Here is a 137608-nt window from a genome sequence, read left to right on the forward strand (position 1 = left end):
ACTGTGTTTCAAAATGGTGGTATTAGGTTACATTCCTCTAGTATTTTGTGCCATTAATTTTGCAATCATTTCTTTCAAAAGCTTCAGCATCCATTCATTTATACACTATATTTTAGCAATAAATGTTTTTTTCCTAGTATTTACTAAATTATTAGTGGGAACACTCACATCAGGCATTGATATATATATATAAAAAAAATAATAAAAACAATTTAAAAAAAAAAAGGAAACCACATCCACACCGTCTAGGTGGCTTCAAGAGTGTGTGCTGCCCCTTCCTTCATTCTGCACGCCCCTGCTCTCCACTTGTAGCCGAGTACAGCGACCGTCTGTTCTCTTCTCCTGGCAATGTTTCCAACATAACGCTTAAAGCATGCACGGTCACTACACTGTCTGCATTTACTTGTTATTTTATTGGAAGTGTCGCTTACATTTTACGAAGAGGAGGCGTGTGTTGTGCTCCTCTCACGTTCTCCAGGAGGCAAGGCATCTTGTCATCGCCAGATTCCGCACCACGTGTTACAAAATCTACCAATCATATGCCACTATACACAGCTCGGAGCGGCCTAGACCAATCGGCACACAGCTCGCTCATGGGTCATCCTTTAACTTCCTAGCGGGAAGCGGAAGAGCTGTCTCGAAGCGTCCCGTATCAATGGTAAACAAACCTTTTTCCTTCTTTTTTTTTACAGGGTTTTTATCATTCAGCAATCATATTTAATTACTTTTTAAAACATGGTAGGGATTCGGTGGTCATTTAAAAACCCTACATTTCAATTGAATGCGTCGCGTTTACCACAGCATGGGACGAAACGTGGCTCGCTATGATGACAATTTGTTTGACAGTTTAGCTGATCTTTGCTCACCCTCCAAAAAATCAGCAAGCTAAATGAAAACAACAACAGCTACAACGATGTGTTTTTTTCTTTTTTTCTTTTTTACAGATTCATGAATATGAAGCTCTCCCGTGCTGAATACAAGGAGATAGTGAGATGGACAGAGCAACTGAGACCAACACGGCAGTGTATGAATATGTTAAGGAAAAGATTTCCAAAGTAAGTTACCAGCCTTTATTATAATATTGTATTGTGGCAGACACACGACGCCGTATCTGTGCTGAAAACTAAAGAGGCTGCAGAGTACTGGAGTTCCAACATTTTATTAACATAAAAATATTCAAACAACCTTTACCCAACCGACTGAGTGTTTTTGCAGCTATGCAAGACCAAAAATAAGCAAATTGACCCTTCGAAGGTAATGAAGACGCCTTAAAATGTTAACACTATAATTTTCTTATTATCATAAATACAGTACACTGGAAGTTTAAAAACAATATAAAACGTGTGATGATCATTGATTATTGGACTATGAAAAACTAAATTTATTATTATTATTATTTTTGCCATAACGCCCAGCCTCATAAGTGACTTTTAGGACACTGTACTGTATAAGACGGCATGTTATTGTCTCACATTAATTACTTTGATACAAATGGCATTGGGCCATTAATCATTTCTGTATTATCATTAAATATGTATGGTCCTTTTCAGTTTGGTAACCATTAATTCCTCACTGGTCTTTGGCATAATCTGCCAGTGCAAGAATTGGTGTGCTTTGCCATCGAGCGCCTGCACCTCCACAGATCGAAGCGAGGGGTTAATGGTTGTGTTTGCCTTTCTCCTTGACACCAAAGGCCTTTACTTTATTGAATGTAACACGTGTAATCCCCTCAAGGCTACCAGCACATCGCCACTGCTGATCCCACCGAGGTCACTTACAAAGTCGCATGCATTTGGAGCTTCCTACGCCTCCATTTGTGCCCTAATCACCAATCCAGAGGAGAGTAGCTCATGCCCAAAGTGGGATGCTGGGCTATCTGAACTTGGCTTTTGTGTCCTGCAGTCAGCGTTTTACTATGAAGGAGTTTAAAAAAAAAAAGGGGAAAATTACAAGGACAAAGTCATAATGTGAGAGAATAAAATATCAAGACAAAAAATAAATCACTATATCATGAGGAAAAAAAAAAAAAAAAAAGTCCTGTTTCTTGCAGGAAATCATGTGACCAAACCAGAAAACTTCCTGTGTTCGCAACAATAACTACGATAAAAATGATAACTACGGACTGATGTCATGATGGTTTGAACCCGAACTTGCTAAAATATTTATTTCTTGATCGCTAATGTCGTCGGACAAAAATTTAATACATGTATATCATTTATTTACACATATACTGTACAATATGATAGATGTAAACACAGACAAAGCCTAAACATCGGATATGGTCTTGAAGACATTTTGTGTAAAACTAAAGATATTGTGTAAATTTAATATTTATACAGGTACTTTGATCCTGTCTCCTGCCTTAGGCCTCCGCCACTGACTTGAATGGGAAGGAAATGCTTCATCCTGTTTTGGCGAATGCGGAAGTTGGTTGCGCAAAACCCTTATTTAATAATGCTGAAATTTCATTTTATTTATTCGTAATGATCAGCAACTTATTGTCATACTATTCTGACATTTTTTTTCAAAATGTTACAACAAAATTTCTGTGCAATTATGCCTTCCATCCATCCATCCATTTTCTTTACCGCTTATCCTCACTGCTGCTGGAGCCTATCCCAGCTATCTCCGGGCGGGAGGCGGGGTACACCCTGAACCGGTCGCCAGCCAGTCACAGGGCACATAGAAACAAACAACCATTCGCACTCACATTCACACCTATGCGCAATTTAGAGTCCTCAATCAACCTACCACGCAGGTTTTTGGGATGTGGGAGGAAACTGGACTGCCCGGAGAAAACCCACCCAGACACGGGGAGAACATGCAAACTCCACACTGGCGGGGCCGGGATTTGAAACCCAATCCCGAGAACTGTGAGGCAGATGTGCTAAGCAGTCGCCCACCGTGCCGGCCAATTATGCCTTCATTTTTTTTCACAAAATATTCCAACTTTATTGTCTTAATATTCTGAATTGTAAATTGACATGTTTTCTTACAGCTTTATCCTAATAAATGTAAGAGTTTATTTTTGTAACAGTATCCTGGTAAAGTTATGAGTTATATTTTTGAATTTATCCTGACATTCTTTGAATACTCTTCAGACTTCATTCTTGTAATATTCCAACGTTATTTTCTGAATACCTGTATTTTGACTTTATGACCATAATTCCATTATCTGACTTAATTATCAAAATACTTTACATAATTTTTTTTTATTCTCAGTGTGGCCCTAATACAACTATTTTACAGATCTTGGCAAGTTTATAAAATAAATTCACTATCCCATATGCTTAGGCACGAACACTGTGTAATTTGTGCTCTCGTCATGTTTTTGGTTCCCTTGACCAAACTAACTTCAACACACTGTCCAAATGGCATTTTCCCCTCAAAAAGAAAGTGGTACTGGTGAGTGTAATAATTAAAGGAAAACACAGGAGCATTTTCATTCCAATAATTCTGCACAATCTCAGCCTCCCAGGGGTGCTGGCTCTTCTGTTTAGTCTTGCCGGCTATTGTTATTATTTCGTTCAGCATAAGCAATCTTGGTGAGGCCCGTGCTCTTTAAAATGCCCGAATCTCCTCACTGGGCCTGACAGGCAGGCGCGGCAGCAGTGTTTTCACAGCCTGCAGAATTATTCTGCTTGTCCAATCAGCTGAGCTAGACTCTGGAGGGTTAGTGATTGGACTGGCAGGAAATCAGGCTCTTAAGACATAACATATCGACTAGGCCATCCATCATCTCTTAGCATGCGCTCGGGTACGCCAGTCAGCCGACCCCCACCCGCCGTACCCCCCTTGTCTCCTCGGACTGTGTGGGAGCCCTGCCACTGCGTAAATATTGGCCAGGGTGGCCATAGCTGAAGGATTGGAATGAGTTCACACTTACACAGTTGGAAGAATATGTTTTATTGGTTAAAAATAGTCTGATAATCTTGGTGCTTGAAAATTGTGTAAAAACAAAACTAAAATGTGTTTTTGTGGGAGGGTATCAGGGACTATTCTTTTATAGGAACAACTCTCACATAAACTGTAATACTGATGCACCAGTTAAGATGACGGAAGATGGCACTGGCAGTTGTTTCTAGGGTTGTGAAATAACCTTTTTTTTTTACTGGCAATAGTTTTACATCTGGATTGGTATATGTTCAAAATCTTCCCCCAAACGTGGGATATTAATACATTATGTTGTATTTTACTCTTTAAATCGGGACATTGTACTATAATACTCTGTTCCATGTTAGTTCAAGCAGTCACAATCATAAAACCTGTATTAACTGTGGAGGCAGTGTTTTCTTGTCTGTCATACAAGTATAAAAAGAAGTTAATGTAAAAAAATAAATAAATAAATGAGGAAGAGCCAAATCACACACTTTTGCATCTTATTTTATTATGCCTAGATCAGACTACAGGATTTTAACCCTGATTGGCTATCACGGGTGATTTCCCAGATCGGTAAATGACAAAGATGTGTGACATAATCCACGACCAACGTTTTGGGCCTAAAATAGCCCTGCAACACCAAAATGAAAAGACTAGCATATTAGATTTTTTTGTGAAATCTTCCGTGTACTTTGAAATACGAACGACAACACTCCGAGAGCGCACCCTGACTTCCAACAATAGGATTGCATATTGTGCCTGGCGCATCACCTCCCTTGCTCACTATTGTCAACATTTAGTCCCGCTCACAAACCAATGTTTACTGAAGCTTGAGAGAATGATTTGACACAACGCTGGCATGTTTACGTACAAATGTTAGTGCTAGCAGTAGCTGGCTAGGCTACGTAACGTTATGTTGCCTGCTTGCGAGCCGTATTAAGTTGATGTGAACATACCTCAAACCTTTCCAGAATGGGCAGCCAAACAGGTCCTCTCTCGAAGACCCAGTGACGACACCACACATTTTTCGTTTTGTTCTGACTTTGTAGTTAATTCTGAGTTTTTACAGAAAAGTCCAACATTGTTCTCGTCATTTCATTATGTTTTAAGTTTTATTCTTTTAATGTTCTGACTTGTCTTGTCAAGTCACGGCTTTGTTCATGGAAAATTATGACTTTCAATTTCACAAAATTCTGACTTTCAGTTTCACAATGTTAAAAATGTATTCTCATAAAATGGCGATTTTTATTATTTTTATTTATTTATTTATTTTAGTTAATTATTTTGGGGTGTGGGGGTATTATCCCTACATATTCTTTTACTATTACAATTTTAGTTTTATAAAATGACGTTACACTCATATGCACGTAAAGTGGAAAATGTTTAATCGTGATTACAGACTGCAACTATTCCGAAAATTGTCTTCAAATTCCGAATTGTTTAATTTCAGGGCGGTTTGGCTTTAGTAATGACTATGTAAACACTAATGCACAATAGTGATGTGTGTGACTTTTAATTTTTGCGCGATGATGTTAAATAATAGCAATGAATAATTTATTGGGGCAGCACTATTTCAGAAACATTGCCTTTGGATTAAGCAAATGGGGACGATTCAAACCTGGGACAAAGTGATAGTAGTAAGAGTCAATTTCAAGCTAATTTCCACGGGGGGTCTGTCATTCTGCCTGTCGGACCATGAGTCCAATGGGAGGAGAATGGGAGGGTCTCGTAGACGGACTAGAAAGAGACCCCCTCATCTGTAACGGCCTGCATAACACAGATGTTGGGAGTCATCTGTCAGCCTGGCCTCTCTTTCCGGGTCTGGGCTGCTCCTGGAGAGGTTTGGGAGTTGGAGGTTGGTGTTGGGGGTGAAGCATTGGACATGGTGCTGTCACTTTCTTACCCCAATTCACAATGGGGGCACATGCTAATATCAACCCTGAATAATAATAACAACCCTGAAGCACCTACTCATTGCAAGGACAGACATGTTTTTGACTCTTATTTGGAATCGAAATTACTTGACGTACTCTGGGATATTTGTAAGAATGTTTTATTTTACATTATCTCATGTTATTTTTCAACAAAGTGCACTTGATTACAGTATAGAACTCAGTTGTCACTTTCACATTTCGATGCAGGAAATGAAAGCTACTCATCACTTAACGTTACACTGCTTAAACAGCTCAAATTGCAGTACAGTATTCACACAACTGCAGTTGGAGGCATCTATACGAGGGCTTCATTGGACAAACACATTTTAGCATAATATCAAACAATATTTCTGCTATCTTACGAAATAAAACATGCTATCATGGAGACATGCTGTGAAACTACAAGAAAGGAAGCACACCAGGTGGTACAAGTAAGTCAAAAGACAATCCTTAATACTGCACAAGGAACTTGTTTAGAACATGCAATAAAACCTGGGCTGCATGAAGCCAACTTATTTGTACACATTGTGTGGAAGTGCAGTAACATTAGTCCATGTGGAAAAATTATCCCTGTGAAGCATAGCTGTAGAGATTTTCTTTCTAACTTTATTTTGTTATCAAATTATTTTTTGAGTTATTCAGTGAATTGTTGCAGCTGAGATAAGACTCCACTCTTTAAGTCATCCGAGAGACGATTTTGTGCTCCCATGCTGCTGTTTTGGTGAGCAACAAATTTTAAATGGGCTCAACAGTTAACTATTTAATGTGTGTGACTGTGTGAACAAGTATCAATCAACTGAGGTACAGTAATCCCTCGCTATATCATGGTTCATTTACTGCGGATTAAGTGCATTGCAGATTATTTTAAAGGTCAGTTTCATGCAGTTACTTACCTGCATATCTCTGATACAGTCAGCTTCATAGGCTAAATGAGTTAAATGTGGCACAATGCCTCACAAAAGGTCAACTGGGCTCTTCTTCTTACCAGACAAAGAAACCTTACTGAGTATAGTATGTACATCTCATGCATTTGGTAAAGCACCAAATTGTTTGAGAATGTATAGGACATGTATGGAAAATGACTGTTTAAAACACGAGCCACAGTCAGAGTTTTATTAAATAGATTTAGAAATACCACCCTTAGTCCAACGAATAGCTAATGCACACACTCAAAAATATAGACAGGAGAAAATACAAGTAAAAAGCAACGTTTTAGACTGATTTTCTAAAACTATAAGACTAAAGTTTAAAACATCACCGTAATGATTTCTGGGAACCCATAATGCTTCTTGCTGACTACATTGCAGGACCATAAGTGTGAGGATGTACTGTAAATGGTTAATACTGGAAATTGCTCATTCACACCTTGTCCACAAGGGCTGTTGTTCTTGTCATGCTAAATAGGCATGTGCTTGTGTCATGTGTGGATGACAACCTGAAGTGGAGAAATATAATGCCAGCACCTCTTTAAAGTGCAGTTTTACAAATTGTTTGTTTAATGTTGTTCATGGAATTTATAATTTTATATTGTAATATATTAAATAATTTGTCGCTACTTTGCGTAATTAATTAACTGCTGGGTTTCCTGGAATGTAACCCCCGCGTTTACTTTTTTATTTTATTTTTTTTAACTGGACGACACACCTGGCTACTAATTGGGGAACGGTGTCAATTATTCAATTTCAAAATCTACACAGCTTTTGAATATTTACCCAATGTCGAGATGGCTAATGTTGTAGGTGTGCTCATTGCCTTTCAAACCTTCAGTTCTGAAGGCTTAAATTAGTCTATTTCTGGTTCGTGTATCGCTTTCCATTCCCATCTGCTGCTCCTCTGGCGCTGAACTGGAGCAAGGCTCTCTTGATGTGTGTGATGTAGCTGTCCAGCCATCCGGGTGAAAATAGGAGTGGTGAAGCACTTTGCCAAGCAATTGGCAATCCCAAGAATTGGGTGAAGTTAGGCCAGTTTGTGCTCTCGCTTCCTCGCCTTCATGCCTTATTTATACCCACATAAATAAATCAAAATGTTCACCAAATAATAAGAAGAAGAAGATTTTTTTTGACCCCATGGAAATTAATGTTCTTATTACGAGGTGATCGAAGCAATCATCGGTGGTGGAGGCCTGCGAGGCATTTAAAAAATATACATCGTGTAGGACCTTACCAGCAGGCACTGTGGACCATTTGTGTTTGTGGAATTTGTATTTTCTCACCTGGCTTGTGTGGATTTTCTCCAAAACATACCTTAGGTTACCTAAAGATTCTAAATTGTTCATTGCTTTGAATGTGAGTGTGATTTTTTTTTTTTTTCTTTTTTTTTTTTTTAAATTTATTTATTTTTTTTGAATTTTTTGGGGGGTTTGGTTTGTTTTCATTTGTGGCCTACAATTGACTGGCAACCATTCTAGGGTGAACCCCACTTCTCTCGCCAACATGTCAGTAGGAATAGGCTCCAGCTCACTCACGTCCCTGAAGCGGGAGTGGAAACGGATGGATGGTGTTACCAATGACAGAAATCAACAATTAGCGCTGCTTTCAATACTTTCACTATTCTCAGCACTGCCCTGCAGTTTCTGATACTACTTCAATGTTTGGTCTGTATCTGCAAGCTTCCAGGAGACAGAAATCCAAATGAAACAAATGCAGACTACGGACAAAAGGCTTCATGCGTTTTTGTAACAGAGAGCATGTGGTGTCCTGCTCAAGTATCTGGAGTGTAGCAAAGGTGGGGGACCGGTGTGGGGAGAGGGAGATGCGTGACATCAGTCCTATTAGGACCTTCTCCTTCCATGCATTAGAATTGGAAATGATGGGCTGGTCTCTGAGGTCTTGCCTGACTTCCCCTGGGTCCAGAGGGAGGGGGGGGACCACAGTTCCTACACCCTTTGTCCCCTTAAGTCTAAAAAGGGAGGGGACGTCAGTCCTCTCTGTCCTTCTGTGGTGTATTATGAATAGATGTGGATGTAATGATTACCCCACCCCTCTTTTTTTCCTTATTTACTATGCCATTCAGCCCACTCGTCATATGTCGTCCTTAAAGGCAGTGCAGATGCCGCTGTTTTGGAAGCGATTAAAAAGTTCAGTGTGAAGCATCCCCGCCTCGCTCTCGCATTATTCTCCTCTGCATTACTTTCACAGTAACACACACACACACACACAGCTCCCCAGCAAGGAGTACACCCTTACCTTCTTTTCGAATCGGGCCCTAATGTGCCGTTTTCATTGGCACCGAGGCGGGCTGCAATATGGTGCGGTGGATCGCTGTGGGAATATGAATGTTAAGCATGCGCTCAGCCTTTTGAAATTCACAGAGAAGTGTCAGAATAATGGATGTTGAGCAAATGTCAAGCATTTGTTAATTTCTCTGTTATTGGTGGGGGTTCATCTAGCGTGATCTTTGGAGGCAAAAGCAAAGGGCAGGCTTGTTGTGGCATGTGCCATTGATATGATGATTTCCTGACTCCAGACACTTTGTATTTGATGGTGATATCTCGGCTCACGACGAAACCAATGGACTTGCTCATTGATTATTTATTCTACCTCTAGTGTTTTTTCTTCTTTGCACACTGGTTAAAACAGAGTAATGCATTGGCACATAAACTGTTAAGCTTTTTACACATCTGTCTTTGACTTGTTGATAAAAAAAAAGGCTTATTCTCTTCTGAATTGTCATTGTGATCAAAGGCTTTATTAAAATGCTACATATTAGCAAATGTCAATTAAAATCAGAAGCGTGAATGACAAGAAAAAAAAAAAAATTTATGCACACTTTGCATCCTAAGCACATTTTGCTGACGTGAAAAACATATGGACTTAATGAGCCAGATCGCAGCAGAATTTAATACGGTCTTGTTTGAAAACGTAATGCACTTGAATTAGTAGAAAGCAGATCTTTTGTGTGGTTATTAAAACAGATTTTTATTAATGTTTTTTTTAGTAAAATATAGTAAATTTTTAGGGGACCTGAGTGAAATCCTAATGCCTGGATCAGACTAGAAGACAAATTTGGTCTTTCACGATTGCACTATGTCAGAATACTGCCAGAAAATTTTGCCGTAGCTCGGGCAGACAGTGACAACACTACACGACATGTATTACGATACCACCGCATCCCGTCTTGTATGATCACTGGGCTTTATCTTGTCAAATCAAACACTGTCGGAGAGGCGGAACTAGAACACGTGTGACCGGTCAATCCGACAAGATACACTCGTTACCATGGTGACGACAACAAAAATATATTGTGTCGGGTGAAAAAAAGAACAAAATGAGGAAAAACGTGTGGTGGTCATCACTAGTGCTCGGGCGAGGACGTTCATTCAAGGATTGCTTGAGGTATGTTCACATGCTTTTAATACAATACGGCTCGCAAGCAGGCAACTAAATGTTATGTAGCCTAGCAAGCTAGTGCTAGCACTAACCGATGTACATAAACATGCCAGCATTGCGTCGAATCATGCTCTAAAGCGTAGGTAAACATTGGTTTGTGTGCGTGAATAAATGTTAACGAAGTATGTTGCCGACGGCAAGCATGGGATCTGATGCGCCCGTCACAATACGGAATCCTATTGATCGTGTCGAGGTGCGCTGTCGGAGAGTTGTCGTTGCCATGTCATACTAAATGGAAGATAATAAAAACAAATCAAACATGCTACACTTTTCTTTTTTGCGCCCTTTGGCTATCGTAGGGCCAAATCGTTGGTCATGGATGATGTCACACTACAAGAAATGTTGTCGTTCCCGACAAAATATGTCTGGTCCGATTTAGGAAATTGGCTGCGCGTAACTAATCGGGCCAATATCGGGGCGAAAATCCTGTAGTCTGATGTCGGCATAAGGGATTTACTTGATCGCCAACAAATTTGAACCTGACCCACTAAAGTGATATTTGTTCTTGTTTTAGCCATATTGTATTGAGCAGTCAGAACAATGACATACTTAGTGCTTTCAATGCTATGCTACACCACAATAGGTTCATCACGCATTGACATGACTGGCACCCTTCAAGGAATACTTGAGTTAATACTTTAGATGCTCACTGAACCGAAGTCTCATAATATACTGTATCTGGAAGTCTCATCCTGCATACGGTTTGTGTGAATTGTACGACTGTCTGTTCTATTTAACTGAAGGGTATATTTGCCTCGTTTATTAACCTTACTTTTCCTTCTTTGATAGTTATAAAAAAATTAAACATAAAGCAAATAAATAATTCCTTAGCTATTTCAAGTTGGGGTGTTACAATTGTTGCGAGGGAACCCCCGGCAACCTCCAGTGCATAGTGTCACACTTATAGCTGCTTGCAATAGAAGCAAAAAATGGTAGTCGGGAAACAACCCTTGATAGTGGAGAGAGGCGAGCAAGCTAATTTTGCTTTCTGCGCATCCTCTGATACGGTGAAAGGATGAATGAAGTGTAAGCATAGGGGAGCGACGTCGAACAAGGAGAAGCCGTGCTGAGTTTACAACTTCATGTCAGGCCGAGGAATTCATGAATAATAAATGCAATCAATTACTTGATTAGGAAGCACAGGAATGACGACTTCCTCTTCATATCAGGGATGTTGCCCAAGTACATTCAATAGATTGCCGTTTCAACTCATTGAGCTAAAAACACAGAGGTAAGCAGCTTACGTTTAGTTGGCCTTGTAACCATTTATATGGACACATTTTAGGGTATAAACTGTCTTTGTGAAGTAATTGGACGCAATAAGATGGACAGTAAATACGTGTTGATGAAAATAACCTTTCAAACAATTTGAGCTGTTGTTTGGAGTATAAAACAATCCCTACCCATTGCATTAGCATTGTCCTTCACCATCAGGACTTTAAAATGATGAAGTCGGAATTTTATGGCAAGAGAAACTGTGCTTTCAGGGCCCGTTTGTATAACCTAATAACTAAAACTAAATCTAAAAAAGGTGGCTGTCTTAAGCCATTTGTTTTCATAACCACAGCATTTTGAAGCCACCCCGCAAACATTTCCATATAAAACCTAAAAACGGTACTCTGTGAGATGTGTCAATACGAAAGATGTTCACATGCATGTTAAGTGTTCAGTCAGACCGAGTATGTAGCAATCAAAATAGTAAAAGTGGAACATAACGGACTGGACTAACAAGCATAATATTTCTCCAGTAAAGTGTACAGGTAGAACCTCGCTATTGCATTCAGATGAGTTGCTTACCATAATCTTAATTCAAGTATCACATATACATCAAAGAACGATATTTTGGGGAAAAACTGTCCCGGATTACTAGCAGATGGTGTGAATACATGTAGTCCATCCATCCATTCATTTTCTACCGCTTATCCGAAGTCGGGTCACGGGTGTTTAAATAAATCAGCAACGGTCACCGCGATGTAGTTCACCGTATTTAATCTTTATTGCTTCAAAAAACGATTAATCAACAATTGATTAAAATGATTGCCGATCATTTCATTGATTCATAGTAGTAGTAGCATTAGTATGCCCAGCTTTTATATCTGCGAAAGGCATTTCTTACGAGAGCTCCGCTGGTAAATTGTTTTTGGGTGGCCTTATTTGTCATCAATTACATTGTAATTTAAAGACGGATGTCTGCATCATGAAAAATCTAAAATTGAAGAGGATTAAAAGAAATGCATTTTAATATAATTCAACTTCAAAGAAGACACACAATCAATTCCACATGTGGTGGTTGTGCAAGTATTTGCCTGAAGCTCCACGACACCTCCATTTCTGTTTGTTTCTATCCCCTCTCCAATGCTATAACATGTATACATTAATGGGGGAAAAAAATGTAAAATCCTGTGCTGAGAAACAGATGTTAGTGATTTGCCTATCAGCGTGGGTAATTAGCAGCATTTGCATACCTAGCTGTTGACGCATAAAGGAGCGAAGTTGTCACCAAGTCTTCTTGTTTTAGGAACTTTTACGTTTATCTATTCTTGCCAGGCATCAGCCAATACAACTGATTAGATTATCAAGTTCAATTATAGTCTACAAAATTAATCAACCCTTTTGTTGATGAAAAAAAACTTGGTTCAGCTCCATCATCAATGATGCGGGTATAAATCAAAGATGTTCTGTATCTAAATTAGCCAGTTCCATGCCCCAAAGTGTCTCTCTACGCAACACTCTCATGCGTGCAGAGCCACCAAATGCTAAGCACCGTGACAGCATATGATACCAATGTCATTAGCCAGGTGGCTTTCATTACCTAAATTACAGCTACTGTTTATAATGAATTATTTGTCAATTGGCATTGGTGAATTTAATTGGTGTTTTTAAATCCCCCATATCATATTAAATAGGTTGAAGGAACTATGCTGTTTCATTCTATCCACATTAGAAAAATACAGTTTCTACACTTGAAACTTGAATTTTTCACTTTCCTAAGCAGCGGATATCCAAACTTAACCGAGCCTAAAGCACAAACCAGCGGAATGACAAACTGGAAAGAGCTATAATTATTTTTAATCTCATCGGCTGCTTGACTATTTTTCTCTACGTTGTAGAGGAAGATAATGAGGTTGAAAGCGAACCATTCCTCAGCCACTCTAGTGTTTCCCAACCTTCTGTTTTTTCGTGTTCTAAATGATATCTAAGAAGTAGAGCGTATGAAGAGTGGGTGGGGTGCTAGAATTTAATCTTTCTTCCAACAAAGGTCAATTAAAACACATTTAATGTCCAAATTTCCATTGTTTGATTGATTACAAAACCAAGAATCATGCTTTTAATGGGTAAATAGATGAAGATTTGTTTATAGAACAAAGTGTAAAATTGACCAAGATATGGCAGCTAACACTGCGAAAATAGTAACATACAAATTTTAGGTCTTCTTTTATTATCATAACGTCAAACCTATTACAGATTTAAAAATTTGAAATTTAGCTTAATTTCGTGAGTAAAGTCTGACTTAAATGTGATTGACACTTGACAGTATGCTGACATTTTGTAGCTAAAAAGAATGCAGAGAACGAGAGAATCTGCGCTTTTGAAGAATTCACAGAAAGTTGAGTTTATAATCCTTAACACATTCAAGGATGATGCTTACCCATACGTAGTACCAGTACTTGATAATGACATTATATTTTGTAATTTTAATAAAAAAATAATTTTAATCAAATATTGATCAAAAACGCAAACTTTTCTTGAACATGGTATATCTTTCACTCAGATATAACACTTTTTAGAGTAACAACTTGTCGTTATATCATGACAACACTAATAATCAAACCCATATTACAAAACAAAATAAACAAAACAAAAGTAATCAAAACTAAATTACAACTGTTCTCATATTGTGTGTTAACTGAAGCATTCCAATCTGAATTCTCCTAGGAATCTGTTTTATAATACTGTACAGAAGGAAATAAACAGCTTCACTTTCATATATGAAGTGTACCTGAACACAACTCACATGGCAATTAATGACTGCTGGTTAAACATGAATCGTGGCTGTACAGAACAAGAGGCCAGCATTCATTACACTGTAAATGGGTGAAAAATACGGTAGAATCAAAAACAAAAATACAACGGGACTGACATGAGCTGTTACCCACAACACAGTTTTAGCTGCACAACACACAAACAACTGCCAATCAGTTAATGCGGAAAAAGTGTGTTTTCTCATGCAAACTGTCACTTAAAGGCGACACACATAACAATTTGGGCTTATAAAAAGTAGCAAAACCTGTTATGAGCACATGGTAAAATACAAAACATGAACAGAATATGAATACCTTACTATCAACTATGCTGCATCATCAAAGAAACGCAACCCACTACACTTTGCATGCAGAGCGGAGCGGGCACTGGGGTTCGCAAAGCTCGGTGGTTGCCAGTCGGCGGCTTGCGGCAGCCACCGCAACTCGCGGGGCGGCTGCCTCCATGGCTGCCGTTTTGCATCCAGCTTCTCTTTTGCAGAGCATAATTTGCAGTCGCCGTAAAGTGTTGTCGTCGGTGTCCTTAAAGTAGCTACACACACACACACACACACACACACACACACACACACATGGCTCCTACCCGGAAGATACTGTATATGTCAGGCTAGTGAATTATGTGGTATTAGTGCGTACAGTATTGGAGAATCTTTGTGTCAGGCACCGATACCCAGTACTGGTATCGGTGTATCATTAGTTATGGATTATTTGAGACTTTTAAAGGTGTATTTTCTCAAACATTTAGGTGAAAAGCATGACCTTAGGTGTGTTCCACTGTATTAAAGTACAAGTACAAGTACGGTAGGTGCATGCATCAGTTAACCTGGAATTGCTACTGCGAGGCAGGCTGGGTCCCAGATGGAGGGTTGCTCATTGCTCCACATTTTAATATCGAGCAAGCATATAGTTCCCAGGGGAGACCAATTTACTGATAGATTACGTAATTTAAAAATAACTCACTTGTAATGTACTGCGAATGGGAAAGTGGGATTGCAGTGTAAAACTGACACCATTAAACCATAACTGCTCTTGGTTTGGGTCCACATCTAGGCACTCATCTCGCATATTGCCCTATTTTATTAATATATTTTCCAAACCGAACATAAACAGTGTCCGTTTGTTACTCACTTTTTGTCCAGTTTTGATAAGAGCTCAAAATGGCTTGACTCAAGAAATAAAAACAAAAGCGCCAAAAGATCTTAGCGTTTTTGAAGCAGATCTATTTTCTTAGATATTAAGAGCATTTTATGTCCCTTTAAAGTTAACAGGGTATAGATTTAGTAATTAGACTGTAATCATCCTCATTATGGAGTAATCCATTTAAAACCTAACAGATGTCTGTTCCAGCAGGGGGATCGTGACGGTCCCATGCCAACCATAAGGCTGTAATGTTGTTGAAATGCTCAGGTGCAAGGTTGAAGTGTGGAAGAAATTTTTTTCCACCCCTCCTTTAAGTGTCCACATGTTGACAGTTGACCATTTAATGCCCCCTTCCCCCAAATTGCGGCGACCCCCTTCTTTCCCAAGCATCATCGTAAATGAATGCTGAAGCGGCAGTGTTTTTTTTGTTTTTGTTTTTTTGTCCTCAGAGTTTCTCTCCTTTTGTCTTACTTGAAACTGTTTAGCTTAATTTTTGGGGCCTGCAACCTTGTGGACATAATGGTCACTCCTAAGGCCTGACGCACACTGAGCGACGTGACCAAAGGCAACTTAAAAGTCTTATCTGCTAAGTGCAGTGTGAAAGGCTTTAAGATTCCAAGTATTGAAGTATTATGCCAGCCGACTGAAGGGACGGTGAAGTCCAGACTTTGGCCACTAGCTAGCCGCCCAATAGGTTCTGCTGTACGTGTCGTTACTTGTTTATCAACCAGGATGGTATGCGATCTTGGTATGGTACACCAAAGCCACGGTTCGATATGTTACATTGGTATTGTAAACAGGAACAGATTTAATACCTTGAAAATGTAAGACTGCAAGCGTCTAACAGCAAATTTTCCAATTAATGAAAGAACGTAAATATTTAATAAAATTGAGGCCTTCCGAATGCTTTAAAAAGTCTTAAATTTGGCTTCCTTAAACCTGGAGATACCATGTGTTGTGGGTGACTATACTTGTTAGACCGTTAACAAAATGTTTTGTTTTGGGTTGATAAAAGTTTTATGATGGCAGCAGCTTCACCCTGGAACAGGTGATTTCCATTTAGATTATGGTCTATGGGAAATTATTCCCAATATGAACAAAGGTCATGAGAGGTCAACTAGAATTGTCGTCAACCCTGGATGTTTTCCATATATTTTGTTAGTTTGGACCAACATCCAAGTCTTTTCCTATGATGCAATGTGGGGTTATGTTCTGTACATTTGGAGGGATATTGAAGACAGTCCCTCTTGCCGCTGCTTGTTTCCCCATGTTGGTGTCTTTGCCAGGTGTTTGACATTGACCTGGGGCCTGAGATGAATGTAGCTTATGGCAACCTTTTCGGAATGAACCTACTCCTGGGAGCCACTGTGCTTCCTGCAGTGCGAGTTTCCATTTTCAAAGCCCGTCGGTTGCTGTGGGGGGTTGCTGAGGGGGCTTCACACAGTGTGTCTCATATGCCAGTCCTAAAAGTGAGGCTATCTTGTGAGTATTCTACCATTCAAACAAATAAAGGTTGTCAGTATATTGCCCTTCACAACCCTACGTTAAATTCCACTACATGAATAAAACTGGTGCGATGGTATGTATGAAAATGACATAAAAAGTCCTCACTCAAGCTCCCCGTGTCTTCTCTGTCAGTGGTGATCATCTGGAACAACTTTGCCACACTTGTTTTCATGTTCTTTTAGATTACAGGGCATCTGGCCCGAGCTTTGAAGCCTCCTGCCCTACACCCCAAAAGCACACACCCATTCGCTCTTCCTTTGTCAATATGTGCAATGCTTTCTAGTAATTAACTTTGTCCTTCTTGTATTTGTTCCAGTCACTCGCAGTCCACTCTTCTGAGCATCTTCTCCCTGGAGTACCAGGTTAGAAGTTTTCTTCCTTTGTGAGCCCTGACAGGTGCCTAATTGAATGATGAATGTCCCTTTATTTCTTTGTAATTGAACTGCCAGCTCTCTGATTGGTTTGGAGGATGCCCCTCCAACACCCCACCCACTCGCACCTCGCCAACATACACTCGTTTATTTCACCCCCTCTTCTTCCTCACGTCGACGCCACTTGCCTGCCCGAGCCTCAGTGGATGGCTGCCAAGCCTCCCCATCCATCTGTCTAATAACATCTAGCCCCTGCTTATTTGCTGGACCAGTAATAAATTATGCTAAACCATTATTATTCTGACAATAATAATTTCCCCATCTAGTGCGGCTGCGTGTGCTAAATGTTTGCTGACTCGCACTGTCACTGCCGCTTTCCACGCTTGACAACCGATGATGATAAATGGCCGCCGCCGCCAGTGGCAGAAGGTAGCACGGGCAGAAAATGGAGTCATTTATCATCCGTCTGACTGGTGTCAGTCACCAGGGCTGTCTCAGTGGAATTACATTTTTTTTTTCTTCTGTCTAGCAGTTTTTAAATGCGTTGTTTTTTTTAAACAATGCTTTTCCTCTCTTAACCCTTGTCCTGCTCCTCAGCAAGGAGATTGCTTAGAAATGTCAGTTTGAGGAACATGGGAATAGCATCATTGTTCTATCAAAAAGAAGGGGAGGAGGTGGGAGCTGTACAAGACTGCCTTTGCACACTTTGACCCCCACCTCCACGTCGGGAAACTTATTGAAAATAAATCACTGTGACCTAAGATCCCTCATGCTCATTCATAAGACTAGGAAAAAGACGCCAGGGCTGAACACATCAGCCTTTATTTTATTCATTTGGACGGGGAAATCCTTCACTTCGTGACAAATTAAATGGTATGTGAAGTAACGTCTTCTTGGACGTATCGGTAGTGATTTTCCGCAGAAATTGCATATTATGCAGTAGAACCTCCAAAGTCAATTTGTTTGAATGCCAAAGGAGTTTTTGCCCGTAGGAAATAATGAAAATAGAAATAATCCATTTCGGGGTCAAACTGTCACCATCGATCCATCCATTTTCTCGTGTCCTCGTTAAGGTCGCGATTGAGTAGCCTATCCCAGCTGACTTTTGGGCGAGAGGCAGTGTACACCCTGGACTGGTCGCCAGCCAACTGCAGGACACCTGTAGACAAGCAACCATTCACAATCACACCAAAGGACAATTTAAAGTATTAAAGTATTCAGTCTAACATGCATGTTTTTGGAATGTGGGAGAAAGCCGGACAACTCACACAATGGAAAGAATATGCAAACTCCACAAAGAACCACTAGCCCACCACCATGGGCAGCATGGTGGCCACCAAGAGGTCACAAAAACCTATTTTAGCAGTGTACAAAAACATTAATAGTAAAAACTAAACAAAAAGAATAACTAGAAATGACATTGTGTTGCATTGTTGCTCATCTCCATTTTTTTAACATTCACAAGTGAAAAAATAAGTACACCATTTTCATATTAATGCAGTCTTTAACAAATCAGAGACTAAATTTAATGACAAATGAAAAATAGTAAAACATTAACCATAACACAAGCGTGTGAAACGTTAACCACTTTAAAGGGGGGAAAAAAAATCTAAACTCAACCGAATGGGTGAATTAGTCAAACCATTCTTTCATTCATTTTCTGTACCGCTTATCTTCACAAGAGTCGTGGGCGTGCAGGAGCCTATCCCAGCTATCTTCGGGCGAGAGGCGGGGTATACACCCTGAACTGGTCGCTAGACAAACCCAGGGCATATGGAAACAAACAACCTCTATGTGCCCTGCAAACAAGCATTCGCAACGACGGGAAATTTAGAGTCTTCAATGAACCTACCGTGCATGTTTTTAGGATGTGGGAGGAAACTGGATTAACTGGAGAAAAATCACGCAGGCACGGGGAGAACATGCAAACTCCACACAGGCGAGGCCAGATTTTAACCCGGGTCCGCAGAACTGTTACCAGATGTGCCAACCAGTCGGCCACCGTGCCACCTCAGTCAAACAGTCAACATCAAAAATTGTTTTAGTAACTTTCCAGGCAATGTTTTAGGTAGCATTTTTAACATTCTTAACGCCCATTGTAAAAATAAGGTTACCAGTCTAATATTAAAATACTCGAAACAGATCAAAGACAAACTAACTGTTTTGGTATGTAAAAAGTGTGGAAAGAAGTTAACCACCATAATTCTAACTCAATAAAATACTCTTCCTATCTTGAGATACCGCTGTATTAGCAGTAGTAGTAGTCGTGTTTTCTACTGGTTTCTAATGACATCATTCTCACAACAGAAACGAACCAAAAGGACTATTTCGAGGCACCGTGCACCTGATGTCATTGAAAGCTACTACCAAAGGTATAGTGCTCTGCTTTATGTCGTTGCCCAGTTGCCCACTGGGAAAGGGGCTACAGTCATATAGCACTTGGGCGTCAATCCAGACTGCTGCTACATACAGCTTCTGTTGTCGTGGGACTTTAGTAGGGTCCCATCCTAAAAATAATGCACTGTAATTAGATAGACAAACAGATTGATATTTTGGGAAACAAGCAGAACCACTTTGAATATGTTTTTGTTTTGTTTTTTTCCGAAAATAAAGCAGTTTATACTGTATGCACAAGTGTACAATAAACATAATGTAAATGAATACCTTTCTAACATTGTCAATCAAACTGGTGTGTGATTGTATTTCCTCAAATAGTGGCCATCCCTCAAATGGAAGCAGAGTTTGTCAATTACAAATAAATGACTAAACGAATAATTGCCACCCTCAAATATACCCTCTAATTTATCTTTCACACGCGGACATTAAATACTTCACTGCTGAGCCAATTTAAACTGTTGCTAACTAAAACAGCAGCATTGACGCACATACAGTCTCTCTGAGTTTTTTATACGTTATAAACACCCCTGCTCAATATTAGAGATGATCTTACGTTATGTGGAGTTTTAATTAGCGTTCTAGTAGACTGTGACACGTGGTCGCTCCACAGTGTTATGCGCGTCCAAGTTTACGTTATGTATGGAGCTATGTTGCTCAGGGTTTCCATTTCGTTTTAACTCCAGTTTCACTTGAAATGATAATTTTTCCTTTGTTTAACCAGGTAAGGCAGTTGAGAAAAGTTTCTCATTTACAATCCCAACCTGGAGCAATTTAGGGTTCAGTGTCTTGCCCAAGGACATTTCGACAGCTGACAGTCCGAGTCGGGATTCAAACCGCCGGCCCCTTGGTCAATGGTTGACCCACTCTGCTGAGTGAGCCATGGCTGAAAATAAATGGCAATTTACCCATCAGTCGGTCACATTGGTAAATATTATTCCAAAAATGCATTTGTACACGCCTCCCCCATTTGCTTTTGAGTAACCAAAGCATAGCAAAGCAAATTTATGTATACAGCGCATTTCATACACAAGGTAACTCAATGTGCTTTACATGATTAAAAGCCTTTAAAAACAAAGAAAAAAACTGCTTATAAACATTTAAAAGACATGGGGAAAAAATAAAAGTACAATTAAAACAGCGTAGGCTTCTTTTGTTATAATGAAGGTATCTGAGCGAGGCCATGAGTAATTAAACGATCCCCGGCCACTATTTCCAGAAATGTCATCTCTTTTGTTTTCATTTCTGAGTGTAAAACTGCTTTTCCAGATTAAATTCTTGTGAGGACATATTGTAGTTATAATGAAGACGAGCAATACTATTTAGTGAGGACTATCATGAATAGTGACTTGCATATTACTACAATCGTTTTCACTCTGACATACCTTGAAGCTGATCCGAGGGCACAGTTTATTGTAGCTGGGGAGGGAAAACTGCCTTTTTGGGCGGTAGGGGTTAACTAACCATCATATTCATGTCTGGCTTAGGGGGGGGATTGAAGCCCTCGGAGCCGTGCTGCTTTAACCACGTTGAGCACGCCATATGCCACCTAGGGCAAAGTCATCAGGGACATTAGCATGTCTCGGCTAGCCTTCGCTGCTCCCCTCTTCTGTCTGTCTCCCATTTGTTGTCAATGCTTTTGTTCTTCTTTTGTTATAATGAAGGTATCTGAGCGAGGCCACGACACATCCCTCTGCTCCCGTCTTGCTGGAGTTGGCCAATGAGGTAATGGTTTAACCTCCACCCCCCTCCGCCCTTCCATCTTCTTCATCGATGTCCTTTTGTATCTATTTAGCCCTATATAGAGGTTGGCAGCGGTTTTTGATTTTCTCTCTTGTCTGTTAGTCATTATGAAAATTGCTGAAATGGTCCGCTCCATTATCAATTATTTAATGTAATTAGCTCTCACCTCCATCAAGCAGATGTGAAAATACTTTGTTGTGTTTTATCATGCAATTTTCCCCAAATTGCACTGGCCCGGGCAAAGTGCAAACTGCAGACAGGTGAGGAGCGTAGGGTCAGCCGTTAATTCCTCCTTCTATCACTTCATTGCTTGTTTGATTTGACATGATGTCGCATGTTGTGCATTAGGTTAAGCCAAGGGTATTTACTATATGTAAACAATTACACATGTAAAGAATATATAGCATATTTCTGCCAATTGTGACCAGGGGGTGTTTATTTACACACTATTAACTTAAGGGTATTTGAAGAAATGTGTTATATACTTAAAAGCCTTATTATTAACTACACACCAATTTTCAGCATAAAACATATTTTTCAAAAATACATTTGATTTGTTCTGTGCTCTTTTCTGCCTTACAAACTGTCAGAAAATGTGAATTCCTCTAAATTTTCAATGTTAATGCAGTAAGATATGCATTTTGCTTCCAAGTAGTTTGCACAAAAATCAACTGGGTCAGTATCGAATATTTATTTATTCATTTATGAGTTTGTGAAACCAGATGTCTTTGTCTTTTATTTATTTGTCATTTCTGCACATTGCCCTCCTGTCACTTCAACCTGAGTTTGCCCATTTAAATGCACATTAGAATTTTTATTGCGTCCTTAGACCAGTCAATGGCACTGGAGTGTTTCTTAATCTAAAATCAGAGGAGCTCGCATGCATCAGTGGTGCCTCAAAGCTAACTGTCATTATTCATTCTCCATTTAATTGACACAAGGTTTTTTTCTTCTTCTTTTTAAAGGACTGAATCCAGCTCAGAGATAACTGTCTATGAACCATTTAACTGTCATTTTAATATGCTACTTAACATTTAAACTAAGCACTCATGCTCTCTCAGACCACTAATTGATGTAGTTTCATCCCTTTATGAGACAATATATCTCCAATGGAGAGAAATGATTAACAATGATGAAAACTGCTGCCGGACCCTTTTCGCCCCGAGATGTCCTCCGTGAATATTGCCGTTTTATGCTCAATGTAGACTTTTTATGTAAAGGTCAATTAAACGTAAAGGCTTTAAAATAGATGCCAATACAGCGGAACCTCAACTCACGGATGTCTTAAAGCTTGTTCAACCAAAATATTCGGGAGGATTATACCTTAAATGATGTACAGCTGCCAACATATACGAGATCTTGCATATCAGCACACCTCACTAGACCTCATTTCAGCCAGCAACAGATGATTTGTAGATTTTATTTTTTTTTGTGACTAAGACATATTTAGCGCTGGTGCAGCTTTTATTTTGGTAGCTTCCTGCTATAGCTGGGTCCCCGACCACCACACACACTCCAAGCAGGTATCAAGCATTTTATTTTTTTTTTATTTTTTTTTTTCCCCCCCCCAACCAAGGGACTTTCATTTGGCTCTTCTGTGACAGGTGTCATGTAGTTGACTCTTATCTGTTTGTGTAGGTTCCAACTTTTTTTGAATGAAAACAAATTGATTTGCATTGTGTGTGCGCACTGGGACATTGAGTGAAGATATATAGTAGACTGCTACGTTAGCTTTTTATGCTAACAGACGACTGCCTAACTGCCATATGCGTCTTGGGATCAAAGGGCACAGCCTTATAGATTTTTTTATGTTTTACATTACATTGGTCGTAGGTTTTATTTTATACTTGTGTATGACAGTTAATTTAAAAATGTTTTGACCCCTCCCCATTTGTCCTTAACATTAAGAGTGTTTAAAGTGTTTTTTAATGTAGTCATATTAAAGTGGTTAACTTCTGCTTATACTTGACACGTACTTATTATCTTAAAATGTTAATTAAAACATTTGCTGAACAGTTAATGAACTGAACAGTGTCATGGAAGAGTATCACAGTATGTTCGACTGTTGCACACTCACTAGCTCTGGGGAACAATGAACTCTGGAATATAATTTTCCACAGGAAAAAAAGAAGTCCTGTGGCTGCTAAAGTGGTATAATGGTTGAGATCCGACTAGAAACGGACTGATGATTAATATGAAAATTAGGGCGACGCGACTACCTGAACTAATCAGGTGGCCCTTATTCAGGCTGGGGGAGTGTTGGTGAGTTTGCCATTTTTCATGTCAGCTCAAGGGATGCTGTTTACCGGGAATCTGTCATCCTCTTGCTATCCAGAGGTGATAATGGAGAGCAGGCCAATAAGCTGAGAGAAGGCCTGGGTGAGACAATGAGAAGTAAAATGTAGTAGGAAAACCTGATTGCTTATCCTGTTTGAGAGAGACCATTTTTATTGCCTTCTTAATGTCATAGTACGGTGACGTTAAAAGGACAAACTCTAGTAAAGAGTCAATACGATAAGCTGAAAGGTGTTTTAGGTCCCTATTGTGAAAACAAGATTAAAATATATATATATTTTTTTTTTCTTTCTGCTAAAGTTCTCAAACAAAGGCTTTATTTGCTCTTAAGTAAAAAGGTTTTGTAATGACTTAATGTGTCTTCTTGTTGCAGATGTTGGTTGAGTTAATTGAATTAACTGTTTTCTAAAACAATTTCAGTGTCTGTCACTGTTTCCAACATGTCATGGCTGATGCATTTGTTTCTTTTTTTGTTTTTGTTTGTTTTTTACTGTAGACATTGTGCATCTAGCTAATTTTATATATTACCTCCATCAATTGCCTGTGTCTGCCAGCCAGCTTGATGCTGCAAAAGCTATATAACTAATTTCCACAAAACCTTTAGAGGAGTTGCGCATGGGTCAAAGAATAAGACCGAAAGATAGAGCCCCAGTGGGGAAAAAAAAAAAAAAACATGTTGTTCAGTTGTCAACCATTGGCGTGGAACATTATAGCCCAGCACATCATGAGAATGTGAGGAATCATAATCTTTCAGCTTTAGGAAAGGCCTACACTGAATGTCCTTCTGATATAAAATTTATAACATAAACCCCAACTCCCCAAAAGTGGTACAATTTGGAGTTTCCTGGAAAAATTTACCTCAAAAGTCAAACAAAACTAACCATCATGGTGTGATGTCACAAATCTGGTGTGACAGCAGTTTAGTGAGCATCTAAAGGATTTATACCAAGTGAGTTTTTTTGTAGAACATGTAACATTAAATACAGTAATACCTAACCTTTCTGTTCCATCGCTATTGCATGTTTGATGGGTGTCTCAAAGGGCAAGTAGTTTTACTTTATTTTAGTTTTATGAGAAAACTTATTTTTACTCTTGTATGACAGTTACAAAAATGTAAGTAAAATAAAAATGTTGCCTACAGCATAATTTCTGTCATTTTGAAATTATTGTCACATTATCAATAAATAATACCAATGTGGTTTCAAAAAATAGTATTTACTTTGTGTGTGTGTAGATTTCCAGTCATCCAGCTAATGGTAATCCGCAATGGTTGAATCAAGGTTACAGGATTCTTCTTGGCCGTAGAGTTAATAAAGGTTGTGGTAGCAACAGATAATATTAATTAACCGAACCTTCATTATTTTGTATGGGAGAAATATGTTTTGAAATCAGAACAATTCGGAAGTCAATTCCTTTGGCAAAATGAAATCATTAATACATGAATTAATTACATTGTGTGTTCAAGACATGCATTGTTTTATTAAGGCTAATTCTCTCTTTTTCAGGTGGATTTGTCTCCTGCGCTGATGGCTCGCGTCATCCTAGACAGGTTTCTTCAGGACCTGGAAGGCGAAACACGTGAGTTTCCATTCCCCCCTCTCAATCATTGTCTCCATCAGTCTTAATTGGAGTCGTTTGTCTATGAAATCCACCTTCTGTTCCAGCCTTTGCTGTATTTTCCTCTCTGCTCCATCCTAATGTGCAACAGACTACCTCCAGTAGGTTTGACGATTGAGCGGTAGGGGGCCGCCGCCCCTCAACTGCACTTTGGATCAATACAAGCTCACCTCATCAGTGTTATTTATAACATTCGAGTCCTTCCTCCTTCATCCCCAGTTGCATCCATCTAACCTACCTTCTCCTCCTCCTCCTTATTCTTGCATCCTCTCTGCAACCTTGCTTGGCTCCACTGAGGAAATTGAGTTGGCGAAATGTGACAAAATAAAAAGCAAACAGTGCCGAGGTGGCGCTGATGGATGAGCTGCAGGGGAAGTAAATTCCAGATGCGAACATTTTTGTTGAAAATGTCAACGACATTGTCCAGACATTGTGTCTGAAATGTCCACGTCTTTATTCAGACAAGTGTTAGCAAATATACTTTGGTCATTTATGGCAAGCCGATTGAACATTTAAAAGCTATATTTGACTGTCCAGTATTAACATTGTACATATCAATGTCTTTCTGACTTGTCGTAATTACATTTTGTATAATTGGAATTTTCATTCACGATATATGTAACAGAGTTGTGACTAGTCGAAATTACAAATAGATCTGTTATTCTTTTGTGCCTGGTGAAAACTAAATTAGAGATATCTGCATCATCAATTGTCACCTTTTTCCATTCTTGTGTATGGGGTTTGTCATTACAGATATCTACCATTCAGCCACCAATATCCGCTAGGAAAGTGGCATTTGTCGTAGGCTAAATGACATTGCAGATATCTAAATTGGTAATTGTGGATGGGAAGAATGTTACAAATATCTCAAATGTTCATTTTTTTTACTAAGCAAAACAGTCTAGGTGTTACATTTTAAGACTTGCTATAGTAATTTGATATCTGCTTCACTAATTTTAGAAAAACTAAATCACTTCACAAATGCAAAAACAATCTTGCACCAATATGAATTCAATAGACCTATGCAGAAGTCTGCGTGATGATCAGAGAAGATGTACTTGCGATTTAATCACAAAAGAGATGAAAGGGGATGTGTGTTATTTTCACATTCACCACAGCCCGGCCATTTGTCAGCGTCAAAGTGTGATTGCTTTGGACCTACAACGCTGTTATCCACTGCTTGTCAAAATACAAGTCGTCGCGGCTTGTAGAGCTGGTCATTCATCCGGGAGATGCAGGCAATCTCGGATATTACACAGCTTCCCTGCATCGCTATACATAGAAAACATGATTTGTTGTTGTTCGTCATATTTGGTATCCCATTTAAATAAGTAACCTTTGTGAAAACATCATCATTGATAATCTAATAGTAAATACAAAACGTGAAACATATATGATGAGCGCAATTCTATGCTGTTTGACCTCCAATTTGTCAATCAATCAAATAATTTTTTCCCCCCAAAGGTTTAAATGGAAATTGAACTAATCTGTTCCAGGGTCACACTATCTCATCATAAAATATTTTATTAACTGTACAGGTTACGCTTTAAGTAACGGTCATATAAGTGTAAAACATTTTTTTTTAAAAAGACAATATAAAAAATAAAATAAACAAATTAACGTTATGTGTGACAGATGCATAGTGTAGAGTATGGGGAGTGAAGAGTGAGGTTTTCTGATACATAACTGTCATACAGTAGGTCAATTGCTCTTTTAACTACTTGTCTAAACGCAGATTGCGTTGCATATGTTCTTCTGTTATTGTCGACTCTGTTGACAGGAGAGCTACATGTAGTGGTTTTGTCGCTACACTAATGCTACATGGCAATATATTCCAGGTTCTAATGTCATCATATTCCTTCTATGTATGTATGTATGTCATGGTATCCTGCAAAAAACAACAAAGAGAGAGCATATCACATGCTTTTTGATTGCACGGGTTGCGCTGAAGTCTCGCTGAGTTCAAACCTCAGACTTTAGATACAGGTGCATCTAAAAAATAAAAAAAAAATTAATATCATGAAAAACTTTTTTATTTAGTAGTTCAATTTAAAGTACCCGCACTCTTTTACTACGAAGCAACGCTGTTGTAACGCGTGCAGAATGTGGTTTGGCAGAAATAAGTAGGGGGCGTCCATGAAAAAGACTTCGATGGCAGCATATGTTTCTCCAAAACCTGTATGTACCTTTCAGCATTAATGGGGCCTTCACTGATGTGTAAGTTATCCATGTCATTGGCACTAACACAGCCCGATACCATCACAGATGCTGGCTTTTGAACTTTGCCTCCATAACAGTCTGGATGGTTCTTTTCCTCTTTGGCCCGGAGGACACGACATCCAACAATTTCCAAAAACAATTTGAAATGTGGACTCTTCGGACCACAGCACACTTTTCCACTTTGCATCAGTCCATCTAAGATGATCTCGGGCCCAGAGAAGCCAGCGGCTTTTCTGGATGTTGTTGAGAAATGGCTTTTGCTTTGCATAGTAGAGTTTCAAGTTGCACTTAGGGATGTAGCGTATATGTATTTACTGACATTGGTTTTCTGAAGTGTTTCTGAGCCCATGTGGTTATATCCTTTACACATTGATGTCGGTTTTTGATGCAGTGCCGCCTGATGGATCGAAGGTCACTGGCATTCAATGTTGGTTTTCGGCCTTGCCGCTTACATGCAGTGATTTCTCCAGATTCTCTGTACCTTTTGATGATATTATGGACCGTAGATGATGAAATCCCTAAATTCCTTTCGATTGTACATTGAGGAACATTGTCCTGAAACTGTTCGACTATTTTCTCACGCACTTGTTCACAAAGAGGTAAACCTCGCCCCATCTTTGCTTGTGATTGACTGGACAATTCAAGGAAGCGCCTTTTATACCCAATCATGGCACCCACCTTTTCCAAATTAGCCTGTTCACCTGTGCGATGTTCCAAACAGGTGTTTGATGAGCTTTTTTGCCACGTGTCCCAGCTTTTTGGGAACATGTTGCAGCCATAACATTCTAAGTTAATAATGATTTGCTAAAAACAATAAAGTTGATCAGTTTGAACATTCAATATCTTTGTAGTGTATTCAATTAAATATAGGTTGAACATTATTTGCAAATCATTGTATTCTGTTTTAATTTATGTTTAACACGACATCCCAACTTCATTGGAATTGGGGTTGTATATTACACAGGAGTCATGTGTTACCATTATGAAACAATGTCTAGGTAATTGTCTTTGCTGGCAATTAGCTAACAGGCTGCTTCAGAGCTATTGGCAGGTGTATTTGTCACGCTCTTCCTTGCACGCGAGTTCCTTTCGAACTCCAAAGCATCCCACGAAGATCAATAGACTTCTATATAAGGGACATTAACCCCGACTTGGGGAGTGGCTCGCTGTCGTTTTTTTTCTTTAATTCTCTCCATTCCCTTTTGCATTTAAGAGATATAGAGATGGTGCCTTTGGGTGCAGAGAATATATGTACAATCACCCGTGCTGGATCGATGCACAGCTTCAAATTGTTTTCTGCTCCTTCCTTGTTTTTGTTTTGCTCCTTGTTTTCGTCACCTCTCCGTGACGACCAATCCCCCCCTTCCCTCCTTCAGTTCTTTCAGCAGAAAATATGGGCGAGAGTGTCACCAAAGCAGAATGAAATACTATCGGGTGGCCCTTGTAAATAAATCAATTCCTTCGAAGCAGTTTAGTATGTATTGAATATGATATCAGCAATCATAATGATCCTTGTCTAGTGGAAGCTGATTTGTCCCAGTTAAGAGGAAACGGTCACATGAGAACTTTTTATGGTGGTTTTGTCCACTATTTGGAGGTCACACGCTTCCCTTTCAGGAGAAGGAAGGAAACTGAAACCATACTAATAGAAAACGATTGACTTGTCTAACTACTGGAGTTAATCACAGGATTTTCTATGAATAATCATGTTAATAATTATTAATTTTTAATTGATTTATTTGTCTAGAGCTAAGTGAAAAGTGGTTATCACGACTGCCTCACAGTTCTGAGATTCTGGGTTTGGATCTTAGCTCTGGGCTTCCTGTGTGGCGTTTGGATGTTTTTCCAGTGCTTGTCTTGGGTGCCTCTCGCCCAAGGTCAGCTGTGATTGATTCCTGCTCATCCGCCACTCAGATGAGAATAAGCAGTATAGAAAATGGATATACAGTATGGGTGAATTATTTGCATATTCTACAGTTGACCTGGTTTGGAAAAATAATCAAAAGGTGATGAAATACATTTCAAACCTTGAATCCTCAGGTGGTTTACTTTAATTAGGTTTACTACGACTGACACCAGCATCCCACACACGTAGAGCTGATATGGCATCTGTAAAGCTGCCATCGACACTGAAGTTCAAAGAGAGACTGCATCCATTCGTTCTGTACTGCTTATCATGTTGAGGGTCATGAGCGAGGTAAAGCATGATACTTTCTGGAGCCGAGTCCATAAAACGTACCTGTCCACTATATGAGAAAATATGGTAATAGCAGTCACTAAAATCTATACTGTAGAATTTCCCCTCTCAGTAGCGGCCACAGCAGGGGTGCTCCCGCTCCTTCATCACCCGCCTCCCAACCATCTTTGCTATGCTTCAATCTCGTCATCCCTCTTTCTATTCCCCTCTCTGACAGGCGCTCTAGATTTAGACATACTTTTTTCTCTCTTTCTCGAGGAGGCAATTTTGCTTGCTATTTGACCTTTTCCATTTTCCCAAGGCCCGGCTCCAGATTAGATTGCTCCCTGCGTGTTTTGTAACTGTGATTCGAGCGCCCTCAAGATTTATTGTCGCATTCCTTTACAGAAGCCCCATACGCCAGGTTATAAATGTCCCTCGTTTGATGTTAACACTGCGAGAATGTTTCCAGGCTCCTTTTGATCTATTCATAATGGCTCTGGTGTTTTGTAGATTGCTGGGTGTCGCGTTGTGTTGCATCCAGTCAAACTTGGGAGTCCACTGTCATTGTTAAGGCTCTTGTTCACCTGAAGGCAAGGATTGTTTGTGTATGTGTCTAGAAATAATGAGAGCAGCAGGAAGGGAGTGCATATGGAGGCAAGATGAGCGATTTTTTTATTTTATTTTATTTATTTATATATTTTTTTTTTTGCAAGTGCGTTGGAGGCGAGTAGCACCGTGGCACTCCACTTGACAAGTATACTAATTACTCCCTTTCACGAGAGGAGCTCCAGCCAGCCTCTGCCGCAGTCTAATGGCCTGACCTATGTAGCCTCGGTGCTGCCAGATCTACCGCTGCAATTCTTTTACACACACGCACGCACACGGACACGCACACTGGAATGTAGAGTCTCATCTCAGTGCTTTCAGGGAGAATCAGGTGGAAGCAGATCAGTTCTGCCCCAGTAATCTCTACAGGGAACCAGCTCCTCCTGCACCCCATATAGCAAGTTTAAAAAGACCCTTTAAAAAAAAAAGATAAATAAATAAAAATTTCCTACCGATTCTCCCCCCCACCACATCTTCTATTTGAGTAAACATTTAAAAAGGAGTAAATTGGAAAATCAAATGCGGGGCTTTAGGCAGCCGTGGAAATTTGCGGCGCTGTCGTCCGGCGTGGAGGAGACTCATTCATCACAACGTGCAAGTAGTCAATTCCTGGAGTATCTGTAAATGTTTTCAGATATTAGCCAATTTATATTCTCTGAGATTCATCATGGAAAATCAGCTTTAGTGCGTCGCACATTATCAGGGCCTGTCTCTCCCTTGCTCCATGAAGTTTGATGAACGAGTGCACTCCCCACTCCACAGCTCAATGGCTCGGGTTGCGTGGTGGGGGGGGGGGGGGGGGGGGGGAGTACGTAGCGTTGGGGGTGGTGGGTATGTAGAGGCAATGGCCAAGTGGCCTCCCACCACTTCACCCCACCCCACTCACACATTGTGGATAAAGTGTTTTTTTTTTTTTTTTTTTTAATTAATAAACAAACTTACAGAGGAGCTCATCAGTGTCAGACGCAATAACAGTCGTTATCTGTTATTGTTTATTATCCCTCAACAAATGTTGCTATCTAATGACGTTTCTCAGCATTTGGGCTAATGATTTTTTCACCCGGGCGGAGGAACAGAAAAATGACACACGTGAGCCGTGATAAATCAGTGTTACTTGGTTGTTAGCTCGTCGTCTTTTGGAGTTTTATATACCATTGCAGCCTCGTGATTTGTTAAGCAAATCTCAACGGAGGCGTAGTATCATATTTGTTCTTTTCCCTCCTCCTCTGCTCTTGCCATGTTCAGATGCTGACGTGTGATACATCGCCTTAGTCACAATTTATACCAACACGGGACAATTACAGTAAATTTGGTGAATTGTTTACAAGGGGGCAAAGATGCGCTGCAGGGCTTTGTTCTCTGCGTCTGGTGCTTTTCAGATTGCGCTTTTTATTTTCCTCTATTTTATGTATGTCGTTGCCTGTTCTCTGTGTGCGTGTGTGTGTGTTTGCGTGCGTGTGTGTTTGCTCCAGAGATGAGCTCAGAGTGTCATGGAGAAGCGATGTAGTGCAAGGCGGGGGCGTCTTTTAATGTATGCTGATGTTGGAAGCTGCAGCGATGCAAGGGACGCGGGCACCCTGTTGTTATTTACTGCTGTGTTAGTGTACACTGTCGAAACCGGGCCTGCAAAGGTATTACACCACATGATGAATGAGCATTAGGGTAAATTCATTTTAAAAGCGTGGTGATTTATTAGCGACCTGGCCTTCGATTTTCATCACGTCAATGCTTGGCTGGAATTCCACAATGTCAGTGCCAAGGTCATTCTCTTTATAGCTATTTTTAACCCTGCTACTTCAAAGAAATATATATATATATAGCAGGAGGAGAAGAGCAACTTATTGTGATGAGTCACCGAAATACAGTGGAACCTCGAAAGTTGACCGTGACACTGGTAGATTTGTGCGAGTCCTGTGACTGGTGACCAATCCAGAGTGTGTACCCAAAGTCAGCACGTTGGCCTAACAGTTGAAAGTTGCGTATTTGAATCTCTGCTCAATTGCGTAGGGTTTCTGCAAGTACTGACTGCCACATAGTGTACCTGCCTCTTACCCAAAATCAGTTGGGATAGGCTATAGCTCACCCGTCACTCCGAACAGGGTAAGTGGCAGAAAATCGGTGCATGCCACACAAACATACAATGAAATCAACCACTAATCTAATGTAAGCCACGTAACGTTCTATCTTTTGAAAACAATTGACAAGCATATTGTAGCTAGCCAATCGGCGACTAGTATTAGAAGCTAATATAGGAGTCTGCATCTTCAGTCAGTGCTCCTTCTTGTCAAACAGCACAAACCCGATGAACTCAAATACACGGAAAATCCAAATATAAGTTTCCTGTTCATCCAAATAAGTCTTTTGTTCATAAAATGTTGGTCAATAGCAGCTCTGGCAGAGAGCCTGAGAATTGGACCAAAACAGTAAGTAGAAACCTCCCACATGAAAACCATAACGGCGCAAAACAATGCTTAACAGAAACAACACTCAGTCATTCTTTGATGCTGTCGAAATTGAAGTCTACTGACGTTTACTAATGGTTTGTGAATTCTGACAATTTAATTTTTTTTTTTTTACAATTATTAAAGAGGCCATATTTTGAAAATTAGTGTTTGCCAATGTGTCCACTGTATGCACCGCATGCACCGAGCCTCAATGCTAATTGACAAGTCTAATTTAGCAGTTTGGTGATGCTTCCAATTAAATCCATGCTTTTGTTGATATTTGCTATTTTTCATTGCTAGAACAGTTTTAAATTGTGAAAAAAACAAAATGCATCAAATGTCTAATTTAAGACAACTTTAAAAGCTTTAGAGTAATGCAGTTTGGAAGTTCCAATCTACAAAACAATTTTAAGAAACGGAGGGATAATAGCCTACGAGTGAAGTGTGTATTTGTGTGTGTTATGTGAGACCAAATTGTGGTGGTGGTCAAACCTCCAATTATGAGCCCTAGTGAGACAAGGGCTTTAATGGCTACCGTTAGCCTTCAGGGAGGTTTAATACACATGACTGTTTTGGAGAAGCAGCGTCAAATCTATAAAAGGACCATTAGGACGAGGGGGAGAAAAATCAATCCAAATGCCATTAAAGTGGAATAAGTTGCCAATATTGCTGATGTGGTTGCGGCGCCTTTGATTTTCCTTCAGATTATTAGGCACACTCGAGTAGTGACTTTGTTAAGGGAAAACAGTGTTGTCTGTGGAGTAATATGTCTCCTGGCTTCATAAAGTTTGCCGCCTCATATTTCCCTTGCTTTATCGATTACCCATTATCATTTGTCAGGAGGTGTCCTAACTCAAGGGGAAATTACAACCCCTCTTTCCTGCTAGGGATTGTGGTATGGATTCGCCGAGGAGGGGGGAAAAAAAGAAAACGAGACCAACCTCAGAGAGAAATAAGCAAAGAAATAAAGACCAAGCTTGGCAGTTCTGAAAGGCAGTGTGTGGGGTTATGAGCTTGAGGGTGAGGCTAAAACAGAGAAGGTAGCACAAATAAAAGAGGTGTCAGCGAGAAGGGAGTGCTTAAGGCTCTGTCCTTCTTCCACCTTGCCTTCTTTATTCTATAGCTGAGGGCTCGAAGCACCGCTTCCTCAACTGGAATCCTGTAAAAGAGCATCAACCAGGTTTCATTTAACCGTCTCTTTGAATTTCAGAAGCATCCTGAGCCATCCAGCTTTGTCAATCTGGATTTGTACAGATATATTTTCCCACACTGTTTTCTAAATAAGTGAGGGATTCTCTGCACGCTGTTGTTCCAGGGGCCATTCATGCCTGAAATGTGAATTGAAACATGCCAATGTATTGTCTGTAATACGGCGAATTGTCAGGAGGACGCATATACAGTATATATCACTAAAATGGCACACCTCTGCCATTTCGTCACACGTTACAAACCATTTAATCCAAATCTTTTTAAGAGATGATTTAAGGGTGTTTTTTTCCTCTTTCTTTTTCTCTCTCTCTCTCCTGTTGCAGTACTCGGGGAAACCCATCCGGCAGGCTTTTCTGTCTGATTTATAATGTTAGTAGAGCAAGAATGAGGATGAGACATGCAGAACAGCCGGCGTTTGTAACATAGATAAACTGCATGGAGCTCCTGTGCTCTGGACTGAAACATTTATTTATTGAAAACCTGTATAGACACCAAGTGGCTGTTTTTAATGGAGTAGTATGCTAATCCAGCACGAGGCAGTTTAATTCAGTTAACTGTCTGTTTTCCCAAGTTTGTTTCCTCCATTCAGCCGAGCAATTACTGTATTTCCTCGGGTGTTTACGTACTCCACTACAGAGAGTATTGGGCTTCTAGTATGGGTCAGGCATTTGTATCTATGCGTGCGTGTATATATATTTTTTTATAATAATGTTGTATATTTTTTTCATTTTTTTGGCAAATAATTATTGAACATAATACGTTTATTTAGGACTTTAATTTTTTTACATATGCATTTTTAGGAATAATATTAAAAATAGTTGTTCAACATTTTATGCAAATGATACTTAATTCAAGTAGCATATTACATAGTAGATCATGTAATGTATTGTAATGAATATAAGTTATTCTGTGGTTCACTATTGCCTTCGTCACTCACTGAAGGTTACGGTTGGTCTCCATCGCGTTCTATTCTATATATTTTTAACGTGATCATTATTTACTCAACTGCAGAAAGTACCAGGTGTCTAGTGGGGGTAAGGTGTTATTTTTTTAATTTTTAAAATAATGATAAATCATGCGCTTTTTTTTTAGTAATTATTTTTCAGATAAATAATAATACTTCATTATAATACGATACATTATAATATACAGTATATTGTAAAACAATATACTATATATTGTAAAATAATTTAGTAGGGGTAATGTGTTTAGTGGAACTTGGGGGCTTTCTTTGTACACAATTCTTTTGATGATACATTGTTCTTTTTTTTTTTTAATCATATTCCACAAATAATGATAATTCATGTATATTATGTATTATAATAAATTCTTTCATGTTGAAATATTGGCCTCCATCACTCATTGAAGGGTAGATCTTCAATACAATATTGAATACAGCAGCACTTAAAACCTAGTGCCACTACTTGTTTTTGTGTGCTCTGTTTAGCTTTTTAATGAAGGGAAGAAATGAGCCCTCTATTTGAGGTGAGGCGTTTATTTGTACGGAGAACATACCCAGTGATTAATTGAAGCATGAAGTCTATAAAACAGGCACATTTGAGCAAATATGGTTGATTTTTGGGGCTCAAACATTACTATGTGCATCATCATGTTTATCATTCTGTGGTTTCTCTTTTTTTTTCCTCTTCACAGCTTCAAAATTAGTCCTCAACAGTATGCTCAAGGAACCATCATTAATACCGGACCAAACCTTGGCCAAGAACGTATACCAAGTAAATTATTCACATTTTTAATGATTTGTTTTATTAGTTTTGTTGCCTATTACCTTTTATAAGGAGCTTGTAACTCTTGTTGTTGCATCCTGCAACTTTCTGCCCAGAATGCCCATGTGTTTTCTTCTTGCTCATAACTGTATGGCATCCCTTCCCTCACCTCCACCTTTTTCTATCTCTCTCACTCTCTCCACACGCTGTAATATTCCCCCCCCCTCTCCTCAGTGCACAGTAAACGACTGCTGTTATGGACCACTGGTCGACTGCATCAAACAGTATCCTATCCCATAAAATTTTAAGCTTGAAATTGACGAGGAGCTATTGAAGGGGATGAGATGTGTCTGCCTTCACCCCACATAAAAGTTCTGCTTCACGGAGGAGGCGTTTGCCATCCTTTGCAAATGATACAGGATGTGGAAGGAGACGTAGGATGCCTGGGATTCTAAATGTTCATGGGCACCGGGTGTATCGGAGTTAAAAGAAAAAAATGTCATGAGTTTGGTGGTATTGAGTGAAAGCAATTGGTATTACTCCCAGCTGGCTTCCTTGTATATTATTAATATTCTTATTTTGTTTTGTCATCAGTCAGATGCAGTTCAGCACCATGGAGAGTTCAGGTCACATTTATCCACCAGCAGTTCAAGTTTATATGTAACCTACTCAGTTATATAGGTATAAACAGTAGTGACATGTTTAAGTCATTCACTACCAGCCATTTTCGACGCAGTTCTCCATATTGCCAGCAGTTGTTGAGCATACTTTTTTTTTCTGTGACAAAATAAGCACCGAACCTACCAAAACAAAGTGTACCCTCTTTTTGTTTTATTTCTTTTTTGTTTCTTTAGTAATCGGCAGTAGAACATGGTTTAGTTTTTTTTTTTTTGTAAAAAAAACACTGGCTTCTGACTAAAAAGTGGAGAAAATTTGCTTTTTTTGTGAAAAAAAACTTCAAGCAGAACAGTGACTTTGACGCTAATATTTTTTGCTTTTGTTTGACCTCAAACTATAAAACAATTCTGAGAAAGCTCTTTTGTTCCGACAATAATCACTTATTTACGATATACAAATATAAAATGCGATGCTAACTCATCGCATGCCTCTAGTTGAACATTAGTGGCATTTTTATATGGCGTTTTCTCACCATTGCGACATACACTTTCTACTACATACCGCGACACCTACTCTGTTCGAGTGTATAGTGCCTAAACTAGTCCGACTTCACTGCATGCAAATAGCTTTGCCAGTGTTTAACATTACCCATATAAAATATTATTAATATTATAATATTATATATAATGTAAAAATATAAATATATTACCCATACATTATCAAAATGATAGTACCCTCATGACAATGTTTTACTTCACTGCAGATGCAGAACTAACGGAGGGAGGCTTTTATTTGTTAAAAAAAAAACTATTCGAGGTGAGGTTTCTTTTGTTTTTATATGTACCCAGCGTCTACTGTAATTGTGGTATGGCATCCATTATAGGGACAGCCATTATTTGAGGAACTACATAAGGGGCTATATGCACAAATCCTTACCGTGTGGCATCGACTGTTCTTAAACTCTTCAAATATCATCACAAAGGGGTTTTAAGTAACCTTAAAAATTAGCTGGTTCGTTACTAATTGCTTCATACTGCTAATGAGAATAGGCTTCATTTGCTTCTATGGCAAAGAACAATTACCCAAATCATGTGATGAGACATGATTCACCTTCCTTGTGCAGTATTCTCTTCATTGATCTCTACACATTTAGAGGTACATAATTAATATTACAAAGCAACAAATGATTGTTATACTGTTACGACAGATTTAAGAGTTACACTTGGCACTTTCTCAGCCTCTCCTCCCAATTCCTTATTACAGTAATGCACTTCAGAGATTAGCCATGAGCGCTGATTAAGGTTGACCCGAAAACTTGAATATGCTCGTGTGCTTTACATTAATAAGTGGCATGAAGAGAAATTTCATTTACTTTGCATAATAAGCCCCAATACACTCTGGGACAAACATGCTAAAGCAGGAAAAGAAAAGGTTCTGCACATAAATAATGACGACTGTTCTTGCTAATAGTGCATTCATTTCGGTGCTTTAGTTGACAACAACTGCTTTTGGAATCCTTGACTGTTTACCCACAGTGCTATTGGCCAAGAGCATGAGGTGCTGCTGTGTGACAAACTCAAGGAGAAGAATTTGTCCTTTCTAGGTATGTCATCATTTGACCCTTATAGCCGGTTTTGTAAACTTGCAGTGGTCATTCAAGTGTAGCCTTTGTTACAGGCTTGGTAAATAAAGATCTGGCTATGATTTGCTTCAAAATTGGCTATGATTTGCTGCAAAATTGATGTGTGATTTTATTACCAATAGCCTCACGTTGGTAAAAGTGTAATCCACGGCTGACGACCAGTGTTCTCTTAAGGTTGTATTGTCATCAGTAATATTTTAGTCATTAATTTTGTGCATCCTGGTGATACATATAAACAGGGCACATATAAACAGACAACCATTCGCACCCATATTCACACCTAGGGGCAATTTAGAGTCGTCAATTAACCTACCATGCATGTTTTTGGGATGTGGGAGGAAACCGGAGTACCCGGAGAAAACCCTCACCGACACGGGGAGAACATGCAGACTCCACAGAGGCGGGGCCAGGATTTGAGGCAGATGTGCTAACCAGTCGGCCACCATGCTGCCCCAGTTTCACCATTCGACATAAATATGGTGGACAACAAAACACATGAAAAAGTGACCTAGACATGAAATAAGCCTTTTTTGTTTGGAGCAGGCATCATGGGCAATATTCAGGGTTTGTACTTTAACAAACTCTGACTGGGAATTCTCCCAAAAGAGCCTCATTTGGAATCACGTATCCGAGACAGATACATAATGCTAAATTGTTAGATATTTAGCCTTGCTCTGTCTAATGTGGATGGAGCATTGTGTCAGTGTGTTATGATCATTTCACCTCTATTCACTGGGAAAGAGCGACATCTTGATATAAATCTGTTGAATATGATGTAGAGACCAGCCCTGAAGACAGCCATATGCCAGCTTTTTCTCAATTAGTTATTGAATTGAAATTCACCCAAACGAGCGCCGGTCAGAATCGGGTATCTTACACGAATGGGTGACACTAAATTGTCTTTACCCCCCGCACCCCCTCCTACGCCATAGACTAATCTGAATCTAAACCCAACTGTAGAGGTTCTGCATTTGAACTCCCCAAATTGAGTCATGAGGACGCCTGGAAAATTAACAAGGACACATGCCTGAATTTGCCAGCCATTTTGGTTAGACTACAACGAACATCAATTGCTCCTCACATGAATATTGATATTGTTGTTGTTATTTTTTCCCCACAAAATAGCATTGTTGCAATGTGCAGGGTCTTAGATTTGGAATTATGTTTTTATCCCAACCAAATTTATTCAAGGTAGTGCCCATGTGTGAAATTGTGGAAGTTAATATTTAACCCCTGCTTCCCTCTCTCCAACGCCCCCATCCCCATCATCATCATCCAATAGGTCAGGTGAGTGAAGGATGAAAGTCATTCCTTGTGTCATTAAGACCACATCATTTATTTGGACCTGCGGTGTTGACCTTTCTTCACGGCTATACAGAGGACTGTTCTAAAACTGTCAGAGGGCACGAGGGCCACTGAGGCAACCTCACCCCAGTTGATAAATGGATTGGAAATAAGCTACCCAAGAGCAGGGACGGCCCATTAATTTTAATCAAAGGTGGTGTAAAAAGGCGATCAGAGCCACATGACAATGTCAACAGCCTAGCCGCAGCGAATAGAGGTCCCCTTTCCTAGTGCAGACACATTAGCACAGCCGAGGATGCCCCCCGTGCACCACAGGCCTCTGGCAGCCACTCTGACCTCACTCTCGGCTCCCCTTTCTCCATCCTTGGCTGAGGCTGCCTCTTTACTGACACCAGCACCCTCCATCTCTTCTCAATTCTCCTCCGTGCCCCATTAGTCGGGCTTGACTGGAGACAAAGAGGCAGGCCCTTGGAACCGAATGACCTGGTCAGTCCGAGATTTAATGGAGAAATCAGGTGTTGTGCGGATAATGGCTGAAGTGTGCAAAAAGTCAAGGACAATGGCTGCAGTCTGTGAGGATCGGGGTCGGGCTAACTCAGCCTATAATGCCAACCTTGTCCCCTCACTATATATTTTATGAAGCTTCACCAAACTACGAACGGGAGCTCAGTGTTTTTGTGCAAAGACAGCAAATACAGGTGTTGTAAATGTTCTTACACCTCACATGGTGAATGTTTTGAACAGATCTTGTGTTGTCAAAAGTAAAACAATTGCAACACATCTGTCCTCTCCTTTAGATGAAAACCAACTGAGAGCTAAAGGTTATGACAAAACACCTGACATCATCCTGGAGGTTCCTGTTGGTTAGTATTTATTTCAGGATTATGTTGCTTTTGATCCCTTTTGTTTAAATGGACTTCACCCTCATGTAGTTGGTGCAAATGTGAATGGTTATTCCTGGGTTTTGTTGGTATGACCTACTTTGTATCTGTGTTCCTGAAAGCTGTGGAGGGACACATTGTCCACTGGATTGAGAGTAAAGCGTCATTTGGAGATGACCACAGTCACCGCACCTATCTCAACGAACAGTTTTGGAGCTACTGGAACAGGTCATTCTTTGTTTTCTCTCTTTGCATTTCCTTTGATACTGTCTTTTTCTTTTGTTGTTTTAATACTGTCTTCCTTCCTTTGTTGTAATTGCCTTCCTCCTTTGTGTTGACTCATCAAAACGCTTTGCCTGTTATGGTGTCCATAAATATGCAACTGAAGTAGTAGCTGCTCACACACTGATGCTTCCCCTGATATTTCATCCCAAATCACATCTTTAATACCTTCTGCAAAATATGTGAAATATAAAACATACACATAGTTTGAATGACCTTCTGATAGAGATGGGCATTTGACAAAATTTCCATTGACTGACTGTGGGAAAACGAAGGATCAATTCAATCAGACAAACCAATCAATGATGCCTGGATTGAAAAGAGACAGAGCAAGTAATAAAAAATATAACAAACAAAATACACATCCGCATGGTTTTACAGCTGTCTTGTCTGTCTTGTGTCATCTGGATTCTTAATAACTGATAAATCAATTACTATCCCAACAGTTTTCACTGATGTCATGAAAGAAGGTGCATTGTAGTTGAAGGGGACATTTAGTAATATGTTTTAATTGCCGTCTTCAGTAGGCCTCATTCAACACCTCAAAACAAATCAGAGGACAACAAAAGATGATGAGCCTGTCCCCATTTTTAAAACCATATTAATACAAGTGACAAGAGTTTGTTTGATAGGTAGTAGAGCAAGCAAAAAGCAGATCAGATGTTACCAAAAATAGATTTTCCGCAGTCTTCTTTCTTGTTTGGTTTGGATTGAAGAAAGTCTTTGGTTTGCGTCTTTTATCGCAGCCTTGCCTGTTACTAGTAGGTAAAACCATCATGATACTTACATGCTGATTGGAGGATTAGGGTTATCCTGAGCCTTACATATATAGCCTGGAGGTGTCTTTCATTGATATTGCATGTCACGGCCTTGTCCAAGTGTATTAGACAACTGACAATGCAGGTCCCATCATGTCAGCCCAAAGTCCGATCAGATAAGCATCGTTGTGTCAGAATAGAAATGTAAAACTGCCAGTTTGAACCTTATCCAGCAACTGTTACTTTTTAATTGACATTTAATGTTGACATTTCAAAATGTGAAATCACTTTTCATTCATTGTTGGACCTTTTACATCATCGTCTCAGGTATTTATGTCATTTTGGGTCAATGCTTGATCGTATAAACAGAGAAACGAGCCCTTGAGGGCTGATGTTTGGGGTGTCTGTCCAATCCTTTTTGCTTCAGAGTTCTACAAACCCTGGAGCTTTTATTTAAGAATCCACAGCAGAGTTTGTGATGACTTCATTGCCCTTGATTGACACATCCACTGATTTGCTTATTTTCCCGAATTCCCTCTTTGGTTTAACTGAACTGCTTCGCCCTTTGTTTTAATTGCTCTTGGTTTGTAGCAATACGGGGAGCTCTGGGAACGTGGTTTTGTAGACAGAAAGTGAAAAAAACAAGTAATTTTCTCTCCAAAGCTCTAACCAACTACATTTATCATCCAAACAATAGTCTTGCCAACACACTAACCCCATAATGAACCCCTCTTCAGTGGAGTGAGGGGTAATGATCCTGCACGTACAATGCTCCAAAGAAAGAAGAGGAAAAGCGGGGGGGAAAAAATTAGTGAGGAAAATGGTGTTGTGTGGAATCAAACTGCGTGTTCAAGTCCAGTGCGTGGATGAGGCGGCGAAGCGGCGGCTATTGGCGTCGTTCAGCCATCAATCTTGGCTGGTGGCGTTCCAGAGCCAGCGACCCCCTCTGGTCTGACGGATGTTCAGATAATTGAGTTATACGTCTCGCCCAACTATCAGAGTTGCATAAGAATTATTCATCTGCTGGTGAATATTAAACACATAATGAGCCTCTTGTGTGTTTTGAGAGAAGTGGATAATGTTAAACAAGGATGCTGGTGTTATATCTCTTTAAGTAGCGCTCTTTGATCATGGTATGCAGTTTTTGGTGATTACTCAGTTACTCACAGTTTACCATTTCTTAAATCTGCAATGGTGGCCAGTAATGCATTTCATATAAGCGGATAGTGTCAATATGAAGCTGTAATAACCTTTTGCAGAGCTGACAAATGTTACAGATCGTCCATATTTTGTTACGGAAATCACTGAACGTTGACTTGTTATAGCCGTAACACTGATTGTTCCGGATATTGGGGGGGGGGGGAATCCAGGGTCTGACATTACCAGTGCGTCCACATTGAACAGCTGCTTGGTGCATGCGTTCCCCAGCTGCCAAGCCGCAGAGGCGAAAGTTCTCTTTGTGTCCGGTGTCAACGCATTGTTAGTCACTGATATTCGCCTCGATGGTAGCGAATAAGCTACACTTCTTACCATGCTTGCCAGGCTGTCACGACGGGAGGACGAGGAGAGGATGGGTTACTCTGAAGTTGAGTAATACTGTTTTTGTAGAAGAAATACTGTATCTATCTGCTCCTGCCCAGGATTCTTTCTACAAGGCGACATTGCTAACCACTGGATCACTGCGCCGCCCCACGGAATCAATCAAAACACTAAAACAACTGACATTAATATCATACCTCTCAAACCACATGAGCAATTGAGCTGCTTGTCTTTCTTTTGTGCCTTAATCGTCTTGTTTTATTTGTTATTAAGTCTGATATGCCTTCTCTGACAAAGTCCACCCATTAATATTGGTTCTAACTATGAAAGATTTATGTACTATTTAATTGCCCTCCCTAGAGCAATAGTGTACTATGAAAGAATCAATCGCGCTAATCAGAATATACTGTACAGATTGGCACAAAATTGCTTTGAGTCATCATATAGCACATTTAAATATTAAATGTTTCGCCTTTTCTTCACATTATTCCCAATAATAAGCAGATGCCTCCACCCACCCCAAACTCAGTTGTGAGATTTGTAAACTGCAAACGTTGACTCTCTTACCGGAGGCGTGAAAAGGTTAGGTCTGATAAAGAGTTGTCAGACGTCCACAAAAAAAAATGATTGATAACAATATAATGGTAGAGTATGCCTCATTTCTCCCTCATATGAAGCAGGGTTTAAGACCTTTGGGTTTGCCTTGATACATCATCTGTCTTGACCACCTGGAAATGGGTTCAGGCACAAACATGCATTTATTTTTATTTATTTATTTTAGATACCTTTTTGCATGGGAACCGCTAAGGTCGAACACAATCTGTTCTTGGATGCTAGTGGGGTTTTTTTCCACCAAATTGTTTTTCTTTAGCAAATTGTGTTAATAGAAACCATTTGGAAAAACAAAAACTGCCACCATCACAAATTATTTAACTGGCTTTTATCCTCACATTAAACATTCTATTAACTTTGGTGACAAACAGGAATGGCAAAATGTTAACCAATAAAATACTGTAGGTTATCTTTGATAAGGGTCATCACATATAGCAGCTCAAGTGCGGAGTTTTATTTTTTCTGTCTTCAAAAGTCCATTTGTCCCCAAAATTTAATTCGGTGGTGGTCATATTTGAATTTAAAGGGGACACATTGTAGAAAATGTATTTGTTTGTCAACAATCCACTATATGCGGAATGTCACGTGACCAAACCTGGAAAACGGGATCGCTACGCTAACGAGCATGACTATGATTTGATTACATGATTGATTGAAGCCGAATTTATGAAAAAAATAAAAATAAATTACTTCTTTGTCTTTAGACAAAAGTTAAATATCATTTATTCATAAAATATGATATTAATGTAAACCTGAACAAAGCCTACACAACAAATATTGCCATTTTTGGTCTCTCTGTGGTGGCATCTTCTCCACTCACCCGAACCGGCAGGAAGTGTTTAGACCTGTTTTGCCGAATGCGGAAGTAGTTTGCTCATACACTAGATTCGCATTGTTGTTGACTTGAATTGTTTAGATACGAATAGTTGGGTCTCTGAAGTGCCTGCCCACTCATCAAGTGTGAAATTACATAACTAACTAAATCTTTTGTAAGCTGCCTTTTTCCTAAAAATCTGTGTGTAACCGAACTGTTTTGAATTATGACATGAAAGTAAGGCTACTTTTACACAGTACTGTCACACCTCTGACTTGCCAGCTGAGCTGGGCAAACATCCTGCCATTTACAAGCGACAGCCGGACTGCGCTGTCTGAAAAACAGTTTAAGCCAAAAGATAAGCAGGGCTGCAGTGAGTGTTGGTGGATGTGCAAATTTAGCATTAGCTAACAGGGTTAGCTTCTGATCAGCTGTAAATGTTTGAATTTTCAATGAAGTTGGCGACAAAGTTGCCCGTAGGTGTGAATGTGAGTGCGAATGGTTGTATGCTTATATTGGCTGGCAACCAGTTCAGGGTGTACCCCGCCTCCTGCCCGATGATAGCTGGGATAGGGTCCAGCGCTCCCGCGACCCCTGTAGGAATAAGCGGCTCAGATAATGGATGGATAAAGAAAAGGTGAAACGTTTGTTGTCATTCTTTATCCTTGGGTTATTTTGACAAAAGCGTTTCAAAAACATTATTAAGCCATCTCTGAATTGTTTTAAATTGTGGAAATCAATACATATGCTTCCTTTAAAGGTTAATTTCTATGATATGAAGTTGATCAGGTCTTCCCATAAATGCTAGCAAAAGATTCTGAACATCCGAAAATGAGTCAGCCATTATTCAAATATTATTTTATTGCCTGTACTTTGTTTTTAAACAATTAGTTATACAAAACTTGTCACATTAATCATCTTCTTACTGACACGTTGGCTAACGATGAGACAGAACTATGTGTCTGTGATGCTCTTCATGAGTTGACACAGCTGCAATTACACAGCTTCCGAGCTTTGTGAACTTTTTCCAATTACGGTCGGAAACTGCACGCTGTGGGTTTCGCCGCACTGATTCCGTTGATGCCTGTCAATTGAAGCAATTTAATATCTTGATTCAACATTGTCCTATTTTAATGGACATGCCTATCATTTTTGTTGGACTTCTCCAAATAGCTCATTGCTCAATTACTTGAAGGTAATTATGGGGGGCTTGAAACAATCATTGCTGACTGCTCCTAAAGCAGTTACCTATTAGTTAGTTACAGATAACTATATATAATATTTAGTTATGTGATTTTGGTTATGTTTTGTGCAGCTAAATCATCACAGTGCCACTATAGATGAGCGATGTCACCTGAGAGAGAGAGAGAGAGAGAGAGAGAGAGAGAGAGAGAGAGAGAGAGAGAGAGAGAGAGAGAAAGAGAGAGAAAGAACGAACAACCAACAACCAAAGGCCATGACTACTGCCACTGATCCAATGTGGCTGGACATAAGAGAGCGTCCCCAAGGACAGGTCCCGGCACTTCTAGAGTGCCAGTGTCACACCTGCAAGTCCTGTGTCCTGTCACGACATTATTTTGGAGTCAAAACGAAATTCAGTAGCAGCCAAAAGTAGCAAATGCAAATATATGGACCAAATATTTGTTATACATGAATAATGACTGTACAACTGGTATGTGTTATGAGTATTAATAGTAATCCTATTTCTGAAAGCACCAATATTAGCTTCCCTGATAAAGCATAAGTCCATGTGACATTGCCCTTCCTCTTATTTATAGTTGTGGGCACCCCATGCTGTGCAGGATCGTGGCCTCTTTTATTGTTTCCTTTGTTATGATATCCTCTCATGGAATATCCACAGTTGGAAAAAAATAGGTCTCTACAATGCTAGTTCCTTTAGGGCTTTGCAAGTGTTTGTTTTTGGGGTGCCTCAGCACACAGAAGTGCAATGCTGTTCCCCTCTTCTGCACAGGCATCCTGGAGTATTAATGCCAAATGACAAGTAAGCTGTGATGCTTCAAGGATTTCATGCTTTTAAGGATGCACATTTGGGCGCATTGTTTAAGGCGTCCGCGTTGTAATCCGCACTCTCAGGTCTCTCCAGCAGCCTCGGGATTTAGCTTTAGTTAAACCTCCATGTCTGCCATTTTTTAAGTAAGGTTGTATGTGTGCATTATCCAAATTTGTCATTTAGCATTGAGGCTGAGAGCCGGTTTTGACACGGCCGCCATGCACGAGCAATGAGCGGTAGAGAAAGTGGCACCTCGGCGGTACATATATCCCTCCTCCTGTCCTCTTGCTTGCCCGCGACACTGCGAGATGGAGAAGAAAGCCTCAAGTAAAATGAGGTGCGAAAGTGTCAACTGTGAATTCCTTTTTTCTTTTTCGGGTGCTGGAACTTTTCTAAAAGATGATTGTCCATGTTTTTTGTCAGCTTTCACAATGTATAACATCAGAATCACAGACACCCACAGTTTCACCTCCGTTTTTATTTTGTTAGTTTTTTTTTTTTTTTTTTTTTTCTTTCCCCCCCTTCAGCTGTGCCCCTCTGGGCTTAGACAACACACACTTCAGCTCTTTTTATGCTAAAAATGTGACTATGGCATAGTTTTCAATTGTGAGTTTCTTTCAATGTGTACAATATCAGATTTTGGGGGGTTTGTATTTAGAATCTATATGTTGTGGTGCGGGGGGGAAAAATCTCAAATCTTGTATTTTATATATTTTTGTTTGTTTGTTTTCCCTGACACGGGGCTTTTAATTATTTTAATCATATCACAGCATGTCTAATATTGTCTGATTTGAACAAAATGTGCTATTTATTTATAACATCAAACCAAGTTTCATTGAGCTGTGACCGCGCAATGTTTTATATAATCAGTTTATTTTTTTTTCTTCTAAAGACCTGATTTTTTTGTTTTTGTTTCTTTTGGGGTTTTTTTAAACACCACATATCCAGCGTATATTATATTGAGTTATGTAAATGTAATTTTATTTTTTATCTAAACGGCACGCTGACTGACTGCACATCATTAGCACATCTGCCTCACAGTTCTAACATTGTGGGTTCAAATCTGGACTACAGCTTTCCTGTGTGGAGTTTGCATGTTCTCCCTGTGCTTGCGTGGGTTTTCTCTGGGTACTCCGATTTCCTCGCACAGTCCAAAAACATGCATTGTAGGTTAATTGAAGACTAAATTGTGAATGTGAGGTTGTTTGTTTATAAATGCCTTGGGTTTGGCTGGTGACCCGTTAAGGGTGTACCTCGCCACTTGCCCAGAAGTCAGATGGGATAGGCTCCAGCACACCCGCGCCCCTAGTGAGGATAAGTGGTACAGAGAATAGATGGGATGGGACAATCCCTTTCTGACTGTTCTCAATTATTCCCTGGGGCATTCTTCATGAATGTAGCTCAATTAGTATTATTTTTTTAAACTTAGTTGGGCCTGAATCAACAGTGCCTCAGCTGGTTGCAACCAAGTACTGCATCCTAGTTTGTCTGTAAGATACAGTTAATCAACAATTAATTCCACACAATTAACATTATTTTTAACAATCAACTAATCAATTGTCTAGGCCCAGCCCTAATTGGAAAAGAAATGTTGCTATAGTAGCAATGTCACTAATTTGGCATCAGGTCACAAGACAATTAGACAACTACTCAAAGTTAAAAATAAAGGAAAAACAAACAAGCTTTACCATGCATGTCTTTAAATCAGAGATCATAAATTCTTCAGCTCACCTTGCTTATCATGGTTTTAAATTTCCATGCCGTCTACCAATGTGTGGGTCGTTCTGTTCCAGACGGCGCAGCAAATACGTTGTTTTGTACCAAATGACAGACCCAGGAAACAATGCTTCATATTTCTGCCGTTTGTGTTTAAAGAGCCACTCTGTGTGTACCAGATAATGCGCTCGGTACTCGTGCTCTGTGGAGGCCCATCAGTCACTGTGCAGGGCTGCTGGCTTGTGATAAGTGGTTTCTTATAGATAACCTAGACAGTGGGTTCCTTTTTATAGGTCTACTGTCCCACACATAACCTTGTTTTTTTTATTCCACCCCTGGCTTTTCTTTTCTCAGTTGTAGTTTTCCTACCTCCTTTTCACCTTTCACAAATGGTCCATTGTTGAGGTATTGGCTGTATTTCCATGCAATCAATGCGGCGATCTTGACGGAAGATATTGTTTAGAGGAAATCTAATTCCCTGTTTAAGATTGGCATGCATATGTATTTAGTGGTTTCCTCATTCAAAGCGTGCTTTTTCTGCGTTTAACAAAAAATTCTTGATTAAAACTCATTTCACTGCCAGTGATGGCTTTTGAAGTCAGATATCCACGTTAACTGGGAGGGCTGGCAGTGAATGAGTTAAAGCTTCTTGCTGATTTATAACAAGCTTTTGATATTCTGATATTCGTCTTCCTTTTTCCTCTCTGTTCCTCTTGTTTTTTTTTTTTTATTGGCATGACTCCCAAGCAGCCATTAACTGAGATGATCCTATACAATAACAATAATTCTAAGCAGAGTTGTAAAACCACAGAACCATAAAACACCTTAAAATCAATTCATGCTCCCCAATAAGTAATGTCAAATGCCGGCATGCTGTTTTGAATTTCCATCCATCATTCCTCATTTTTGCTTGGAAGAGGGTTTTAAAAACCTTTGGTCTTCGGATGACCTCATCACTCAACCGGAATAACTTTAATATATGGTTGGGATTGTTTGTTTCCCTGTGTTGGACCTTTATCTGATTGTAGTTCATGGCAGTCGTTTTTGATTGACATACCGTAAGTAACAGATTTTAAAGGCCAGAAGAAGAGGTATTTGTTTTTGTATGATATTTCACAATTAATTCTCTTCAGGACCCTGCTGCTAGACACTGAAAGAAATACAAGCACAAGTCTTTCCTCACCGGCCTGGCATTTGTTAAAGACCTTCGTCAGGACCCATTTCCAGCCATCTTTTTCCTTTTTTCCTCAGGCAGCGCTCTCCTCTCATACCGCCTCTGTTTTGAGTTTCACGTCTGTCCGCCATTTGATTGCCTGATAGCTTAAACCTTACTGCCTGCCTCTCTCTTAGTGGGAGTGTGTAATCAAAGACACATGAGGAGCCTGTGTCCAAGTGGTGACCTTCTGATTATGCTCATCAATTTTGAGGGGAAATATACAACCTCCATGAGCTGCACAGATTTGTCTCCAAAATATCCATCATTCTAGGACAATAATACCATGTTACACTTTTTACATTTTGCTTTTTCTGTTGCATAGTAGTGACTGATGTAGTGGTACATTAGCCTCACTTTGGTGCAGGCTGCATGAGTTCCGTCCCCACTCTGTAAATGTGACAGTGAGTGGTTGTCTGTCTCTTTATTTGTAACTGTAACTGACTGGCGACTAGTCCAGGGTGTAGTCGGCCTTTCGCCCAAAGTCAGCTGGGATAGGCAACCACAGCTCTGAACAGGATAAGCAGAATCCAAAATTGATGGATGGATGGAAGGATGAATAGATGGATGCTGTAAGTCCCAGCTCCAGTCGACTCTACTGACCTTGCTCTGGGCGTGTCTGTTTTGAAAATACCGATAAATGAAGTACAAGAAACACTACCTCGAATGGTACTCTGAAGTACTGTACAAACACATCCCCTAAATGAGACTTTCACAAATCATGCAAGGTTCCACCTATTTCTTCAGGTTTTAGCTGTGTACCAGCCAAATGATTAACATTGCATGTTTGCATTGCTTTTTATTTTTTGCTTGTGTAGATATTTTTTCCATGTTCTACACTTTACATGGTAGTACTTGCTTTGTCCAACAGAAAAGCATCCATAGCAGGTAAAGACATACTGTGTTGAGTTGGTACCGTACAGTGGAAAAAGGGGTATTGATTTGTTACGACCTTCTTTATTGTCTTTCAGCAAGTGTGTGTAGAAATAGGGCCTTTGGATCAGCCCTCTACAAATGTCTGTCATCGAGATGCCAGGGAAATCTTGTGTTCATTTTGAGCGATATCAATGTAATTCACTCTGGGAATCTTCTTCAATGTTAAACGCGGAATCTGTCTCATCCATGACGACCGTGCTCTTTAAATGACAACTCTGATTTGGTTGGAGTTTGTGAGTGAAAGCGGCAGCATAGAGCTGTCTGGCGAAAAGGCCTCTGATCCAAAGTGCCACTGCCGTTTTTGAGCCCAGCTGCTGCAAAAGCCCAGCCTGGCTCTCTGTCCGAACCTGACACTTCACATTCTCGTCCCCTGTTTCTAGAGTGAATGTGAAAACCATTAACTTCATACTGACTGTTACTGATCCCTGCCCATGAATCATTGCTTATCTGCATCTTGTTTTGTCAGGACTGCATGCCCACACACTCTATTTAAATGTTGCTCTTTGTAGTCTCAACATCAATTCCAAGTTTTTTGCATGTAGTTTTATGTAATGCCTGGGAAAGGCACCATTAAATAGCATCATCTTACTTTTGGTCTTTTTTGGACTGACCACTAGACTCTGGACTACACCTCCCCTAATTTGGTGATGAGGAGGTTTAACAGTTTGAGGAACTTGATCTGCTGAGCTGCTGACAGTCCTCATGTCCCGTGCAAGGATAGACCTGGTGGTTACAAAAATGTCTTCGTAAAAGGGGGGTTAAATTCCCTGAATAATCATTGTAAAACATTTAGCTTCAACTGTGCGGGTGAAACAAAACACGGCTTTTCTTCTTCCCTCCCAGCGGTTTTCTTTCCAAAATTGAAGCGATGAGTTCATGGGAAACTCACTCGGAGGTTACCTGCGTCCCTGCTCTGCGATGGAAAAAAAGTAAAGGATTATAGCCGCAAGAATGTTTTTGCAGTTAGTTGAAATATTGCTAACCTTGTCAAATGTCATTTTGAATAAGAAAGCAAACATATTTTAATCACGCTTTTAAAGGCAGGCCATTTCAAACTGCGACTCCGGGGAAAAAGGGTCAGCTAATTGCGACGTTTGATGTCATGTTTGGTCTCCCTCCACCGTTTTGATGCAGCTGCCTGGAAGCGTGCTAGCCCTCGCTGCTGTTTCTGTTTCTCACACACGCATAAACACTTCATCGCATTCATTCCAATTAAAAAACACGTGCAGGTCTCAGAGTTCCAAATCCTGTAAACCTCAGCGTCTTTTGTTTTACTCATTGTCAACCTCCTCCCTGTCCCATCACACACAACAGTAATTACCATAAACATTTTGGGTATGTGTGTGCATGTCACTGCTTGCAAGGCAGTGTTTATTTACTCAACATTACTTGGTCAGTCTCGGCCGTGGTCCTTTGATCAAAAGTCCATTATACTTTTAGTCATTTACAACTCAACTGTTTCAACTTTTTTTTAATTTCGATTTGTATGGGCAAAAAAGTGACAATTTCACAATGCTGTGCCAGTATTTTCTGTATTACCATAATCAACACTGCGGAACACCCAGAGTTGACTTTTTAGATTTAATCTTACCAGAAATGAGAAGTTGTATATACCAAAGTATTTGGGTTCTTCTGACTAACACAGCAGCTGCTATTTCAATTAGAGTACGCTAAACATTAAGATACCTTGTGATCACTAACGTACAATTTTTTGAAATTACTTGGCATGGGGTGTTCCAAAATAAACTTGGATATTGAGCCACATGTTGTCCACTGTGTCTAAAAGGCAAAGTCTTTATTATATGATCACATGGAGTGGCCTGTTCTTGTAAATTTCCATTACAATTAGTGTTTTTAATCATTTTGTAATCTTAGCAAAGAAGGTCAAGACTTCCCATTATCTAAATTTGTAGGTGAAACAATATGTTTAAACTTCAGGGAAGTACTGTCAAATCAGTTATTCCTGTGCCAATTCATTTTCGTATCACCCTTGAAAAAAAACAACAATGATTTTGGCAAAATCAATAATTATTTCCATTTACTTCAGGATACTTTTTGCTTTTTTGATTACATTTTCATCAAGTGCAAAAAGTAGGCCTTGTTGGTGTACTAGTATCCCCTTCTTTGTTGAGAGATTTGTGCATTTCTTGTCTTCATCCTTGCAAACGCTTCTTTTTCTTGTAGTCCTCGATAAAATGGCAACAAACTGCAAAGCTCTCCCGTCAACAGGTTTGACGCACTCCCAAAATGTCTGTGGTTCTCATATAATTGTTGTCTTAACAGCCGCAAAGCTGGAAATAAGGGCTTAAACATTGTAAATGATGTTTGACAAGGTGGGGTTAGGTTTTGTTGTGGCTTGTCTTTAGTTATTACTCAAACTTCCTCGAGCGGCAGATAAGGTCTGCTGGCGAACATACCAAGGTGAGCGCAAGCACGGGGCCCCTTATCGCTCAGCATTGATTTAGGGCAAGAGCCCAGTGACAGAGGTCATTGTGCAGTAAAGCTATCCATCATTCGCATTTGATTTCTGCTCAGACCTGTCTCCACGTTGTCTGCATGTCGGGAGTGGGCCATAGGAGGCTTGGCCTGGTGAGTTGCGTGATTTCGACAGTATGTACTAGTCCACTCGCAACATACGATTTATAAAGATATGATCAAAATGTTGCTCGTTGGTAGTGGTTTGACTTTAAATGAACATTTGTGTTAACGTCTCTTGTTCCTGTAACTGTGGTATCTATCGTTGGTCAGCGTTGTCTTTACTACAGAGCAGCACATTGGTGTGGTTATGTAGGCATTGCATATCAAAATACATACAGTGCTGTGAAAAAGTATTGGCCCCCTTCTCAAATTCTTATATTTTTGCATAGTTTCCCCACTTTGTTTAGGATGATCAAACAAATGTAAATATCAGACAAATATAACCCAAGTGAACTTAAAATGCTGTTTTTTAAATGATGATTTCATTTATTAAGGAAAAAAACTCACCATTTAAAAAAATAATAATAATAATAAATAAAAAATCGTCAAATCCACAAATCTTTGCCATTTATGATATGACTATCCCTAAGCAAAGTTAACAGAAAACGAACAGGTCTTTTTCCTTGGCAGAGGGATGCAAATTATTGCCGGTGCAGATCAGGAACTAATCCACCGACCCCGCCCCCCTTTCACTCTCTTTAACATTAGGACATGATATAGTGATGATGAACACCAAGAAAATATTCAGGCATATTAAGCATGATGAAAAACTGCTGACTCTTAAAAGCTTGGATTCAAGTTTTGCAGATGTGTCTCATCATAAAGGCGGGAGATGTGTGTCTCCCTTGTTGCAACGGTATTTTCTTAGATGTCTGACGATGACTATTTATTGATGTTAAGGTTGTCTGTGGCCTTCATGCCTTGACTTTTACTTCCTTGGCTTAACTGCGCTATTTATTCTGGCATCAAACGCTTGGGCTCGTACTTTCAGAAAACCAATAAGCCACACTGTTGATTTACGATTCAGATTATTTTTGGACATTTTCTCTTTAGCTGTAAGCGCTCTTAACATTTATCTCGAGCGAACATATGTAAAGTCTCGAGGTGTAACGTGTTTGTATAGAATCTAAGGATCGCTGAAAGACCTCGCCGGAGAACTTAAGCAGCTAATTACGCTTCATTCTGTAATCAAACCCGTGTCAGCTTGTCTGAGAACCTGGATTTGGGTGGTGGATTTCATTTATATACAAGGCAAGCTTAAACATTTTACGGTTCTCTCCTCGTATTAAAGTTTCTCTCTCCCCCCTAAATCCCCTGTAGAATGTGTCATATCCCATTACACAAATTTGGATATGGTAAATTAGCCAGGGGAGTGCTTACACTGTGAATATGTTTTGCATGCTGTGTGCAGAGGGGTGCGCTTCCTAGAGGTTGCGGTGGGTGGGGGGTTGGTTTGTCTCAAACTCCTTAAAAAGTTGTCTTGAATTTGCTCCCCTCGGAAGATGAGGTGTTTTTGCAATTCAAATATTTGCTCGTTCTCCGCGCCGCTGCAAAGCCGCCTTTGAAGCGCGTGAGTTCTATCAGGGCCAATGACAGCGTGAGTGTGCGGCGTGACAGCGTAAGAGGCAGCACTGCAGTATTTCTAACCGCATATTTAAATAGCCAGGAAATCCGAAATAAAAAATGTATGCAAATGGTGGTGTGTTTTATACACTTTTTTTTTTTTTTTACGGTTCAGCAGCTTGCATGTATTGAGGTGGAGGCCTATAGATTTATAGCAACACTGATTGGAATTTTACATCTGGCAAATCCTTGATTCTTAAACTTTCTGGGGGTGGAATGTGTTACTTTAACAGTTAAAGAAAATCTTTCACTCTGATCTACTTGTTTTTTTATAAATTATTATTTTTAAATTAAATGTATTTTAATATTTATTTTAATTTATTTTGTTAATTGTATTTTTTCAAATCTATTTTGTATTACTTATTTATTTTATTTGTTTATATTATTGTAATATTTGTTTATCGGAAGTCCCATTTGGCGTGTTAGGGTTCCTTTCATTAATTGTTAATTTTAGTACAACTTTGGTTTTTCATTTTTTTATTTAGTAGTATTTTTTATTTATTTTTGTGTGCGATGATTATTTTATTACATTAATTCCTTTTATCAAAATATCTTATTGAGGTAGTAGGCTTAATTAAAAAAAGAAAAAAAAAGGGGGCTGAAATCCCCCAAAACGTATTATATTATAATTATTTTAAAATATTACTAATCCCAACTGTTCTGCAATAACCTCATGCTTTATGATGATTATATTGTTCAGTTGTTATTTATCCCCATTGATGTGAATTAGGTTTGACAAACAAGATATTCCACATCTTTTGACTGTGACACATTTTTTTAATATCCTCCAAAAATGACTCTTAGTGCCTCTCTTAGATTCAATTTAAAAAAAAAAAAAAAAAAAAAAAAAAGTCCACGTGGTATGAGGACATATTGCACACTGTTGTTTGTTTGCTTATGGCATGAACTATGGGAAAGCCCATTTTCAGGTCGCTCTGACACTGAATATACAGTATACTGCAGGTACTCAAAGACATCAAGACAAAGACCTCAAAATCAACTATAGCCCTTTGGTCTGGATAGAAAATCCACTATAGAATAATTAATTGAATTGTCATCTGTACGAGCACCCCTTGCTCTTTCTGCACCCTATAATTCCAACCTCTTTCTCCCTCGCTATATTTTTTTTCCTTCTTTTCCCTCCCTCCTCAACAGCAATTAATCTCATTTTTAGTCCAATTTCCAGCCCTCTGCTGGAGTCAAAGTGATTCCACTGTTTTGTTCCTATTTGGCTTTGTTCCTCTGCGTAGTCATTAAGGGCCCAATTAATGTCACCCTTTAGCTGAAGAGTGCTCATTTTTATTGGGGAGCTGACAGTCACCACTATGAGTGCCGCAGTGTAATATGCATTAATTGCCCCGTAACACTGGTAATTACCAGTTCTTCAAGCTTCTCAGTAAACTGTCATGCCCAGACACGAATGCTTGGAAATAGATTACTCATTAGGGGCAACCTGCCCTGTTTTCCAATGGGGGCTCGTCCGGTTGGCATGAAGACGAAATAAATCTGGTGCTTGAACAAATAGTTGCCAAGAGCAATTTCCCATTACAACTTCCTGGTGATGGGTATTCTCTCTGTCTTTTTCTCCCTTTTTTTTATTTTGGAATTGCATTGCAGACATGACTTTAGATCAGGTCCATCCTGAAAGCAGTCAGTTGGAAGGTAATTTTAAGGTTGACTTTAAAATGACTGAGTCTATATTAAGAGTCAGGAATTGTTTTATCACAATATTTTTCCAGCAATAATGGTAATATAAGGCTAAAATAATTCTGCAATATTCAAAATATTGACAAACACATCTGTGATACGTTATATCTAAAAACTAAAAAGAGGGTAAAATATTAAAGATGTTTTTTTTAATCAATAAACTAAACAGTTAAATACATGACAAAATAAATCATTAATTGCAAAATTACTAATTTCTGTCATAAATCAGTACAAAACATTGTGCTCATCAATCAAGGCTGTCAGCACTTGGTGTATTAAAACAAAGTTACGGCCATCTGCTCCATTCTTGACTTTGTTGTTAAAAAATAAATAAATAAAATATGCCGAACAAATCATACGAATGACTCGCTGTGGCGACCCCATGGAACAAGCTGAAAGTCACAACAGATACACTTTTTGTAAGGCTAAAAAGAGGGCATAATGAAACATTTTCTCACTAGTTAAGTAAAATTACTCCTTAATTGTAAAAAAAAAAAAAAAAAAAAGTGTTCATTCATCAAATCTGTACACCACTTGGTGTATTAAAACAAAGCAACAACAATTACCTCCATTCTTGATTTCATTGGGACTCTTTGTGAAGCCACAATCTGGTATAATAAAACACCTTTTCAATAGTTCTGTGAAATTACTCTTTTTAATTGAAAAAAAAAATCTAAATAAATATTGGGTTCATTCATCAAAGGTTGTCACTATTTGGTTTATTAAAACAAAGAAATGCCCTTTGGCCCTATTCTTCTTAAAAACCTGGCATAATAAAACACATTTTCAAGTCAACATTTTCAGTTAAATTACACCTTTACTGTCAATCAGCTTTGTGAAGCCAAAAACGAGGCATAGTAAAACATTTTTTCTGTAGTTTATCATCAGAAATCAGCTCAAGATATAGCGTTCATTAGCCAAGGTAGTCTTCACTTGGTTGAAAGTAACACAAAGTGGCGACCATTTGCTCCATTCACGACAGTGTCATAATTCTTCAGTTTTCAAAACTGAAACATATTTTCAGTAGTTCTGTGAAATTGCTCCTTTTATTGTAAGAAAAAACATCAGCTCAAAATATTGCATTCATGAATCAATATTGTCGACACTTGGTTGATCAAAACAAAGTTCTAATGATCCGTTCCACTCTTGACATTGTACTGTCTTCCTAAAGTTAAAACTATGGCATAATAAGACATGTTTTCAGAAGTTGACAGTTCAAAGTGGAGAATATTGAGGTTCACGTCACATTAAAAAGTAAAACTCAATAATTGCGCACATATTTGGGCATTGGAAAGTGACAGTATTGTATTGATGTTGGTGTCGCGATAGCGTAGCACTCGAGATAACGATGCCATTTGAAAATTGGTCCAAGGTTGCCCTGAAAACCCAATGAGGAGCTTCTAAAGACTGTCAGCCTTGTCGCTTGATGTAGTGCCATTTTAGAACCTTTGCATATGAGATCTAGGCGGTGTTGATGCCGGGGCCTTGTTCAAATATTGATGCTAACGCCGCTCGGGTCTCATGTTTGTGAAATCGCGCTTTTCAAGATTAGCACGCGCCGAAACGTGTCAGCCACTCGCTGCCTAAAGAAATGTGTGTAGATGGAACAGTCTGAGGACAAAAGCTGAGTGGGTGTCACCTTTGCACTGCGATAAGATAATATGAAGGGGAGACCAAATCAAACAATGTTAGTGCTGTCACACATCCCCTCGCTGTTAAGGCGTTGCCCTGTTTAGTCACGCTAGAAACAATATTTAGATTTCACCACAGCTTTGTAAAAGTGTGCACTGGGCCGATCCCGTTCTCTCTTTTTTACCCTCCCTGCCCCCCGCTTCAACGCACTTACATGTCATTACCCATTTACCATAGCGAGGACAACAACTGAATGTGAAGACCAGGGAAAAGCATCCACCACCCGCCCACATACCAGCTGAAAACACGGCACACACGTACAGTGGCACGCGCACACAGAGGTGCTGCTTTTGTTTTATATCCCTTATAGCACCTGCTTCAGGCAATCTGCTCCCACTCGTCTCAAATGAATTTTGTCACGGCCTTTCAGATTCTCAGCCGGCAATGTGCTAATGAAAGGAGATGGCGCAATTTGAAGTGACCAGGTAACAGCCAGCAGTGCACAGCTGAGAGCAACGCAGGGGAGGGGCCTTCTAGATGGACACACACACACACACACACACACACACACACACCCCACAGCTTCTTCAAACAAAAGACAAGTCAAGCATCCGTTGATATACCCATTACCCTTCTCATTAATACCCTGTAGGCCTTGCGGTGTGTATGTCTGTGCACTTGTGCGTGTGTTTATCTGTTTGTGTTGCTCGAGCACTTATCAAATTGTTTATGACAGCCCTAATTGAGCTAATTGAAGACATTCAGATTACCTGTCAACTGTGTTTGTTGTGTGTGTCCAGACTCACTATCTGTCTGACAACTCCTGACAAGTGAGGGACCCCGTAGCATCCGTCACGATTGAGCGTTCCCGGGGCCGTAATGGGGACAATAAGGGCCACTCTAATTTTGACGTGGGCAGCCTTTTGGGTGTGTGTTTGTTTTTTAAGTATTGCATTGAGTTGGGGGGTCCGTGCTCAGCACAGCTAATGGCGTACCTTCCGACCATCTAACAAAGCAATAAGAGTCCTACAAGGGAAAAGTGGTCCTTAAGAACATGAAAGGGAAGGTGCTTCTAACGACCGCCTCGCAGATTGAGTGACGAGAAGAGCAAGTGCCTTGTGGCAAGACCTACATTTGGCTTCTTCTAAGAGTTATGGATTTTTTTTTTCCTTTATTAATGTAGCAAAAAAAATACAAAATCAGATCAGATTATCTTGACTGTGTTGTGGCACGGATTGCATTTTATGTTTGTTTTTTTTGTACATGAAGCCTAGTTTGACAAGGCTGGGTGCATTTGATTTACAAGGTTTTTTTTAAATATAATTTTAATTGTATTTAAATTTCAAATTGATTTTATTTGTATTTTATTGTATTTAATTTTAACATCCATCCATCGTTTTTCTTAACTGCTTCTCCTCACGCGGGTCGTGTGAGGCAGGGTACACCCTGCCTCACACGCCAGCCAATCGCAGGGCACATAGAAACAAACAATCATTCGCGCTCACATTCATACCTACGGGCCGTTTAGAGTTTCCAATTACTTTTAATTTATTTCTGAACTATAATTCTTACAAGAAATGAAAATGAGAAGATAATGTATTGCATTGAGTTTTATTTAAAATTCGATATGTGCGCCAGCATGAGCCACCAGTTTCTCAAGCCGCCTGGGAACCGCATTAACTGATTTCACAAGGAACTCTTGTATTCGCCCTTCAAGTTCTTCCAAAGTCGTTGGTTTGGTAGAATAGACTTGCTCCTTTAACCAACCCCACAGAAAAAAAGTCACAGGGTGTTAAGTCGGGACTTCTGGCTGGCCACTCATTCAAAACAAAAATAATTGAGAAAAATATTACAACATATGAATAAATTATAAGTATTTTAAAATAGCGAGTTACTTTTCAATCACCCTGTACAGTGGTGCCTTTAGATATGAGTTAAATTCATTATGTGACCACGTTCATATCTCAAGTCATCTTTCCGCATTGAAATGAATAGAAATGGAATTAATCCTTTCCAGCACCCACCCACCCCCCAAAAAACACAAATAAAACCACCAAAATTAGTTTTTACATACGTTGCACTCAACAGTAATGTTCTGTATAAAAACACACAGTCAAAACATTTGCACTCCACATAACCTGCAAACACGGAAAATGCGTGCAAAAAAACATAACTGAACCTTATGTTTTGTACTTCATTGTTCTTCTTATGTGGGGTTTATTGGCAGTTGGTAAATGAGCGTAATGGTGCATTAGCGCCTCCAACTGATATTGACCTTCCTCTGCAAGAAAACCAATGTGAATTGATGGTGGTCAGATGTGAAGTTTGGTGCTACCATCTAACAGTGGGAGTCTTTGCTCATATCGCAAGACAGAAAATCGGCCAAGCAATGACTCGTATCTCAAAAACTACTGATGTAGTTTGGCAGAGTTATAATCCATTGCTGGACAGGAGCCAAACTCAAATGTAATAATCTCATATCTTTTTTTCCAGCCTGTATCTTTTAGTTTTATTTTATCTACATTTCTGTTTAGAGTGTGTCGCCCTGGAGGTTTACGTATGGAGCTTAGGTAGGTGAAATGAGCATTGCTGGAAAAGCATCCAGGTTGAACATAATTTAGTGCTCATCTTTAAGTGGTATCGAGTTGGACATACTGTATATGAAAGTTGCATGTTGCATAACATGGGGGGAAAGTACGGTGATAAAAAGAGTTTATCCTCAAAGTTTAAATTCTCCAGCCTAAACCCACTAATGGTCAGACATATATACAGTAGGCCCCAGACACAGTTACAAAATTAAACTAACTATATACAGTATACTGGAAATCAAAATCAAACCACATTAGAGAACATATACTGATAACAGAAGCCAAATCAATAACAAATCCTGAGTATTAGCGTCACATCAGGTGTTGCGGAGTCCTATTTTCTGCGGCTTAAGGAATGTGCTTTTGCATATTTTTACCCATGCTTGCCATACCAACACATACACAGTCCGTCCTCTCCTCTGTGGGCATTGTGTGGGGCTTTTCAGTGTCATCGCTATGACAGATCAACGCTGTCAGCCCAAGAGATCCCCTGGTTTGTTTGCTCTCCTCCAAAAGGGGTTAAACTGTCAAGTTGACAACTCATAAGACCCTTAGACTCTAGCCAAGCATCTGTCTTTGACTCTCTCTCTCTCGCTGTCTTTTGCTACATGACTCCCCCCTAACTTCCCCCCTCCCTTTACCACCATCCACCTTCATCCCCAAACGAGTGAAAATCAATACCAGATTGCCTGAGGACCACTGTTTGGTGTGGGCCTGACCCCTCGGTGTGTCCCCCATGGCTGCTTTAATTACACGTAGCCCACTATTTAACTTCTATCCCGATTCCTCGCCTAATTAGTTTCGATAAGCTCTGTCTCTCGCTCGTCATCGTGTTCTCCCCCTCATTCCACCCCCACCCCCCCTTGTCTTTGAAACATTGTAAACATGTGGACGTTCTGCGGCCTTTGAGGGGACTTCTGGAGCTGGGAGTAATGAAGAGACAAATCCCAGCAGGCAATTCTTGAGCTGGGATTATTGTTTTGTTTGCGTAGCAAATTTTTTAAAACTACAACGAAATTAGATTTGCACCCTTAAATTTAGTGAAAACAAAAGGGTTGTACTGCCTTGTACAGACGCTGTGGTTGGTCTGTTCTCGACACACCTTTTGTCGGTTTATAAGTAAACAGATTAGCCTCCCTTACGCTGGGAATGGGGAACATTGTCGTGACGCTTTAGTGTATTTAGAACTGATCAATGCCAGTGTTTGAATGAGTGGCTTTGCCTGTCGCTGTTTCATGTATTTATTTGGCTCTCCCATAGAGTTCTGTTGCTCCTTTACCAGGTTATTATACTTAAAACAGTGTGAGCACGGCAGTGACTATTAATATTTTGCTTGTAGATGGTGTCTGTGGCTCTTCGAGTTTTAAAATTTTATTTTCCTTAATTTAGACCTTCATTTTTCTTAAAAGGGGTGGACCTAATCCTCAAATCATCACTGCAAAACTCAAAATCTAAGCAAGAATATTTGTCTTATTTGTAGTCAACGCTTATCTGATTACATTTAAAATGACTCATCACTTAAAAAGTAACTTGTTTTTAGACAATTTTCACTTGTTTCAAGCAAAATTTTACTTGAAATAGGTAGAAAAAATATTGTCAGTGGGCTACATTTTTTTAATTATTACAATGACAAATTTATATACTTATTTCAAGTGAAATTTTGCTTGAAACAAGTGAAAATTGTCTAAAAAAAAAAATTAATAAAAGTTACTTTTTAGGTGATAAATCTTATTTTAAGTGTGATGAGTTTTATATTAAGTGTATTCAGATTAGTTTTGACTAGAAATAAGACAAATATTCTTGGTAAGATTTAAATCTTTTGCAGTGCACCATTCAAATGTGCTTAAAAATACCACAAACACAATAAAACAACATTGCTATTATTTATTTGTAATTTGTTTAATACTTATTTTATACAGCAAACTTTCTTCATATTATACAACCCCGATTCCAATGAAGTTTGGACGTTGTGTTGAACAAATAAAAACAGAATACAATGATTTGCAAATCATGTTCCACCTATATTTAATTGAAGACACTAGAGAGACAATATATTTAATGTTCAAACTGATCAACTTTATTGTTTTAAGCAAATAATCATGAACTTAGAATTTTATGGCTGTAACACATTCCCAAGGACACTAATTGTTGAAGCTTTGTAGGTGGAATTCTTTCCCATTCTTGCTTTATGTACTGCTTCAGCTGTTCAACAGGGTCTCTGTTGTCATATTTTACGCTTCATAATGCGCCACGCATTTTCAATAGGAGACAGGTCTGGACTGCAGACCTGTCTCGTACCCGCACTCTTTCACTACAAAGCCACGCTGTTGTAACACGTGCAGAATGTGGTTTGGCATTGTCTTGCTGAAATAAGCAGGGGCGTCCATGAAAAAGACGTTGCTTGGATGGCAGCATATGTTTCTCCAAAATCTGTATGTACCTTTCAGATTTATGGTGCCTTAACAGATATGTGTAAGTGACCCATGCCATTGGCACTAACATAGCCCCATACCATCACAGATGCTGTCTTTTGAACTTTGCGTCCATAACAGTCCGTATGGTTATTTTCCTCTTTGGCCCGTAGGAAACGACGTCCACAATTTCCAAAAACAATTTAAAATGTGGACTCGTCGGACCATAGAACACTTTTCCGCTTTTCATCAGTCCATCTTAGATGAGTTCGGGCCCAGAGAAGCCGGCGGCGTTTCTGGGTGTTGTTGATAAATGGCTTTTGCTTTGCATAGTAGAGTTTCAAGTGGTACTTACGGATGTAGCGCCGAACTGCATTTACTGACATTGGTTTTCTGAAGTCTTCCTGAGCCCATGTGGTGATATCCTTTACACATTGATGTCGGTTTTTGATGCAGTGCCGCCTGAGGGATCAAATTTATACCCAATCATGGTACCCACCTGTTCCCAATTAGCCTGTTCACCTGTGGGATGTTCCAAACAGGTGTTTGATGAGCATTCCTCAACTTTCTCAGTTTTTTTTGCCACTTGTCCCAGCCTTTTTGGAACGTGTTGCAGCCATAAAATTCCAAGTTAATTATTATTTTTTAAAAACAATAAAGTTTATCAGTTTGAACATTAACCATCTTGTCTTTGTAGTGTATTCAATTAAATATAGGTTGAACATGATTTTCAAATCATTGTATTCTGTTTTTATTTATGTTTAACACAACGTCCCAACTTCATTGGAATCGGGGTTGTATACGATTGAGCCTGCTCCTAGTGGTCACATTTGCTTAATGAGAGGTCTTAAATATGATCAAAGTGGCTTTAAAACGCTCTACCTGGTACATGAAAAAAATCTTGTTTTGTTTGCCGCAGGTCTTTTTTTGTTTTGTATTTACCACCCACAAGTCCAGGTGCCGCCACTGCGCCGGCTGGACCGTTGACTACTGACAAGCCCCAACGACACGTCGGACCCCCTTCCCTTCTCCACCCTCTGGGGCTAAAATTACCCTCAGGAATGTAAACAAAGTGCAGAGTAAGCACACAGCTTTCCGTGCCCACCCCCAGGCCGTGTCCATCCCCAAACTTGCCCCTCAAACTGGGACAGTTCGGAATCGGAGGCCAAGGTCGACAGCCCTGGGTGGCGTAACCAAACTAATAGCCAGTTTGTTTTGCATCGGTCCTTCGTTCAAATAAAAACACTAAATGTATGTATTTCTTCGTCCACCTTTGTATGTCCCCCTCTCCAGACAGATGGGCATTCACACCACTTCATTAGGTGTGTGGGGTAGCTGCAAGCAGTGGAGTCTGGGTGAAGAAGTTTACTAGGCTGGGTGCTGACATGTTGATTTAGTGGTGGTAACACGACTGCACTTCCAAAGGTGCTGACTTGGATAAAAGCCAGGCCTCTCTCTCTCTCTCTCTTTCTCTCTTTCTCCCCCCCACACCCTCCACCCCCCAGGGACACGTTAGAGGCCATGCTCTAATTTTGGGGCAGGGGTTTTTAGACATGGACGAAGAGGAAGAAAACATTCACACCTGCTTTACCATGCCCAACCTTCATGTGAGCTCTCAGTAAAGACCAGATAAATTAATGCTGTGGTTTCCTGGGGGAAAAAAAAGTACAATGAAAATACAAAATGTTTTCTTAGAGGCAATAGCTCATAACTATAAAAGAAATTAAAGCTACGAGCAGGAATTAACAGGACCTAGGACTCCCAACGGCAGGTAAATTCCGGTGGCGCACTTGATATGAATATTAAAAAAGACTAAAGAAAATCAGAGCGCCTGGAATAGTTTTTACCTCTGAAGATTTATGCCAGTAGGGGGCGCTTAGAAATCTGTTCAAGGCGGGACCTTCATCCCCCACCAAGATATTGGTCAAGCTCTGACCTTGTTGCGTTGATTTATTAGTTTCGTGTTTTATGGTGAGTCATTCAACTTCGCTGCCAATAATGAAAACTCAAATTTCCCTACAACCTCGTGTTGCCATATCTGTGTAATATAGGTCAGTATAATTTGTTCGCAATCAGACAAAATCTGTAGGATAAGTTTTGTTTTTGAAAGGCACCCGAAACCAGCCAAACTGGCCATATCAAACATTTTGGGCAGGGGTTCTTGAGACTTTATTGTTGCTAAATTAAGGGAGGCCAAAATGCTGATTTTTCACAATTTAGCATCGCCCATCTGTCTAGTAAACAAGGTTAAAAATTCTGAGTCATCAAACAAAATATAAAGTTTGTTTTTGAAGAACCCCTGGAAATCGATCAAATGGTAGTTTCAAACCAAAATAATTAAGTTCCTGCATGTTTCTTAAGACTTTATTGATGGTCATGATAGATACGTTTACCAAATTTCATGTTGCAAAATTAAGACAGCTTCAGGGTTAAAATGTGAAAATTCTGGGATGCGACACTGAGACAATATTGAGAAAGACCTGGGGAAAAAATTATTAATAATGTAAGATGAAATACAGCATACTCTAGCTTGAACTAGCTTTTTTCCAGTATACTAGTTACTGTAATGCATGTGAAAAAGAAGAGCCATAGTTGCTGATGCACTTTTCAGATGGGTGAACAATAATCCCCAATAAAACACTCACACAGAAGCTGTTGTTGGCCACTGTTCACAGCCAGACACTCACACCAGGACTCGCCAACATCATATGCCACCCCACCAGGCCCCGCCTCTTAAAGGCACATGCATGTCCACAGGCACTACAATGCGTATTTTCTATACATTTTATGCTTGCAATTAGTTTTTTTGTTTTGTTTTTGTATTCAAATACATTTAAAATGTTTAAGAAGTGTGTTTTAATAAATTTGAATGTTTTTAAAGTGTGTGGAAGGGTTAATACTAAATTATAAAAGCAAATAAATTGTTATATGGTCTCTAGATCAGATTTGATCCAATTTGCAAGTGGGTCTGGTCTGTATCCCCCACAATAAACGATGCTTGGTTTGTACTATATTGGCTCTCAGTGACATGAAAGGAAAAAATTGTCCATTATCCCTTAGAAATGGTAGTTGTGTTTCATTTCAGAGAGACGTTACTTATGGAGTACGTTCTATTACTACAATTACCATTAGAGACGTTGCTTATACGTTCCATCTTCTAGTATTAACATCCAGTTCACTGTGCCATGTGGCTGCAAGATCACATGTCGTAGGACGAGCTTTCGGTGTTTTTAAATAGAACAAACGTCCAATCCTGGGTGTCTAATTATGTAGCATTTTGGTCTACTGGGTTGTTTATCATGGGTGATTTGTATGTTTATGGTCACGTCACAGCAATATGTGGATGTATCGGGCACAGATCCTTTGACCTCACACAGACACACTATCATAGACGCATGCACACACTTAACACTCAGCTGGACACATCAGGTTTGCAGGCGCCCGGTCAGCCTGACGCTGCCCTCACAAGGCCAGATAGGGTTACAGTACAAACTGCTGTTGATTAGGGCAACGACTTCAGCGGGGGAGCATCCTAAATTGAAAACATATTCGCCGCCAGGGTTAAGGGCAGGATTAGGACCAGGGCTGTGAGGGGCTGTGAGGGGCCAAGGCAGTGCGGCCATCCCAAAATGGTTGTCCCGGTGCCTTCCTTTTGACCAACTCTCCCCAGAGACAGGAGGCAATTATCAGCAAGGGCTGCTGGGGATTCACAATAACAGGTTAAAGGAGCATGTATCCCCTTGGCACCGCGCTCCTCTCTGTCTGCACATCCAATCCCCACCATGGGGAGCTTCTCATCTCCATGTCGAGGCTTAGAGACATGCAACACGTCCAATGCCACAGGGAGTCTGTGAACAGCTCTTCAAATTAGCGCTATGGCCACTATTCAGCTCCAATGAAATTCAAATATACATATTTTTTACTGGGCATATTAGATATCAGAAGGGCACGTCAGTCCTGCGCAGCACAGTTATGATTACCTTCTCATCATTGCAGTATCATACTTACGCAGGATCGCTTTAATAGAATTTAATATGATCAGTATCAGGTGTTAATGAATTCTCACTCAGCATGTCATAACTGAGGGGATCAAGCCATTTCCATGATGTAGGCGGTGATTAGCCAGGATGCAGAGTCGCTGTAAGGGAAGAGATCATGTCTCAGAGATGAGGTCTTGCTAGCATTATTATTGGTGTGTTCGCATTCAAATGAAGCAGATCTGACAGATGCAAGCTATTCAATGTTCATCCGTTTAAGCACTATTATTATTTTTTAACAATATAGTCTCTTGTTAATTTGATGATTGGAATTGCTGTGTTCAATTTGGACAGCAACAATGTGAGCATTTTTTTGGGAATGGTACTTATTACTTTAATAAATAGACAATTTGTCTCCAACATGACCGAATTGCGTAAATGCAACATTGTTGATTGCAGGTACTTTACCTTGATTTCAAACTATTTAGGACAAGCCGTACACAAACATACCATCGCAGTTATATCTGAGTGATAGGTTTTGAGTTAAAGTGCATTTGAATTTTTGTGAATGGGCCAGAATTCAGCCAGAGTATGACTAATTGCGGCCTTAACTGTACTCTATGTGCTAATGTAGTACAGTTACGCGATTGCAGTGTTCCAAAACAGACTCCTGCCTCAAACCAAATATCTCCAAATAAGTCCTTCTATTATAAGATCACTATGTGCTTATTCATGCACAAATGTGTAAAGCAGTTTATCAGTGAACTGATTGGCAAAGGGTCAGTCAAACTGTGCGCGCGTGTGTGAGATAAGATTTTAAGGTAAGTGTGAGAAGGTGACAGAGGTAATGGCAGCTTTGTCAGGCACACTGGGGGGTCAGAGAAAGTGAGAATTTGCAATTGGGAGATAAAGAAGAGAGTGTGTGCGTGAAGTGTGCTTGAGCAGCTTTGGGGGTGTTTGAAATGTCAAAGGTTCTTTCTGGGGAAAAAAGAGGGATTTTGAGATTTTATCATTCAATCAAATCCAGCTTGTGTTGTTAATGGTCATGATGTAGTAATGATGTAAAATTATATTTTAAAAAAATCTATTCATATTGTTTTTGCAGAAATCTCTTAATGGGGATTTACTATACTGATATTTTTTAAACAACTACTTTGTAGTGGTTTTCAAGCAATTCATGCTAATTTTCTATTTTTCTCTTCAGTTAATGTCATATTGAAATACTGTTCTCAGTGATATACTGCAGTAGCGTTTTGTTGAAATGATTTGTGATTTTAATTTTTTTAAACAATATAATGCAAATGATAAAATAATTCTTGGTCAGATGGGGTATGCCCTGAACCCGATGTTGTTGCTATAGCAACTAGATAACGCTTTGTAATCTTCCCGTATCTGTCCTGGCACTGATAAATTGCACAGATGGGTATACATTAGCGAAACATAGAATTCCCAGCACTCAATCTGACCTCACACATCACACCTCACACACTCACTCATCAGCACAATACACAAACATACCTTTGCGTGAAAAAAACAAACAAACAAAAAAACCACTCCCTCTGCCTCCAGCAGTGACCAAGACGAACCACATCCACCACTCACCGTGCATTTCCATACCACAGTGACGGAAAACATTAAAGTGTCAAGGAGAATTACACACGCTACGAGACATTTTATTCTTTAGTGCCTCCTCGTCCGCCTTAATTACAGTTCTTGTGCAGCTTGATGCACATACACATACAGTAGTGCCGTGTCTTTTTTTTTTTTTTCTTTTCTTTTTTTTTTTTTTTTACATATTGTCACATAAAGCAACAAGAAGTGGTGCTTTCGTCTGGCTATTAACGTGTGTGTGGTGAGGTTAACACTTCCATTGAATTGTTGTTATTTATTCAAGGAAGGATTTAAAGTCAGCTGCGAGTAATGATTTATTTTGCTGTGTGTGTGGACATCCACAATCCACCTTTAACTACACTACTTGGGTGTACAGAGCCTTGTACTGTATTGTCATGGTAGCTAGCATCTACCACAGGGCCCTTAAAACTCACAAGCTGGGTGTCTAGTGATGATAATCTTATTTATTGGCCTTTCTGGGCACTCAAGGACACTGTACAAGGTGTTGAAAATGCAGATGCGAGAAAATAAATAAGGCAAATCAACATAATGAATACATTTTACGGATACAGATGGGGTTTAATGTTTTGTGTCTGGACTATTTTTTTAAAATAGCGTTGTTAAAAAGGTTTTGCATAAAATGACAGCGTCAAAATGTTAACATGGACCTACAAAAACTAAACTGTAATATGCATGCCAGGCCGATAGTTGGCATTGTTACTTGCCCTATATACATGCACACCAAAGTTTTCAATAGCCATTGCCCAAGTGCGCTTCAGCTTGAGGTCACAAACTGATGGCCAAACATTCTCCTTCAGGATTTTCTGGTCAAGAGCAGAATTCAGCATTCCACCAATTACAGTAAGTCATCCAGGTCCTGAAGCAGAAAAGCAGGCCCGGACCATCACATGACCACCACTATGTTTGACTGTTGGTATAATGTTACATTTACGCCAGATGTAGTGAGACACATACCTTCCAAAAAGTTAAACTTTTTTCTTGTCAGTGTAGATCTTTTCCTGGGTTCTTTTGTGAGCTCCTGGATAAGTGGTCGCAGTGTTCTTGGGGTAATCTTTGTTGGCCAGCCACTCCTGGGAAGGTTCACCACTGTTCAATTTTTTTTTCCATTTGGGGATAATGGCTCTCACCTTTGCTTGTTGGACTCCCAAAGCTTTCAAAATAGCTTTGTAATGCTTTCCATACTGATAGATGTCAATTACCTTATTTTTCATCTGTTCTTAAATGTCTTTGGGTTGTGGCATTTTGTTGCAGCGCTTTGAGATCTTGTGGCCGACTTCGTTTTGTCAAACAGGTTCTATTTAAGTGATTTCTTGATTGAACATATCTGGAGGTAATCAGGCTTGGATGTGATCAGTGAAAATGAAACTCAGCTTTCCAAAAAATATGATTAGCCACAATTAATTTATGATTTAACAAGAAGCTTTGAATAGTTTTTTCCCCCCAAATAAATTAAATCACCATTTAAAATCTGCATTTTATGTTTACTTGGGTTATCTTTGTCTGGTATTTACATTTGTTTGATTATCTTGAAAAAGGGGGGAAACTATGCAATGTCCAGTCATTTTCCACTTTCTTAATATTCTCCAGTAACTCACTAGCTCTCACCCCAGTCAGTTCTCACAATTATTTCAAGGATCTTACTTGCTTTTGAGCCAGCAAAGAAAAGATTTAAGCTATAATGTTTGGCAGCACTTCCTTGTGGCCTGATGTATGGATGCTGAAAACAAAGACATCGTTATGGCAAGGACTCAGGTGGAGGCTCAGGCTGCCTAAATTATTGCAGCAGTATTTGTTTGAAATAAGTCTGTACTGTATGCAAATAGAGCATTATCCTATCGTGATTTTATTGATAATTCGTCAAGGTGCATATTGTGTTTTGGCCGTGTTTGAGGTTTGAACTTTTCCCTCACTGAGTTTGGCAAATCATATAAACTTTGGCATGTCCATCAAACAATGATTACTGGTTTCTCCTAGGGGTGTGGCAAGATATTATTATTGTGATACTGTATCATGTTCTTTTACGATACAGTATTGATGCACAAGTGTCAAATATCTGTCTAATTGCTTTATAGCTATTTTGACCTTTTAATAAGATGTGAATCTTTGTGTTCTCCTCCCTGAGTGTCTAAACAACCAAGGAAAACAATGTTTTATTATGTACTGCTTAAGTCACCTTGAACATTATGTATAAATCATTAAATGTCCAATATAAAGTGATTACAGCAATTAAATCAAAGTATTTTTGCCGTTTATGCTTTTAACACTTATAGCGGGTTGTTTCTGCTTGCTCCTGAAAAAACAAAACATTCGGTTATCATATTTCATAACTTATCGTATGCTTAGTGTGGAATTTTTTTCAGTTACATACTGTAAATTTATTATGTATCGTATGTTGATTATTGCTGCATCGCAATATTATTAGTATTCTAATATTGTGATGTAACATTGCAAGTTACGCAGCGAGTCCCATCCCAACTTTCTACGTCAACCTCAGACTTCTTCATATAAAAAAATAATAATAATAAATACAAACTTTTACTGTTTTATCCTGTATTTACTAGGGGTATAATGGGTTATGTATTATTTTTTTTAGATTTTTCGATATGTACATTCGGTTGAGTTCCCACATTGAATTATTAGGTAAGGGACAGGAAGGGCTCTTCAATTCAAACCAAGGCAATAATAATTGTCATGTCTTTTTAAATATAATTAAACCTGTACACAAAAGATAGTTTGTTTTCCATTTTGTTCCTTTACTATACCAAATGTGAACCACATCGTGACCTTAAAATCAAGGTAACCAACGCTGATTTTTTTTTTGCATACAGTAAAAGGCCTATTTACCAGTCAGCAGTGTGTGGAGAGGTTATGCTTTCAATGCTTTTGTGTTCAAGCACATTTTTCTCATTTCCTTTTCGAGAGTTTTTGTTCTAGCGTACCTCACTCTCATTAAGCTGCCATTGTAGGCTGCTTAAGCGCCTGCTTTACATATGACCAGCTCATTAACACCAACCTGGAGCAAGGCTGGCAGGACAAATCCACACCCTGGCCTGTCAAGTGCCACCCCCCCCATTTGTTGGACTTGTTATGCACAGTGGTCAGGTGTTTATGGGAAGATGTGATATACTCTATATAATAGGCACATGCCAGGTTAAAGCCACTCCCTCTCTGTTTAATAAACCACAATTAGCCTACAAATTCATACCAAAGCACCATTTGCTGTGCTGCACTGTATGCTTCATTCAACAGCTTATCACAAGAGGTTAGAAGAGAAACTTCCCAGCACTCAATTATGCTTTAAAAAAAGTTATGCTGAAAAAAGTTTCACCCGTGGGCAAAAAACCCTGGAGTGACACAAACCCCCAACCTCCATCATTCCCCTTTATTCTAAAATTTTGATCCCGGGCGTCTGATGATCCTTAAAAATAAAAGAAAAGAAGGCAATTAAGGCGTTATCCTAAGCAATGACAAGTAATCCTTAAAACCAATCATTTGGTTATGTGTCGGGATATCAAAAATAATGTGTCCCTATTATGATCTACGTTTGAGCCCATATCACCCACTCCTAATGGTCGTATTGATTTAATGAGAGGTCTTACATATGATCCAAGAGGTGTTAACAACAAAAAAAAGGGCTCATTCTTACTTCATTATTGCACTATTTTAGTTTCTGTTCTGGTTGTACAGTACGTATGTACTGACGTATTAAGGCAAATTCCTTGTTTGCGTCTCATACATTCTTGGCACTAAACACCATTCCCCAAATATTTCACCACAAGACACAACTTCCTCTGCAGGACCTAGACTTAAAAATATACAGTATGCGAGGGATTACTCTGACAGTGACATACATATAAAGGTTCGTAAAGTATTACTAAAGAAATCATGAGACAAAAGGCCCCTCCACCTGCCTAAAAAACAAAAAAGCAAGGCTTGACACTCACATTCACTGCCATTGACGGCTTTAGAAGTCCAATATCCATGTTAACTGGGAAGGCTGGCAGTGAATGAGTTAAAATACCTTTCAACATTCCATTATTAATCAATGACCAAATAAAAGCTGACCCTTTTTGGATCCTGACACTAAGGTTTGGAAATGTACAAAATCCTGCCAAATTCTTGTGAGACCAGTCACTTTCAATATAAGTGCTGTGTATTTTTTGTAGTACTTTGTCTGTGATTCCACACTTTGAGTTACTGAGTGCATACTTCCAACTCGGCCGTGGCCCCCTGACCACTCCGTTCCCCCCTCAGTGTTGTTGTTTCAATCCCCAGAGTCTGCTTCTTACCTAAGCGTCCTAGTAGGATTCATTCTGAGCACTATTCAAAGTCTATTTATTTTTCTTCAGCGTATGGGAACGCCTTGGTGACACGGCTCCCCTGGTGTTGATAATTTTGCGTTTCAATTTGTGCTCGCCCTCCCCTTGACAGGCGCGGGTTGTGACGTATCGTCCTCCGCCGTCTTATCTGTTGATGTACAGTTTTGACCTTTCAATTCGTTCTACGCAGCCCCCTTTCTTCGATGTTGCGTAGCCCTCCCCGTCTCCCCCCTCACACCATCGGCCTTACGCACAACCCAGCAGCTGAATAAAAAGAGTATAACCCTTGTTCAAAAGTCATCTAATGTAAATGTTTACATTTTGTTTCCATAACATTTCCATATTAAGACTCAGCAGACGTGTTGCCGTCCACCATGGAAACGGTGAGACTCTAGGGTAAGGGGGGCTACTTGGTCTGCAGTGTTGAGAGGCTGAGGTATGTGTGTGACATTGCGGTGAACTTGCAGCGTGCATCTGTGGGCTTTCTCCGGGCCTGTTCACCCGTAGATACAGCAACGTAAATCACACACAGTAAAAGTTAGAATGCAGGGATGGGGTGCAGGACAGGAGCGTGTACTGCTGTTTGGGCCTCTCCGGGGAGATGGAGATTGGGGGTGTTGTGCTTTTACCCGGACATATTTTTGATGCGTCTGTAAGTAGAATAGTGCCTCAAGGCCTTGTCAATATGGCACCAGACACCGATATACAAGCCGTCACATGTGCTGGAACAGTAGGGGTGTTTTTAATATATGCTATTAAAATATGCTGTTGAAGTTGTAAGGTCAACACTTAGGTGTCTTTTAAGTGCTTATAAATCATAATCATACAAAAGATTCCCATAGTCGATATTAAAACCACACCGTAGGGAGGGGATTTGGAGGCTGTATGTCAATGTGAATTTAGCCCCGGATGAAGTTTTTATGCACTTTACCTCTGAGCTGAACTTCTGCAGCGCCATGTGGCCCTTTTTGCCCGCTTCCTGTCCAGGTCCTCGGGGGGCCCGCAATGGTGTTAACTGTCGACAATGTCTGGGATGGCTGCACTGTCAGCGCCCCAAATCCTGCTTTTTGCGTGGAGACGGCGAAGGAAGGTGCTCTCGGTTCAGAGTTCAACTGTGACGTCTTCATGCGTGGCAGCCGGCGTTTAAAGAAAACGTATGATCTCCATGAGGCAGAGAGAGGCCACCAGGGACTCTTTGGGGTGCAATAAAGAGTTTGAAAGATGATTTAGTGTCTTTTTTAGGGTGAGCCCTAGACATTGCCAGTGAAGAGCTTCTCCCGTTTGACTGCTTCTGCACCTTTTCCGACCCTGAGGAGTAGCGAGCCCTAGAATTGCAGCAAAGCTGTGAGCGCAACAGCACAATATCAAAGATAGAATCCGTTCATGTTTAAATAGTCTGAATCTGATTTCTCAGCTGCTTGGAAACTCATTACTTGCGCCTCTTGGGGCCGGCAATGCTAACCAAGGATTTTTTTTTTTTTTGGGGGGGGGGATGCGCTTTCAAAGCAAATGTGAATGAAACAGCTGGATTCTGTTGGACTGGCTAACATTAACCGCCACATGAGATGTTAAGTCTGAGGCTTTGCGCTGAACTCTGTATGCTCTGCAATATACCAAAGGCTTCTGATGACAGATTCCGCAAGCCTTGTTGGTGCTTTGTTATTCTGCATATTATTGTTATTTCCCTGCCATTGTAATGTGATGAAGTGTGTATCACCCTGTTAGCGAGATCTTTATCTTGCTGGACAGCAGGATTTTTGTTTTGAGTTTTCTGGACGGTGATCAGAGACTCTGTGACCTTATTTCTTACAGATCAGACTCGCTGGTCTTGCATCTTTCTATCTGTTAGGATTTAATTATGCTTTTTATCATACTTTCTCTATCATGCTGTCATGACATAGCTTTTATGACTCATTGCTATTAAGACTAAATTTTTCCTTATTTTTCTTTGGTACCTCAGATTTGGACCTGGACTTGTCATCTACTGGTACGGTTTCATAGGTGAGCTGGACTGCCAGAGAAACCGAGGTATCCTTCTCAAGGACTGCTTCCCTACAGATATCGTTGCCCTCGGACAAACTGCCCAACAGGACTGACGAGCAATTGGCGGACAAAGAGCAAGGAAATACATTTGGGTGGTGATGTTGGAAGGAATGAGAGTAGAGGATGACGGGGCAGGAAGAGTAGGAACAGCAACACCGGGCTAGACTCTGAAATCCGGAAGTAATTTAGCTTTCCTGCATGGAGACGAAAATTCTGCTGCCCTGAACTCCAGCTGACCCTCACTCTCCGGCTGCCCCTACCTTCCTGGCTCTTGGCTTTTGCTACAACATACAAATAACCAAAAATGCCATCTTGAAGAGGTTCCCGGTTTCTGGTTAACTCCTGGCCCCCGGTTGGCCTCACTCAAAGGACGGCATGGTGTGATGGAGGACCAGAGCTTGGACACAAGGCCCTTCCTTATCACACCCAGAGTCCTGGCCTTTGTCACTCCTTCCTCTTCCGTTCCGTACGCAGATAAGAGAGGTGCGGTTCTCGGGGGGCTGGTTGGACGCCTGGCTCTTACCTGCGTCACTCAGTGCCCTCTCAGTCACTCTCCAAGCGGGAGAACAGAATGGGGGCTGATTAAGGCTAGGGCCTCACCGTGACCCTTTTTCCTCCCTGCTCTATGTTATCAATTTCCTTTCAAGATTTCTATTAATTCTTCTAATGGACTTTTTCTACTTACGATTCATTAACTGGACATGTTTTGGTCTTCCACATCTGTGTTGCAGTGCATCTTAGATTTTAGAAGTTTATTCAAATGTCATTAATTTCGCAATTCCTTGCTGGTTTTGTGCGACTAGCATTCCAAAACTGAAAGACTTTAAATGATCCAAAGAAAAGTACTGGAAAACATCCTTGTATTTCACCCAATGAATGTTTGTCTTTTTATGCTTTACAGGGAACCCAAATTATAACCAAATGTCTTTTAAAAATGGGAACTAGTTCAGAAGATTATTTTAAGGGAAACTGTTGGCTGACCTTCAGCATGCCAGATATCCTGAAATTGCCCAACGAAGGTAAAAAAAAAAAAAATGTCCCTGCACATTATTTGCTGAGGTCGTTTTACGTCATCATTTTAAACCCATGTTAATTGCATTGTAAAATGTTCTTTATCAATAGATACCATGATTGAGGTGTTTGAACACCAATACAGCTGTGTGAGTGTTCACGGATACACAGGAACACCTCGAGTTAAAGGGAAGATGTGAGGCTGTTTGGCAGCACATCTTTACGACCCCAAATTATTTTATAAGCAGATACTAATGGCAGAAACACAAGTGGTGCCCTGTAAAAACTGAAAAAGATGACCATAAAGTTGACTGATGCCTTTAGACTCAGATATGTGTTGCCTATAGAGCGGTCGGTGTCTTCAGACGTTTTCTGAAATGACCTTAAAGCATGATTGTTTGTCAATGCTGCCTTACAATTGACCCTTTTTTCAATCGTCAACTCACTTCATGCTAACATTGACAAACAAGTGTCGCAAGCACAAAGTGAACTTGTACAGGAATTAGTTAGCTCACCTTGTATGTGTATGATTTTTTTGTTCCCCACACTAAAACATAAAATTAAAGCATCGAATATAATAACCCATAAAATTGGGAAATTCTCGTTTTACAAAAGCGGCACACGAATGATAAATACGAAGAAAAATAAAATATGTACAGTGTTGCCCTGCGATTGATTAACTGTCGACCGTTTACACTGCCTCCCACCCAAAGTCAGCTGGGATAGGCTCCAGCTCACCCGTGGCCCTAATGAGGATAAGCACTATAGAAAATGAATGGATGGATGGATGGATTGATGTACAGTTCATGCACACACAAAAACTGGCATATGAACAAGGGTGTGTAGACTTTGTATAGCCACTGTAAGCAAATGTCTCATACTTGACAGAAACTTGAAATACTGTATGTCTTTCGACGTGGTCCGGGTGTTAAAATGATTCTGTTCTTTAGACTTGTACAGTAAGTACAAGTCTAAAGTCCCTAATTTATATCACTTCCAAAACGGAAGCCGGTTCCACCGCGGAGAATAAAAATAAGCGTTTCTATATTTGTTTTGTGCAGTCACGCAGTCCAAAAAGACACGGCATGTGTGCTTGAATGCTGGCGAGGTGTTGCTTGATTTGTTACCCTTAAACCTCTAACCCTGAGCCGGCTCCCATCCAGGCCTTGATCCCTCCACCAGGAGGCCACCGGGTCACTGTTGGGTCACCAGGCGGCCATGGCTTCCCCCCACCCTCGCCCCCTCTCACACCTCCTCTTCAACAAAACAACTGTCCCCATGTGTCCAGTTAAACCCAACCCTATTGCCTGCCTATGGAATGCTTAGGCATCACTTTATTGCTCCTGTTGGACACAAAAACAGGGCCATTTTACTTGTCGGGGGAAAATTCTCAGCTGAATAAGAGCAGAAAGAAAAAAAAAAAAACAGCAGAATCAGTTCCTCTCAAGTTTTGAGCCTTCCTGCCATTGTTTTCCAAGATGGCTGTGGCACAAAAGAGGAGTCAGGGTCAGCTCCTATAAATTAGCTTTGTGCACACAATGCCAGCTAAATAGCGCCTCTCTAAAGCCTACTTCAAAGTCACGGCAGCTGGACAGATTCCGTCACATGACAACAAATAGAAAAAAAGTAATCACAAACTAATCATGTTTAATAACAACAATGGGACATTGTTGACATCCACTTTAGACTTTAAAATATTTTTCTTTAAAGTAATGCCAATTGAATAGCAATGTATTCATTTGGAATGAGACTGTTTATCACCAGAATTTTGTCACTTTGCTTCTTTTGTGTTTGATTAAAGTTATATTCGAACAGCTTTACTATTGTATGTGACATCCATCGATCTTCCTAACTAGCAGCTAGCTAGCTATCTGGGTCATTCCAGAATATTTTTCTATTCTCTCTGAAATTTCAAAGAACCCATGCACAAAATACTAAAACATGCACTTGTCAAAATTATAGTTTTACTGAGGAAAATGTTCCTGTAGCTGTCATAAAAATTATTCCTATATAGAGAAGCTAAAATAGCTTTTTCTCTTGTCCCTCCCTCTTGATGACCAATTCCAAAAAAACTACGTAATTGGTCCGTTTTTTCAAATATAATGGTGCCTAAATTGTCCTCCAAATTCTGGAATGACCCATGTACTGTGTAGTATTTTTACCGTTTTACAAGTTTTAACATTTTTGTACAAACATTTATGTAGCTAGCTAGATAGCTATCTTTTTTTTTTTTTTTTTTTTTTTTAGCTAGCGGCTACTTATCCTTAATGTACAGTAGATAAACTATTTGATTATTGTTTCGTGTTTCTCAAGTTTCAACCTTTTTCCTTAAGATTTAATGTAACATCTTGCTAGAAAATATATGCATTTAATATTCCTTGATGAAAATGGCTTTATATTTTGGCCATAAAACTCTATTTTGCCATGTTTTAGTTTTCACCTCCGCCATGTTTGTAAAGCAGTTTGCAGGAAGACTAATTTTTTGTCGAGCGGAACGGTATTCCAGAAAATAGTCCAATTTGAACATAATGTAACGCTTAATATTTAGTAGTTTCCTGCTAAAACTCTCGTGAGACAAGATGGCTTTGTTCCAGTATCCACTGCAGAGCCGCTCATATGTCCATCTTGGGTTGATATTCTGTTGTTTTTTTAAAGCGTCTTCAAGCAAATGTCTGAATGGCCCGTTGAGATTCAGGCAGACTGAGGCAAAGGTTTCATTTCTGCAGCAGACCACCACACAGACTTCTTCCACGCTTCTGTTATTTATGTGCAGAGAACGCAGCTCTGTTTTTGCCCCTGGCAGCATGGAGCTTTTAGTTGGCGATCCTCTCTTGCCAGGAAGATATCACTGGGTGGAAATAAATAAAAGTTTTCCTGGAAAAGGCAGAGGAACGGTTTTAAAACTGAAAAGGCAGAGCTGCACCAAGGGTGGAAAGGAACATAGACTCTCGAGCAGATATGACGAGAGAGCTTATTTTTATTTTTAGGAAGCTGTGCTTGCTAATCAGATGTTATTTAAAACAACAATGGAGCATGAGAACATGAACCGAGGGATTGAGAGAGGCCAAGTTTGACTGACAGGAAGGAGGCATGATGACATGTTTGACTGGGAAGTGAACGACAACGAGACGGGGGATGCGGGTCAGCTTGAGGCTCGTTCACTTTTTTAAAGGCAGTGCGCTGCAACATTGCTAGTTAAAAATGCAGTAGGGAATCATATGAAAAATTTAACAAAATTACGTTCAAACTGAACTACTTTCAAGCGACATGAAGATCAGCTAGCACACTATACAAATATGATCGACATGTTACGCTAAAAATGATACAGGGCCATTCATCAGAATCTGTGCCATTTGCGTCCCAAGGAAGTATAAATGCATGATAAAATTATCTCTAAAATGTGTTTTTTTCTCAAGCAAAGTGTCTGGCACATCGATCTGATTGCATATTTAATACATACAATTTCAAAGGTTCATTTAAACGACTTTGAACCCCTAAAAAAGTTCCTTCCTAAAATTGCACTTTACCATGCAATATAATAATGTAAAGCCTTTACAAATATTGTAGTTCATTTTACAAATGTTACTCCTTATCCTAACCATATTTAAAGTTTATAAAAAAAATTTTTTTTTTTAAAGTTTAAAATCGCATCAAAGCATTTCCCGCGGTTTTCACTCAGTCCTGTTATCGTAACACTTGCCCCCTCTGAAAAAAGTCACATGGTCCGCAAGTAGTTGCATCATTCAGATACTCTGCAGGCCATGGGAAGGCCAAAAGTAAGTTCACTCATTTTCTTCTGCACATTTTATGATACTTCAACGATGACTTGTTGGAGTTAAAATCTCAACTCAGTCCTGTTACCAATATATATATATATATATATATATATATATATTTATGCTGTTGTAAAACTGCAAACTACCCCCTGGGGGGAAAAAAAAAAAAAACCTAAAAATTGATGCTCGACGAACTTCCTTAAGTCCTTGTGCAATTCAACCATGACTTCAAAGCAGTTTGACTTCCACTAAAATCAAGAATCACACAGGTTGCTTCCAGTGAGATCGTATACAGAGTTTGTAATATAATATGAAAGAGTGATATATTTGGCCAAAAGTAGTACGAGGAGTCTTGTCTATGTGAACAATGGGTGACAATCGGCATGGAAGCAGCATGTTCCAACGTGGACTATTCTAAAGGTCACCTAACTCCCCTGCTTCCCAACCCCCGCTTGTGTGGCATTTGGACTGTGACAGGAGCGACCCAAAAAGAGTGTCATCTCCTGACCACACTGAGGGACCGAAGGGAAGGAAGAGGCAGCCTGGTAGTATCCACAGGTGCAGAAATACCATGTCTAAAAATATTAGATTTGTTGTTTGTTGTTTAACACTGCACAGAATATGGGACATTCCAGAATTGGAGGACAATTTAGACACCAGCAATGTTATGTTATATATTTTGCTGTTTATTGTACTTCATAAAAACATACAGTAATTAATTAGAATGTAAAGAAATGAAAGTTTTTTCCACTTATTTCCACTTTAATTCTCAGTAAACTATAATCATATTAGTTGTTCTTTGCAGAGGATAAAGAATATATGCCTCTAAGTATTGTTTTATTATTTGTCTACATGTGTTGTCACCGTCTGTTTTCGACTATCCTTTGCTTAAAAGATAAAAACACAGCGAAACCGATGCTATTTAATAGCCTGTCTATGACAGTTCCCAAAATGTGTTTGCATTAAGCTAGCAGACTTTAAGGCAAAGGTATGTGGTTGTTTTGAATACACAAGGTGTAATCATATTTCGGAATCCCTTTCACTACTGTTGCAGTTATACTTTGTCTTAGGACAACTATGATATACACAGCAAGTTTCTGTATTTTGTGCTTAGATTATTGGAATTTTCATGGGCGGGAACAGAAAACGTCCTCCAATTCTGGAACGACGCACATAACTAGCAAGCACAGATGAATTTCGGATTGAAAAAAATGTGAAGATGCCGACTCAGAGCGTTTGTCATGTCTTGTGAACCATTTGTCTTTTTTTTCCATTCATTTTCATCACCCCAAAAACTCTGCAGCCGTGTCGTCCTTGATTTGCCGCCAACTGGTAAATATACACCTCCATGTCCAAACACGGCGTTGTCTGCGGGTGACTTATAGGACGTCGGTCCTCAAGGGATAGATGTGCGCTTCAATTTTAGAGGCTTGGTGAAGTCACGTCAAAACGCGCTGCTGGTTACGCCGACGGGAACCTTGATCGTTCAGGATTCTGCCGATTGTGTGAATGATTGTCGATTTATCGCGTCTGGAAGCAACTGATTGGGGTTCTCTTACTCCAACCAGCAGATGATGTTCATTCAGTTTCACCTACTTTGCTGTCTGAAGAAGTAAAATGACATCCACTCGGTTGCAAAGCATTATTCTGCTATATTAAACACTCAAGTGGAAACAGGAATTTCGAACATTAATAGATAATTTTCCCTATCCCTTTGATTGCAACATCGTAGAAAGTCCATCCAGCAATCAATTTTCCATGTAACCAAGATGGCAAAGTTAGCACAGGTTTACCCATGATGGTGAAGTTAGTACAACATGGGCACAGCTAGTAAATTTGATTTGAGTTTAGCCTAGCTAACAAAGTTGTCACAAGTTTACCTTGACTAGTGAAGTTAGCGTGAGTTGACACAGGCTAGTGAATTTAACACGAGCTTACCCAGGTTAGCAAAGTTAGCTTGACGTTTCCCAAGCCAGTGGAGTTAGCACAGGTTTACCCAGAGGATCAAAGGTAACACACGTTTACGCAAGCTAGTGAAGTCTTTGCTATTTTTACTCAGGCTAGCAAAGTTAGAACATGTTTACCCAGGCTACTGAAGTTGTACTGAAGCACAAGTTAATCCTGCCTAGCCAAGTTACCAAGAGTTTACTTGGTCTAAAGATGTTCACATGAGTTTATGCTGGCTAGTGAAGTAAGCACAGGTTTTCTCATCCTATTGAAGTTTGCACAAATTTACCAAGGCTAGCAAAGTTAGCAGGAGTTTACTAAGGCTAGTGAATTTAACACGTTTACCCAACGTAGTGAAGTAAGCCTAGGTTTACCCAGGTTAGAAGTTCACAAAGCTTCGCCCCGGTTGGCAAAGTTGGCATGAGTTTACACGGGCTAGCAAAGTTAGCACATTTACCCTCGCTTGTGAACCTCGCACAAATTTTCCCTTGATAGCATTGTTAACGTGACCTTACCTAGGATAATGAAGTTTTTTTACGCTGGCTAGCAATGTTGCTGCGAGTTTACCGAGGTTAGAGTTAGCATGAGTTTATCCAAGATAGCAAAGTTGCCGCAAGCTATCTAACGAAGCTTGCACAAGTTTACCCAGGCTAACAAAGTTAGCTTTTAATTGCTAAACTATGTAATTGTAAAATGCCCTTTCCTTGTTCGTTTACTGTTTAAAAATAACAAATTGGATGTTATCTTCCCCCCCTGTAGTCCAACGGCCATCCTTACGGTGAACTTTTACACCTTGAAAAAGTCTTATCTGAACCGGGTCCGATTCTCCAGTGTAACCCCAGCACATCCCGGGGGAATCCCCCTCGGGTCACCTGATGAATGGCGGGACGTGATGTTGTCACTCACATCACTTGAGCTCTGTCGCCCCACTTGCAACCACCCTGTGTTATGGCCCTGTATTGGGCTTCCCCCACCGGGAGCGGGACGGGAAACCCAACGCCGGCGCATTCAGGTGTGCCATAAAGTGCTTTTCACTTTTCCGAGCACTTCCCGTCTCCAGTGGCATTCTCCATTATCCCGCACAGTCGCACCAGAGAGGCTTCCTATTGGTCCAAACGCTGCTTATCGCTACGGTTACCCTCCCCCCGCCCCCTCAGGTACACCGCTACCTGGCCCGAAGATAAGATAGGACGGCGGCTGCCTGTCATTATCGCAGCGAATGTTGATGTCGCCAGAGTTGGACACTGCCTTTAGTGTCTACTGGAGATAAAAACAAGCCACTCCCACCACACGCCCACCCTTCCACTGCTACTATTTACTAGCAGCAGCTGTAGTGATGCCCCCCCCCCCCCCCCCCCACAAAAAAAAGTTATTGCTTTTCATCACTGCGGCTTCCGACTGCTGTCAGGGATCAACCAGGATTTTCCTGCCTCGCCGACGTTCTGTGTGCCACTTGAATTAGGGAAGGAGGAGACAGTACAAAAGTATTTAGGCTCTGTACTTAAGTAAATGTAACAGTGCTAATGCAAATGCTAACAGTTTTAACACTGCAAACTCTCCTTTAAGTAAAAAAGTGAAAAATGGTTTTAAACTGTCATTAGTGAAGCGAGGCGGTTCAGAAAATGGATTGATAGATGGATACTCCATGTCTGTACAGTACTACTTGTAAAAAAAATGCTCCAATACTAAGCACCATACTTTAAGGACACAGATGGATGCTCTGCAAAATGGATGACAGCAGAGGCGGTTAAGTGATGGTATGATTAAGTATCGCTTCCGTTGTCACGGTTTTCTTTTCAAACTTGTGATGTTGCCTTTATTTTGTAGTTAACACAAAGAGGTCGTACGGCATCATAGATTCCTTTTTTTTTTTTTATCCGTATCAAACTCAACCTTCTTTGTGTCTAATCTACTGTATGTACCTCTTTTACATTATGCCCCCTAGTGTTCAGATTGAGAAACCACATAACTGAACTGCCTTGTCTTACAGGTTACATTTAAGTGAAATGTGTGTCACGACGGCTCGAAAAACACCCAATTGGATGTTAAAATGTCACTAGTGACGAGTTGTGACTCTTAAAAAGTCTTATATTCGAGTGAAACATACGCCGTGGTCAAGAAAAGGTTGTTTTGGGTTTGAACAATATTTCATTCAAAGTAAATCACCTTTTTGAAATCACAATTACAAGACGTAATGGCATTATTGAGTATTGGTACTCCGTACCGACGAGTACTCAAATGTCAGTACCTGTACTTGGGCTGGAAAAATTGCTATCGGTGCATCCCTTCTGTCAATTCTGTACAATAACCATTTTGATAACTTAAGGCACACTAGGAGAAAAAAACAACAACACTTTTTTAAATTAAAGCAAGATGTCTGATGTTATGCTGCATAGCGTTATGCTGTCGAAACAACTTGTTTCCATAGTTTTGCAAACATTGTGAACTGACTAACAAAACTGCTAAATTAGCCAACAATTGGGGGGGGGGGGGGGGAGTTCTCCAAAACTAGTGAAAGTGAAAGAAAGTGCTTGTTTTTAGACTCGCACAAGACACAACGAATTTGGCCTGAACCGTTCTCGGAGCCGACAATTCTCCTTCAGAAGGCCGTGGATGGGGAATATCTTGCTTCTCGGCATCTGTTGTTGTAAATGCTCTTTGCTTCGCGTTCCTTCTGCGAAGACGCCAAGATTGCGATCTCGGTTGACGTTACCGCTCTCCCCCCCACGGCAAACCTCGACGCGGGAAGGCCGGGCATCGAACCCCGAACCTCAGAACTGCGAGCCGGTCGTACTCGACCAGATCAACTCAATTGATCATGAATTTGATTGAATTGTATTGAAATATTGCTGAAATCAACACAGTATTCTACTCTTGAGGTCACGTGATTTTCAACACCCTCCCAGGTCCTAAAGCACCAAAATAAGACAATAAAAAATACCTCTTTTTTCTTCTTCCTCTTTTCCTCTTTTTCTTCTTCATCATCATCTGTTGAGTGATTCTTTTTCCTGCATGACTGCAAAGCTGCAATAGTTACTTTGGCCGCCCGTAGGGGTCGCTAGGTTGCACGTTTAATTAATGACATCCATATTAATCAACGTGGCGCAGCATACTATTTTTTTCCCAAACTGTTTATATATATATATATATATATATATATATATATAAAAGCTCTTTTTTAAAAAAAAAAATCATTGATAGATTTCAATGCTAGAATTGTTAATTGTGAGGATGATGTCGATGTTTTCGGCCTTAAAAACGGGAGGAGATATATTTTTTAATCTTTTTTTTTTTTTTTTTTTTTTGCTGCGCAAGAGGCGATCAAACAACATCGAGGCCAAAATGTCACGTGGAAAACAAATAAGATGAATACATGAATTAATATTCGCTGTTATGGCCTGTAGGCTTTCTTAATTCGATCTTAAGTGATCGAAATGAAGCGTTTGGATGTCTCAAGGCCTACTTTTGGGGCTTTTCTTTTCTTTTCTTTTTTTTTTTTTTTAATTCTGTCCCCCAAGTGGTCAGTATTGATAGTTCTTTTTTATTTTATTTTATTTTTAAACATAATTAAGATTTATTTGAGTGTAGTGTGTGACGTGTGTTTTATTTAAGGAGGAGGGGGGAGTGTCAGTCATTTTGAAGCAGGCAGGCAGGAGCCTGCTCAACTGTGACAAAAGCGAGAAGGCATCAGTCGTGCAGCAAGAAACGATAAGCTTTGTTGTTGTTGTTGTTGTTTTAAATGAATAAAACAATAATACTAGTTAGCAAGCGAACACAACGATGTTTCATCAAATATACGACCGGATAGAAAGGTTTTTATTTGTCTGCCCAGTTTTGCTGATTTTTAATTTTGATTTTTTTTTTTGTCACATTTAAATATGAAGAAGTGAGAAGAGTTGTTGATCCTCAAAAATCAATAAATGCATAAATAAAAATGCATGCAGGCAAACCAAAGCTTTGTGTGTGATTTATTCACCGTGCCTGTACAAAGGGCCGTTTCAAATGTTGCCGTTTTTTTTATTACATGCAATTTTTATATAACTGCAATTATACTTTACAAATCACGTGTTGTCCTGCAATTTAAAAAAAAAAACGCAAAATATCATAAATGATTGATAATATAAAAAAATATATATTGGAAAGAAATCACGTGTCTTTCCGTGGATTGAATAAACATCAGAAATAGTTTGAGATGTGACAAATTGGTTCTTATAATAATGACAATAAATAAAAGAGGATTTTAAATAAATATGAAGCATGCACCAAAATCTGCCTCGTCCATTTTGTTTTTAAATTACGCTTGGAAAATCAGTTTGCTCCTCGACCTAATAATAAAAACACAACCCCATAAAATAAAATACGATGAATAAGAATAGTAATCATAATAATAATTAAATACGAATAAAATACGTTTTGTAAAATGCACCAAAATCAGCTTCATCGAAATCCGTCTCTTTTTATTTATTTATTTTTTATTTATTTTTTGACCGTGGGAAAATCACGTTTCTCTTCGAATGAAGACAAATAAGTAAAAATTTACAATTGTAAGAAATTGTAAATAATCAATCAACACAACCCGTTTTTTTTTTTGGCATGAAGAAATGTTGTCTTTATTCTTTTTAAATCCTGCTCCTCTATAAAACCTTTCTTTTCCTTTTCTTGTCTTTTTTCTTTCTTGTTCTTTCTTTCTTTCTTTCTTTCTTTTTCTGCTGCTGGCTGGCTATAATAAAGCATTTTCTCTGCGGGCTTTTATTGATCACTCACTCTGAGCTAATGTAATTATCCTCATCAATAGGGGGACTGCGGGGAGAATCATTATGTGGCTGACATTGATAAATGATCGGGCCAAATGCGGACCGCCCCCCCACCCCGCCCGCCTCCACCCCCGAGCCCCATTTACACCCCACCCGTGACCCGCATAACGTCGTCATAGAAACGCCTTATGGTGCACAAAATGTGCAAATAATATCAAGAAAAAAGAGGACATCCGCAACAAACATGCATAAACATAAAACATGACTTTTCTTCTTTTCTTTTGGATGTTTGTGTGTGTGTTTGGGTTGTGTGTGTGTGTGGGGGGGGCGGGGGAGGGGGCTGCGTTGGATTGGTGTGACAGGGAGGAGATGAAGGGGCGGAGTTGTTTGCTTCAGCCCGGATCATCCATCATCCGCTGTCAAGACACACGGACGCAAGGAAAACAGCACACAGGCAATCTACCTTCTGTCTCCTCCTGCAGGGGGGGCGAATGGGAAGGGGGGGGGGGGGGTCGAGACTACAGAGAGAACAAAAACTATTAATATGAAAATCATCCTCATGTTTTCACCCCTGTTTTGTCTTTTTCCATCTGATCTTTCCTTTTTTGCTTGGGAAAAAAAGACATCGTTTGTGAGAAAGAAGGGGTGGGGGGGACCAACAAAATGGTCGTGTAAATGCGCGCGAGAGGAAAAACTGCATTAACAAAACGAGTGTGGGGAAATAAGGACGAAAAGACAACATTTTTTAAGCCAATAAATTGGTAAAAAAAAAGAAATAAGTCGTATAACAAGAATGAAAAGTGTGTTAAAACTGGGGCCTAAGGCAAAAACAAGCGAAATAAAATAACTAATTCAACGTAAATGGTGTTATTACAAATATAGTTTTTACATGTTTTAACAATAATTCGAGTAGTATCTAAAAAAAACAGTTTTAATTGAAATCTATTTATAAAACGAATTATAGTGTATAACTATAAATAAAATACTATTTTCAAAATGGAGAAATAATGTAGGAAAATCTGCATTACACTTGTTTGTCCTAGAATTCAAACAAATAAAAATATCTATGTTGTCAAATATTTAAATAAAGACTGATTTTCAAAAGTTATTCGTGATGGATTTCTGTGGTGTTTTGACGTAACAAAAAAACATGTCATGAAAAAATGAAATACTACTAAACATTTACAATACAAATAAAAACGACTAAATATACGTTCAGTTAAAAAAAATAAACAAAATGAGTTTAATTCATTTTTAGGACCTTTTAAAAATGAAAAATGTGTCTGCCAGCCTAAAAAAAAAAAGAAAAAAAGAATGGATAATATATTAAGACACTTAAAGCATGTCACAAAATTATATTCCACATTATTATTTCAACACTTGGAGAGTGGACGTGCGTGGCTGCGAATAAGATTTATCTGTTATTAAAAAAATATATATACATATATATATACTGCATGAAATTATTAAAGGGGTGTAAGTCGTTTTCCAATGTGGCCGAGGTGCTTGTGTAAAAGGTTCGGTGGAGATGCTTCGTGACTTCCCTGGCGAGCACCGAGGAGACGCCTCGAGCAGAAAGAAAGAGAGAGAGAGAGAGAGAGAGCGAGAGAGAGAGAGAGAGAGAGAGATGGCCTCCTCGAGCCTGAGGAGAATGCTACTGCTACTGCTCCTGCTGCTGCTGCTGCTGCTCTGCAGTGCAGTGCAGTTATCGAAGTGGCCGACAGGCGTCGCTGCCAAACGCCTGACCGAGAACATTTTCTCCACTTTCTTCGCTGCTCCTTTTCTGGCTGCAAATATTAGACATTTTTGTTTTATTCCATATTTTTTAACATGTTTTTTGTTGTTGTTGTTGTGTTTTTTTAAATCACATTGTGCGAGAATTAATTTAACTTCCTTTTCCAACTTTTTGGAGGTGTTGTGGAATATTATCCTTTTGAACTAAATCACACTTTTTCATGTATGTATATGTATGTAAAGCTAAATCAAGTGTTTTTTATGACAACTATTTCCGAATATTATTGTTCAGTTTTTTTTACCTTAAGAATGTATTATTAAAAAAAAAAAAAACCTAATGATGATCTTTTTTATAAAATATATATATATATATATATATATATATATATATATATTGAGACAGGTTGAAGTGTATTTTGTCAGCAACTATTGATTTTTGTTTATCTGATGATCTTTTTACTTTTATTTTGGGATAAGTAAATACATCTATAGCTTTTCTGCAGGTTGACACCATGAATATTTTGTCTCATATATAAACATGACTGAATGGGTATGAGCTCATTATTTGCTTTATTGCTGTTTTGATGAATTATTGTGGTGCCTCATTGTTTGATTTAAATCCCATTTAAAATAAAATATGTTTTGCCTGATCAGTCATGTTTTCTTTAAAGAATGGCACACATCTTACAAATTCTGCCAGGGTATGTAAACTAATGAGTGCATAAGTATTTTTTCCCCCCCATTTTTTTTTTTTTTTGTAGAACTGATAAATCTTTTCTGAAGAAATAATGTCCTACTAAATGTCTTAAGCATGACATACACACAGCAATGTATACATGATCGATGTGTAAGTGTTTCCATTATCAAAAAATATATTACTTGAGTTGTGCAAAAAAGAGCTAAATTGTATTAATGGAAATTAAAAAAAAAATTAAGAATAACAACAATGTGTTGCAAAAGGATGGATTACACACGTTAATCAGGCAAAAATCTACCAAAAATCAAAAATGAAATATTTATTACAGCATTTTGTGACTGAACACCTTTTAAAACAATACGTCACAGTCCTCATACAAGTATTTTTTTAATGTGTTTTTTTTTTTTTTATGTTACGTTTTGTTTTTGTTTGTTTTTGTAAATTTTTGACAAAGCTTTAAGGGAGACGGAATCTTCTAGTGAGGAACACGTGCTGAGAAAACAAACAACAAAACAGAAACAAACAAAATAAAACAACAGAAGAGGAAGGAATTCATGGACATATACAATATCAATGCCACAGCAGATCTGAAACTAGCAAAAAACATTCTTTTTCAATTGAGGTAAACACATAGAATATCTAACAGGAAACAATTAATAGACTTGAATTCTGTACGAAGTTTGTTACAATAGTCTCTCAGCTTTTTTTTTTTTTTTTTTTTTTTTTTTTAAATGTGTGTGTGTGTTGTTTCAACCCCCCAAAAAGCATTTTCATAATTTAAGTTATTTTTTTTTTTTTTTTCTTTTTGGTGCATCAATAGCTTCTCTCCAGTGCTGCACAATCAACGTGTGTCCATATGTGTGTGTGTGTGTGTGTGTTCGCTTTTCTTCCCCATTTCTTCCTTCACTCGGCTCTTTAACGGTGAGAGTCCCGAAGTAGAAAAAACAAAAAAAAATAAAATAAAGTATAAAAACCAACACAATCCAGTGCTTGGGCAATTTTAAACAATGTTTTTTTTTTCCTTTAAAAACATTCATTCAAGAGCCTTTAGAGTTAAAAAAAAAAAAAAAAAAAAAAAAAAAAAAAAAAGGCATGACAAATCTTCAAAGGTGTCATCTAGCAGCCCTTTCCCATCATGCCTTGGGAGGGGTTGAGGGGATGTTTCGGACCTTGTGGCCCATGTTGAAGCCTTTTGAGATGTTCCATCTTCTTTGTTGACATAGTGCTGTGCTGCAAATCCTCCGAAAAGGGTTAAATCCTAAAAACTAAAAGAAAACAAACAAACAAACAAAACCAACATGTGATCCAAAACAAGTTTTAACTTATTTACCTATATATATTTTTTAATTATACTACAGTAGTTATAACTCTTGGAGTTTGTTTTTTCCTTTTAAAAGTCTTCCAGAGTGATGTTTCTCTCTTTTTTAGAAGCGCCACATGAAAAGAGTGTTTTGAGTTTTTTTGTTTTTGTGGTTGTTTTTTTTTAAAGCCCAAGACTTTACAAAGTCAACTTGGTCCTCCGCTCGGGTCAAAATGTAACAAATGTTAGAAAAAAAAGAAAAAAAGAAAAAGTTGTGGTTGTCACAGTTTGTCTGGAATTCTTCAGTTCTGCTCCAAAGGCTTTTTCGATTGTTACTCTTAAAAAATAAGTCTCAAAAAATGGCGCCACTGCCTTTTTTTCCCCTCTTTCTTTATTTAAAAAGTGGCCGCGGCGGTCGCCCAACAAAAGTTTCCCTTCTGACTGTCAGGCGTGGATGTCCAGGCCCGCTCCTGCAGTGGCGGGGTCCATGGGCGTGAGCAAGGGGGGTCTCTGCGCAGACATCCCCGGGTGTGATGAGGAGCCTCCTCCGTGCATTAGCATGGCGCGGTGATGGTGGTGGGGGTACGCGTGGAGAGGAGGGTGCACGTGACGCAGCTGGCCGGGGTAGGAGGTCATCTGACGGGGGTTGCTGTAAGGGGCCGGGGCCATGCTCACGCCCATAGGACCGCTCTGAGGTACGTAGTCGGCCGGCACGCCTGGCAGACCTGGCGACGAGAACAAGAAGACAACATGTCAACACTCATTTTTGGTTCTTTTTATGACATTAGCACACGCTTTTAAACCCTTGTTCGATTTCACTGTTGCCGCCCGCTGCTCCTCAGAGATGGTTACAGTCCGTAGTGCAGTGGTAGAGTGGTTTGCACAGGCGCTTCACAGCAAAAAGGTACCAAGTTTAATTCCAGCTTCAATCTGAATCTTTTTGTGTGGAGCTCGGGCAGTCAGAATGACCCTAAAATGGCCGCTTCACACCAAAATGGCAAACGTCCTGTGTTTTTTCAATAATTGTTTTGTGGGTCTACTCATGATGGTCATGCCAACCAAAATGTTGCCAAGTGAAACTGGCCTCACGGGCAAAAATTTCATCTTTAATGAACACGTGGCCAAAACGACTGTAAAATGGCCACTTCAATTCAAAATGGCTGACTTCCTATGTGTTTTTGAAAAAGGGTTGTTGAGAACTTTTTGTGGGTCTACTCCTGATCGACACGTCTATCAAAATTCATGTTGCCAAGTGAAACTAGCTCCGGGGGCTGAATTCTCGGAATCTCAGAGTCGGCCATCTTTGAAGTACATCGAGAAAAAACTAAAATGTCCACCAACCCAAAATGGCAGACTTCCTGTGTCTTTTGGGGCATGGGTTCTTGAGAACTTTGTGTGGCTCTATACGTGATGGACATGCCTACCAAAATGCATGCTGCCAAATGAAACTGGCTTCCGGGGCTGAATTTGCAAAATATCTACAATTAATTAATCTTTGATGGCCACCTGGAACTCGACAAAATGACTGCAAAATGGCCGCTTCAAACCAAAATGACAGACTTCCTGTGTCTTTTCAGGCGTGGGCTCTTGAGACTTTTCTGTGGGTCTCCTCATGGTAGGCATGCCTACAACATTTCATGTTGCCTGGTGAAATTGGCTGAATTGTCAAAGAATTGTATTGAGACCATTTTTGTCCAATTTCATGGCTCTGCTTTTGCTTTTCGCTCTTTTGTTTGTTGTAAACAGCGACATTGATCCTGAGTACATGGGGGGTGGAGGGCAGGAATAGGGGTGGGCGGCGGTAGCTCCTGCTGGAGCCAGGGGGCCCGGTTCTAGGTCCGGGTCTGGGTTTGCGTGGCCGGCCCGCTTTGTAATGTGAACCCCTGGGGGATTAGAAGCTGTAATAGGAGGGGAGAGGTCGCCGCAAGGTCACTAAGCATGCTCGCTCGCTGCATTCCTGCACCTTAGTACACTGCAATTAAGAAATGACACTGGAGGGCCCTTGTGAGGGGAAGAGGAGGACACAGCGCCGAGGAAAGGTGGGCTGGCAGTGGGGGGGGGGGGGGGGGGGGGGGGGGGGGGTGTTTGTGAGATTCATGACCGGTGTCATTGGCTGAGATCTCAGCCCATTTTCCAATGCCCCACCGTCGCATGTCAGATCGTTGGAAACGCACATATTTGTGAGAGCAGCGCTCTTAAAAGCTCACTACCGGGGGTCATAAATAAATCTTTCAAGGTGGTGGGTCTATGGGCACGAGGTGCCCCCTTTGGCCTCCATATAACCTGGAGCAGCCCAGCAGATGTTTTTTGACGCTGTAAAGCGGAAGAAGCTGCAGTCATTGCAATACGTACACCCCACCCACTCCCCAACTCCCTTCTTTATTAGCAAGAGTGTTAGGCATAGACAATCCCGGACGCCTGCCCCCCCCCCCCCCCCCCCCCCCCCGCGCATCGGCGCACCTCTTGTTGCGGCACGGCGCTCGCCGTCGTGCTCAACAAGCGGCCGTAATTAAGTAGCCGGCCGCAGCATATTGTGCGCCGCCGTAATCAAATCAAGAGAGAATAATATTCCTCTGCATTAAGCTATTAATGTAATTGGTCATGAAGCGTATAAAAGTGCCCCGGCGTAATTAAATAGTCTCAAAATTATACGGCCCCGTATTAAGAATTAGCCAACCTGAGCAAATGTTGTCGCGGTGCGGCTGTTTTAGGGAACATTGCTTCCGGATCTTTTCCTCTCCCCCCGCTGCCTCGAGCAGATAAGTGAGAGACAAAACAGAAGACGGCGGCAGCGAGAGGCGGTGAAGACCAGAGGGGTGAAATGATCTCTGTCGGCGGAATTGCGTCTTTGACCCGTCGGGGAAAAAAAACCAATCGGACCGTTTGCATATAAAGGCTTCTTTTAATCAAGGTAAGTGCTACTATATTGTGGCTCGTTGAGTAGCGCATGGCTTAGGTTTTAAGATTTTAAAAAAATAATACAAAAAAATCCTCAGAAAAGCCCACCCGCCCAACCCAGACGGTCTTTGGGGTGTGATATGTCTCCATTTTTCAAATGTCAGCACAGCAGTAGTTCTGTGTGGCCCGGATGGCCACCTTAATCAGGCTGGCTGCTTTTAGATGCATTAGTGTGTGTGTGTGTGTGTGTTGGCCACTAAGCTTCTGGCTCCAGTCTCATAAATCCATCTCAAAAGCACTTTTTCAAACTAGCTATTTAAGATGACTTTTCCCTACCTGCCTTGTGCAACAATGTGCGACGGGGGGGGGGGCTTTGGAATCAAATTTACCAGCCGAGGAGGTAGTCGGTCAGAGGTGGAACTTCGCCAACGAGTCGGGGGATTGTGAAGTTTAACACCCCAGGCTCAATGCCACTGCCCCCTTTGTGTCGAAAGCAATTGTCACTGTCGCAGTGATGTCAGAAACGTGACTTCTGCCTGGAAGCTACACGTGAATACATCCGAGCTCCAGTGGGAGTGTGAAAGACGTTAGTTAGCCTTTCAGACAGAACACATTCAGATAATTAGATGCATGACAGTGGGAACTTCTTTCAGGCAGATCATCTGGCGGGTCGACGTCAACTCCCGCATTTCGTGTCAGTACGTTACGCACAGGACCACCAAGAGAGCGAGCCATTTTCAATACTTAAGATCGGTCAATAATAGCTCCAGATAACAGACCCACGTGGCCACTGACCAATAGTATTGATTTGTGAAAAAAATGGAAATTGACCAAATTTGGACATAAGAGGGTTTCCACCCGACACCAGCGATGTGCGCCTTGGCTCAATAAAGGTTGGGAGACACTGCATTAGTGCGTACGTGTGTGTCTTTTAGCCACTATGTTAGCAGCTACAGCCTCATAAATGTATCTCAATGCCTCAATGGTGGGCAACCAAACCGCCCCCCACCCCCATCTTGATCCTTAAGTTGTCACCATCCAGTAAAAAATAATCAAAACACATCTCTGCTCAAAACAAACCCCCCGTGAAGGATAGGCCATGCCACCCCCCGCCCAGGCCCATATATCTCATCCCGGGTGGGGGTGGCTAGCGGGGGGCGTAATGTACTGCGACGTTCCCATCTTTGCATATAAGATAATTTGGGCATCAATCCTTCCTCGGACAGATTTATCTCACCCCTAGGACAGTTTCACTTCTCCTTCTTTATCGCTTCACTGGAGCCTGCTTAATTCCCGCCGCCACCCCCCAACTGCAACCCCTTGTCAACCCATTCCCCAGGAGATGTTATTTTTTCCCCTAAATGTCCGACATTTGCATCCTCGTCTGTTTCGGAGGGGGGGAGCGATGGCTCTGCTGCAATAAATAAATGTTCAGTTCCTTCCACTGTCCACTCTTCTCGTTGTCTGGCGCCACAAGTCCCGTCCCTCTCTGTCCCGGGACGGCCCGAGCCTCCTTTTTCCCAAGTTAATTCATCTTTAACTACTCCCTATGCCTGCCTCCCGTCGCGCTAAAACCATCCTTTAAAAAGCCCGGGAGGTCCGAGGGTGGAACGGCCCCAAGCTGGGAAAGAAAATGAAAGATAAAAAAAAAAGAGAAAGACCCCAGTACTTACTTCCCCCTTTTTCTTTGCGTTTTTGCTTTACAAGATGGAGGTTACATGTAGTGCCATTGCCCATCCATGCCCATATTCATCCCCATTCCACTCATAGGCCCTGGAAAGAGGAGAGAAAATGCCAGAGGAGAGTCAGCCGCAGTCGGAAACATGACAGGTTAGCTTCAGATGAAAGGACCAAGGCAAAAAGCAGAGAGGAAGTGACCATTCGGCATGGGAATCTCACTAAATCTAAACCGTGGATAAAACATTCAAGTAATTAGTTTTAAGTATTATGTTTTCAGAAAATACTACACTGCCTGGGTAAATTTGTGCAACTTCTGTAGCCTGGTTAAACTTCTTATAACTTTACACCTTCACTCGCCTTGTGCTAACATTGCTAGCCTGGATTACGCTTCCCATCCCTAACAATGTCTGTTGAATGTTATTATTTGTGGTCATATTTGTTGGACTGGAGGAAGAAGGAAAAGTAGTGAAACCAGAGATTTTGGGGGTGGGGGCCGGAAAGCGGTAACATTGTGCTAGTGCAACTTGCGTTAGCTGTTAGCCTAGCAGCTCTCATGCTGGATTACAGAGGAAGCACGGGTGAGCGGGAAGAGTGTGGGGTGGCGTGCCGACTTAAAGAAGCCGCGTAGAGGACTCACCGCCCGGCCGGATCCCCATGTGCTGCTGCCCGTCCAGCACGAAGCTGCCCATGGGCTGGCCTTCGGGACTGTACGCTGCTCCTTGGCTCACTGAAGGATCAAGAAGAAAACCTGATTGTAGTCAACACGCGGGCATGAGAAAAAATAGGGAGGAGGTGGAGGAGGATCGGGGGAGGAGGAGGAGGAGGAGGGTGGCAGAGGAAGAAGAAGAAGAAGAGAAAAGACACCAGACAATCAGCAATTGTCTCAGCTTCCAGCCCAAACATACTTTAAGACATTGCGCTCTTGTTTGTGCACTGCAGTGAGTGACGCGTGCACGCACGCACACACAAACACACACACATGCGCTGTTACATGATGACACGCTCAAACAGCGCAAACATTGTTCTTAGAGGGAGAAGAAAGCATACTGTGAGGCCTTACTAGCATAACACTTCAAGAGGAAACATGACTCGGAATCTGCGTTGGGCTTGTCTTTTACTAGCCCAAATGCACCTAAGTGAATTATCTCGGATCATCTGCAGCCGGCAGGGATTAGGGGGTAGCTGTTAGTCATGCTAATTCATTTGGAGATTTTTAATTGGGAGACACTGGGTGTCTGTAGGCGAACAAATATTCCACATAAGGGCGTTTTGCTTTTTCTTTGGCTTCTTTGAAACACATTACTGCACGTGAAGCTGCAACAAGGGCTGTTAAGAGGAGGTTACACGATGGAAGCGCATTCAAAGCATGAAGTCATCAATTAGCATCAAGAGATTTAATCATCCCATCAAAAAAGATGGCTTCAGTTCAGCGTGCCAAGTATATCAAAGGAATTTAGCTTTTTTTAAAATGTTATTTTATTTCATTATTTTGTTTCTTGCACACGAAGGTGTAGTCTCGACATGGGCTGTGAAAAGCAAGCTACGGAACGAAAGCACATTCAAATCATGAAGTTGGCAATAATCAAAGGTTAGATAGAGTGATTGTATTATTTGTCTGGTTATTCTTATGATTTTTCATAATTTGACCCAGATATTTGGGAAAAAGTCACAAAATATCGGATGTTGGACTACCGTCAGCTCAATGAACAACAAAGGAGTACAGTGTGTTTGGCTTTTTCTTTGGCTTTCGATGGCAAAATGCACAAGATAGAGCAGCCTAAATAAAGGTTAAATCGATGTTGTGTGTTTACCTAAATCATGTAACTTTGCCTTACGTAAGTCCGCTAGCTTCATGCTAACACACAATGCAAAACGCCATAGATGGGCTAACAAAACTAGCATCGATGTGACACTGTTATAAACCTTTAACAACGGATCTGAACACAATCAGTGCAGTGCAATACTTAAGAGTGCTATTTATTAAAAACATGACACAAGCGTTTTAGTTGGCGTTTTATGGGCGACTGGAATGGATTAATGGCATTTCCATTCATTTCAATTGGGAAAGATGATTTGAGATATGCAACGTATATATGCGATATTGAGATAGTGTTTTGAGATACAGAATGAATTAAACCAGTAAATCAACACACTTCTGTATATATTTTAAATGGTTTAACATTTTTAAAAAAAGTTATATTTGACCCAAATATACAGCTTTAAAGTCGCATAAAACCTCGGAGTTTGGACCACCGTCATACGTATCGTCATATCGAAACCTCAGTGTGCCTCGTAAGCGAGTATAATGGGATTACAACCGTTTTGTTTTTCGTTGGCCCTTTTCCAACACTTCTTACGCAAGATCTTCAAAGCAGTAGGACTGTAGATGTCGTTCATCATCAAAATTAAGGTAGTGTGTTTTGACCGTTTAATCTTTACAGCAGTTAAATTCTTGTTACACTTGGATGACGATGAAAAATTACCAAATCATCTTTGCATTACATCTTCATGATTACGTTTAAGATCTGGGTGTTAAAACTATTGTTTTTATGTCATAATCTTAACAGGGGATTACATTTTTCCATTATTTCTATTACCTATGAGAAGGGAAAATTTAGATTTTCCACCATAGAGGTCCTATTGTTGAAGTGTTTCCTCATTCTTAAGAATAAAAACATTGATGATATTTAAAGTGTGCTGAATAAGCCACCTCTGCCAATTTGGGATTGGAAACAAACGTAGAACAAGAGTAGATTGAAAACAACAATAAACGAAGGGACTATTGAGTATTCCAAAGGCTTCTCCATGCACTTCCAATAGGAAATCTCCAATTAGGCTGTGCACATTGAGAAGATGGTCTGCGGGGGTAACTTGAGGTAAGACGTCTCCCCCTCCCTCCCTCTTCTTAAGAGAAACTGGGCAACAGTGTGCATGCGAGTGGGATTTTTGGAAAGGACATCTTCACACCAGGGGGGGCTTTGGGGGGGAGGAGGGGAGGAGGAGAAGGGGCAAGAAGAAGAAGCAGAGTGCTACTGTAGCAGTTCTTTTTTGCTTTCTTTTTTTACCTGCTCGATTCGACTGGTCAATCATGGGCTGTACTATTCTTCTCCTGGCATTAATGAACCTGGCAGAGACAGAAGAAGAAATAAACGTTAAATCAAGCCCGACATTCACGCCGGCCACACACACCCCTCCCCACCAAAAATACAACAACAAACAAAAGGGCGATTGTGCTGCAACTTGGGAACCAAGTGAGGGACACGTTTAATGTTCCTTATGATCTATTCCCCCCTCGTTTAATAAAGCTTTTGATTACGTCGGGTTGCCACGGGCGCCGGGGAGACATTCCTCAAGTATTAGCTGCCGCTTGGGCACAGGCAGGAGGAGGGTGCGGGGGGCTTCGGCGGTGGCACATCCCTTTCTCCTGCCGTCCTTTTTTATTTCCCCTCGCAGACACTTTGGCCCTGCACACGCCAACTTAACTGCAGCTCGTCTCCAGAGCCCACTTCCCCGGCATCGGGATGCCCCTCATTGGAATGTGAAAGTAAACTTTAATGAAGAAACACAGAGGATACACATGCTTCCTTTCATTCCTTCCTTCCCCTCAATGGGACCCCCAACTCTGGACGGATTGGGCAAGGGTGGGGAGGGGTGTTTCCAGTTGTCCAGAAGTTAGAACCAGGCATGAGACACTTTCATGTAGTATTGTAATGGCAGCCAGATTATTATTATTATTTGTTTTTAAACTGCGCACCCCACTTCATCATCCAGATAGAGCTAGCACAACCTCTCTCAACCGCACAACAACAATCTAATGCAGCCTTTAGTATCTTTTTTTGAAGCAACGCCCCTGCTTCAATAACCTGACAGAGTTGGCGCACCACTATCCCCTTCACACACACACTTATACAATCAAACGCAGCCTTTCCCAGTTTTTTAATTTTTTTTTTGGGTGGGGGGGGGGTGTGCACTCTCATGCACATCCATTTTTAAGCCACCTGTTAACATTCCGACAGAGGTGGCGCACCCCTTCTCTCCCGTTTTAATGCAGCCTGTCCAAAACGATTCCCAAGAAAGGCATCCCCTTTCAAACTCCAACAGAGGTGGCGCGCACCTTCCAGATTTTTAATGCAGCCTTTCACAATTTTTCCAAGAGACGCACCCATTTCAAACGTCTCAAAAGAGGTGGCGCACCCCCTCTCCCCTGAATATACCCCAACTTGGTAGACATGTACAAGCTAATGCAGTCTTACACAAAAAATGAATAAAACAATAAAAAAAAAACACATACTACTCATTGGGACCCCATTTCTGGATGCAGTGTAGGTTGGAGGGGGTTCTCCCCCCCACCCCTTCCCTCTCTTTCCAGCTGTCTAGAAATGAGGACCAGGCATGGGCCACTTTCACGTGGTATTGTTGTGTCAGCGAGCCCATCAATTAGGCCGTCTGAAGTTTTATCACCAGCCTTAGTAGCAAATAATCACAGTGGCACTAAAGTGAGGGGGGGCGGGGGGGGGGGGGGGGGAAGCCTTTCCAGTGTGGTGGTGGAGCTTGGGGAGGGTGGAGGGGGGTTCACGGGGAGGTGACTGCCGGCTAGGGGGGTTGACCTTTTTAACTTCTTCTCGGGGGCAGCGTCAAACACAAGCTGACCACTCCAACTCAGAAAACTCTTTTTTTACACCCTCTCATCCACGTCCATAAAAATATGCGGCGCAGGTATACGGCCATGTGGTTGATATTAAAGAGAAAAGGTGCTTTCAAATCACGAGGGTAAACGTACCGAATGGCTCAAGAGGTGGTCATTAGCAGAAGAGGCAGAGCTGGAACCAATTTGGGCTCCTAATACCCCATGAAGCCCTGATACCTGCCCTCACCTTCCCCGATGAACTTTAAAAGCCTCGAAGCGACACGCTCACAGGGACACGAAGAAGAAGAGAAATGGCAGGTACACAGAGGTGTTAAAAAAGTGCACCACTGACAGGTTATTTGACATCCCCCCCCCCATTTTCGGTAACGTTTATCCTCATTAAATGTGGTCAGGGTTAGCCTAACCTAAACCTAACCCTAGCCTAACCCCAACACATTAAATAACATCATGGTGTGCTAACCACTCTTACAAATAAAACTACAAATAAATGGCAAATAAAACTAAAATATGCCTAATACAATAAACACTAAAATAAATTAAAATGTAAGTATAAAAATCAAAATGGACCTAATTAAAATATTAAAAGAGAAAAATAGTTTGAATAAATCGCCTAAATAAAGAAGATAAATGTAAATGAAAAAATAAATAAATAAAAAAGTCACAGAAAAAAATGAAAACAAAATAAATAAAATAAAAAATAACTTAAAATATTACTAGGAAATTATAAACAAAATCCCCAAAATATAGAAGATAAATGTAAATAAAACTTGTTTGTATAAGTAAAATAAATTGTAAAAATAACAATTCACAAAATGTAAAAAAATAAATGAAAATAAAATCAATTAAATAAATACAAATAAAGATTTAAAAAATACATAAAAGAGAAAATGATAAAGATTCCAAACAAAAAATAAAAACGCTGAAAATAAATACATAACAAATTGGCTCATGTAAGAATACGTCGGCACACACTATGATCCCATCCAAAAATTCAAAAAGAAAAACAATTCTTAAAATCTTTACCTTGAGAAAAAAATATTTGAAAAATAGGAGCGATCAAGTGGACCTGACTATTATGCAATTGCCTGGAACTTGGCCTTCTCTCCCCTGTTGGAGAACTGTCAAAACATTTGCATGCAGGCAATAAAAAGTCATAATAAAAAAAAAAGAAGAAAAAAATTATGCACACACACTAAAACACACACACACTCGAACGCTACTCTCGCAGCAGCTTTTGTTTGTCCGGGCGGACATGTTTAACATTTCTCTCATTTCTGGCTCGCTCCACGACTCGCTGTCCTTTCTTCCTCGACAAAGTCGTCAAACTAGTGACCTCACTCCCGATTGGCCTGCTTCTCCCCTGCCGTCTCTGCGGTGTTTGGCCCCCCCCCCCCCCCCCCCACTCTCTCTCTATCTCTCTCTCTCTCTCTCGATCACTCTCTCATTCCTCCTTCCCTCTCACGTTTCTCTGGCTGGGCCCCGCTCCATGGAGAGGGCTGGTTTGGCATGATGATTTCTCAGCAAAGGAATGCTGACAACAGGAGCCAGTTAGCAGGTGTGACTTTGAGTCACTTAACCAGAAACAAGACCATTGTGACACGTTGAGATGTGAAGATACAGTACATAGCAGCTATTCTGAAAACAATGCCTTCTTGGCACATGTGGATTGCATTTCATCACAAATACAGGCTGGATGTTTGGTGCACGAGTAGTTGTTGTTTTTTAAGCAGGTTTACACGAGAGCAATCACATGAAAATGGGAATGTTTTACTTACAGACAACAACTGTCAGTTCATACAACACTGCAGAAACAACTGGAAACACTTTGATGTGAATGCCAGGCCAATACTGTCGTCGGCAATGCCAGTTTCAGCCCCAAAAGGACATTTTGGGCATTTTCACCGAATAAACTCCTTAAGATTATCTTAAGAAGTCTCCCTCCACACAAATGGTGACTCTCTATCCACATGGAACACATGGACTTTGCAAGCTGGCAGGCACACGCCGAAGAGACGCTAAGAGATGGCACAGCAAAACCCCTAGAAGGAGTTTTTTGCCAATCAGGCACCTGAAGAAAGTACCATCCAGAAAAGACACTAGTGATGAAAAGGGGGGGGAAAAATAAAAATGTGTGGAGTGAGAGTGTAGTTACTTTGTTCCCCTTGGTTGGAGTATTGTCCCTAAAAGTCCCGTTTTCGATTACCTAAACCACAGTTCGCACGTGGACAACTGTATATATAGAAAAACAGGAACACACTGAGTCTAAGACAACATTGTGTGCTCGCCAGGCTACTTAACAGGCCGGCCCCCTCGTGCGCCAGCCGATATTAGTAGCAGAGGGACGCCGTGTTGATCCAGCCTAGCCGAGACCTCGTGTCAAGTGGACTCCCGCTGTCCTGGCTCCATCATTCATACTCTGACTGTTATTTTCCCCGCGCGCCCCACACGGCCACGACGCTCCCAAGCGCTCGTAAACTGTGGATTGTTGTCCATCTCGGCACATGTACGTACGTACGTATGCGTGCATGTACAGCATGTCCTTGTGTCGTTCCTTTTTAGGGCACGTCTACTTGCTACTGTAAAAATAATATGCTGACACACATGGCAGATGCGTGTGTACACATTTGCACGTATGCGCGTAAGTATAGTTAGCATTTGAGGTGCACTTTTGCACAAGCGTCCTGAAAATGCGCTTGACGGCTACAGGACAGGGATTCACTCAATGGGTGTGCAAGCATTTCTTCAATTAATTAATATTATTTTAAACACAAAGCTTGCGTGATTAAACATGATCCTTTTATTAGCTATACAGTGAGTCCCCCTCCATTGCGGAGGTTATGTTCCAGACCCCCATGATCACTGAAAAATCAGCAATTAGAAATACCTAGAGAAATACTGAAACCATAACACCTTTTTTTTTAACTTAGGTCTTCAAACACACTTTTGAATATAAACACATTTAAACACAGAATATATTAAGAGAGAGAGAGAGAGAGCAAGAGCAATGGATTAAAAAAAAATATTGTACAAACAATGTAAGAAATTCCACCAAATCGCAAAAATAAGCATGGTATTAAAACAATATATTAAATTAAGTTATTTTAAAATAAATTATAAAAATCCCATAGAGACTATTAGTAATGGCCTGACCTGGTTTAAAAAAATAAAATAAAATAAAGTTACAAAAAAATTATAATAATAATAACAATATTATTTTTTTTAGAAATACTGCGAAATAGCAGGACCGCAAAGTATGAACCACGATATAGGTTTACTGTCCACTGAATGGCTTTGTTTGGACTTTATTTAGGGTGTGCGCAAGGAAGAGGGGGTGTGCCAACTACCAATATGCTTAAGGGGTTGCGTAGCTTAAAATGTTCAGGAAAGGCTGCATTAGAATGTAACGATGTACCTGAAGGGGAAGAAAAGCGGGCGCCAAATCTCTCAGTTTCTCCCAGTTTGCTGAACAAGTTTGGGAAAAAGGCTGCTTAAGAAGAGGTCCACATTAAACAGCGGTGGACCTGCTAAACCCACCAACACCACTCCCACCCCCCTTTGCACACACTAGTTGGCTCTCTCCCGGGGAGAATGTACACATTCTGCTGTGTATCCCGAGGAATGACCTCCACATGACCTCCTAACCTTGCCTTTAATTATTTGTTTGAAGACAGCATGGAGTTCCCATGCTGTGTGTGTGTGTGTGTGTGTGTGTGTGTGTGTGTGTGTGTGTGTGTGTATGCTCTATAACATTGAGGAGAGGCAGGCAATAATAAGCTCCACCGCCAGATGTAGATAATAAAATGTGGACTTTTAGGTTGTGTGAAGGTTTGAGCTGAGGCTCAGGACACGCTGCCGTGGTCAACAGTGTCCTTGTGTTCATTTACAGCACGGACGAGCCTTAAAGATGACTTAAAGCTGAGGTCAAAGCTACGGGTGGAACCCGGTTTCGCCGGTCCTCACATCCGTCCGTCCGTTCCCCACTTGAGGATTCGGCGGAGGCGTTGATCTAAGCACACACCATTAACAGCGTTATCAGGGCCGACCTCGATAAGCTCAATTGGCTTGACTCGCGTCTGATAAAAGATGCTCGAAGGCCAGAGGAGGGGGGTCCTCGGGCCACCCCTCCGACTTCTGCCGCCGCCTCCTGGTTACCGTGGCAAAGAGTTAAGCACACAAAAACAGAACCTTTGTGTGCGAAGATACAGTGGAGGTTGGTAGAAGCCATAGTTTACTTTGTTTGTTTTTCATGCTTTTTCATTCATTATTGTTACTGCGCCTTTTGCGGAAATGACTGTCAATGGGCTTCTGATTGAGTAAAAGCAGGCTTGTTATTTACTGTGATTATTTTTATTTTTTTTACTTATTTTTAAAACCCCAAGGCAGGGAAATTATTAATGAAATAAAGTACAATAATAATACCAAATAAAAATATAATAAAAATGTCTTACTGGACCGCAGCTTTAAAAATAAATAAAGACAATTAAATAAAATAATAATAAAACAGAACTAAAATACAAATGGAAATGCCTTAGTAACCACACCAATAAAAACATAAGTAAAAATAATATTAAAATTAAAAAATTGATAAAAAGAAAATTACTTTAAAGTGATCACTTTTTTGGATGAAGTCTCGGCTGTAGCACCATTTTTGGTTGTCATTTGCTGACATTTTTTAACCTATTTTTTAAGCCTCAGAGTCGGGAAAATTTATTGGGGGGTGAAAAATATATTCAAAATAATTTTAAAAAATCAGTAAAAAGTAAATTATTTTGACGTGACCACATGCGTTAAAAATACAATACAATAAAAAAGAAATATGAAAAATTCCCTCGTGACCACAGCTTAAATAATTGAAAAATAGAAAATAAAAATAAATAAAACATACAAATAAACTACAAATGGGAATGCCTTTGTGACTACATGAATAATTAAACAAAAACAATAAAAATGAGTAATAAATTAATTAAAATAAATTGTAGTAACCACTACTTGCAAATATTACAGTCCCTCTGAATCCTGTTCTAGTTCACTGCTTTTATACTTCAACTTCCAAATCAAAACTTCTACTGAAGTCAAAGGAAGAAAGAAAAAAAAAAACAACAACAGTTGACCAGAGATTGCATGAAAAGGAAGCTCACGAGGATGTTGCGTTTAGTATAAGCAAACACTCATTACGGTGCGGCCCTGCAGCAGGGCGGTCTCGGGCTACTGCACATCCAACACTGATCTGCTGTAGTGACAACAACACTGATTGAATCAGCCCTGTAACCCACGCATCCAGGCCGGACTTAACGCTATCAGCTGTTTCATCGTACACTATCGCCGCAAATGTGACAAATGACGGCAGGGGGATTGAGATTGGGATGTTTTTGGTCCCATCAGCGCCTCCAGCTCTTCTTGGGCGTAAGGTGGGTGAACACGACCTCACTGCCGTGTTTGATTTGGTGCAGATGTGAAGCAGAGCAAGAAGGCTGCTGGATTCTTTTTTTTTTTTTTTTAAAGGCGGGTTGAGGGTGAGGGCCCACATTTGGGGCAACTGCTGTGTTTACATACCTCTCTCTCTTTCTCTCCCCCCCCCCCCCCCCCCCCCCCCCCCTTTCCATACTCTTTTGTGCGCCTCTCAAAGAGGGACTGTTTCACCTCTCCTCCATGGACTTTCACTGACCTGTTTTTCTTCCCCTTTTTATTACCGTGTTCATTGGCCTTTTGTGGCACCCCCGCAGCCCCGGTTGCGAGACGCATTCGCCTCGCTCTGTCCTCGCTAGCCTGCGTTGCATTCTTCCCAAAAGAAACCAACAAAAAACAACAACAACTGTTTCGTGGTTACGTTAGGGGAAAAAATAAATCAGATAAAGAATTACATGTATTTGCGGTGCAAACTGGGAGGATTTAACGAGCAGCTAATTAAAATAAATCAATAGCACTGCGGCACGCTTCGCTCTCCCGCCTTTCCCTGTGCACTTTTCTGACAGCCGCATTGCTTTTCTGCTGACAGTTTCAATGTAAAAGTCAAGCTCTGCTTTGCATTGTAATGAACTGACGGAAATATGTATTCATTATAAATGTTTGTACAAATGATCGCGACAGTCCGAACAAGATGCTAAAAAACAACAAAAATGGAGGAGGGTGATGGCCTGTGAGAATGTGGGCAGCAAGAAAATGTGAAGACTGTGGAGTGTCATATTACCGAGTCCACAGCTAAAGCACAGAAACAGGCTAAGCTAAGTTTTGCATGTGATTTTATTTTATCATTTCTAATGACGTAAATTCAATAAATCAGTAACCAATATGGATAACGATGGTCTCCAGTATTTCTTTCTCGGAAGACAAATTTTATTCAAGAGGAGGCTCTGGGCAGCATGAAAATTGAGACTCTTGAGTATAATGGTGTAGCTAACAGCCTAAGCTAATGTTGGCGTGGATGTTTATTCTTGTCATTTCTGGCCTCACATCCTCAAATGTTGCAATGATGAACCTTTGTCATTTCTAGACGTGCATTTTCCAAGAAGAGACTGAGGAGCATAATATTGTAACAGGATTCACTAATGTTAGCATGTGTGTTTATTTTTGTCATTTGTGGCTGTGTATCATAAAAATGTCGCAATGACGAATCTGGCACCTCATTTGACACTCCGTGTTGTTCTTTAACAGACATGATAGTGTTCTTTTCAGCCAAGGTGAAAAGAATGGCGCACAGCCAAGCCCGCCTGAGGCATCAACACACCTGTATGAACGACACGGTATTGTAACAACCCGCCATGGCCCACTTGCCGCAGCACTGGCCCTTTTTCGCTGGGGAGGGGCTACTTACTGTGTTTAACCCAGACCGTCCCCCAAATCATTTCCTATTAACATTCTCCACTGGCTTGGATTGTTTTCACCACCGGCGCTATTTTTGGAAGCACCCCCACAGGAGATGTGAAGCCACGTGTAAACCTTAACAACAGTCTCACTTTTTTGAAATTATTTATTTTGTACTATTTTACATTGACATAAAATGTGAACTTTTTTTGCCTGCAATTATTGTACAATTTATCTGGTGGTGACAGGACTTTTTGTTATGGCATTTGGGCATATATTCTTTATCCTTTGCATAAAATGACTAATATTATTAGTACAGCTTATTTGCAACTGTTTTCTTCGGTTTTTCATCATCAATATGTGCAGTATGTTTGTATGTGTTATACTTCCCCCTGGTAGCCAATGTGTGCACACCAGAAGGAGCAGCACGCAAGCATCTCACAAACTGCTCTATTCTTTACACTGTATTCAATTATGTTATTACTGTATAGTTTTACTCTGTACTTATTTAGTACAATACTGTAGAGTGCTGTCTTTCTTAGTATAGAATTTACTGTCATTTTTGTTGGCGTTTTTGCGCGGGGCTGGAACGGATTGATGGAAATTCCATTCATTTCAATGGAGAAAGATGATTTGTGACTCGAGTGTCTTCAGTGTGGTCACGGGAAAATTTTAACTCGTAAGTGAATGCACATCTGCTCCCTCCCCCCCCACTCCCCCCATTTTTAAAGCTTATTTTCAAGTAGTTTTTTTTCTTTTAAGTAGGTTTGCCTGCGCTTGCCAGGAACCTCAGACCTGGACTTTTCTGATCCACTGCACAACTAGTCCACATGGAGAGGAGAGGGACAGTCCAGCAGTTTCACATGATTAGCCCACCACTCCTCCTGGGATGTGGAAGGAAGAGTTCAACCTCGTTTTCCTTCACACCCTCACCCAGATTAGTTACCAGCCTGCTTGTAGCGCTCCTTAAGGAGGGTTAGCGACTGTAGCATCCATTCACCTCTTAGTACTATCAAACAACTTTGATTTCTCAGTCTGCATCTTCACTTTCCTCCTCTTCCTCTTCCTCTTTGTCTGACTCTTCTGCTGCTGCCTTTCATTCTTCTCTCCCCGCGTCGAGTGCCTGGTAATCGAGTGAGAGATTGTGCGACTCTGTGACCCGACACCCTCCCTCCTCCTCCTCCCTTTTATTTTTTTTTTGTCACATATCAAACAGGGCGGCTTTGTGGATTAGCAGGGGGAGCCGATAATGACATGATAGAGGCGTGATATTTCAAACCAAACTGAGTGGCATGCAGGCGCGGCGGGGAAATAAGGACGATCGACTTCCTTTATACCCGGGATCAGATGCCACTCTTCTTCCCTTTTACCAAGCTTGAATATAATGTACTGTACTGTAATGTAACGTAATGGAGGGGAAAGGGGAATGTATGTTGGGTTGTCATGATACCAAAACTCTGACTTCGATACTTTACCCGCATTAAGTACCTTGATACCGATAATAAGACGATATAGCGGCAAAAACGTAAAACATCAGTACTTTTGTCTCTAATAGCTGCTTCAGGTGATGTCGCTCCCCGCTTGCCGTACTGTTGTTGTGTGGGGGCCCTGAAGGCGAAATAAAGTAAGCTACAGTCGACCGCAGCAGGCTCATTCAGCACAAAAAGAAAAAACTGCACATATTTTACAGCCGTGACTAATAAACACCTTGAAGCAAGTGCACTCAACCTATTTTGTTGACAAACCACGCAGAATTACCGGGACTAAAAACACGTGGTATCGTTTCACTTTTTTGATGGTGAGGTATGGCTGGCAACCAGTTCAGGGTGTACCCTGCCTCCTGCCCGATGGTAGCTGGCATAGGCTCCAGCACGCCCGCGACCCTAGTGAGGAGAAGTGGCTCAGAAAATGGATGGATGGATGGATGGTATGGCAGTACTTTTCTAGTACTGGCATACCGTGCCGTCCTATATGCATGTGTTGTACACACATGCACGACTGCGTGATCCGGCTCTTAAACTCAATGAAATCAGAGGAAAAGTGGACGTTACGGTTAACAAAATGTGACTTTTACCCATCTAACATTAAGTAAAAATGAAACTGTATTATTGGAAAATTAGCACTTTATTCTCATAAATCATAACTTTTTTTTCTCATAAAATTGATACTTTATTCTTCATAATGCAGAGATATTATATATATCATATATTCAGATATAGATTCAAATATTTAGATTTCTGGGTAAAATCTCAACTTTATTGTCGTAATATTTCAATTGTATTTTTGTTGGATTATGACTACTCTTGTGACTCTCAATTGTATTCCTGAAAAAAAAGACTTTTTTCACGTAATTTTCATAAGACTAAAGATTTTAAGAAACTTTATTTCTGCAATGTTCTAGCTTTATTGTCATAAAAAGTAATAAAAATCAAGATTTTTTCCCCCCATATTACATTATGATTTAATTCTTATAAAATACCAACTTTAAATTTGTATACATAAAAAGTATTTTTTTCGTAAAATGACTACTATTTTCTTGTAAAATGACAATATTTTGAAATAATATAATTTTATTATTATAAAATGTAGTTGTATACATATATTTTATTCATATATATATTTACTCTCAAAATATTAAAATTATGATCTAATATGCACATATTTAGTACGCAATAATAATAATTATTCATATTAATATTACTCTAGCAATATTACTCTCTTTTGTAATACAATTTTAATCTGATTAAATTGAAACTTCACCCGAATAATATTTGCACTCAGTTGTACTAGTACTACAACATAATATTATTATGACTTTATTGTGAACACATTAAGACTATTTTGTACAGTAAGCATGTTGTCTTGTAATATGAAGATATTTATTTTTCTGATAAAGTGATTAGATCTTCCCGAGCAATTTTACAATCTTATCCATGAAATGTAATACAATTTTCGTGTACTTTTCCGACTAGTTTCTCGTAATCGTCTGATTTAATTTTCTAAATATTAGGACTTTTTGCCCCATTATTTTTTAAAATATTTTGAATATAGACTATGTATTAACTGTGAACAATGCAAAGTTTTATAGCGACGCATACACTGGGGGATGTCTGGTGACACACATAACACAACGGAGTACAGTATCACCCTGCCCACTCCTCACCCCTCACCTATTTCTTCAGAATTGTGTCAGTGGCGTGTGAACGGGTTTTTCCACCCTGAAAGTTTCCATGATGCCGCACAGTAGTAGCGACCGACCGTACGGGCCCCGCCGTATTCCCCCGCTTTTGAAAAATTAATAAGAGCTTCAATTGCACGTAATTGCTTTGACATATATACAGAAGCACACACACACAAGCAGGGCTGTGAAGGCTGGCAGAGGGGAGTTATAAATAGCGTCTGTTTGTGGTGTGGCAACTGCTGGCCACAGGGACTCTGATGTACATGGCGGACCCCCAGAGCAAACCTCTCTGATCACTAACCCCCCCCCCACACACACACACACACCTGTGCTTCTCCCTTTTTATGTGACACTCGTAATAATATAAGCCTAACAAATATCTGTGTCGCACACCCCAAAAAACACAACCTCCGCTCAACTATCTGGTTGAGTTCGTTTTACGTTTGCATGACAGGTGTCACGCTTACACGAAACAACACAAAAAAAGGTTGCATGAGGGCCACAGTTTGCCTTTGAATCAGGTTATTTCCAATCCCACTATTTCCAATGGAAGAAAACGGTTTCAAAATCCAAACTTTCAGCACAAGAAGCACACAAGGGGAGGTGAATGACAGAAGACCATGTTTATATTCTATATATGTATACATAGTTTTTTACAGTATGTGCAAAACGGACAGAATGGGGCTTTCTGGATGGAATGCAAAGTGTGAACCAGCGAGTTGAAGGCAAAAACAAGGAGCATGCCTCAACAAAGAGAACATACCTGCTAGAGGTTCACAGAGTTTAAAGAGCTCAGCCTGAGCGGCAAGATCCTGTACACACACACGCACGCACGCACACACGCACGCACGCACACACACACACGCACGCACACACACACACGCATGAAGGCACGCATGCACACACACACACACACACACACACACACACACACACACCCTCAAGGCCATTCTGTTACACCTGGTCACCTTTATCCCTTTCAGTCCCCACACCCTCAACCTTCCTTACTCTCTCACACACACACACACACACACACACACACACGCACACCAAGCATTTCCCTGTGGCTGACACGCAATTCCCATGCCTATCTCCCTCAGCAGATAAAACTAATTATGCCAAATCTACTCTGTCAGGTTGTGTCATCCTCAGAGGGGAGCCTCAGTAAGAAAATCACCAGTCAGTCAATCATAAGCGGCACACACATTACAGCAAAAAAAAAAAAAAAAAAAAAAAAAAAAAAAATGTGTCCAAAACTGACATAAAAGCTACTAAAGTAAAATTTGTAATTTACATGCCAGGCCAGTAGTTGGCGATGTCACGTGGTAAGGAAACATTACACGCATTTCAAAAGTGGTCTACTCCAGTGGCTCTCAAATTTTACCATCATCATGATGGTAAATATACAGTAGCGCTTCTTTAAAAAACGTATATCCAATATTATTAGAAGCCACAGCACCATTATGCACAACACTGTGCTGAAATATCGAAAGAAAGAAAAAATCTTAAATAATGGTTTGATTAAAAAGTATTGCACATGAAAGTTAAATAAAAATAGTACCAACATAAATGTTTAAACATTAAATAGTTAATGCAAATGTACAGTATTTATCTTGAAAGTTAAATACAACTGAACTGCCCACCCCGTACAAGACTTTGAGAATCACTTGTACTCTGTTTAAGTTGAAAGTTTGCGTACAGGAGGAAGTAAATGCATACTTTGTGTTATCAAGCTCACTACTTTGCGAGTTCCCCCAGCATTTTCTTAAATGCGTTCACCATACTAATACAATAATAATAATAATTTCTGTAAATGCGCAAATGAATAAAAGATTGCAATGTAACAATAACACCGTTACATGTATTCCAAATTATTATATAAAGACAATTTTATAAATACTGATATAATAGTATATTCTGTTATTTTTTTAAACACAATAAAATGTAATGAACAATAATAAAATACAGTCTATTTTATTTTAAAAAAAATTACATTACAAGAAATATTTAAAAAAATTAAAATACTACTGGAAAACATCTCAAATATATAAACAAATGACAAAATATCTAAAAGATTATACAAAAAGCAAAAATAATCAAAGAAAAATGTACAGCAAATGCCACCAATGAAAAGTCACTTTGGAGATGTGTATGGACAGATGCGGGTACACGTTTTAAAAGCTATTTTCAAACGCTTGCATTGTTTATTACACTTCAGGTAGAAATCGTTTGAACACGCCGTTGTAAACGTCCTCTCAAGCTCATATGGGGGGAAAAAAAAAACTCCCCCATTTGTCCCGATGAGCTCTAAAGGCAAATGGATGCTCATAAACAAGAGACTCGACTGTATAGACTTTGAATTTTATCTTTTAGCAGTTTGCCCTTTTATGAGCTTAGGGACCCCTGGAAGGACTGGAGGTGGATGGGGGATGGGGTGACAATGACTTTAAGCAACAAAAGAAGATGTAGAAGAAGAAGAAGAAGAAGATGACGCAGGTTGCGGCAGAGGAGTCGTCGCCATTGAGTGACATCTCGCCTCGTTTGCGGCGGCCTCATTAACAAACAATACGGCTGTGAAATTGGTTTAATGACAGAGTCATAAAATTGCTATTCTGCTCACAGATGGCCTCGGGGCACAGGGAGGATTCTGGCGGGATTACGACGGCTGCCCGCGTGCATTAAACTAAGTTGTGTTCATAAAAAAAAAATAATAATAATAATCATCCTACACTTTCACCTCCTCACTCTCACTTTTTTCTCTCCACTTTTTAATGCCTGTCTTTCTGCACATGAAATAAATTAACCTACTTCTCCCTCTCCCACACTTGTCGACCTCTCCTCCCCACCGCTACAGAAATTATCCGTCTAAGAATTAAAAAAAGAAAGAAAAAGGAGTCTCGCCCACGCACAAAACGCGGCTCGACTTTATTTCAAACGCGTGAGCGCTTGTTATTAAACGACCCCGCCAATAAAACCAAGCTGTTGAGGTATAAAAGAGCCAAGAGGTGCTGAGAAGTACAAAGACGCCCCCCACCCGCCCTCCCTCTCCTTACCCCTCCCATTGCTTTGCCTGCAATGCTTCTTTCGGCTGCTGATACTCCACAGCTTCACACAGGCCTAGCACAAGGTATTCTTGATAGAATTTGGTCGGGAACTGTACATTATAACACATTCTTAATCGATGATGACCTAAAAAAAAAAAAAAAAAAGGTTTGTTGTTGCACAACACTCTTCATAAACATATTAATGCGATATTTTGCTTCGATTAGAGTCAAATGGTGCGATTAACATGCATTAGCTAGAGTAGGATCTAACTTTTCATACACTATCACATTTCCCAGACCTCACCTCCATTTTGTTTTTAAATGATACAGAGTATACACTCCAAAGTTACACAGAATTAGGGTTCGACTGATTAAAAGGCCGGCCGATTTAATTGGCCGGTATTAGCCCTTTTCAGATCAGTAAAAATTGGTGGATTGTTCCCCTTTTTTTAACACATTAATAACACATTACAAGGTAAGCCAAAAATAATGAGAATCGGTGAAAATCTGCCTTTTTTTGCCGATTGTTTCCAATGGTATTAAAATTTTAATTGATTGATCTATCTGTTTTGAAGTTAATATTATTGTAAAATAGTGAAATGCTCTGCCTGTGATTCCTATCTTTATTGTTATAAATGTTAAAGGACCAAAAAAGAATGAATTTTATTCATTATAATATTTTTACATTAATCGGACGATGCAACATTTGAAAATTCAAACTGAAAATTCAAACGGTGACCTGTGTTGTGCACACAAGAAATATTTGCAGCGGCAGACATACAACTAGGAATCCAATGTATACTCCAGGAACATTATTATCCTTTTTATTGGGCTTCTTTTAATTTTGTGTGTCGAAACTGAAGAATATGTTTTGCGGTCACACATTTTTTTTAGCTGTTCATAAATGATCTGGATCCAGATTCCAAAGTCAATTTGTCCTTCGTTCATATCGCAGGTTTATAAGTACCATAAAATGTATGTTAATTGCTATCTATGGCCTTTCACGTTGTACTGTTAGCATTAAACTAGCTGACTTTCGTTTGACAACATTAAGCGTTATAATTGAACAGTTTGATGATTAGTTCTCTTTAGGTTTAGGTATCAGAATCATAAAGTACATCTCAACTGGGAGTTATAAGCACATGTGGATTAGATTTTTGTCTCCCATAGCTGCTTAAGCTTTTGTCCCTCCGCTTTCTCGTACTGTTATTGTGTAGGGCCCTGGAGACTGAATAAATTACGGTACAGTTTACACAGTTCGCTTGTCCAGCTTTCGTTCTGTCCACATACAAAGACTATATATTTTAAAAACCGAAGTAGCGGACTAAAATTACGTGGTATCGTTTCATTTTTGATGTTAAGGTATGGTGGTACTTTTCTGGTACCGGTATACTGTGCAACCCTGCCACGCCAAAATTCCTCCAAATCTGTTCACAAATGTTAGAGGTATGTGTATGTTAGAAAGGTCTTCTGGATACAGATCAAAATTGGTAAATGTGGCCTTAGGCCAACGCCCTGCACCAACACTCATCCAAAGATGAAGCTACACGTCCAATCTCATCCAAAGATCAGAATCAAAAGTTAATCCAAATTCATCTTTTCAATTCTTGAATTACTGTATGTCCTTGTTACGATGATGACCTTGGTCATGATCGTGCTAACAAAAACAAAAAGGAAAACAGTCAATTCAACTACACACCAAAATTAACCCAAATCTCGTCACATTTTTTTAGTTACCCTGGTAACAAGGTTTCACAAATTTTGCAATAGATTCCTGACTGTTTTCTATAAGAAATTCAACTAAATTCTCACAAGAACAGGCTCAAAGGAAACATAAGCGGAGTGCCATAACTATTTGGTTAAAGCAACATGTTTTGTTATGATTGTCGACTCACACAGCTGTTGTGTAACCATGCCGTGTTGTGACCCGTGAGTCTGATAAAGTGGGAGCGGGTATCATTAATCACGTCGCACGTATGCTTGGCAAAAAGCACCCATCAACACAGCAGTGCACATTAGCATCAGCTGTTTAACGGCTGCGAACTGAAAAAAGGATGACGACAACTGCTCAACTAAATCCAAAAATGTTCACTCGCCTCGCAATCTGCCAGTAGTGGAAATTAACGTTTTCCAGCCGCCCTCCAGACGCGACTATTATTTGCGCATCAAGAAATCAGCCAGATCAAATGAATTTAGCGGGTAGGTAGTGGTGGTGCGGGGGGGCTGACACTTGGGATCTGACAACAGAGTCAATTCGGCTAATTAACTGCCAATTAGCGCTCCCTAAATGAGAGGGATCATGATGCCTGTGTTGGCATCGCCACACACTCAACCAACCTCCCCCCACCGCCTCTTGCTCGCTCGCTGTATCCCAATCACACGCACACACACGGCGGCGGTATATTTAGAAAGCCAGCGGCGCAACATGGCCACCAAAAGAAGTCCCAGGTTGCAGCCCAAAAAAGATGCTGACATTTCCATCTGGGTCAGAGTTACGATGGATGAAAACGGGAAGAGATGGGAAAAGTCGGATGTCGAGGGACGCTCGGGAAGCTTTAATATCGTCAAAGAATTTGGGGGAAATGAGAGGCCAGTGGCTCTTGCTTCGTCATTTTATGATACATTTGGAAAATATGACATATACTTGTTGCCCGCCAAACCCAAAAGGATCATAAAAATACGAACATAAAAGTCAGCGGTCGTACGTTTCTTATTGGCCGGAGACGGCAGTTTGGAAAATGCTCTGCGCAGTGAGAGGAACACGTTGTTGGCTTTGTTGTGACTTTTTCTTGGACGCGTAACCTGCAAACAAATATGCGCACCGCTGGAATAAAACGTTGACCCTCAAGTTCAACCTGAGTGCAGCTGTGCTGCAGACAAAATCAAATATGGGAGTCAGTGTTGGTTAAACTGGATTCCACTGCATTGTTTACACATGAGAATTGGAGTTGGAAATTGGAAGAAAATTTAAGCCCTATGCAACAATTAAGGTGCATGGAGCAACATGAACGTCAAATATCTAATGCAAGAGTCCACACAGTTAGCCTAACAGCATAATTACCTAGGTCGTTATTAAATTACGATCACAACATCAATACAGAATACAAATGTGGTTAGTAAAAATGTGTTTTTTTTCTTTATGTCTGTGTAGAGTCTCAGTCATCCAGGTCGTGGTAATCTGCAAAGGTAGAAACGAGCCATCTAGACTCTTCTTGTTTGTTGAATTTGTAACGTTTAAAAATGACCTTGGCAATTATGCTATTAGACAGACTATTTGTATTTCTTTCGATATATGTGGACTTTGGGTGACAGAACTATTTAATGAAATTCATTTCATATGATGAAAACACCATTCAATAATTGCAAAAATATATAATACATTTTAAATTTGAATTTGTGTTGGAGAATTATTTTGTAAACAATTTCAACAAAACAAAATCAATACAATGAAAGCACTATTTTTTATAAAAAAATTTTATGCCAATTAAAAGAAAAAAAAAGTTTGTTTTATTATATTAAAGCAATATTTTACTTACAAATATTTTTATACCACACTTTATATGATATAAAATATGAATTCTTAATATGTATTTTTATAATAATAAGGATGATTAATTCTATTAAAAGTATAGTTAAAATGATTTAGAAAAAATATAATGATAAAAATGTTTTCCTATGAAATCCCACTAAATTCTCAACAGAAAAGTCCCCTCCATAATTTGCACTGTTTTGTTTCCTGTTTGTTTGCTTTATGCATTTTCTCACTTTTGCACCTGCCTTCAGGACGCCCCATAGACACTATGCAGTCGTTGGCTCATGCCACTCATATAGCCAGCTGATTGATCATTTAACAACAACAATAATAATAATAATCATCATCATCAGTGTACTATGCCCTCCCCGGTGTGAATGGTTGCAGATCTTGCAGCTATTTGACGTCATCAGTGGGCACAGGCCGTCTGGCGCCGTCGTCTGGCGGATATCCTTCCCTTATCATGTGACCTGTGCTCCGACACGGGGCAAAGGTTGGCCGAGAGCCGCCCCTGTGTCTTAATAACTCACTCATTGTATTCCTTTCTGCCGCTAATTAGAGCCTCCCTCTCTCTCGTGTGTGTGTGTGTGTGTGTGTGTGTTTGTGTGCGTGTGTGTGCGTGTGTGTGTGTGTGTGTGTTTGGCATGTGCGTATTCCCCCCTGGGCTGTAGAGACGAGCCAGAGGAGTAAAAATAGAGTGTGGCTTAGTGCCCTCTTTATTGTTATTAGTGCTCCATTGGCACAGCAGTCCGTCATCATATATGCCAAGAAGTGACATATTCTCTCTTTCTGGCTGCCTGTGAAGAGGAGGGAATAATGAGCGGCCGATTTCCTGCCTTTCTTTCAGCCGTCTTTCTCTCGCCGTCGTCTCGTGTGTTTATACGATGGCTACGTCGCCGTGGTGGTAAATAAAGGCGGGATATCTTGCTGGGTCCGATGCCGAAGCTCCTGTCAGGCTCCATTTAGCTCCAAATGATGGCCCGCCAATGTCTCCAGAGACGGCATCCTACTAGCTAGAAGCGTCACCTGGTTGTCTCCCAATCTCTGTCAGACCTCCGCCAGGACCCAACAATTCGAAACAAAAAAATCCTGGCATAAATCTTTCCTACATCACCAAATTGGTGAAATCCTCATTGCATCACCTAACTAACAAATGGGCAAACAGCGATGGAAATTGCCATAGTTTTCTTTTTCTGTAGTAAACTTAAGATGTATTGCAACTTACTAAATGCATATAAATGGGGAAGAAAAATCCTTTTTCATAAAATATGCAGGACTCTTGACCAAGACATTGCAGCTCAAGTCCAGTATATGGGTATAAATGTGTGAGGAAGATTATTTAAGATCTCTGGGAAGGCAGGACCAAAAAACATGTAAACGCTCCTGAATATAACCATTAATATAACGGCAACAACAACAATCACGGAGGAAGAGGCACTACTTTTAAGTGGTATTGTGTGAAGAAAAAAAAAAGAACAAAAAGAACAAAACTGTTGTGTCGTCCCCAGGTGCCTCCGAATCAGTGTCACATTACACGGAAGACATCCCAAAAAAAAAAAATCAAAGACTTTTCATTTTGGCGTCATAACGCTTCACCAGCAAATCAGTGATCGTGGATTTTGTCACACTACAAGGAGTTTTGTTGTTCCCAACGAAATATGTCAGGCCCAATCTAGAAAATTGACCGTGATAGCAAATTGGGCCAACAACCGTGCTAAAATCTTGTAGTCTTATCGAGGCATAATGTATTTAGATCTGATAGCGTGGGGGTAGAAAAAAATCCTGTGCTAACCAGTCGGCCATCCTGCCGCCTTTTTAGATATCATGCTAACTAATTAACAAACCTCACTGGTAACTTTTTTTATTTTCTTCCTCCTTCAAAATAACATCCATACATTTTAATCTGGAGCCCCACTCCAATCAAAAGTGGTTTCCTCCCTGCTAATCAATAAACAGCGATGAAAATATTTGTATATACTGTAATTTCTCGTGTATAATGCACACCCATGTATAATACGCATCCCCCAAAGTTGACCTAAAAATTCTGGAAAACCCTTCTACCTATGTATAATGCATTTTTACAAATGCTACCCGTATGATCAAAACATACATTTTTCAAATAATTATTCTGAAGCATTTTATTTAAGCGCACAATAATTTATTTTATTTACTTGCTCTTATTTTGAAATTTACAGCCCTACTTTTATTTAGTAAAAGAAAAAACACACAGTTGTGCTAATATGTTTGATTACCCGGCCAGAATTTGTAAGGTGCATTATCATCAAACAAAACATAACCATAAGGAAATGAATGATGGTTGTTGTTCAGTCATGAGTCGTATTTAAAAAAAAAAAAAATATTTCACAAATTCTGCCAGAGTATGTAAATTTATGAGCATAACTGTACATATGCAGTCATATGTACCCGTCATATTAAAATGAAAGTGTACACCGTTAACATCTCTAGGTGGCAGTGGCATATTGAAACGAACGTGTAATGCTTTTTCATAACCTCTAGATGGCGGCATACATTTATAAAATGGGAAAGTTTTTTCCATTCCCCCCTATACCTATGTATAATGCGCACCATTGATTTTGGAGATTTTTGGAAGGGGAAAAATGCACATTATACACTAGAAATTACAGTACTTATAAATGTGAACAAAATTCCTTGAGCTGCATCTTATTCGAGAGCCGGACCACATATTAATAAACCTTTTCGAAAAGAAATGGAGAGGAATGAAAACAATTTCCTTGGCGGAGGTAACTAAGGGTACACTATGCACTTACGATACCTCTGCAAATAGCAGAAGAGGTCACAATGACACATTAGAAAAAACATGTACACAGAGTATGCACACATCGGGTACCATTAAAAGGACAACTAAATAGCGGCGGAATAGTGGACTTTAACCTTTTACCGTGTTCTTTATTAACAGTGGCTGACTAATGCATTCAGGTGAGGCTGTTAGCTAATGATGCGGACTGGAGATAGTGGCTATAGGAGATGGACTCAAGGTTTTAAAGCGGTTGTTTTGGGTGCATGTAGGTGAGCTGCAGGTAGAAAAGGGAGGACGGTTTGACAGGGTAGGAGGGGACCAACTGCAACACAGGGCAGCCTTGTGCAGTCGCCCGACCACAATTGTGGCGGAGGACAAAGCCCTGATTCAGCACATCCTTTCCCCCACAGGGGAGAGCGCTGGAAACCCAAGACAGCGGCCATACAGCCCGACGCCCCCCCCCCCCTCGACTAACCACCACCACTACCAATCATCTGTCTCACTGGCTGCATCTCTATCTGTCTTTGGCCCGTCACGTTGGCAGCGGCCACGCATCAAAGGCAAAGACAGAACAATGCGAGGGCCTTGCCAGGAATTTGAAGAGCTTTTATTTTTAACAGGAATTTCGGACGGCAGCGGTGTGTCATGTCCCGGGCTAACTGGGTATCTCAGCTTGGAAAGAGAAAACACAGGCGGGAGAATAAAAAAACATATTTCAACACAGCTAAAGGTTCGAGGTATGAAACAGTTCTCCCCTAAAAATGAAGGTAGCGTCTGCAAACTTTCCAAGAGTTTTATTTTTTCTATTTCATTCATTTAAACGACAATGCGACGTAAAAATGATATTCGATTACATGAAAATTCCGAAATACGATGTTGTAATATACATGCCAGGCCAGTAGTTGGCGATGTCACTTCATAAATAAACAAAACCAGCAACTGCTTATCTTCCCGGATATTATTCGGAAAAACGTATCTTGCCTGAACTACATTGACGTATGTATGGGTTGAACATTCCTGCTGATCATTGAACCATTGTGTTGAAAACAAATGTCGCCACACATCAAATTTTCTGAATGCTTCGAGCTGCAACAGATGTGGCAATTTCAGATTTTAACCTATTCTGGATGGGTCGGGAACATATTCAACGGTTTTTCAACAGGGTTTCTCCCTGTTCACCACTTGGGCAGCAGTTTCCACCCATTTGAAATGCAGTCAAATAATCACCGTGACTAAGCTTATCTCATGACTGTATGTTTTTTGTTTTGGTTTTTTTTTGTTGCAAATATGGCACCATGACCACTGTTAAGAAAGGCACCGTTTTCCAAAGTCAATCTTTGTCTATTTCCCCACTCCTGCTGTATTAATCACCATGACACAGGCGAGGCGACTCAATTTTCTGCTCCCGTAGGTAAGGTGCGCGTCATGGCAGGGTAGGCTCTGAGACGGCTGGTGTTAGCCATGAAAACAGGCAGCTAATCTTTGCTTACCGGTGTAATTGAAATGCTATCCACACTGTAGGGTGCATTAAAGTCTGATAACAGCGGTTCCTGTGGCCAATTTAAGTAGCTTGGCTCGGAGGGGGAATAAAGTAGAAGGGTGAGGGAGGAATGGGAGGTGGTGAAGGTGGTGGTGAGGGGGTTGTGATAGATAAGGCTGACAAACCAGGCTAATTCTGCAGGCATGTTTCTCATTGTGGTCCAAGAAAAATGAGACGAAGAGAAAAAATGAATCAGAGAGGGGGGAAAAAAAAAAATAATCAATTGACCCTCGGGTGGCTTGTCGGCCCGCGCGCCTGATAAACCTAAAAGCTTCGTTAATGTGGGCCCGTCTGTACCCGGCAGATAGAGCACTTTGTAAATGAACCCGCTTTGATAAATATATTAAGGAAAGCTGCGAATAAAAGGCGCAGACTTGTCATTTGTAAATAGAACCCCCCGCAACACGGAATTAGAATGATAAAATGGGGTTCCATATAATTAAGTTTGTGTAAGACCTGAAATCCGTGCAAATACCTTCCTGGCGTGCTGAAAGGAGCCTGTCACTTCAATTAATCTGAACATCACCCTGAGAATGTACGGAACCAAATTAAGCCGCAGATAAAACCGGGGCTAGTATTTTGATAAGTAATTCCTGTATCATTTCTTTGCTTCTGTGATCATTTTATTTAATCCACCACCCCCAGTTATGTGCTAAGCCGTCTACAAAGGCCTCACTGGCCTGGCCACCGCCACCTTAATCCCACCGTATAGCTGCCGTAAACCGGGGAGGGGGCGGCTGGCGCTTTTTGTGTGGGGGCACCGGTGGCGGAGCTTGGTATGGGATTTTTCGATGGCAAGGGTGGGCAAAAAGGGGGTGGGGGTGGAGATTGGTGGAGTGCTTGTGGGTGTGGGGGCTGCAGGGGTAGCTTATTATCTCCCTTAAATAGATCCCAGTCAATACATGTGTATCAAGCCACAAAGAGGCGCTGACTTAAGCGATAACCGGAACATCCTGGTAGCTCACACATAATAATATTACAAAGTGTGTGTGTTTATTCGTGTGCGTGTTTGTGTGTGTGTGTGTGTGTATTTGGTAGGAGGGATGCACAGAAATGGTTTACACACTTTAGAAAAGGGGTGGGGTCAACCTATCGGGGACAGAGAAACCTTCCTATAGGGGTCCATTTCCACCATACATAATGCATACAGTATTTGGATTGTATTTAGTACTGTTACAATCATTCAAAAGCAATAGGACTACTGTATACAAACGTTGTGAACAGGAGCAACTAGCTAGCCTTGTTAGCTGTTGCTGGCTAAGCCTGCAAGCGCTACAGATACATTAGCATTTTGCTTAGTGCGATAAATAACAGCACACATTTATTTTATGACTAGCAGAATCCTTACTTTGGCCTAAACAAATATTGTAAACAGGTGCGATTAGCTGGGTTTGTTACCTTAGTTGACAAAGCTTGCTGGCGCCATGGATATTAACTAGGCCTCACATTTTGATTTATTGAATTTTGTATTGTGAACAAATACATTATATCCTAATATGAAGCAGAAATTGTTTTTGTGTATGTCGACTTTTGATGTATTGAACTGACTATGCCGACGAGCGCTTAGCTTTATCCAGATCAACAGCATTAAGGGGAAACACTGTTCCTGTAAAGCTGATGCGTTATGTTACGTTACGTTATGTAAGGATATGTTTCTGTAAAGCTGACACACTCTATGCTTTATTTTTGCGATCATTCAAAAGCAATAGAACAATACAAAAGTTGCAATCATAAGCACTTAGCTAGCATCATTAGCTTAGCTGCTAACACCACAGATTGAAAAAAGCCTCACATCAGTAGAGTAACCTCGGCATTTTGTTTGACAAGGTAACGACACGGATACGACACAGCTTGACTGTGACTGCTGATTTTTGAGGGATTCTATTGACTATGGAGATGACCACATAGCTATATCCAGATCAGAGGAATGAAGCTGCAAAAGGGTTCCTGTAAAGCTGGCTAGTTCTCAACTACCTATCATGGTCAGTCAAAAGCGAGCAAGAGACCAGTACAAATGTTGCAACCAGTTAGCCTCATTAGTTTAGGTGCCAGCCCCACGGATAGTAACTCAAATGAGCAAAACAGGTCCTGTAAAGCTGGCTGGCTCTCTATTTACTATTACAATCATCCGAATACATAAAGTCCGTTGCAATCACGACGTAGCCTTCTTAGCATAGGTGGTTAAATTTGCTAATGCCAAAGATTATAACTAGGCCTTCTATTGGTATCATAAGTTGAGCATTTTCGTTGACAAGCTACAACAGCATAACAAGGAGCAAATAAAAGTGTGCCTGTTGATTTGTGAGGGATTCAACTTATTATGAAGATGACTAAATAGCTTCAGCCAGAGCTTGCATTTATCTGGATTAATTTGTCAGTTCTTGTGCAGGTGCAACAAGTACATCTTTGAATCATAATTACCTTGTAAAAGAGCAAAAAATATATCCAAAAAATAAATAAATAAATAAATTGGTGCATCGTGATTGGCCAGTCAGCATTCCGGGTGAATTTTATGGCAGGCCACATGAAATATTCTGCCGGGCCATATATAACTCTATATGACCCATGTACATATAGGAGCCTGTAGATTCCCTCCCCCCTTGCTTGAGAAGAATGAGGCAGCTGGAGGTTGAAATGTGGACTCACCAGTTATTTACTTGTAAGATGGTGAGGCCCGTGTCTTGGGCTAGCTGCTTCTTCTGCTCTTCAGACGGGTACGGGTGCTGTGGGAGACAAAACACACACTCATTAGCTTCATAAATATCGTCAGGCATGCAACAGTCTGAAATTCCTTGCGGTTTGCCAGTTGCTTTCGACATTTTTTTCCCATGTTGGCTGCATTGCACTCCACCTCCACCGTGACATGCACCCAACTACGCTGCTCCCCCTGCACGGTATAGACAGGGGCGGCAAGCATGGGTCCGCCCATCCATTAACGCAAACACACAGACACACATACAATTGAGCTTAACCTGTCAGAGCTGGCCAAACAAGTTTGTCAAAACCGTCAACCTTACTGACCCCCCCCCGCCCCCTTCAATACCACCCTCACACAAAACATGTATAGACTCGACATGTATGTACATAGTCAAGATTTCGTTGGTACACCTAGATGCAGAACAATCCAAAATGCAAAATTCATTGATAAATCGATGTTAAATAAATAATCACTAAAATTCAATGGGGTTTTTCCTGGCCTATCCTTGTGTCAGTTTCCTGAAAATCAGTTCAGTAGTTTTTGGTATTATCGTAACTAACCAATTAACACATGATAAAAACAAATGAGTCCTTTAGTGGAGATAATGAGTGATTTTAAAAAACAATAAAATAAAAATAAAAAAAGATCTCCACCCGTGTTACTGATGGTTTAGTGGTACATTCGTGTGACTTTGGTGCAGGGAGCATGGGTTCAGTTCCCACTCAGTGACAGTGTGAATGTGAGAGTGAATGGTTGGTCGTCTCTATATGTGCCCCGAGATTGAGTGGCGACCATTTCAGGGTGTAGACCACCATTTGCCTGAAGTCAGCTGGGATACGTTCCACCTCCCCGTGACCCTGAACACGATAAGCGGTATAGAAAATGGATGGATGGTTGAATCTGCACCAAAATGTAATGATATATTCCTTTTATCATTTCATGAAAATCAGTACAGCAGTTTTCTGTGAGCTTGTTAACAAATGATCAAACTGTAAGTAGTTTTGTGGCAGTATGGGGGAAATCATTCTTAATCTGGAGCAGCACCAAAATTTAATGGAGTTTTCATTGGCTCATGTGCCACCTTTCCACAAAGATTCAATAAAATCAGTTCAGTGGTTTTAACGTGATGTTGCCAAGTAACAAACTGTGGAAAATAATGTCAGAAAATGAATCTGCTCTTCTTTTCATGCAATCCTGCTAGGTAACAAAGAAGGTTGATGAAAACACAAAACTAAACAAATATGTTTATACTGTTGCTTGTGAGGGGGCTTTCATTCCGTCAACACAATGCGGCCGAGATGTTTCCACCTAAGGACACGAGGCCGCGATGACGCCAATCATGTCGGCTCCGATGGAGGCAACGTAGGCCAACGACGTACACTGTACATGGCGGGCCTTGGGCTGCTTGGCTATGAAGCATGACAAAACAACGGTGACTGCCACTGACAGATGTCTTTACGGGCCACATTAGGAGCTGCGCGCACGCAAACGAAACAAATGATAAACTGTGTGTCTGCACGAACGCAAACACAGCAGAAGTGCACACGGTCGTGTAGAAATATTCATAGAGTTGACACCTGCAAATCAGCACACACCAGAATTCCTTTTAAAAGATGACACTTCAATCTTCCTCGATTTTCAGGTGGTTTCAAGCACCATTAACATTCTTCCGCTTCAAAGAAAACACCTACACGTCTTACTCTTCTTTCCCCCCCTCTAGCTACTTTCCCTTGCACGCCCATATCAAAAGCAGATTAGCGCAGGAATGCCTGCTAAATTAATTCAATTGTATGTTTGTATTGATTGATTTTGTGCTAAAATAATACACTGAGAAAACAGAAGTAGGATGGGGGGGGGGGGGGAGAATGTATCTTTTACGCGACCCTGTTAACTAACAAACCTCTTCCCTCTTCGTTTTGCCTGCTGAAACACACTCTTATTTGATCAAAGTATGAAAAAAAATGCTTTGAAGAATGCACTCAATTAGCAGCGAAACCTCACTGTATTGGCCAAATAATGACTCCTGTCTGCACGGAAGGATTAATCTAATGTGTCGTCCTTGCTGATATGTGAAATGACCGACAGCGTAATACAAAATAAGCTTTTTGATTGCGGGGTGTTGACAAGTCTTTGGCTTGGCAGACGAGCGACTTTATTGACTTACGTACGAGCATACATGCACGTCTATATCTGTGTCTGTGTGTGTGCATGCGCAAGCATGTGCTGATGAGTATAAATATGACACAGAAATGCCACTTAAACACCATATCGTGAATGGGTGTTTGTTTGAGTTTAACATGTTTACCGATTTAAACCCATTTAGATTTAAGTGGAAATGTATAAAACAAAGTCAAGCCCTAGTATATTATGTTTGTGAAAACTCCTTGTAACAACCACACACCAAAATATAACTCCACACTGCCACAAATTGCTCAATTTGTCACAAAAATGCAACATTTTGACCATTTTTATGCATAGACATGCAGTTAAGTAAACTTGATTAATTTGTCTCTGGTTGTCTCATTTTATGACGCAACTTCCGGTTTAGGGCGTGTCGACGTTTCCCCATTGACTCTCTTTAAAGGTTTGACATGCGCAGTCGGTCCTCATGAAATATAAACTCTATTGCTGAGGTACAGTTGGTAGCATTGGGTTCCAGCACCCTTTAATGTTAAACCCCACCCCCATCGGGTTACTGTAAAAAGGGGTTTGGTAATGAAAATAATGCTATAGCTCCACATTATTTTTTTATTTTTACATATGACGATTTGACATTTTGGTACAGATTCTTAGCAAGAATTACGGAAGTTGAGGCAAATTTGTTTTCGAGGCCCACATAAACTGATGTGGTGGGCCGGATTTGGTCCCGAGGCCTTGGGTTTGACACCTGTGGCCTAAAATGTTAAAGTTTGTCACGGGAAAGCTAGATTGTGATGTAAACTGGCCTAATATGACCATAAAATGCAAAAATAAACTTTTTAATGTGACCCAAGAAACATGTAAGCAATCTACTAAAATGTATACATTTTGTTTGTAATCTTATTAAATTGTTGTCACAGTCTGTAAAAGGGAATTTGAAGGTAAATAAAATGCAGGCAAGACTAAAAAATGAAAAGTATCATATGTGATTGTTTTCGACTCAAGAAATTCACTTTTTGTATGTCTTGTTTGGTATGTTTTTGAATGTATGTATGTATGTATGTATTTGTCTGTCTACAAAATGTTCGTAGCTGCGTAAATCCGGGACTGTGCAGGTGAGATGAATGCTTAGGAATGAAAACCATGCATTCGTTTGGTAGAAGGCAATATGTTTCATGCTCAATGTATTCACTTCTTTTTGTACGACGCGCCAGTAAATTCTCATAACAGGTTAAATGAGGGAATTGGAGGGTATATAAACAACAAGCTTGGTTGCTTGACAATGAGGAAAATTAACTGCCAGGGATGAGTATGTGCGTGTGTGCAACAACATGTAACGGCAGTGAAGCCTGCTTTTGCTATACTCCCTCCCTTCCACCATCACTTGTGTGCTTCTCTGTGTTTTCACATTAGCTTTGACCTCGGTCAAACTCACACCCTCCTCTTCCACGCACACACACACACGCACAAATGAGCAGAAGACAAACAGTGATGATGACATGGAGGAGCAGTGTAGATTGGAAATGGGAGTGGGTCATTTACATTGTATTAAAGCTTCCGCAACCTACCGGAGCTCATCATCCATCCCCCCGTGCTGATAAATAGCCAGCAGTGTTCCATAGGAATGATAATAACGAGTGGTAAGAACTAACGGGAAAGATGTGTCATCAAGGAGAGTGAGGATGCTAAAAAGACACCCACTCAACCAACAGAAATTCCGAAAACGTGAAATAACGTTGTGCAATGGCTGAGGACAAACAACAACGCCATCATTGCAAGTGTAAAAATAAACCTTTACGGGTTCCACTGTGTTTGTTTCAGCCCCAACACCCATGCCACCCTGATTGCTTTCTTACTAGCTCCTCTATCTAACCCCCACCACCCAAAACCCTGAAACCCACTCACTCACCAACACTCCGACACATCCATTTTACGATTCCGACTGCAGGCCACCCACACTTTATGTTGTGGCAGCTTTCCTTTAAGCATGGAGCTCTGAAATCTCAGCTACAAACACACAACACATGCACCAGCACACAATCACACACAAACAGATGGACATGAGACGCGAGTCGCCGTGGTGGGCCTCGTGGTTACGAGGCGGCAGGAGCCGTGAAATCGGAGAACGGTTGTTTAGACCCCCGAGTAACCTCATGTTAATTGCCCCGCCTCAAAACACAGTAGACATGAATAAAGTGTGGATCCAGCATATTGGTTCACACTTTTTTAAAATTCTTCTTCTTCTTTTTTTTTTCAAGTATTTATTATTGCGGATGGAGTGAAATGTTTGGGTACTGATTTGGATAAAGATCTGGGATATGTATTCAGCCTATATATATATATGTATATATATATATATATATGTGTGTGTGTATCTCCACGTATACATGTACATATTTTTTCACTTTATGTATACATATTTACAGAAAGTGAAAACTATCCTACATCCACATCTTCATCTAAATCAGTGGTCAAAAAAATAAATAAAGCCCCCAATAAATAAATACTTAAAACAATAATAATATAAAAAAGGGGCAGAAATATCCTTGATACATAGTTTATCCCAAAAATGTGTTTTATTCATTGGGTTTAGAGGAAAAAAAATAAAAATAAAAAATCACCTCACTCCGAATAAATAAACAGTTTTAAATTATTTGAATATTTTTTGCTGATGCTGTGCGGATCCATTTTTTGCTTTTTATTTTATAATTTTATGTATGTACTTATTTGTTATTTTAGGCACTTTATCAAAAATGTTTTATTGGGTTGATAAAAAAATATGTAAGATTGTTTAACCTGGATTTAAATTATTATTTTTTTTGCTGTATTTGTTTTTTACATTTATGTTTTCAACGAATAATGTTTACTTTAGGTAGACAAAACACAAATGACAGTTATTTGACATATTTAGCACCCAAAAATTGACAGCCATAATACTGATATAAGAAGCCTGTGTGTCAACACGAGATTGATATGTGATATTTTGTCGCAACCGAAGTACACACACACACACACACACACACACACACACACACACAGTGTATATATATATGTCATCATCCTGTGAACACAAACAATGTGACATGACAAGGGCGATAATGAATTGTATTAAATGTTCGCTGCAGTCTAAACCCTGATGATTTCTTACTGTATCCACCTGAGACCTTAGGACATGATTATTTAATGGATGGAACACAAACACACAGGAAGACACTATCAATAGCCAACCTCCTTCCCCCCTCCCCCCTCCCCCGACAGCTAGCTTTGACCAATAGCCTTAAAAGCGGCCTGACCACAGTCTAATAAATAATTAGCGGCCGAGACAAGAAGCTTCAATTTGTCAGCTCAGATCGAAACCGCTTCGTTAATTAAGTTAAGGCAACCATGCTGACGCGAGCATCTTGTCTATCATCTTAAAAACATGCACCCAAACACATTAACACACACACAGACACACAAGTGGATAAAATTCTGCAAGTGCATGTGATTGAGGCTCAATTACAGGGGGTGATGTGTTCTCCCTTTCTGATAATGGCTCCTGTGGTTGGAGAACATTACAAGCCGTAACCCCGCAAGCTTCCAAGGGGTACTCGCACCACACCCCTTTGACTTTGCCGCACTTTTTCGCCCACACCTACCCCGTCCACGGTGCCCATACGTCGAAGCCGTTGGCCGCAAACTCCCTCAGACGGATCATTATCCCGCATTTCATTCGGCCCCTCCGCTTGATGATTTCGACCCTCCCATAGGCCTCCCCTCCCCTCCGGCCACGGTGGACCCCTCCGATTGATGAATGACATCATCAGCGTGTGACATGAGTTATAGACAGCGGTCACAAGGTTGCAGTAGGGCTTTGCGAAAACCTATTCCACGCTAATGACTCCCAGGAAATAGGCCTGGTATTGGCTGTTTACCCCGTCGCCACGACGACATGGAAAGGATTCACAACTAATGACCGCTGTGAAATATAGGTGGAGTTTAATGACCTCAAGATGAGGACGTGATTTTTTTCAGGGACATTTGTGTGTTGTTTGGCTAGACATTTGGGTACATTTGTGGCATGGATTTATTTATTTTTTAAAATCTATTTATATTGGGGTGGGTTGTTGGAGCCAAGATTTTATCATGATTATTTAATTTATTTTACATTTTGGGGGCCGATAGTGACCCAAGAAATTTAAGTACGAAATTTTCATAAAGGAATGGATTTCCGGCGGCACGGTGGACGACTGGTTAGAGCGTCAGCCTCACAGTTCTGAGGAGCGGGGTTCAATCCCCGGTCCCGCCTGTGTGGAGTTTGCATGTTCTCCCCGTGCCTGCGTGGGTTTTCTCTGGGCACTCCGGCTTCCTCCCACATCCCAAAAACATGCATGAATTGGAGACTCTAAATTGCCTGTAGGTGTGAATGTGAGTGCAAATGGTTGTTTGTTTGTATGTGCCCTGGCAACCAGTTCAGGGTGTACCCGATGATAGCTGGGATAGGCTCCAGCACGCCCACGTCCTTAGTGAGGAGAAGCGGCTCAGAAAATGGATGGATGGATGAATGGATTTCCAGGATCCAGGATATTTTGTTCACTTTAAATATTTTTTTTAAATCTATTTATTTATTTCAGCTAACCAAGGTGTGTGGATTTATCTGTATGTTTACTTCAAATATTTAATTTTATGTATTTACTTTAATTATTTGAAATTTCTAGTAATTATTGCTTACTGTAAATTTAAAAGTTACTATTTTGTCATATATATTATTATTTTATAAAACCTAAAGATGATTTTATGACTTCTTAAAACGTTTTTGGTGGTAATATGTAAATTGACTTTTTATTTGTTTCTATAGGTTTTTTTTAAATCATGTTTTCACTTTTAAAAATTATTATTATTATTAATTATTATTATAAATTGTATTTCATTTTATTCATCTAATGAACAACATTGTCCTCTATTTGAATTATTTATGACTTTTTTTTATTTAAAGAGGAATTATTTTGAGTTTTTCCAGTACCACTTTATAATTGATCCTTGATCTATTTATTTATTCATCCCATTAAGATGCTTATTAAAATATCCAAAAGCCAAACAAATGATGGCAGCATTTGATGGCATTTGCTGTGAGTTTTGCATGTCGTTTAACAGCAACACCCTTCGTACTGATTGGAATCGTACTTGTTTTTAATCAAAGTGACTGCCAGTTGATGGTATTATTTGCTGTCAGAAAATGAATGCAATCAAATATAAAGAATGACATTTTAATATGAAATCTGCATGCGGGGAGGGAGGTGATTGGCACATTTTAAATATCGACTCCCCGTTATTAACGTTTCAATTGGCTTTGGTGACAAACGACAAAGACAGCGAATGCATATCAGCGTTACGACGGATCAAAAAGATATGACAAATAATGTTTTTCAGAATCAATCATGATTGTTTACTAGCTTGTGTGACTTTTTCGATGCGTTTTTTTTTTTTTTTGACAGTTTTCCTGGTCATAAATTTGAGAAAATAGAGCAAATGGAATGACAAGCGACAATTAATGTGAGAATATTATTGTTCAAAGGAACCAACCAGCCAGGAATTCTTTTTAAAATGAAAATAGAAACCAATGTTTTAAGTTTTATTTAATTAAATGACTCTCTTTGTTGTGGTTAGTTGCTTTTTGTTTCTCTTTGTGGTCCTTTGTGAATGCTTGTGGGACAATTTTGGTGTTTCATTATAATGTAGCGAGCCAAAATGAAAATGGGCTTTACAAGAATGCAGTAGGATTTGGTACAAAATTTTGTGCTGTAATTAGAGCAAATACAGACAAATTTGGACAGGGAATGGGAAAAAAAATCAATAAATAAATAATTTCACAGTAGATTTTAATAGCATAGTATAGCCATCCATCCATTTTCTGTAGCGCTTTATCCTCACAAGGGTCGCGGGCATGCTGGAGCCTATCGCAGCTATCTTTGGGCGAGATGTGGGGTACACCCTGAACTGGGCGCCAGCCAATCGCAGGGCACATATAAACAAACAACCATTTGCACACACATTCACACCTAAGGGCAATTTAGAGTTTCCAATCAACCTACCATGCATGTTTTTGGGATGTGGGAGGAAACCGGAGTGCCCGGAGAAAACCCACGCAGCGGAGAACATGCAAACTCCATACAGGTGCAGCCGGGATTTGAACCCCGGTCCTCAGAACTGCGAGGCAGATGTGCTAACCAGTCAACCACCGTTCCACCAGAACAGTAAATTGCATTATTCATTTATTTATTTATTACTTTGTTCTCTCTTTTATGAATGGGAGAGGGGGAATTTTGGTGCTTTTCATTATACTGGTATTTACACTGCAAGCTGAAACATGAAAACTGGAGCTTTACAAGAATCCAACAGAAATGTATACAAAATAATGAGCTGTAATTAGTTAAAAAAAAAAGACATTAGACAAGAAATTTGAAAAATATTCAGTTTTGTCTATTAAAAAAAACCCCACTTCATTTTCTTGGAACTCATCGCTAAAGACTCTGGGACACTATTGCTGGAAAATAGACCAGTTCAAACCTAGTACAATAATGCCCTTTTTACACCATTTCCTATAAAATGCTCACGATAACGTCACGTGAATCTGTGGCTTAATAACACAACTTCCACCTAAACAACCACCCACGCTTATAAAAAGAGCTCACCCAATGCCAGCCTCCAAAGCGCAACCACTCCATGCCAACCGCTGATAACAACCAATCAAAGTGCACTCATATCTGCACTCATAACCCCCACCCCTGCCCCCAATGCACATTCAGAGCATACCAGCTCCTGTGTGAGGGGGCTGGCAGCGGACTTCCCTTTTGACAGTAAAAAAAACGGTGATGACTACAAACGCAAGGTCGACTGGCGAGGCCCGAGGCGAACAGAGGAGAAGAATGGTTGCGTGTGTGACTGCTAGCTTGGCAGTGCATCACCACTACACTGATGCCGCTGGACCTGCCCCAGGACGCCGGTTTGCCCCACACCGTTCATTCAGAGATGGTGCGAAGCTGTAGACCTACAGTCGCAGTAGAACGGGTGAGGAGGGGATGTGGGGGACTAAACGGAGGGAGACGGTGAGGAAGGAGCCCCGTGATTGTAGAGCTTGGCGAGGCTAAATAGCAATCACTCCCACGCAATCCCAACGCACCTCGAGACTCACTGCGCCGAGCAACACAAAGAGAGAAACAAGCGCTTGTTTACACGTCGGCATCATATAAAACACATGAAGAACACGGGTGGGCTTTTACCCGTACAGTGGATAAAAATGGAGGTAATCATTGAACAATAACATTTCCTCAAAGAGTAACCGGGTAAGTCATCCACTTAAAAGGAAACTAAATCCTTTTTTTTTTCTCGCATGAATACGCTGTATGTGCCACTAGTGGCATAAACACGGTATTCTAATCCATATTACGTTTGCGGAATAATAATTAACCATATTAATTCATAAGTGGTTTGAACTCAAACTATTTTAAATGTTTTATTTTGACGTGCATGGACATTGATTAATTAATCGTTTAATTCTTATTCCATGACCGCAATATTAATCATATTAAACTAGTGGGGGCACATACAACGTATTCCTGGCCACAAATTTTGGCCGTTAGTTCCCCTTAGAGAAAATAAACACTCTATGAAATGTCACCCTTTTCCGGTTCGGTTCATAGAGGCTATTCTTCGCACACGGACATTCAGAGCTCATCTCTGTTGCTAACCAAAACAGCAGCACTAGCACATAAACAGAACAACAACATAGTGCTTATCCGTTTTAGTCACTGGGTGCGTCAGCGACTGAAGAAAAAATTAAATGCCTCCCTCAAATAGAATCTATAACAGACATTCTTTTCCCATTTAGGTAAAAAAAACAGCCGTAACGGGAAGAACCTCGGTTTATTAAAGGTCAAACGTTAACTGCTGAGCCCATTTGAACATTGTTGCTAACCAAAACAACAGTATCTAACACTTTCTGAGAGGTATTCATTTAACAACACTGATTTTTTTTTTTTTTAATAGTAATCTCTGTAGCCCAAATAAATAAGTGCCTCTCTCAAATGGATTCCACCCTTGTCTCTTGAGGAAAAAAATTTTCGTAACTGGAGGTATCTCAGTTCATTAAAACCATTAAAGAGAACGTTGAGCTCATTCGAGCTTTGTTGCTAACCAAAACAGTAGCACCTACTGACACTCGCAGAGAGTTATTCATAAAAAAATAAAAAAATAAAAATAATAATTCCTCTAGTCAAGGTGCCTATTATAAATGCCATAACCTAATTAGTCGCCCGGTGGGTCATCCACTTAAGAAAAAATAAACACCACCCTCAAATACCGTACATCCCATTCACAAAAAAATATGGTTGTACCTGTAAGTGTATCAGTTCATACATGCTATTGTTCACACATGGACCTTAAACAGTTGAGTTGGTGAGCCCATTTGAAGACCATTGCTAATCAAAACAGCAGCTCAAGATAAGATTCACTCTCAGGTGCATCAGCCGCTTAAAGAAAAAAAAAATTAACGACTTCCTCAAATGCCGGTTAGCAACCGGGAATAGATCAGTTCATAGACGCCATCATTCACCCAGAGTTGACCCCATTTGAAATCCTTTGTTAACCAAAACAGCAACACCAGCAGAGACATGTAAATGGTCTTTGATCAGTATGAGTTTTAGGGTTTTGAGGAGACTCCATTTCAGCAGACTCAGACATCATTTACTTTATTTGACTCCAACAAATAAAATGAACAAACCCGCCAGCTATTATTTGTGGAAACACGCTATGTGTATTATTGTAGTTTTCAACTGCAATGCATTATCCTGCTGAGCTCGTCGTAATATTTCGGCTATATTTACTAGCTTACATGTACACTACTATTAGATGTTTGTGTGTTTACAGCTCATTAGTTTGGAGAAGGTGTACCTTATGTTGTGACCGGTGATCTATCAAAGTTTGCCAATAGTTGCGTTTTGATCTCATTTGTAGCCGGCAGCTGCAGAGTTGAGCTCGTTTTTAATAACGACGGCGCAATATGACCCCCCGTGGGGGTGGGGGTATGCTCCCGGGTTTTCTTCTTCTTCTTCTTCTTCTCCTCCTCCAGGCCCCAGCAGCTATCGCTTTCTTGCTAACCCGTCTGGCCTCATCACGTCACCTCCACCCACCCTACTCCCCTCGCAAGCGTCATTCAAAGCTTCCGCTGGAGCTCTGAGCCAGGTCCTACAGGGCAGGAATTTGGCCCGCTTTTTGCAAACCGGCCCATGCTCGGCTTTGTTGTGCTAACTGCCCGCTCAGGGGCACACGGTGCTCTCCTTACTCTCCACCTCACCTCATGTCAGCAAACTACAATTTTTTTTTTTGTTACAGACGTTTGGCTGAGGTGATTAAGTCAAACGGTTATTTAATTTTCCCGATTGAAATGAACTGAAATGACATTAGTTCCAGACCCCCAAAAACCACGAGCATTGTTTTGTTATGTTTAGAGAATGTAAAGCAAAATTAAAAAATAAAATAAAAATTACTGCAGGTACTGCAGTATTGGTCTGTTGCATGTGTGCCTTTAACCTCAGACACTTTTTTGTTGTTGTTGTTGTTTTTTTGGCTCGACAGGATTCTCAGCTTGAGCCAGTATCAACCAGCTTTTTTGTTCACAAAACAAACAAAAAATTGGGATCTCCCGTGACTGGTAACAGGCATTTGCCCTGTTAGCTTATGACACTAGCCAGTAGCTAGCTAGCCATTGATTCTGGGTGGATCTTTTTTAGCCTTTTTTTTGTAGGTTTCTACTTCCGGTTCTTGTTCCAATTCACATTGTCTTGGTAAGACTCACAGTCAGTATCAACTTTTTGTGAAGGACTTTATTTGGATGTTCTGTGAATGGTGCATTTGCTATGTTAGCTTCTTGTGCTAGCCACTAGAACGGATTGTGATCAAACTGCAAGGTACTACTGAATGCAAAAGTTATATTTCAAGAGCAAAATAATACTGTATATTTGAAGTCATCTGTAGACTGTAAACTGTTTTTTGAGCATGTGAAGGGCCCATAAGCTGATAATTTAAAGGAAGATTCCAAACTTAGACTACAAAATGTTTCATTGATTTTGCGAGTAGAGGTAAAATTGTTATTTTATTTTATTGATCATAAAGCTGGCACGCAATGTAATAATAATAATAATTCATTTTATTTGTAGGTGCCTTTCAAGTCCCTCAAGGTCACCATACAAACAGTTAAAAGAAATCAAACAAAAACAAGTTAAACTGGCAAATGATATGGGAAATGTTTCGAAGGTCAGGTAGTAGTGAATTCCAAAAACAGTCTTGTCTTGGCAAAGGGCTTTTTAAGGGATTTTTTGTTACTTATCCTTAGTTAATGTGCATTATATGTCAATATTATCGCAGGACATGAAATGTTTTGCTAAATTTGGAATCACGGGAGGAACAAAAAATGACAAAATCACAATAGTTGTAATTTTTAAGACCACTGAAAAGCAGATTGAAGCAGTACATTTCACTTTTAGGGATAATTAAAGTGTTCATTTTGGAAAATCATTCTTTTTCTTCTCTATCCAACCCTAATTGAAAGGCTGGTATGCCTGTCAGTGCAACCAAACGAGCACTAGCGCGAGCCTCCCATGCAAAGCACTTGCCACTGTTGCCAGTCATAAAGTCATTGGGAGCAACAGCGAGCTAACTAAGCTTCTGAATAAACAGTGCCGCCGTTTAATGATGTACGCACACATTGTAAAAGAAAGGAAACTGCAGTGATTTTCTAAACAGGACTGAAGGGAAAACAATGAATCACCGGCATCATGTTACATTAAAGCTCATCTATTGTGAGCAGATAATCTTGTTGGGACTTAATATTAACATACAGAATCTCCTTTTAAGGCCAATCAGCCGTCCCCTATTGTGTTGTGTGTTTAACTTGCCAATTCTGAGTAAAGCGGAGCTGATCTTCAGTTGAAATTGAAACAGATTCATTTGTGAGAGAAAGAAGAAGAGGACGAGGAGGGGAGGGGGTGCGCTGCTCAAATAGAAGCTTCTGAGAGTTTCCACTTGACGGCTCTCCCTTTCATTGTGCATTAACTTAATGAGCATAAGTATTGGGATACACAAGTGAAGCCTCTGCTCCTCTTGCCTCTTCTGCCTCCTAAAGAGTTCACATTCTCCAGTGAAAGGCCGCGGCGCTCGAACGGCGAGCCTCGGGACACGACAAGGGCGCAACCACTTACTGAGGACAAACAAGAACCCCAACCCACTACAAAAACACACTCACCCCTGGGGGCCAACTGTGGAATGTCACACCAATTTGAGAGATATCATAAGATATTTGTAATGTTATTTTTTTTTTGGTGTGTGTGTGTGTGTGTGTGTTCAGGTCACTGAAAAAAAATTAAAAAATAAATCAAAAGGTGGTGGGTAATATTTGTCTATTACCCCCACTCCCCACGCTCCCATTCGCTTCCCCGCTCCGTGCCGCAAACAGCTGCGGGGGGAAACTTCCTGTTTGCTAATGATGCTAAATGCGCTCAAGTCAGCCGTGTCAAATTTTGCCTCCCTCTTAAAGGAGCGAGCTGGAAAAGAAAATGTGCCTTCCTCTTCTTATATTTTCCCAAAAACATGCGTGGTAGGTTAATTGAAGACTCTAAATTGCCCTTAGGTTTGAATGTGAGTGTGAATGGTTGTTTGTTTCTATGTGCCCTGCAATTGGCTGGCGACCAGTTCAGGGTGTACCCCGCCTCTCGCCTGAAGATAGCTGGGATAGGCTCCAGCACGCCCGCGACCCTTGTGAGGATAAGCGGAACGGAAGATGAATAAATGAATAATACAAACGATAATGACTTCCGCACAGTAGATTAGACAATTTTTTGGGGGGTCATATTGTCTTTAGATAATTAAAAAACAGATACTGTACAAATATCATTTAGACTTTTGCATATTACATTTTGCATATTTTAAAAATAAATATATTTGTTTTATCAATATTGTTTAAAAAATGTTAAAATGTTGATAATGTCAGGACAATGTTTGCACTCCTTTTATTTTTAGTTTATTTATGATCTAATAATTATTATGATCATTATTCACACCGATATTATACAAATTACATTAGAGATGTTATGCTATGTAAATATTATTACAGAAAACACAAATATTACATCACTGAAGACAGCACAGTACATTTTGTGTATCGTATTTTATGATAAATATAAAAAATAATTTTTGTTTGTATTGTCATCTATTTTTTTTTTAAATATAACAATAAATAATGTCCTTCAAGATTTGCACAGTACTGTACAATGGTACAACAAAAGCAGTCCAACTTGAAGTACAGCTGAAGCACGACTGATTGAGTTGATGGTAAGCAAAGGTGCATTCATGCGAGATTCCAAGTAACACGCATGAAAACAAAGCCGGCCAAGCCTTTAATAAGCGCCACCCTGCCCCAACCTGTTGTGGCTGCAGATTTTTTGGGGGGCCTCTCAAACATGCATATCTTCCCACTCATCCTTTCATCTCGTCAAGACGCTATCTCCTGCCATTGCTCAACACAGTCGAGGGCGGCCTGACAAATGCCCCGAGGATCTTGCGCTCTTTCGCTCACAATGGCGAGACGACGCACGATGGAAGAAGGAGAAAGGCTAACATAGTCGGATAATGGCGGAGAAGCGTTCCTCCGTCCTCCTTCTCGGCTTCGGTCTTAGGCTCAATCCTGCCCGGGGGGCCGAGGGCCACCTTTGACCCGGCTGGCCCGCCTGCCTCGCTACAGCCCTGTCGTTTGTTAGGGGCTTTATCCACTGACAAAGCAAGGCAGGAAGTTGGCAGCCAACCAGCAGCCCCATGGGAGGATGACCATCAGCTAGCTCAGCTTACTGCTTATTACAGGATGGTGGGACGCATGTGTGTGTGTGTGTGTGTGTGTTTGTGTGTGTGTGTTCTTAAATGCATAAATGTTGTGTGGCTGAGAGCAATGAGGCTAACCTTCTTTCTCAGGCTTGCTATTTTTTACTACAATGGCTG

The 137608-nt window shown here is 40.2% G+C and overlaps 2 protein-coding genes across 11 annotated transcripts in view; one reads left to right on the top strand and one right to left on the bottom strand.

The window, feature by feature from the left end:
• Nucleotides 1–616: 616 nt before the first annotated feature.
• cdin1 (CDAN1 interacting nuclease 1) lies at nt 617–77195 on the top strand. 3 transcript variants are annotated; one of them, XM_061696343.1, is made up of 12 exons: nt 617–658; nt 945–1055; nt 17204–17249; nt 19566–19630; nt 21317–21377; nt 25196–25268; nt 35619–35698; nt 35924–35973; nt 37843–37910; nt 40052–40117; nt 40258–40363; nt 74344–77195. In XM_061696343.1, exons 2-12 carry the CDS (start codon nt 949–951, stop codon nt 74477–74479), a joined length of 858 nt encoding a protein of 285 aa, XP_061552327.1. In that variant the 5' UTR covers nt 617–658; nt 945–948; the 3' UTR covers nt 74480–77195. The 3 variants fall into 3 exon arrangements, with proteins under 3 accessions (XP_061552327.1, XP_061552328.1, XP_061552329.1); XM_061696344.1 differs by lacking the exons at nt 17204–17249; nt 19566–19630; nt 21317–21377; XM_061696345.1 differs by lacking the exons at nt 617–658; nt 945–1055; nt 17204–17249; nt 19566–19630 and adding an exon at nt 20533–20579.
• A 12236-nt stretch (nt 77196–89431) lies between these two features.
• The window catches only part of meis2a (Meis homeobox 2a), a 113793-nt gene continuing 65616 nt past the window's right edge, over nt 89432–137608 (bottom strand). For 3 of the 8 annotated variants that reach the window (XM_061696546.1, XM_061696544.1, XM_061696543.1), the window contains exons 9-12: nt 122395–122471; nt 97289–97347; nt 94861–94971; nt 89432–90370 (exon numbers count right to left, since the gene is read on the bottom strand). In XM_061696546.1, the coding sequence (XP_061552530.1) occupies nt 90090–90370; nt 94861–94971; nt 97289–97347; nt 122395–122471 (528 nt within the window). In that variant the 3' untranslated portion in view covers nt 89432–90089. Of the gene's footprint in view, nt 90371–94216; nt 94317–94860; nt 94972–97288; nt 97348–122394; nt 122472–137608 lie in introns of all 8 variants that reach the window. The other 5 variants (XM_061696549.1, XM_061696548.1, XM_061696547.1 and 2 more) reach the window with 3 other exon arrangements.

Source organism: Phycodurus eques, chromosome 14 (assembly GCF_024500275.1).
Source record: "Phycodurus eques isolate BA_2022a chromosome 14, UOR_Pequ_1.1, whole genome shotgun sequence".
Classification (NCBI taxonomy): Eukaryota; Metazoa; Chordata; class Actinopteri; order Syngnathiformes; family Syngnathidae; genus Phycodurus; species Phycodurus eques.

Bases quoted from the DNA above. Each gene is read 5' to 3' on its own strand.
- cdin1 (XM_061696343.1), top strand. From the start codon at position 949: ATGAATATGAAGCTCTCCCGTGCTGAATACAAGGAGATAGTGAGATGG. The intron at 17,250-19,565 runs GTTAGAAGTTTT...TTCTCACAACAG, and splicing joins TCTTCTCCCTGGAGTACCAG to AAACGAACCAAAAGGACTAT. The intron at 25,269-35,618 runs GTGAGTTTCCAT...TCCTCTTCACAG, and splicing joins GGACCTGGAAGGCGAAACAC to CTTCAAAATTAGTCCTCAAC.